Consider the following 144179-nt stretch of genomic DNA (forward strand, 5'->3'; position numbering starts at 1 on the left):
CCAGAGTTGTAAAATCCTGTTCCAGAGTATTAGAAACCACGGTGCAGTGTTTTGTCTGAGAAGCCTTTGATCTTATGGATCGGTTAACTGGACTTTTCCTTGGAAAAAGTGACACAAGAGGCTCTGCCAGGATCACCACAATGTCAAATGTAAACTAGCTCCATACTAACGGAGTGTTAGCGCTTCAGGTATTGACACACTGATGGGTCAAAGCAGCAAGACGCATTCCACACGATGATTAGTGACGGGCCACTGAAGGCTCACACACAACCCTGTCTAACTGTGTAAAAATGTGGGAGGACGTAAGCTATGAGGAATGTCTCACCCACTTTCAACACCCCTCACCCTTTACTTCTAAACACACAACATCCCTTCCCCCCCTAGGGTTGGGCGGCCGTCTATTTTCATATCGTCTGATCATGGCTACTTGAGAACACTGATCGCCAGGGGGCGGTGTTACGTTGCAGCAAGTCATTGAAATGCCAGGATGGAAGAAACAGGCTTAGCTTTAAAACAGGTTTAGCTTTAAGAGAAACCACCAGAAACATCTGCAAATACACAGTGCAGTGTTTCCCACACAATTGTAGTGCCTCACACACATCGCGGGGGAGAAGGAGGGTACAATCGATAGCAGCTCTGCACAGCTTGTCAACCTCAACAACCCACCTGTAGGCTATTCTAACGTTAACATATCCGCCTCCGATACTGACAGCACTGTGTTAAGAAAATAGACTTCTCAGAGTTAACTTCAATGCATTACTTTTTCTATAAAACACACAGCTGTTTCAATGCGATTGTGAGACAGACAGAGGGGAGGTGCTGAGTGAATCTATGCGCTACGCACAGCTCCACAATGAATCATGATTTTATAAATATTAAATAGCATAGTGAATATCGGTGCATTAAAAAAAATAAAATCGCTGAACATCCCTTCAAACACCAATAAGCAATCCAATCGCAACAACCCTATTCTCCCCTCCAGTGATCTTCAGTGTTTAGTTATAGCGTGGGAAGCTTTCCAATGCTCCTGCTAACAACGACAGACGCTTCTCTAGTCACAGGCAGCACTATGATACAAAACACTACAGGACACTATACAAAATATCATAGATTGCTTTTTGACCTAAGTGTTACATCTTTACATTACAACGCTCATCACCTGGCTCAACTTTTTCTAGTATGCACACATGTACATTAGAAAACATGATGGCAGCGGCGTCCTGTTTGTGGTATTTGGCTGGTCAACAAGAAAACATCAAAAATTAAAACAGTGTCTGAGACCGCTTACTGAGAATAAGACAAAGGATGAGAATACCGCACATACAGTGGGATTCTCCTTCAAAACCTGGTGCCTTCATTGCCTACGATGAAATGCTAATTGGAGACAGCCTCTCTGAGATTTGGGTGCATTATGCTACAGAAGTCTGGTAAGTTTACTTCTTTCTCACAAGTGACATTTTAGAAATGTATCTGCCTGAAGACACAAAAAGCTTCATACAACTTCTCACAAAAGCAGTAGTACTCCCCCAGGACTTTGATGCGCAAAATTGTTGGAACTCCCCTTTAAAATAAACCATTTAGGAAAACGCAGGTTTTACTTCCTTAACGCAGAGCAATTTAGTTGACAAATGTACTCAGACTGCCTTATTAATTTTAATGTAGACTTATTTTAAGTCTTAGTGTGCATTATGGAGCTGTATGTTGGGAGAAACAAATGAGATATATCTATTAGAATATATATACATACTGGATTGGAACTGGGTGCGCAAAAAAACTGAAAATGCTGCTGTGTTCGATCAGATCTTTTCCGTCTCTCCTTACAAAACAACCCTTTTGCTTGAGGCTGGATCAGAGAAATACATTTCATGTAGAGAAGCTGACGCCTAGCTCAAATCTTCAAGGTTGAATCCAATGTTGAGACCAGAAGAGGCTGCTCAGGATCCAGGCCAGGGAAGCAGCTGAAGTCAGAGAACCTAGCTGGAGCCCAAAATAGGACAGAGCCATTGAGACTCCCCCAGCCCAATTTATCACAGTGCACACAGCTCAGTGCTGAGCAGAGGACGAAAGAGGGAAATATCACACAGAATTATCCTTTCATCCGCCCCCGAGTCTCCGCTCGCAGAACACCACAGAAAAGTCGGACAGATGGAGGGAAGGAAGGAAAGAGGTGTGGTGGTTTAAACCAGAACATGAGCGTGCACAAGCAACAGATATGGAGGAACTTAAAACACAGAAGTGTATAAAGTAAGTCTTTGATTAATATTCAGTGAGTACAAAATAAATGGATAAATTAGTCATGGAGTGTACTTCTTTCCAAGACTTTTGCCAGGCTGCTACTACAAGCTTATAAAGCGTGTATATTTACGGACTTGTTACTTATTATTTGTTCCTGTAGCTTGCTCCCCTCCTACCCATCCTCCTCCAGTCTCTTGTCCTCACTCTGTCCTGGTCTCATCCCTTCCTTTCCATCTCTCTTTTCCTGTGTTGCAGTGTGATGTCACCGTCAGGCAGCTAATGTTGCGTATCCTTAGGGTGCTGCATTCCTCCTTTCAGACTCACACACGCAGCACAAATGAAAGCCAAAGCAGAACCCCCCCCCGCCCAAAAAACCACCTCAACAGTTTCTCTCATCCGTCCAGTCCATCTGTGGATCATGTGAAGTGTCAGGACACTTAGGATGCTACTGAACTCCATCCCTATTAAATCAAAAACACCACTCTATTGATCCCGGACAAAGTAAAAACACACAGTCATACAGTGGCGTTTCACAAACAATCTTTGGCTGAATATACACGGCAGCTGCAGAGGGCACATTAACCAGAGAACAGCCAAACTTTGTAGCCATTCCAGTATTAACATGAATTTGCTATAGCTGATCTAATTTGCCTGCGGTGATGTTTGTCATTGTAACCAACGGCCTTTGGCTAAAATTGAGAAGTCTGCTACCTTTGTGTTTTGCATTGCTCTAAAAGAGTGAGTAGATAAAAGGTCTGATAAGAGCTTTGTTAGCGTCTGTGCTTAATGAATCCGGGTATTTTGCAGACAGGGAGCTGGAGCCAGAACAGAAATCTGAACCCATCCCTAAAGGCTCTGCTGCCAATGAAGCTCAGAAGTAGTTTTATAAATTGTCCTTTTAGGGACTTCCTGAAACTGCAAGCACCAAGATCCAACCAACAGGAAACTTCATCTGCATGCTGTTTGCGCAGGATACACCCCTACAGCCACAGTTTTCAATGTGGAGATGTTTGTTGGTTGCCATCAGATGATTATGAAACATTTAAGAGCCTAAACTCAGCTCTTCTTGTGTTCTGTGTAAAAGAAAGTGAAGTCAAATTAGTTTTCAGTATGACACTGGCCTTGTTTAAATCACTGTCGACAGAAGGTTGTCCATTTGTTACCTGGCATATTGCACACATTTGTTGTTAATTGTTAAATCCTTGTTTTTTTATATAGTCAATTTATATTTCGTTGCAATACATCTGCACTACACAAACCCAGAATAATGCACATGTTCTGCAAACAGTTGTATATTCTGCAAATAGTTGTATTATTTCTCTATTTACTTTAATATTCTTATATAACTTGCATCGTCTATTCCATATTTATATATTTCTACATTTATTTATGTCAACTATATGTTTGTCTAAGTGTAGCACCTTATCACCAAAACAAATTCCTCGTACGTGTGTAACACTACTTGGCAATAAAGCTCTTTCCTTCCTTCCTTCCAGACTAACCTGTGGACAGACGGGACGCTATGGAGCATTGTTGTTGAACACCTCAGCCTATAAACACCAAACCAGCAGCTCTGCATAGAGTTCAAGTTTGAGCTGGAAGGATGAGGTTTGAGCTGCCATCTGACAAATCCCCTTCTGTCCATGCACCACTTACTAAATCTTTCCTTGGGGGAATTGATACTAGCTCACGATCTATCCCTGAAGTTCGGGCTGGCAGTACCACAGTCGAAAAGTAAAACACTCATAGTAGGTCAGCGGTACAGAGCATGCCATGGGGAACAAAATGAGGCGCAGCACCGAGGTGAAATGGCCTCTAGCGATCCTGGCATTTATCGAGCTTTTCAGTTTTCCCATCAAGGCCGTTGTGCTGACCTACTGAGCCATTCAGCTGCTTTCTGTGATGACCTCAATACTGTAAGAAGAAATGAATAAGAGCTCAGACACTTGAGATGGAAGATACACAATCATAATTGTCAATTCGGTCAATAACAGACAACATGTTTTCTTATTTTAATTCATCTGAATATTTACATTATTTTTAGGGATATCCCAAATTAAGTTTTTTTGGCCCCGATCCCAATCAGAGTCCTGAACTTATATTTACCTACATGTTGATGAATACATTTTTCAAGCAAAGACAATGATCACTCTCTGGTTCTAGCTTCTACAGTGTGAGGATTCACTGCTTTTATCTGTTTCATGTGATCATTTTGTGACATTTAAAAGCCCAAACCATTAGCCAAGACAATACTTATCAGATTAATCTGCAATAAAATACCACTAATCATTAGTTGTAGCCTTATTATGGTTGATTTGACCGGGCTGGTCATCATAATATTTACATTACTAAATTGTGTTCTGTATATTTTGTTCCGTTTAACCAGTTCTACAATATTGTTCCACTGCTGAGAATTATATTTAATTTGGGTATTTGTGATGCATCACGTGCTCGGAAAACCTTGCAAAACAAGTCTGTGTTTTCTCAAAAAATAATTCTGGAGGATTCCTCCCTGTTTGGGACATTTCTTTTCCCAATACTAATATAGTCAAACCACCATCTACATTATTTGTATGTGCAAATAATACTACCAATACTTTTCCATCCCTTATGGAGCCCACTGACATCGCACAGAGCGGCTCTGGATTACGTCATTTAGTGGAGTGACAGTCAAAACCAAATGACAACAGCAGACATCATGACTTCTGCTTTTACATTTCCACAGAACCGGCATTGATTTGTGTTGAGCCACTTCTGACCACTACCTGCAAACATGGGCAGCAGTTCACCTACAATGACATCATACTTTCTCCTGTAGTAGCCACACAAACACTTTACATTCACTAATTCACACACACCTACTGGGAAGAAATATTAAATGCTTTCTCCTCCTGTGTATACTTCCGTCCTCTGTGTGTGTGTGTGTGTCTGTCTCAATGTAGAAACACAAATGGGGGTGGTCCAGCTGATTCATGACCAAGTTCTGCAGGGTTGCTTTGGTTCAGGCCAGATACCGGTAGCGCGTTTTTGTTATGTGGAACAGGCTTGCGTGATGTGCGAGATGAAGGTCTGCGCTACAGGAGCCGAGCAGCACAACAAGGGTGTGGTGACTCGGGAGGGAGGAATTTCCTCGGGACAGACTAATGTTTAAACAGTTATACATAACAGGCGAGGAGGAGAGAGTTTTTGAGGACATTACCAAAAGGTCATTCACACGGTAGCCTTAAAAGTGTTAATTTTTTGCTTCCCCAAAATGCCTGTCCAGAGGAAAAACATCCAATAACGATACAACCAGTTTCTATTAACTGGCCAAACAGGTTTCCAAAGAGAAAGAGGCGATAAAGTTTGGAAGAACAGCTCGGCTACGCCTGCCTCCGCAACTGAAGTCCTTACAATTAAATTACGTAATGGCGTGTGTTATGGGTATAGACAGGGTTGGGTTTGTGTGGTAAGAATGCTGATATGATCCATATCTCCGACAGGATATGGCTGTACAGAACAAACAGGAGTGTCCTCAGTTTATGATACTTTTTCCTGACGTGTATATCAGCAAAACGTCAAAACACTTAAGCCATTCCGCTGGAAAACTTCTAAACAAGTAACAGGTTTCAACTCGCCGAGCAGCTAGCTGGTACCTCGGCTCATTAACATGTCTTCGAGAGCGGTGGTCGTTGAACTACTTTTCCTTCGAACCTCAAACTCGCTTTACTAACTCGAGCTGCTCTTCGGCGCTTGTAAAACGAAATGAAAGTGAGAAAAAGACAATTTCTTCTCTTACCTTTCCCACAGTGTGCTTTTAAATGCCAAAGACCTCCGTCTACCCCTCCTGCTGTCCGCCCTTCCCTTGAAGCAGCTGTAATCAGTGTGAGCGGCCAAGCTCACACTCACAAGACCCTCCCCTAATGTTGCATTCACGGTCCTCAGGGAAATGTACTGTTGCCATTTCCGGAATCATGACACCAGCATATTTTTGCTTGAAAAATTATTGAAACAATGAATTGATTGTCATAGTGGCTGATTCATTTTTTTCCGTCAATTATTTAATTTATTATTTGTTTCAGTTCTAGTAGTAACTTATACTAACTTTCCTAATTTCTCATATTTATATAAAGTGAGTTTATGTAACTTGTGTTTTTGTTCTGAAGCTCACCTTGTGTCAGTATTGGAGTCACACACACAAGCTTTGTTTTGATCTCATATTTCTTAAAATGTATAATTGGATTACTATCTTTTCTAAAAGGGACCCCTGGTGTTAAACAAAACCATTCTACCTTTTCTACCAATTCCATACTAATTTTCTACTTTGTAATACCATGAATTATATGCCATGTATCAGTTGTGACAGTGCAAATGTTTGCAGTTAGCATACAAGGAATTACTGTAACCTACTGCTTTATACTAGATATAGATGTCCATCAAATTCCGCACTGCCAAGTGAAAGTGAAAACATTGAATACAGTATGTTTCAAGCCCAAACTGGCTCATGTCATGTACATGACAGAGCGGTGAAAGGCTCCTGCATTCCTGTGTGTGTAGCACCCAAGGACAAAAATTGTCCATCAACACCCCACTCCAACATTTAAGTATTTTCTATTTGTCATTTTACAAGTGCCATACATGTTGAAAAACACAAAATTGGTAAAAAAGCAGCCTATACATTTGAGACAGAAGGTCAGATACATACCACATTCTTCCTTCAGAGCAACAAAGTTGCGATAAGAAATTTCCCGACTACATTTGAATGGAGCGCGGTGTCTTCGTCGTTTGAGATTCCAGCGCCTGCACACTATTGGCTGAGAGGATTTAACCGTTACAAGACCCCCTCCCCTTTACGGTTAGAGAATAGTGACATCACTTATACAAAGAGGTGCTCTGTCATTTAAATTAGTTGGTCTTATAAACAATGTTTCTGTGTTATTCAGTACCAAATCTGAGATGAAAACCTTCTTCTTAATGTTATCATTGTTATTCGTTTGTCTAAGGAAAAGGACTTTGACCCAAGTGCTTTTCTCCCACAGTGCAACAGGAAATCACACAACAGGGATTTGAGCTTTTTAACATGCTGTTCTCCCAGTGAGGTCATAAGTTCATTCAGCCTAAAGTGTCCCTGTAAAACCACAGGAGCTGCAGGGAAAGACTATCATTTGATGATTAACAGGGTAGGCACACTATTAGTCCACAGTAGCCTAGTATAAGTGCCAGCAAGGCATTTTAAAACACAGTTCTTTTAAAGTAAAATCAGGAAAACTTCAAGTGCATTGGCTTTGCTTCTCATGGGGACAAAAACAGTCAGAACAAAGACATTTGTTGTGAGGCAGGAACCACAATCTTCAAACAAACTGAACGTATTTTACTTCTCTGTATCCTGGCTTTTCAACAGTAATTTGAGCTATTCTCTGCAGTTTCCATGGTAATCCCCACATACTGTAGTTTCCGATGAAGGGGTGCACAGTGGCCCCTCCCAGTCCCATACAATACTGATGCTATTTCTGTAAACTGTCTGGGAGGGGGCTGCTGGCTGATATGTGTTGTGTTTGATGTGCATTTCAGAGAGAACATAACCCTGCATATGGATTCACACACCGTCCCTCTCTATCATTCTCCCCCTGGTTCTTCTATAAACTGCTATTTTGACTACATCAGCTGACTCTGTAAATTTAGATGGTTGGATTGTTTGGAGGCATCTACAGTGGTGGGAACTTCAAATGTTGACATGAATTTGTGCAAACTGTGTCAATTTTGAATCTAAATGAAACAAAGTTTTGAATTTATAACAGAGAAAAGTCAGTCTTGAGACAATTTATTTCAATGAAACTGCAGCAATCAGTGGATTTGCTTGCGGAGGTGAAATTATTGTGCTTTCCCTTAGGTTTAAACGTTCGCATGTACTGTAAATTCATGCTGTTGGCTATTGGCTCAGTGAGGAGAGACCTCATCCAATATAGAGCTGTGTCGCACCATCCAATTTAAAATATCCTGCTCTGCCGGGGTGTAAACTGTCTCACAAAAGAGACGAAAATTTATCACGTAATTTATGTATAATTAACAACATGAGGCTGTACAACAAAATGAAAGTTTGCAGTCCCTTCATGCTAACCACATACAACATAACAGTTCTATTTAAAATCTCTTTTTTAAATCTTCTCTTTTTTATATTATTGATATAGTAGACAGTGGCATCACCATCCTCTTGACCCCTCTGGATGGTGATGCATCTATCATGGGTACCCTATGAGGTTGTATCAAACAGCACAGTCTCAATAGTTATGGATACAGGCTGAATGACAATGCGGTAAGACTGGTGTAACACTTTCTTCCTTTGGTGTATGTTTTGAACCAACTTTTTATTGAATAAGCTGTGCTTAGGGAAAAGAGGACAAGAATTGAGACTGATTGAATTTCCCCCAGGATATTATTTTCTTCAAGAAAGGAGTTTATTTGCACTAAAACTACCTTTTAGTATAAAATCTATCTTAGTATAACTAATGAATGGAAGGTTGGATATCGGCCTATAGCTGCATCACGGTCTAGGTTGGGTTTCTTTAGTAAGGGTTTTACAAAAGCTGTTTTGAAAGCATCTTGAAAAATACCTGTTTGAAGAGATTTATTTATATATATGCATGAGGTAGAGGAGTTACTGTACATTCAGTGACAGTCTTGCAGAGCTCAGTGAATGCAGTTGGATTTTCCCATCATTTCATCTTTCTTACAGTTTTTGCTGAGGTAATCTGTGCGTTTATATCAATACTGGTTCTAATTTAAGTTATTTTGCTATTGAAGAACAAGTTCTTCACGGTTCGATGCAGATAACTGCGGATGGGAGAGGGCAATGTTGAGTAGCTGGTCAGTGGTGGAGAATAATATTCTAGTGCTTCAAGCATGATCTTGGAAAAGTAATCCTTTCTTGCCAGACATATTCTGGCATCAGTGGTGCTGAAGAGGAGCAGGTGAATAGTTTCAAGTTCCTGGGAATCAGCATCACAGAGAACCTGACATGGTCATCTCACATCTCCACGCTGGTGAAGAAAGCTTTCTTGAGGAAGCTTAAGAAGGACAAATTCCTACGCCAAGTTCTTGTCAGCTTTTACAGAGGAGCAATAGAAAGCATCCTGACTGGAAACATCACAAACTGGCATGGGATGTGCACAGCCCAGGACCGCAGGGCTCTGCAGTGGGTGATTAAAACTGCTCAGAAGATCATTGGTACCCATCTCCCGAGTAACAGTAACAGATAGAGACAGAGTCCAAAGAATACTAAAGGACAGTACCCACCCAGCCACAGCCTGTTCACCCTGCTGCCTTCTGGGAAGAGATATAGAAGTTTCTGCTGCTCCACCACCAGACTGCAGAGCAGCTTTTTCCCCCAAGCTATCAGAATCTTAAACTCTAATTCATCCTCAGCACTGCTCCAGTGATGATAGTTTCTAGTTTCTAGTTCTGTTACCATTTTTCATTATTGATTCTTTATTAATGTATATTGTCTGCTATGTAGAAGGGAGTTACAAAACTCAATTTCACTCTACAACTTGTTGTATTGTGACAATAATCCTACCTACCTATGTTGGATAAGTTCGATAAGTTCAGAATCTCCATAGCTTAGGGGTGATTCTTTTTGTTGATATGAATAGTCCGGTTCCCATTCAGGATTAATATTTAATGATACAAAGTGAGATCAGCTCTTTGAATTCCTGCAGAAACAGCAATAAATATCTTAGTGTCCGATACAACGTAATGATAATTGATAATTCTGCTATGAACTCAAGAGCAAGATGGTGTCGGATGTTCAAATTCATCCAGGTCAATATCGTTACACATCTTTCATAAAGCTTTGGAATCAGGTGCCTTTCTCGGTAAATCAGTTTTTAGTTCCTATACCTGTGTTTTGAGATGGGCATTATTATAACAAATTCAAGGACTTAACTTTTGCATTTCTGTTTTGACCCAGTGTAACTTTGAGAGGACTGCCTGAGCATCAATTGGTACACATACAATGATCTAAGCCTTTCATAGATTTATCATACATACAGTACATTCGCCTTCAGGGCACAACACAAAATATCAATAATATTTCTTATTTCTCATCTTTTTACAGGTCATTATGGATCAATGAACATAGAAAACAACAAAACAAGCTGGAGGCTGCGTTGAACTACTGAGTTATCCATCAATTTTCCAGGGAAGTGTACTCATGAGAGTGTAGGAGGACAAGATGTCCACAAATCACCCATACTCCACTAGGGCAGCTAAATTGTGAGGACACAGTGACACTTAGTGGTGTTACACACAACCTGCATTCACATCACTGTACAAGGGAATGTTTTAGGAAAGGTGAGAATAGTGATCTGCAGAATACAAATGAAAATTAATGGGTAATGCAAAATAAGCAATTTATCAATAATAGAGCTGCAATGATTTATTGATTAGTCAATCTACAGAAAATGAATTGTGAAATATGTTGATCACTGTTGTATTGTTTGGGGATTTTTTTAAAGCAAAAATGGGACTCATGAATATTTTCTGGATTTCTTTTATGCTAGTAAATCAAATATATTGAGATATTAGAAAACGTTGGGAAGTTGGATTGCATTTTCCACAATTTGCTGACAATTTACAGACCAAACGATTAATCAGTTAATCGAGAAAATAATCAGTCATGTAAAGGATTGTTAGTTGCAGCTTTAATCAACAACAAAAGTTCAAAAAGGGGAAGGGTGAGGCAGATCAGACAATGACAAGTCTATGTCTCGTATCCAAACTAGGAAAATCTTCATAACCCTAAATAAAACAAATCATACATCTGTTAATGACAACAAGGACTCTTAGGGAAATATATATTTATATATATTGCACACAATATCAATCAACATTTCAAATGAAAACTTTCAAGTAAATAGTCTAAAAAGTTTACACAATATCCACTGCAGATCCATCTCACTGGGACACAACCTGTTCCAGCTTCTCCACTCTGGTAGGCGCTACAGAGCACTGTACACCAAAATCAACAGGCTCAGGAACAGTTTCTTCCCACAAGCCATCACTCTGATGAGCAGCTGACTTCTGACTCACAGTGTCAGGAACATTTCCTGTGCAATAACCCAGTAACTCTGCCTCTAATCAGCCACCTGTTTACTGGTTACCACCTATTATTTATTCATCATTCTCTATTTCAGAGCTGTTCCTACTGTTCATATTGTATATTGTATATACTGTATACCAAATCCACCTACCTCATGTACATAACACCGCACATAATACTTATTTATTCCAGCATTCTTTGCACTCATCACACTGTGTACACGTATGCTTTTATGTGTATGTGCATCACATCCACCTCTGACATGTACAGAATAATAACACTAATGGTAATAATAATTTACTCCTGCATCCTTTGTATTATTGTATAAGTAAGCACATCGTGAGCAATGTACAATCCAAAGTCAAATTCCTCGTATGTGTATACATACCTGGCAATAAAGCTGATTCTGATATGTGGCCATTTGAATACAGTAATGAAGAAGACGATTGTTTCTGGATATATTAAATAAAGGTCCCAACAAAACAATATATAAAGCAAAGATTTTATCAGTAAGTACCAAACAAGAAAAAAAGTCAATTATTGTGTTAATTGTCCCAGGTGTTTGAGATTTAGATTCATAATGTGAAACAACACATTTTAAATTAATGTGGTGCCTGATGAAGGGCCATGGCCATAACATTATATTATGTTACTTTGTCTACCAGGTGTGGTAGACTTATCATAAGAAATACTTTAAAGTGACCATCCTACTCATCTGTGAGAACGTAAATTAACCACCACCCTTTTCATTGCTGTGCCATACATATAATCCTCATAGAAGTCAAAGTGCATGCAGACCAGACCACTAGAGGGCCTTAAAATCACACACACCACTCCTCTGTCTGCTTTTCTTTCTTTATGATTGCATAATAATTAGTTTTCTTTATATAAGGTGTTTTAAAAGACTAAATTTACCAGTATTGACATCCCATGAACCGCCCCTGCCTACTGTTCATGCCCCCCTTCAGAAGATAAGTTTAGGATTTTTAAACTAGGCCAAAACCAAATAAAAAGAATCATATTTCTTCACAAGATGACATTTATAACCACGACCTCGTCTGTCTCCTCCTACTCATGCTTGGAGCAGATTTTTCTTCAAAATAGTGCTATTAGTAGCAGGGAATGTGGGCTCACTGGTTTTCTCCTCTCCAAAGTGTCTTTTATCTTGGCTCCCTCTGGTGTCTCTTTCCTCAGTAAGCTGGAGTCAGTTGAGTAAAAGACACAACTGGGAACAGAGAAAGAGTGAGTGAAAATTCCCCCGCTGCCTCTCACATAAAACGCTCCCAAATCGCAGCCAATGGCCAGCGTGGATTATCGTTAAACATGTGTAGGTGTTGTCAACAGGGGAAAATGAGGAGGTCGGAAGAAAGAAGTGAGGGGAAAAGGGGGAAGCAGGTGGGAAAGTGAGGGCGAGGGAGGGGTGAGATGGATGAATGAACGCAGTGTAGTCCCACTGGCAGCGTATACAATCGGATTGAATTGCTTTCAGTGGCTGTGCTTTGCACAGTGACGCCTCTATCGGGTTTAAACACACACATCTGTGTGGATGGGACGTTGTCTGACTATCACGCAATTTAAACCTGTGTGAATGTGAATACAGGCTGGACAGACTTTTCTGTTGTTCACGAGGAAAACTATTGCCTCTTTTTCGTAGGGCTTTACAGGGATGAGCAACCCACGCAAACATAAAAAACAGGAATTGAAGAGACAGTCAAAGTTTAATCCCGTTTCACTTGGGCCAAAAATCCAGCTGTGCTGCACACATATGTAAAGCTAAAGGCGTGCATCTGTGCATGAGTCTATGTCAGACCCTCTTATCCATTCTATGTACATGGAGCCACAGTGAAGCAGGGTGTTGGATGCACAATATCTGCTAATACTTTTCAATGCATGAGGAAGAACTGTCTTAAACCCTAAGAAACTATATGCTCTCTGCCTCTCTCTCGCTCGCTCCCTCTCTGTGAGTCTGCTGTTTCTCTTCTAGCTGTACTACAACAGTATGAACCTGACGAATGCATTTGCTGACAACTTTTCGCTCCAGCTTCCAAATAGAGCCTTTTCTGTCTGATCCCAACCTGATAAGAACTAAAGCTGTTTACGAGATTTAGAGAAGGAGAGAGAGAGAGAGAGGACGGCTGTAAGAGGGAAAGGGAAAAAAATGTGGGAAAAAAGTGAGGGGATTTAAAAAAAAAAAAGAAAGACAGAAGGAGCGACAGATATTCTGTCCCTGAACCGGTAGCGTGGAACAACATAATCCCGGATTTTTATGGCCGTTGTTTTTCCTGAAAAGCTTTTGGATTATGAGTGGATCTTGCATTATAACGCCTGTATCTCATTGTCCTCAGGCGATTATAAACACGACCCCATCGCCCTGCTGCTCAGATGAGTGAAGCTGAGAGGTCAAGAAGACGCAAGGGAAGGAGAGAGATCGGGAGATCAAATGAGGGGAGAGGGACATGAGGCTTCAGAATTTTAGGATTGGTTTAAAAACCGCCTTATGTTTCTCCTACACACTCAGACATTGTCTCTGCCACCCTGCTGCCACTGTAGCTGTAACAACCATTAAGAAATAAAGATTTTACTTGCACTGCCCAAGTTGGAATGCCTCGTGAACCTGTGCCATCATCTTCACCACTGAATATTTTAAAAAGTCATGGAAACACTTCTCATGCACCCTCTCTCGTTGCACTGAGAGAGCTTTCCAGCTGGTGTGCATATCATCCTCCATGTATGGGATAGCTGACTCTCATCACACACAGACATCTGATAAGTTAAAGGATCATCACTCTGGGTCCTCCTCTTGTTCCAAAGAGGCCCAGGTGAGACAAAATAGGTGTCACATATGACCGTTTCTGTATTCTACTTGCCTCCGTGGTTAATGAATGGTTCATTGTGTTAAATTAGATTTCCATCACGGTAAAAGGAAACCACTGAGTTTATAATTGAATAGAGGATTTGTGGAATTGTTTCCACTTAGCCCTTTGACATTACTACTGTGGATAATAGGGGAAGATAAGGAAAGTAGTTATGTCGTCATATGAATTGCATTGTAAAGTGTGTTTTATTGGACTAACTTGTGGGCCACAGCAGAGCCATTCAGTAGTGATCCAAGGTGTGTTTAAAGCCGCACTTATCTATATTTTTATTCTAACAACAGATCAAACTGACTATGTGTGAAAGGGGTCGCTCATAGTGACAAACTCACAAAGAATTATCACCCGACTGCAGCTCCCCGCAGAGTCTTTCAGCTCATTGTTTTGTTTTAAAAGCCTGCAACTTCCATGGTTTTGGTTTGCTTTCATCAACCTAGTTCCCAGCCACAGCAGGCAGATGTTGTCAGTGAAATTTTTTTCTAAAAAACCCACTGCACACTACCTGCCCAGCACCAAATGACAGAAAGACACAGTTAGAGACTTGCTGGTGAACATAGTGGAGCATTTAGCAGCTAAAGGGCCGGAGACCAAAACAGAGCTAAAAGGACAGTGAATATTGGAGACACAAAACAAGAATCCATGAATGCTAAAGTTGCTCTGTTTCCTGTTGTGTAAACACACGTGTTTGCCCTAATAACTTTATCTGGTTGTTATGTTGACAGCTTATTCAGCCGCTCCACAAGTAGCAAAAACAAACAAACAAGTAATGCTGCTTTAAAAGAAAGGTATTTTACTAAAACTAATTAAATGCAACTTCCCCTGCATTCACTCATCCAACCATTTCCCAGCAGCTCCTCCAGGTTAAGGACGCAGCCGCAACAGCAGAGCACCATAGATGTTCTTTTTCTGAAGCAGTGTCCTCCAGCGCTCTCTGGAGGATCTCCAGGTGCTGCCATATCAACTGGAAAATGTTTTCAGTCACTCTGTCACGTTGCTCTTAAGTCTGAGGCAACTGCCTGTGGTCACATGCTGGCATCTACTGGCTTTCCCAGGGGTTAGGCTCGGTCTGAAAAGGAGGCATGTTGTTGTGGTTTGACCAGTCGCAAGAAAAAGGTGGGGCTTGATGCAAATGCCAAACAAAGTGTGGAAGAGAGATAGAGGTGATAATAACGTGTCATAGTTATTTCACACCAGTGGCCATTCTTGTTTTCAACACTACTTCCTGATCAGAGCAGATTTCTCTGATAAGTGGATCACACTTTCAGTGATATAGACAAAGTATGGCAAAGTAGAACATTCTGGTATCTGTTAACACGTACTGTAAGTGACACTTAAAGTGAAGGAATTAGACTGAAAGAAGATCAGTCTAAGGTGTGTCTAGGATGTATAATGTAATTTTAATGGCGCTAACCGTAGTGTAGTTACCGCTAATGAGAGTCTCAAGCAAGGCTCATCTAGCTTTCATGCTGCAATGCAAGGCCATCAATTAGCCATGAGGGTGGAGACTGGTCTTTCATGCTCATCGTAGCTTTGAAGGAATTAGTCCGTTTGAACATTCACATCTCAGAGAGAGAGAGAAAGAGAGAGACAAGAGGAGAGAGATTTGAGTTGGTAGGTTGCACCCTGGTGCTATCTGAGATAAAATCTTCTTTGCCGAGGGCAGCTCTGTCTTTCAACTCAACTTACAGTCTATGATAAGTGATCTACTGTAACTTTTTTTACACCGTAACTCGTATTATTCTGAGTTCTAAAAAGCACTGCTCGAGCAGAAAAAAATGACTTCTTCAGCTGTTTCAAGTTTATAAATGAACGCAGAGATTTCCAGATTAGGGGAACTTTTAGGAAATAACATTTAGGATTTCCTGCAAGTTAGCATATGTTTGAATTTTGACCAAGGCAACTGACACAACATATGATAAGATGTCTGTGAAGGCTCTCAGTCATCCAGGTCATAGTTATCCAAAGAAGGTTAAAGTCAAGTGCTGGTTTCTAGTATCTTCAACCAAGTCCAGTTGCCCTTGACTTTAACCTTCTTTGGATAACATATGATAAACAACGCATTATTTTTGTCAGACCTGTCTATAATGAGTGTCTTCATACATGCATGTGCTATATGTCCCTTACATTCCCTGAGTGATGTTATTAGTTATACATATACATACAAAAAAGACAGGAGACATACAGAAAGACAGGGGGGAGTGCAAAAGCGAACGTCAGTAAGGCGAGGGTTAGCAAGAACAAAGAAGCTGCCATCCAAATGGATAACACAACAAGCAACAAGCAACAACAACAGTGACAGCTACACTTTCCAGCTGCTGTCTTTCATATGCTAATGCTGGTATTACTGCCTGCCAACGCAACACAGAAGACAATGTGTGTGTTTGCGTGCATGTGTGTTTATTCCAAATGAAGCGATGCACTCAGCGCTCTGTGCCACATCGTATTGAAATAAGAGTCATCTGGCAAGGCTTTGAAACACATACACATGTGCACACGCAATACTGTATACTTTGATGTTCTTACATAAAAATCAAATGTTACACAGCGTTGTGCTGGGCACCGTTTGTGATGCCAGTTAGAATATATTGTAACAGGTGGCTGCAAATGAAATTGGCTATTATTATTATATATTTTTCTCACTGACAACAAAGCCAAGGTCCAAAAACTCCCAAAACGAACAATTGACATATCATCCCCTTTTAAGTTAATATAGCAAACTTGTTAGCAAACAGCTTGTTTATAAGGAGCAAAGTTATCATTCATTTGGAGTCGTGTTTCTGGCCAGGTGGCCAGTGGCATGTCCAGACCTTTTTGACTGGGGTGGCCCAAGTTGGGCACTGACATATGCAGGGGTGGAATGAAGTATGTCAGCGCAAAAACACAAGTCAGTATAGCATTAATATACCATTTTTAATATCTACTAAATAATATCTAGATACTAACATTATGGTATCTTACAGTGTTTAACATTTTTATTTCCAAGGGTGATGAACCTACCAATCACACCACAACACAATGGCACAATGCAAATAATCAAGCTTCCATCATTTATTCTTCGAGTCCTCAAAAAGAAATTGTAAAAGTAGCTTACAGTGGCATAGCAGTAGTAACATACAAAAGAAAACAATGCACGTTCAAACAGTTGGCTCAAACTCACATCTGACTCTGACCAGGCAGATAATCTTAGTTTAGGATAATGGGGTGACATTAAGATTTTGAGTGGCCACCCAAGACAATTCCCTGGAGAGGCCCCCTACCTGACAAATGACAGCCCAATGTTCACCCTATTTTAGCTCTGTTTTTGATGTTGTCTACCAACTCCTGAGCGAAATATCAGCTGCTAAATGCTCCACTATGTTCACCACATCACTTACATCTTTCTGCTGTTTGGTGCTGAGCAGGTAGTGTACAGTGGCTTTTTACAGCCTCTTTGCTAAACAAATGCATTGCTGGATTGGGTATTTTCATGGGAAATTTGGGGATAAAAATATAGAATGCTTAAAAACAAACAAAAAAAGTTTATCTCTGTGAAAGTTTGCGACAGCTGCCCAATGGTTCACTGTCTACAGCTCATTACAGCTCTGATTATTATGAGTGTATGAATATATGGGGCCATGCGGCAAACTCCTCATGTTTACAAGGATTATCTCATAGTCCAGAAGCATTTGTCTCCATTTCAGCTGTTTTGTTGTGCTGATTTACCATTCACTTCAGTGATTGAAGGAAATGTGTGACAAATGGATACGATTAGACTATTTTGAGCTGCTCTATTAATATGTCCACGTGTTTGCCGTGTACACACAACATGCCTCTCCAAGGCTGTCGTATGGTCTGTAAATCTTCTCTCTATGGGAGTTGACTATCTCTTCTGTGACAGAAATGCACCACGCTCTCTGATTGGCACATGTTAAATCCCCCCCTGTGTCACTGGTAGGCCACCAACTGTGTGCGTGTGTGTGTGTGTGTGTGTGCGTGTGTGGGTGAAGATGTATGTGTGCAAATACCATAGATCCCAAAAGAATTAGGTTGATTTTTGAGGGCTTCCAAGCAGCCCTGGGATCTTGTGCTAACTGTGTGTCTCTATTTGTTATCTTGCAGTCCACATGCTGAGTTTAACTGTGCTGCCAGAAAACGGTGCAGAAGACAAATCCCATGGCTAGGTTATCCATGATTCACCCTTGTTACTTGAGCGAGAGAGAGAGAGAGAGAGAGAGGAGAATGTTTGGTGTATTAAGAAGATAATATGGAGGGATCAAAAAATGAGAAATGAAAACACAGAGGATGGCAGAAGGAAAAAAAAAGAGAAGAAAAGTGTAAAAGAGGAGAGTGCTGAAGGCTCGAAAAAGAGGACAGAAAGGAGAGGAGAGATCAGTAATCTGAACTCTCTGTCAGAGTAACAGATTAGCTCAGTAGGTGAAATGATATATGACTGGCACTGTGCCTCCTCACATGTGCACGCGCACAATCACGCCCCCACTATGGATCAATTACCCTGTCATCCATGTGTGCAACCATACATCATCACCTCGATTACATCTCACACACACACACACACACACACAAACTCTGGCACTCGCATGCTGACTCCTAAATATACTATACACACACACACACTGCTAGAACTTCAGATGTACTTGTTTCATTGTGTAGGCTGTGTGTGCAGGGGAGGGGAGGAGTGTGTCTAGTGTTTTATAACCAAGTTTCTCTACTGCCTGACTTCTGTGCCCTTAATACCTATTAATGTCTATCTGTTTCTCTTGCAGCCAGAGGAGAAACTACACACCCCGCCCTATGACACACGTACACATGGATGCACACACACACACACACACACACACACACACACACACGCACAGTCACACACAGTTTCACCCCAGAGCTTGTGGGGCTGCTTCCTCAAATGAACTGCAGTGGTCAGAGTGACTGAGCCTGGACAGAGTCATTAGTTGTGAGTAAACTTCTTTGGGCAGCTCAGGTCATTTCAGGCAGTGGAAGAGACTGGGAACACAGACACACACGCACACTCACACACACACACACACACACACACACACACACACACACACACACACACACACACACACACAGGTCAGTTTGGTCGGGCATGGTGTCGATCACCCCACAGCTCCTGTTGGTGTAGTCTACTGGGAAATGCCCATAGCTCTGCTAAAGTGAGTTCAATTTAATTTGAACTTCACACAGCTGAGAGAGAGAGGTGGGGAGAAAGGGACTGTGAGAGCCAATATTGCTTTGTCCTTCCTTGAAGTGACACAAACATTTAAGACTTTCCCCGTGTCCAGCATCCATCCCCTGAGAGGCGTTGCTGACGCATCTGGAGTTGCATGACTGTGTGGATACATTAGATCATGCCTCTTTCTGTTTGTCTGCCAGTCTATGCTGACAAGATACCACTAATATCATGTATCCAACAGGTCTTGGCGCAGCCCATATGGCCTTCTTCACGGTACTGTATCATTTACCTTTATTGCATGCTCTCCAGTCAGCTGTTCCCTCCTCAGGCCGCCAGGGCGCGCTGCTCCACTTCACAGCTGACAGCGCTCTCCATCTTCCAGGCGGAAAGACAGGAGCGCAACAGCAGTCTGCCTGACTCCCGACCGCATCGTACCTCTCTGTCCTGCTACTTTCTCACCCTTTCTTTTAAAGAGGATAAAGAGCGGGTGCAACCTAAAATCCTTACTGGGGAGGTTTAAGTCGGATGTTTGCTCCATGTTGGTAGTGCTTAATCACTAAGTTTCCTGTCTCACCCGCTGCGCACAAGAGGAAAGGAGCGGAACTTTCAGGGGACCTTTTCTTGCACCGGAGTAGCCGCGGGGGCAGCGCGCTGGTTTTAACCCAGGGGGTCACATCTGCCGCCGGTTCCGTTTCTCTCTAGCCCGGCTGCGGAGGTGGATGGTATGGTATAACTTTTTTTCGCTTCAGTCGAACCGATCGGCCGGTGAGAGAGTAGCCGTTTTAACGGTACTGGAGAGGGGATGCGAGCCTCTCGTCCGTCTCGGATAGCGGAGCGGCTATGAGGAGAGAGGTTCACCTTCTGGGCTAACAGAACAAGACCACACTGCACCAACAGGTATGGATCACTGGATAGCCTTCACACCTGCACAGAACAGCCTGTATCCCAGCCCATAGTTTTAAATGCGCCTTTTGTCAACTGTGTGAAAAGTGTGCCTGATAAAAAGTCAATTAGTTGGCACACCTGCCACGCGTGACTGTTGCTGCAATGAAGGTTATTTCGTCTTTGAAAGCCTTTTACGCACAGCATGGATTACACTTCATCTGTTCCATTTTAGGGAATAGACAAGGATTCGCATTGAGTTGCACGAGTTATTCAAAAAAAAAAAACACTGCTCGTGGTAATATCCCATCAGCCTGCTCTGGTAAATCAGGTTTATTATTAAGGTTGTGATTTTACTGCGAAGACAAATGATTGCGGTTGTTTCAGGTGTTGCACAGCCTATATAGGCTTGCATCTCAGACACACACGCGCGCGCGCGCACGTACACGCCGGGGCACGCAGGTATTAGCTGTGCGTATACGGGTGGCGCCGGGTTCACTGTGCTATTTTAAACAGAGCTGGTGCTTAGTGGTGGCAACCTGCATTCTTACTCCCTGTTGATTGATTTCTGGGAGCTGTGATATCTCCAGAGGTGCTAAATGATAAGTATGTTGTCTCCTTATTTCATGGAGAAAGAGCAGATAAGGAACAATAACCTTTTCCTTTCGCACTCCTATTTGTCTTCCCTTTCAACAGTGGTTTGTATTGTTTTTACATGACAGGAACAGAATGTGTTTCTACACACAGATCCCCACAGATCACCTGATGTACTGTAGATGGTGATTCATAAGATGACCTTTATTGGTGACAGTGGCAACTTGGTGCATCTGTTTGGTAGCAGAGTAGAGGCTGTGAGATGTTGATGGTGGCTACTTATAGCTCTGGATAACATACTGTTAGAAGGTAACAATTGTGTCCCTTTTCATGTTGTTTCTAAATCCTTGTGTGCGCACACAAGCTGGTTTGATTTAAACAAAGATGGTCACCCCAACTGTGAATATATTTTTGACATGCTCCTGCTCCATCTGTCTCCAACTCTCCCTCTGTTTTCACGAGCCTCTGTGAAGAGCATAGAGGAGACGAGGCAGAGAAGTGGAGTGAGGGATTACAAAAAAAACGAGGAAGAGAACTGACAGTGAGACATGATTGACACCAGAGAAAGATGTAGGGAGAGGGCGAGTAGGATGGGGGGGGGGGGGGGGGGGGGTTTATTCAGTAAACACCTTTTTTCACTAATCACAGCTGTGACAAAGAGATGAGATGGAAGGTAGAAATGGAGAGAATGAAAGGGGAAAACGAGGACTGAGGAAGGAAGGATAGGAAAGAAGCTATAGTGTATAGATGTTCCTTTTTATTAAAGTTTAAAAATGTTGTGCGCATCTATGTAAATATCTTTACAAATCTACTTTTGTGATATGTCATTTAGGAAGTGCTTAGTAATTGCAGCTTCCCTGCTGCGACCGGCTGCACACACGTTCCAGTAAATAAAACACAACAGTACAGTACTTCACTTCACGTGATTGCTGAAATATGTGTTGCCATGTTGGCTAAGTCACGTTATATCTCCTCCAATGAGGCAAATAATTTAAGTAAAATAACATGAGCGATAAAGAGGATGGCAAGGCAAAGAAGACAGTATGTGTGTGTGTGTGTGTGTGTGTGTGTGTGTGTGTGTTTGTGTACGCTTGTACTTCTATCTTTGTGAGGTTGTAGACTTAAATTGAGGACGTTTCTGGAGAGTGAGAATTAATTTTTTTAGGATTTAGGGTAGATTAAGTTAAGGTTAAGACTTAGCTTATGGGCTGCAATTTGTCAGAGAGGATCTTCAAAAGATTAAAAGTACATAGGTGTGTGTTTACTTGATTAGTCATGTTATGGGGGATCCAGGTCCCACCAGTGGACAAAAAGCTGGTCCCTACAAGGACAGCCATTTACCACACAGCACTATGCATATAGAGCAGGTCTAGACTGTACCTTTTGTAATATCATTTACAGAGACCCAACAATTCCCTCCACGAGCAAGCACTTGGCGACAGTGGCAAGGAAAAACTCCCCTTTAATTGGCAGAAACCTCAATTCAGGGAGGGCGGCCAACTGTCTCAACCAGTTGGGTTTAGAGAGATAGGGGGAGATTAGAGAAAGAAAGAGAATAATGATAGCAATAATTATGATAATAATGAATAATAATATGACTAATAATAATAACTGTAGCAGGAACATGGGGGCAATAGGTGGCTTACAACCACAGATCGAGACTCTACAGCTCCTGAGGCAGAAATACCTGCTGAAAGCGACAGAAGGAGAGAGATAGGCACGAGAAAGCGCAAAACTACAGAAGTGGCAAGATTTTGTATAATGAGTATTTTCTTGCTTTCTTTTGGTGTTAAATGCCTTTATTACATAGAGATTAGTGGAAAGATGACAGGAAACGAGAGAGAGAGAGAGAGAGAGAGATGCAATAAAGGTCATGGTCGGCATCTTAATCCCTATGCCCCAGTGTATGTTCGCTTTGAAAATGAATAGGTTATATATATGAAGTGCAATGTAGGGGATAATACACTGCTTTGCAAACAAGCAGAGTTCTCAAATGACCCTTTTCCAATTGTTTTCCAATTGTTATAATTTACATTTCAAAAAAAAAAATCATGCACACACTCACACACAGTCCCCTAGCCTTGCTCCTGTCTCGGGCATAATGGCGGAGACTGCAGGCCACAGGACTTTGGTCCAAATTGGACCATTTTACCCTGCCTCCCATCTTGACCAAGAGTACACACACACACACACACACACACACACACACACGCACACACAGCCATGAGTATAATGTCAAAGCTCCTGTCCAGAGAGACAGAGGGACAGAGAGAGAGAGACAAAGACAAAGAGAACATACCAGGAAGAAATAAAAAGTACAGCATGTGTCCTATAAAAGGTGATCTCTTTTTCATTTACCACCTCCTGTAGCTGTGCATGATGACAAGAGAAAATGAGAGATTGAAAAAAGAAAGAATAAGAACGAGAAACAGGAACGAGACAGAGACCTAGACAGAGAGAGAGAAATGGAAGAAAGCAAGTTACAGGGGATAAATAAAAAGCATGCGTCCTATAAAAGGCGTTCTGTATTTCATTGGCCATCTCCAGTAGATGTGTGTGGTGTGCCGAGGCCCAGGGGGGACGAATAGCCACTCTAAATGTGTGTAACCCACATAAAGAAATTGTTTCTGGGAGATCGGGCCCCGTAAATTCATTCCTAGCCACCAGCCCTGTTCTTATCCCACCTCCCAAAGGTGAGCTATAACATCCAAACACACATATATTTTTTAGATTCTTTCTCTCCACACACACACACACACACACACACACACACACACACACACACACACAGACCCAGACCCAGACACCTTCCCTCCCCCACAGACACACATCTTTCAGCAAAACCTGACTTCATCAGTATGCAATTTTTGCTCAGGATTCACACAGGCATATACACACATTTATTTCTTTTGCAGGAAATACGCATTCACACAAACACGTACACAAACACGTACACGCACACATTTCTTTGCCTCCCAAATGGCTTGTGTGGGACAGTAACGGTGACAGCTACCGCAACATCAGTACCTGCTGTGGAACAGAACAGCGTCAGAGAGAAACAGCAGCAGATGCTGCGTTCACAGCTCCAGGATTACCTTAGCCTGAACAAACTCCATTACTGCCTCTATTACCCAGGTATACACAGCCTGGGAAAAAGCACTTTGCAGAACCACTGTTTACCCAGCACCTCTCTGCCCCACACACTGCGTCCCTTGACTACAGAGCAAGGAAGAGGTGAAGACCAGGGGGAGAAGAGAGAAGTTGCATGGTGGCATGGTGGGGGCTTATCTTTCAGTGACTGTCTTTGTCGCAGCCAGGGCAGTGTGTAGTGCTGAAACAATTAGCTGGTTAATTCAGTTGTCAAATGAGAAAAAAATTATCAGTAATCAATTAGTCTGTTGATTGTCAGAAAATTAAAGCCAACGATTTTAATAGATCATTTAGAATCAAGACTCAAGAGAGCTTTATTGTCAACCCATCCAAAAACAAGTAAACAAGGGAGATGAGTATATTTAACATTTAAGCAGTGCAACAAGGCAGTCAACACAAGGCACCAAGACAAACGTGCAAAAACAGTATAAAGAGTCACTGCAAGAATGTAAAATTTATGGGTCATTTTTGAAAGCTGTTATTGTCTCTCAAGGATGTCGTTTTGCTGCTGTTCTATATTTAATATCACTGCTAATTGAATATCTGTCTTTTGGAACATTAGTCATGCGAAAAAATTTTTTAGACATTTTTTAGTCTAAACGATTAATCAATAAAAAAAATACTGTCATTGCAGTCCTAAATTAACTGTTCATGCTATTCATCAAGTAGAAATACCATCTGCCAGTTATAGCCATATTGTATTAATTTGAAAGTGTTTGGGATTAACTAAGCAATTTTAAGACACCATGCTGAACTCTTACAGTTATTCCAAAATTTTGAGTAAAGTTATGTCGTTTATAAAGCAAAAATGCAAAAACAAATCTGGTTAAAACTTAAATAGGATTTGTTGCCTTTTCTGTTTCATATCATTGTAAATATAATAATAATAAATATAATATAGTATCTTTGGGTTTTTGGACAATATATGATACAAAACAAGACATTTTCTACACTAAATGATTAACCAATTCATCTAAAAATAAGGAGGGATGCTGCAATAACTAACCTAATCACAATATTAATCAACATTAAAATAACCAGTAGTTGCAGCCCTACATGAATTATTATTCATCAAGTAAAAATACCAAACCATTGCCCATTACAGTCAAATTGTATTTATTTGATTATTGTCATTTTTTGGGGGGATAAAATAAGCAATTGTAAGACATCATGTCGAACCATGTTATTCTATGATGGCTATTTGTCATCATTTTCATCATTTTGTATGCTAAAAGATTAATCAACTTACTGAAAATAATAAGCGATAGGTAATAGATAATGATAATCAAACAAACAGACAGACAGAGAAGAAGAAGAAGAAGAAGGAGGGGAATACTCTGTGGCAGTGCTCTCCTTCTTTGACTAATGAGGGAATGTGATAGGGCAGCGGTGAGTGATGCTCTGTGTGTGAGTGTGTCTGTGTATACATGAGTGTTGTCCAAGGCTGCGTAGGTGATTGCAGTGCCAGCAATATAATGCTGAATAGCATGTGCAAAACAGCGCAAGTGGATGTGCACAAGGTTAATAAGGGAGAGAATGAGAGAGAGCATGAGCGGATGTGTGAGTCTGAGTGTGAAAATTCACTGTAAGAACGTGTGCTTGTGCGTGTTTATGTCTGAGGTGAGTGATGAACTGCCATGTATTTGTGTTGAAAGCCATCCATCACCCTCATCAGTGACTCTGGGGTCCTGTCATTACATGTTTCCCTTCATTTACACTGTTAATGGCCATCTCTCTTGACCAAACTCTCAGTTTCAGAGTCTCACTGTCAGTCTTTCACTCTCCAATTAAAACTTTCATTTTTAAAATAGAGGTGAACATTACAAATTAATCTTCTGGCTTCTTTTCATAGTACGTTCAGTCTGTTGCTGGTTGAGGCTGTTACATTCAGTGCAGTACAAATCTAGGCCCATAGGCATTGTTTGTAAGATTAGCAGCTCAGCACTCAGCCACTTCTTTATTTATTTTATGGCTTTTGTGTTCTTTTAATGTTTTTTTAAACAGTGTATGTATTGGATTTTCTTATTTTTCCATAAGAACAATCACAATAAAACAAACATATCAACAAAAACAGCTCAGATCAACAAACACATGCAGGAGGAAATCACAGGTTACAAGGCTTCAGAAGACTCCTTGTTAAATAATGGAGAAAAAAATCAGGTCTAAGATAATTCAGATAGGGCTACAAGATCTTATTGAACTGATCTGCCTAGAGTACTTGTAAGATATTCCAAATGAACCAGATGAAATATAACTTTACACAAATCCTTAACAGTCGGGCCCTTATCATTAGTCCACTGTAATAAGCAAAAGTAAGAATGTTATGTAGGCTTTTGCTACCTGTAGTAGTTATATTTCTACTTGGGAGGCCCAAAATCAAAGACATTGGATCCATCTCTAAATCTTTGTCAAGAATTTTTTCCATTGCACATAGTATTTCAAACCAATACTTCTATAATTTACAACATGACCACAGGCAATGGGTTAAAGGGGAGGAGAAAGTGAGGGGTTACAAGGGTGCTTGCGGTTGGGGGACATACTGTATGTATTCTGTGTAATTCTAAACTGGATTGCTGTTGTTTAAGTACAGATGGATATCTTTTTGGCGTAACTCCGAATATCCTCCCATGTCTCCACATCAATAATCACTGACAATTCCTTCACCTATACACCTTCAATTGTCATAGAAAGAATTAAGAGGCATCTTCCCTAGTTGTTGAAAGAGCATTTTCTTTATAGTAGATCTATAAGGGTCATACTCATAGCAATATAAAGTCTTATTGCTAAGAAATTTTTACAAAATCTTGTTTTGGGATCTGGTATTTCTCTAACAGTTGTAGATTGGCTTAAGACTATTTTAAAAAATAAGTTTCTCAGTTTGGTTATATCTTTGCCTTCCCATTACCGGAAGCCAGGATCCAACATTCCTGGCAAAAGTTTGAACCCCTTCAGACGGCGGGCTGAAAGGCACTGATTGGTATTGGAATGGCACAGTTATCTCTTGAAATTTCACAAAAGAGTAAATCTTGCAATCTGTATTTCTATAATGATGATTCAGTGTCCAGCCAAATAGATGAAGTTCTTTACCCATTCGGATATAAAACCTCAAACTAGCACACAACTGGCATACTTTGATTTGGAATCTAAGCCATCCTGGCAGCTGTTTTAACATGCTTCTAACCAGAAGGAAAGGTACTGCTCTCACCAGTGAGGTGAGCTTCACTGCTAAAGGCTACTGATTCGGTCAGTGACAATGGTGTATCAATATAGTCAGTTCACTTTGAAGATTTGGCGTTACAGATTTATTTTATTGGCATGACTATCATCAAGTGTAGTACTGCTAATGTTGCACATGGTTTACCATGTATAACAATTCAGTATTTTTCTGAAGAGACAACAACTCTAAAATCTCTCTCTCTCTCCAGGTCTGTCTTTTACACTTGCAGTGAAGGAGAACTGCATGCATGCATGTTATGGCAATGCTGTGTAGTCTCTCCACACCTGTCTCCTCAGGACAGACGCCATCTGCACACACTACATACCGTTACAACAAACTGATGCTGGCTGGATGTGAATGTGTAAGCTTTTACCTCTACCCAGACTCTCATGCTTTTCTTCCTTGATGGTGCTCAGAATAATTGAAATGCCCTCCTAAATATCAATACATTTCACAGTGTTAAAGCAGTGTTTAATTTGACTGCAAAGTAAAAAAAAACTGGCCTTGTAAGCAGTTGTTTGATTGACGGCAGTTTTGTGCTGCAGAACTGTAAAACCTGAAGACTCTTTGAGGTATAATTGACAATATTTCAAAAATATGCTGCAGTACCATGGTAGTCAAATTCATGTTGTGCAGGTGAACTACAACTATGTTTGCTATTGTAGCAGCCAACCTGAGGTGACACGTTGCGACTTATTAAGAAAGCAGTTTGACTTGTTGATTTTGGCGCGGCTGTAGCTTCTGCTAATGAGTCTGCAGTGACAGGACTATCCAACAGTGTGTGGGCTGGGATGTGGTATCACTTTCAGCAGCAGTTATAAACGGACCAGGGCAGACACTGTAGCTTTGGCGGTGTCAAGGCTGACTCATTATGGCTGGCGGCAAAGAAGAGCTGTTAGCCAGAAGTCAGAGCTACACCACACGTACAACCCTCCGGCTCAGGCAGCTTTCTTCATCAACAACCCCTAGACAGTAATCACTGTGGTCATTAGGCCAGCATAATTAGGCTCAGCCTTGTGTGTGTGTGTGTGTGTGTGTGTGTGTGTGTGTGTGTGTGTGTGTGTGTGTGTGTGTGTCCTGTCTCTGCTCTCTTCGGAGGCATGTTTTTGTGAGTCTGGCCTTGGTCATTCCTTCTGCGATGGTGAAGATTAAGGTAAGGTAGGGAGAAAATGTTGTCCCGAAGGTTGTGACGTGAACCTCAGAGACACTCACAGTCACTGATAAACGGAGCCACTGTTGACAGAGTATAACGAGTTGTAAACTCTCTCACTCGTCTTTTCTTTTCTTTAAATATCCTCCCTCATGATTTTTTTTCACGTCTGTGTGGCTCTGGGCCTGTCTTAGTTGCTGCCTGTGTTTATCTGTGTATGCCCTTTTATCTTGTAGTCTTTGATTATGTTCTTATAAGTGGAACCACTAGCTACTTTATGGTTGCCTCATTAGGTTGTCAGGCAAGCCCACAGCACATGCAATTATATCTAATTATGCAATTATTAATTCAGAATGAATCTTTATATACTGTAGATTGGTATGTTTGAGCAGGAGCACGTGCGCAGCGGTAATTAGTGCAATTTTGTGGGTGGTTGTGGTGTGTATGAGTACACACTCCATCCAGCAGCTCATCTTGGCTACTTGCTTAATCTAGTCTCTTTTCTCACCATGCAGAAGGATCTAGAAAAAAACTAGGATTTAAACATTGAAATTCAACACTAGTGCTGAAAGTACTTTTATAAACATAATAAAATATTGTCTTGACTTGGTTGTCAGTCTTCTTCATGCTTAATGGCCTATTGCTTATGGTACAGCAATTTTAATATACAATAGTGCAGCTAAAAAGAAGCCTACAGTTTTAGTCTGTCTCTCCATGCTATCTTGCCATCAACAGCTTTTTTTTTGTTGCGTTGCCACCATCTGACTGAACCTGGAGGGGGCGAATGTTGTGGTAATGGCTACATGTAGGTGGGTCCTATGGTGTCAACACTGCATTTTCAGAAACATACTGTAACGTTAAGTCATGCACTTTAGTCACCGAGAAGTTTGTCACTTTGGCTTCAACCATAAATGACACAGTCTGCCCAGTAAGAGGGAACACCTTGTTAAGAAGCTCAAGAGCGCAGGACTGGTTCTCCTAATCCGTGCGCTTCAACCTTCAAGCACTGCCAGAGCATTCCTGTTTGTCTACAAGACATGTTTCATACCAGCACTTCAATAGATGAGATAAAAAAAAACACAGTGGAAGAGGGGAATGAGCTACAGTAGGTGGTGCGCTTCGGTGTGTCATATTTCTCTATAGATCTTATTGAGGAAAGCAGGCGAGGCTGCTAGGCTCCCAGTGTGTGTGAGACAGGGCTGACAGTAATACAAGCAGTATCTGGCACCCCCTCCCAGGGATCACATCCTTAAGAAGGTTTCTCTTACTAATCCCCTCCTAATATGACTAATATTATGACACTGCCATTAGCCACAGCACTCGAAGGGCACACACAGGGAGAAAACTATAGCCACACACATCGGCATGCCCACAAACAGAGTTACAGTGGAGTCTGGGTGGGTTTTAAGTATTAATCTGCAACATATTCATACAAATACTGCTAACAGTTGTTTTAATGCTCTGTTTATGACTAAAGACAACATCCATCTAGCGTTTACATTTATCATCTTAAGCATCCTGTGCTTGGTGGTCATATCTGGAGGAAACCATTAGGTGGACAGATAACGATGTCCTTTATATTTCTGCAAGCAGCCACAGCTGTTCATTACAGGAATGTGTTGCTTAGCTGGACTTGATAGTCCCCCAAGGCAGAGGAGACAAAGATATGTGTCAGTGCCTACAGAAAACAAGGCTTAATCAACAAACGGCATTAGGAAAACACAATAGACACAGCAAAAAGATGATATCTTCTGTAGGAAATGCAACACCAGTAACGGTATTTAGCACCAAAGATTACGTTAGAATAAGAAAAGAGGATTTCATTCATAAGCACTTTAAGGTCATTTAGAATTTCATTTGTCATTTTTAAGAGTTCACGCTTTTCTTTGGTTATAGTAAAAAAAAAAAAAGCCTCACATATATGTCTTGTCAGTAGATAAGACAACATTCTCTCAGTTCAAGCCAGGATAAGACTCGGCCTGTGTCGGAGAGATGGAGAGATACTCTGAATGCAGAACAAGAATTCTAATTTTAAAGCCATGAATTACCAAAAGGCTGCTTTCAATTTGATTGAATCCAACTTTATTAGCATTCCGCCTGCCTTTATGTGATGAGGCTGAGCCAGGCTTGTGTCCTCTCCCTGGCTGCAGCTGTGGCAGAGAAGGGCACAAAGAGGAGCTTAATTTGTGATGCCAGTGGCTTTAGGGCTTTCGATCACAAGGAATTACATTGTCAATATGTTATCTACACATTTTTGCTCTTATCTCACATAGAAATTCATTGGCTTTGACCTATTAAGCATGTTTGTACTATAGTCTGTACTATAATTTGAAATAAAACAGTGGTTACATTTGTAGCCATGCTAGCGATATGGTTCTGTAGATGACAATGTTGGTCTGTTGGTCAGTTTGTTGTTCCAACTGGAATATCACACTACTACTGCCATAAAATTTTGTATAGACATCCATGGTCCCCAGAGCATGTGTTCTACTGACTTTGGTGATCCCCTGACTTTTTCCTCTAGCACCACCAAGAGGTTGATACTTTTGGTTTTGAGTGAAACAATAGGACAGATTACCATGAAATTTGGCACATTCATCCATGTCCTTCTCAGGATGAATTGTAATAACTATATCTTTCACGCGCCATCATCAGGTAAAAATGTATTTGACCAATTCTTTATGTTATGATCTACAAAACCAATTGGACATTGGTTTAGCACTTAACATTAGCAAATGGTAACAAGATAAATAGGTTTACAACATTATACCTGCTAAACATCAGCATGTTAGCATTGTCGCTGTTAGCATGAAGGCGTTAACATTTCGCTGAAAGTGCCACTGTGTCGAAGTACATCTTCACAGCATGGTTATAGTCTTGTTTTTTCCCTCATTAACTATGACCCTTTTGAAAGGTATATTTTACTGCATTAAAATGTCTGCAAATGACTCAACCTATGTAATATATTTACTTAAGTTGTTTACTTACATTATCCCAAATATTCCGTTATATATATCTGATCGGCCCACCCAAGTTAAGCAACTCTACATTTTACCGAATGAAGGATTTTAGTCATTGGACGTCTGGAGCTTAAGTTATCATAGAAACAAGCTGAGCAAACATTAGCAGCAGTTATGGCTTGCAGTGTCCAGTGTCTGCTGAACAGTGTCGGAGAAACACAGATTTTTTGCATAAAACTGCATTTTTCAGTGTTTCTAATAGTTTTATTCACATGGTCCGTTTGATTAAGAGAGGAGGAGACCACTGCAGAAAATTCGACTTCCTGTTAACAAAACTCCTGAACGATGAACACTGAAGGAATGGGGAAGCTGACTGCAATGAAGGCAATGACAACTCTCACGATCCCGTGATGAACTTTGTGACGTCATCAAAAGTCTTTTGTTATTGTTTTGATGTGAGAGACAGAAGAAGCAGCAGAAAAGGACATAGTGTGTGTTTAAATATCCCAGATTTTATTCTCAGTCTATTCTGAACATGAACATGCCATTGGCTGACTATAACTATTATCTACTTTAATCCTGTTCGACTGTCATTAATCTGTCTTGAATTTTTTTTGTAAGTGGCAAGGGGCTGATAGAGGAGGTGTTAGGTGATTTAAAAGGTAAGACATAAGGTACGATTTCACATTCTGTTTTTTGTATGCTGTAGGAATTAGTCTCAGACTGAGCTGTTCTTTATATAGTCTTAGACTTAGAGGTAGAAATACTCTGTACAATCAGCATACCCCTGACTACATTAATAAGGCCCTTAAAGGCCCTCTGACCTCTTTTTGAGAATAACTGTCCTGTATCACCACGCAAGACAGCACCTAACGTGGTAGGGAGCTGTCTGTGGTGCTGCAGGAAAGATGTGCAGCTAGGAGCAAACGCGCCATGTTAACAGTGGTCACTGTAACCCACTTGGTATGCATGCCATGAATTTATCAGATCACAATCATTTCTCACTGTGAATGTGTCACTCCCCAAAATGTTTGGCCACCCACATGATAATGATGATGACAGTGGTGCCCTCTGGTTGCCTGTCCGAGGCAGAGGGGTTAGGTTAGAGTTGGGGGCAGCTTTGTTCACAGTTGAGACTTCCCAGCATGGAGAGATGGGGATTTTAAGAATCTGCTTGACATAGCGCAGTCCTTCTCACCCCCGAAGGTGTTTGGAAAAGAGGAGATGCAATGCAATGCAATGAGGCATAGTGTAGAGGAAATCCATCTGACGTTGAGTTGTTTGTTCATGGGGAGAAAGAGGAGAAGGGAGGGCAAGGGGTCACTGAAAAGGAAGAGCTGCTAAAAAAAACCAAAAGGAATTCTTGAAAGTGAGGACATGGAGGAGAAACAAAATAGGACGACTTGTGAAAGAAGCATTTTGAGTTTCATGCAGTAGAATTTCTATAATAATAAACTGCTCAATGCGTGATATTTGAATCAGTTTTTAGGGGAACTCGGTGTCTCCTTGAGCCACTCTAATTCAATTTCAACTTTAAAGCATCCTGTTTAAATATTAAACAACCCCTCTCCAACTCTCTGTCTCTGTGAATGTGTATGTGCTTGCTAGTGAAAGTGAGTGCATATGTGCAAATGTGCATGCATGTGTGAACTTGCACCTCATTAATAGATGATAACCCCGGCTGGACAGAGCTGTGCTAATGCACTTGTTGTCCAATCCTCTTTTTCCATGTCTCTGCATGTCCATCTCTATCAAACGAAGCACAACTGTGATGGACTTTGGAGAACTGTGAAGACTGAAATGGGAGTTTGGGATAGGGTTGATATGAGGATCCTGTGTGTGTGTGTGTGTGCATGTCCGGGGTAAGCCTAAGGGTAAGCTTTTAGAGGTCTGAGCAGAAGGGTGTGAGTGAGAAGGAGAGGACAGATTTGAGCAGTTATCTCTCCCAGCAGACCTCCTGTCCTGCCTGCCCATATATCCACAAACACACACACATACACCATTCCCATCTGTAATCATGTTTAGCGTGGCTCTCTCACGCACATACACAGTCCAGTGTGGACTATCACATCCAGCTCGAACAGAATGCCTATGCGGACTGAGTCTGGCTGCTCTGTATTTGTTGTGCAGCAACAGCAAAATCTCGCCACTGTACCTCCTATTGCTCACCAGAAACAAGCCCTGAGCTGTGAGCAGACAGAACATTGCCCGGGATTGTGGGGTTGATGCTATTTTTACTGCCAGTGTGATGAGGGATGTGCTGAAAGAAAGCTCGGCTCCTTTCCCCTCCCAGATACTTTAATTGGAATGCTTGCAGTTCCTGCTGTATCACCTGTCTCTTTGTTACCGCAAATGAATACATGTTAGGGAGATACAGTTAATGGATAGATAAATTTACTGAGAATACAATTTGCACTTGCTTTGTTTCTGGTGAGGGCAGGTTTGCAAAGAAAAGGCGCCAGAGCTGGCGACTGGGTATGCATCTGTGTACTGTAAGTGTGTGTGTGTGTGTGTGTGTGAGTGTGTGCGTGCACGTGCATGGCACAGAGCATTGCAGTTGGAGTGGAAATCAATGCAGAGAATATAGTGGCAATTACTACAGCAGCCTGCAAGTGAACCTAGTGGAACAAACTAACTAATACATGAATAAATAAGCACAGTGAAATGGAGATGTGTATGTGTGTGTGTGTGTGTGTCTGTGTGTGCAGACTGGTCTGTAGATCTTAGACAGTCCTTTGCTGTGCCAGCCAATTAACGAAGTGTGTAAACCGAGCTCATTAAAGAAACACAGCGTTGGCCACACAGTAACAAACACTGTCATAGGCACACACACATACACACTCAGTATCAAACCAGACTCTTTCCTATATCAAGCATACCATCCATAGGAAGTGAACACCCCCACCTCTCCCCCCAACAGAGGTCTACTACAAAGTGTCTTGTATTGTCTGCTTGTTTGTGGTTGCAACTGTGTGTATGTCCTTTTTTGGGTTCGTGAGTTCGTGTCTGTGCGAGTCTGTTTGGACAAGCTGTTAAAGATTGATTTAGAGTTTGTTGCTTTGAACCAACTGCCAAGTGAGAAGTGCCTCACTAACCCTTCGTGTTCAGAGAACAAAAGCTCTTGAAGGTCCCCACCTACTAACCATTCCTCTCTCTTTCTCTGTCTGTCTTCCTCTCTCCATGACTCTGCGCCTTTTGGCTTCTTTTCTTGTCTTACGCTCCTTTATTTCATTCCGGGCTCTCCATTTCTGTGACTCTGCACTCTTCTGGTTTCAAGTGGTGGATGAGTGCAGCGCAAATATAAGCTCTTCATTTGCTTAAATGTGTTATAATGTTGAGTCACGGAAATGCTGTTTTGTTGGTATCGTGAGCGAGCGCTTGGTGTCTGTGTCTCTTAACTTTCTCTGCTCAATAAGACTGTAAAAAATAAGCAGCCAGGAGACTTAGGTGAAACTGTTTACTCGTACCGCGCTTAGTAACCATGATTCATTGGACGGTGTGGACTATTATTAGTCATTCAAATAAGGAAAACAGAACAAAGTGGGCAAACAGAAGTGTGATGGGATTAGACATTGCAGTTTGTGTTAGTCCTTCAGGGTCTGGGTGCTGAAAGGCATGCCTGTCTCTTCTGTTTCTGCACCACACGTGTCTCAACTTAAATCAACTCAGTTTAGTTTAACATTGCGCTACAGACATTTTTTAATCTTTTCATTCAGTTGAAAAGTAAAAAAAAAAAAAAAAACTGCTTCTGAAAAGTGAATATTTGCTTGCTTTTCTCTGCTTCATATCACTGTAAATTGAATACCTTTGGGGTATTGTTTGTTGTTCAGAACTAAGAAATCAATTTCAGCTTTAGTAACTTGCATCTGTCTTTGTTTTTTAAAATGTTTTACTGTGAAATAATATTTGATTTATAAAATGAAACTAGTCATTACTTGCAACCCTAATTAAACTGCTTTTATCCATTTGTGCATGTGTGTGTGCGTCAGTGTGTAGACAGCTTGATTTCTCTTTGTTCTTGTTGCAACCCAAACAAATGTACTATTTGATGATTTCACAATATCCATTTGCTCGACTGCAAACCGTTACTTCCTGTGTTCTGGATGTCTAGCAGAAATTTAAAGGGTTTACATACATGCATACATGCAGATACATACAGCATATCTTTGTTTTTGGTGTGTGTACAATGGCTGATTATGTGCTGACCAAAGGATCTGGAGGATAGGGAAATGCACCTGCTGTATCAAAATTGTGTCAAAGATTCTGGTCAGTTAAGCAACCTAGTGCAGCCAGTTATACCTTTGATACAAAATATGATCCTAATCTTTATTATTCTACAAAACTAAGAGCATTTATTTTATTTTCACCAGCATCCTTTTGACTTCATTCTACATTCAGAGACACAGAGCAATTCTGCAGAGCAAATTTTCAACAAAGAAGTGGACAGCCAAGCCAAAATGCTAAGTCCTCATCCAACAGATGGGAGATTTAACTACAGGCCACATGCTATATTACTGAAGGGGAATCTAAGAATTGTGTCATTTTGAAAAGTCTGACTGCAAACTGGTAATCAAAGACCCAAGACCAAATCCTCCCCTAAGGCAATCATAGCTGTATTCACATACACTTATACTGCAGTATAGCCTGCAGGCCACCCATGGCTCCAACTGTATACAGCACACAGCAGGAATGAGCAGGGGAATTACAGTAGATGATGTGTTCAAACAGTTTTCTTTAAGAAATGGAGGCTGCATGCCCTACCTGCACGTATGTGCTCCATCCATCCATCCATTCATTTCCAGTTTAGTTCCTGTTGAACCCTCTACATCATGACAGTAGGAGTTGCCAGATTGGAGGGCTGCTGGGCTTGGGGCGATGCCAGATGAGCCAGGTGGTGGGAATCTGTTGGAGATTAAACTGCTTGGTGACCAGCTATCCGGCTCACCCTGGCCCTAACAGACGTGGCACCCCTGGCTGATTGACCCGTGTGACAGGTGTCGTGGGTACGGCTGGCAGGTCAGAGCCTGCCCTTATCTCCCTTCTCCTGGCTGAGGAGAGCTGTGGATGTGGGAGGTCGTTCAGTGGGGCTGCCCGATGATGAACACTTGCCATAATGCCATAATTCCACATCAAAGCAACTTTCCCATACTAAAGTCCTATTGCAATCCTATTTCTAGACAGGAAGCTGTCGGACAATTCGGCATAATCCTGGATTACATTCAGTCACATGTTTTTGACACTCGATGCCAAACCTATTTTACTTTTTCATTTCTACTATATCCATGCAACCTCTGTCGGAAGGTAACAAAATCTGCCTCCAGCACCTTGTCAACTCCCTAATACATGTCACATATTGCTTGTTTAATCTTTATAAAAACTAAAATGTAAAAATGACAAGTTGTGATTTGATGTGGGATTATGTGCCAGACCAAATTAACTATTCCTTTAATGCTAGCATTGGACATAATAACACCACTAAATAATGAGCACAGTGGTTCATTGCTGTATGTTTCTCAACAACTGAAGCTATATATACTTTACTGGACTACTTATTTTCACAATTATGCTGTATCAATGATGCAATAAAAAATGTGTTGTGAAAGTCTTTTAAATGCCTAGATTAAAGCTATTCAGCCCATCCATCCATCCATCCATTGTCAACCGCTTAACCTGCGTACAGGTGGGGGGCTGGAGCCAATCCCAGCTGACATTGGGCAAAAGGTGGGGTACACCTTGGACAGGTCGCCAGTCCATTGCACACATCCAGTCAATCCAACCAGTCACACCCACAGACAATTTAGAGTCACCAATTAACCTAGTCTACATGTCTTTGGACGGTGGGAGGAAGCTGGAGCACCTGGAAAGAACCCATGCAGACACAGGGAGAACATGCAAACTCCACACACAAAGGCCAGGACAACCGGGGTTTGAACGAACAACCTTCTTGCTGTGAGGCGACAGTGCTAACCACAGCACCACCGCACCGCCCCCTATTCAGCCCATTGAGGACCTTTTGTGTTTATGAATATGAAGGGAAACCACAGACACACAGAATAGTCCAGCGAATATACTCATACTCAGAGTGTCATACCATTTCAAGCTTTTGCATGGACACAAAGCTCTTTTGAGGAAAACAAGAATCTGAATGATTGAAGGAACACACTTTTCTTTGTAGCTAATAGGTTTTAATTCAAGGACACTCCATTTGTCCCAGTGCTCTATCCATTTCCTTTCTCTCTCTCTCTCTCTCTCTCTCGCGTCTGTTCTTATGTGCAGTACCAGATCTATGCAAGGCACTGCGGAGCTGCAGACCTTTACCTGCTCTGGTCTGGCTGTGTTAAAGGTCAGATATGAGAGGATCCCATACACACTGGTCTAAGATGTCAACACCGCCTGCCTCTCACAGTTTGGATTAAGAGACAAGGAGACAATGGCTGCCAGGAAATCACTTGTCCTCCAGCCTGTCAGTAACAGTCTGTATCTCTGTCAGGGGCGGAGTGTGTGTGTGCAAGACAGAGACAGAGCAAGCAGGTGTATGCATGTTTCTTTGTAACAACAATACCCCACTGATCCTTTTCTCCCTGCTGTGTGTGATTCTGCACATCTCTGATTGCCAGATGTGTGTGTGTGTACAGATTTATGTTGTGTGTGTCTACCAGGTGTATGTCTCTTGCTCGCAGTGAGAGATCTCTGTGTTGACAGGGCTGATGCTGTTTATTTTGGCAATATGTTGTCAGGGGCGGTGGGACACTGGGGGTGTGTGTGTGCAGAAGGGGTTGTGCTGCCGGTGAGATAGTGTGTGTGCTGAGCTGTACATCTGAACTGCTGTCAACCCCAGAAGACAGCAGTCTGTAATCAGGCATAATGAGGTGGTGTGAATGTGCATATGTGTGATTCTGGAAAGGCCCAACAGGAATCAGGTTTAATTACGAACCCACACACACACACAAACATAAGACCATACACTCTCTCCAAACTGTATCGAAACATTTTTTTGTTAGCTGAAAACAGATTGCTCTTGTAATTCTTATATCTCTGCGATCACTTAATTGTTTGTCCGCTGGTGTTTTTGATGTAGCCTTGTCTGCGAGATAGCACCCTACAGCTAACTACAGCTGCTAAATAGTAAAACCAGTGAGGAGGCAAACGCAACACTATCATTTACTGGCACCACAGGGAATTCCTTTAGGTGTCTGGTGTCTTACTTGGGTCCTTCAGTACAAACACAACACATATAGTGTTACATAAAAAAAAGAAGATTTCTCTCTTTAAGCCTTTAATAGCCACCCCCCATTTGGGGAAGAATCGGCTTAAATTAAAATACATTTTTTATAGTCTGACTTGCAATAATACTGACAAGAATTGACATAACTTTTCCACTTATTAGAGCTCCTTATGTACCGGATCTGCACCAGTTCCTACTGTACTTGCTTCTTAGTGAATATGCGCTGATGTGACTTTGGCTTTCCCAGTGAATGTGCATACCTAACGTCCAATCACTGGTCCCCATTGTTTGTCCAGGGAACTCCTTGACTATTCAAGTTTTATATCATTTTCTCAAAACACACAATCTACAAAAGTGGGTTTATTCCAGTGTCTGGATCCTATCTATTCATGCCACTTCAGTCTACAGCACATGACAGCCTTAATGAAATGTTTTTTTTTAAATTAAAGGTAGATTTAGATGCACATTGATGAGAGCGCCTTGAGTCTGACATTGACAAAAGCACTCATCTTCTTTTGCCTACTCTGATTTTATTTTAAAATTGAAGTATTACAGCCTGTTATAAACTACCTTGAGTACTGAGTGTTTGTAGATTTTTATTTATTTACTGGAAAAATAAGATGCAAGCACAATCGAGACAGTTGTCACAGTAAGAAAAGTAAAACACTCCATGATTTCACACACAAATGATCACATTCCGGTAGCCAACAACTTGGAAGGACAATGAAGCGTACAGTGCTGTACTTCAATCAATACCTGCACATCCTGAGGCACGGACTCCTTAAATGCTGAGGCGACATCACAATGAACTTCCTGGCAGTACTTTGCATGATTCAGGACATAAAGTTTTCAAGGATTTATAACATTGTTGGACTGCCAGTCTGCTCTGAAGGTTCGGAGACACAATATTTTTAAGGTTTCAGTTGTATACTCTGCTTTGCGTTGTATCTGGATTATGTTTTCATTAACTTTTCATTGTGCTAGTGTAAGTACTCAAAGTTCTGCATAGTGCTAGTGTGCAGGCCACATTCATACTCTCTTGTGTCCCAGGATTTCCCCATGTTAGTGATTCACTGAACTGAAGATGATGTTTTTAAACAGGCCATGTTGGCACCAGATTTTAATGGATCACCATCACAGACGTCGGTTAACACAAAACGTTAACCGACATCTGTGATGGTGATCCATTCTCCCGCTCCATTTCCCTTTCCCTCCACTCTCTATTTCTGTAACTCACATCTGCACGCACCAGATAATTTGCAACGGCTTTAAACCTGGCTTGAACGACGCCTCCGAGTAGAACAGCTTATATGATTGACTAAAAATGAACTGTTTGAAGTGTGCCTCAAAATGTAGGGCTGTTTGACACCGAGGCTTCACAGCTGTGAAGCCTTTGATGAAACATAACTGTGACCTGCAACAAAAGCTGGGAAATAACTAGTTGCTTCAATTACCACACATATCACACAATACAACGTTAAAGTAGTCTAATGTCAGCTTTGTTGCTCAGTCTTCAGACGGATTGCTGATCTATCTATAGGCAATGCTTTCAACATTCTGAAAATCAATCCATGCAAAGTTGATTAAAACCAAATATTTGAATTTGAGGGGTTGTGGATCTCAAGCATGAAGATGAATAACATAAATACATAACGGGTCAGGGGATTAACGCATTTCAGATAGCTGGTGATGTTGAGAATTATAGGTTTATTTTTTCATCCAATTTGCAGATGTGGAGGTCAAAGCGCAGTCACTTACAAGATGGTGTCATACTGTCTTGTGCTAATGTATTCACTGACTAAGGACTACCTCAAATCAGTGTGTGTGAGAGAGAGCGCAAAGTTTATTTCATTACATTTGAGCTGGCTTGTTTTCGGGAAAGGTGCTTTGTCATTTTGCGTATTATTTGCATACAAGCGTACGTGTGTGTGTTTGGGTTCTTGCCAGTCTGAGTAAGTATGAGCGACACACGTCAAACGTCTAAACTCTGGAGAGGAGAAGCTGTCACGGGAATGCAGAAGGAACAGGAGGAGGGATAGAGAGAGAAAGAAACATATAGGGATATATATATAGGGAGAGATATCCCAAGTGAGAAAGCAGCCTGTTCATTAACGCATAGGAATGTGTGCGTACACGTGAGAGTGTGTGCGCGTGTATGCTGAGCAGCAGGATGCTAACTAGGGCACATTTCCCTGAATGAAGCAAAGCCAGAATTTGAACAGGTTTTTTCTTATCTCAGTATTTTTCTTGTCACTTTTTTTAACTCTGCATGAACCGCTGTGATGCAGCATCCTCAGCATATCAGCATGCAGATCTACCTCGCTGCTACTGAAGTGCTGCGTTGCCTTAATGTGAGTACACAGCTTAGGTCCTTTGAGTTCATACACAACATCACTGGCTTGTCAATTAGACCATGTGTTGTTTCAGTCTCAGGAAATAAACTGCAGGGTGGAAGAGGCTAACTCAAGTACAACCTGGCAGCCATTTGCTTTTTTTCTCCCCAACCCCCACCTCTTCACTTTTCTCACTGAATATTAGGCGTCTTCTTTGTCTTTGGTACTTTGTATTTGCTAAATAATTTTTTCCTTTGTTTGCAGTGTTTCTAAGCCTGCAATTGTTTTATCCGTACCCAGGCTGAATAACTGTTCTGGTTCTGAGCAAGACTTCCAACAGAAAAAAAAGCAGAAAAAATTCTTATATATTCAGAAGACAAACACACTCACCTCAGATTGTTCCAAATTGCATTCATGTTCTTGGCTGCGCATGTCTCGGCGGTAGGTTATAAGTTGAAGATTGAATTAGACTCAAGAAAGTGAATCACGAACAGAGAAACATAAAGATGACTGTGTGTGCATCCCTGGTAGTGCAAGGGAGGATGTGTTCCATTTGAGGAGACCAGTTTTCTGTGATCACAACTCTGATAAGAATTGTGGGAAACCACACTCACAACAAGCCACCCTGGAATACCAACTAGACACACACACACACACTCTCTCTCTGTCTGTCTTTCTAACTGATACGCACACACACACACACACACGCACACACGCACAGATGCATACACACCCAGACACACACGTGGCAGGAATGTGTATCCACGTTTGCTCTTCCTCTAGATGTAGCTCTGAATTTGATTATGTGCCTTGCCTTGGCAATGTAAATGTTTTCTTCTTTTGCATACAAGACATCCATGGAAACAGAGGCATGCATGTGGATGTGTGTGTGTGTGTGTGTGTGTGTGTGTGTGTGTGCGCGAGCGTGTCTGTTTCATGTTTTACCCTGACTGCACACTAGCTGATGGGGACTTGTGTCATAGTGGGTGCAAAAATTGATGTTCCCACTGGTAGAGACTGCTTTTTGAGGGTTAAGACTTAGTTTCGGGGTTATGATAACAATTAGGTTAAAGGTAGGGTTAGGCATCTAGTTGTGATGGTTAAGGTTAGGTAAGGGGCTAGGGAATGCAGTATGTCAATGAGATGTCCCCACGGGGATAGAAGAACAAATGTGTGTGTGTGTGTGTGTGTGTGTGTGTGTCTTCCAGGCACATGGGTGCATGAGGCCAAGTTATATAAATGATTTACTCAATTTACAGTGTCAGTGCAGCAAAATGTCTCCCCAGATTAGCAGGATGTAGCAAACCAAATTACTCTAAAACTCACTCAAAACACTCTCTAACTCTCCCTATACCGGCTTATTTCTGCTTCTAACAAACACTATATTGGCATAGGGCAGAGTTTAAACCAGCTATAACTGATAGTGTTATAATAACAGTGTATCAATGACCATGTGAAAACAATGTTCAATGTGACAATGTGAATAGTGTTGCTTGTAGTGATGAACCTGAGCTTTAGATTGAGTTTCAGCTCATTGTTCAGCTTTCCAGGCCACTTCACTGTTTTGGGTCACTCTCATAGTGTCGTTTTCAGATACAGCAGACAGCTGTTTTCACTGAAAAGCTCTAAAAATCAACTGTTCACAGCTTGCTCAGCACTGAACAGCAAACAGACACAGTTAGCAACTTGCTGGTGAGCTTAGTGGAGCAATCAGCAGTTAAAGAGCCAAATATTTCCCTCAGGAGTTGGTAGAGACCAAAGACAGAGCTAAAAGATGGGTGAATATTGGACTTCCATTCACCAGGTGGACATAAACACACAACTAATTGATAATTTTGCTCCATAACAGCTGGTTGTGTAAATAGGCAACTGTTTGCTAACAAATACGCCATATTAACTTAAAAGGTGATGGTATGTCAACATTGTCAAAAAACAGTTATTGAAGGTTTAAGCAAGAAGCTCTATTCTGTGGTTTCCAAGGGGAACGGTCCTTTGGAGGGCAAAAAAGACATTATTTTCTGCTGCCCGGCAATTAGGAAGCAAGTGATACACTGTTATTTTGAGTTTGTTATTTTGTGTTGCCAAAATGCCGGATGGTTGTGCTATTGGGTGCACTAATCGACAAGCAGACAAGCCTGAGCTGTGTTTCTACAGAAGTCCGTCCAGTAAAGAAAACCCTGACAGCAGTGTAAGGTGAGGGATTCCCCTCAAGGTAAATGTAAACATCACCGTAGTTGAGCGTTGGTTGACGGCAGAAATACAGCAGTGGGTGCTGTTTATGGACCACAAGGGCCAAAAACTTGTTTGTGTCCATTTCTTTGTTTTTCTTGAGTTGAGAGGTGATCCAAATCATTGTGGATAGGGAAATTTTGGCTTTTGTTGGGTCTCTACGGGGAGTCCAGTGTGAGCCGCTATCCTGCTCAGTTGTTCTGCCCTCCAGGTCACTGCACATGTCACGTGACTGAAAACTATGAATAGGTGGATAAAAGCCCTACATTACTCTCAGACCTGTGCTTTTTGTAAGAAAATTAGAATTTTCCAATGCTTGAGAGTAGATTGAACCAGTTTGAAGAGCTTCTAGTTTGACTGTTTTCTTTCTTTTTCTTCCCTCTCTATGACTGAGACAGAAAAGAAAAAGAGACATAATTTCACCCACCAGGAAAACTAAACTCTCTGTTTGTCCGTCTGTCTGCCTCTGATTCTTGCCAGCCCAGCTGCTGATCTGCCTGCCCCAGTGGCTTCAGTTCTCCATTATCATGTCTGGTGGAGGGATGTGTATAGAAGTCAATAGCTCACCCTGATCTGTTGGCAATAACTTGTGATGGGGGTTTTGGTGTGTGTGTGATTGTGTGTGCCGAACCTCCACATCTGCCAGACTAGCTGGCAAAAGGTAAAGGGGGAGCTGTAAAGGGGGTCCTGCTCAGTCGAATCTGCTATGACAGGATGTATTGTAATTAAATGTTTAGATACTAACCTGCCTGTTCCCATATTAACCTGCACAGAAATGGTATTAAGTGGGATGAAGACAAAAGCACCATACTCGCCATTCATGCACACAAACATACATACAATAATATTTTTTTTATTTATTTATGTATTTATACTTCAGACTATGAGAAATTATGTGTGAAACAGTCGTTTTGCATGTGCTGTGTGTGGATTTGCGTGTGTGTGTGTGTGTGTGTGTGTAACTGGAGCCCATCTGTTGTTGTGTATGCTGATATGGCAACTGCATCTGTGGGGAGCTGACTAGCACATTAGGAAAGAACACGCACACACATGCGCGCGCACACACTGAACCTGCACATACTGGACAGCTAACAGTTCATCTGACACTGTAATTACAGCCAGTGATCATGGATCTATTCATCAGCCCCTCTTCCTCAGGGTGTCGACTGACCTCCAACAATATCACCATGAGACACAGGGAGCGAGGGAGGAGGAGAGGGGGGGCCGAGGGTGGAGGGAAGAAAAAGGACAGGCGGGAAAAATATGGGCTGCAAGCAAATACAGGAGAAAGTAGATGAGGAGTGATATAGAGATTGTCAGGCTACATGTTCATGTACGTGGAGATGTGTTTGTTGGGGACTGATTGATTCATGAGTGTGTGTGTGTGTGTGTGATGCGTCCAAGCAGTTCACCTTCCACCACAGTCTCCTGTGTTGACCTTACCTGCTGCTTCACTGTTGCATCATTAGAATGAGTTATACACCATAACTGTGGAGCTGTTATCTACGACTGCTGTTTGCAAACACAACACACATGCACACAGAGGCACACAATGAACACACAAGCAGGCTCACACCAAATCAACCTGTATGAAAACAGTATGCATAAGTTATGTGCACCAGGCTGTGAGGTGAAATAGGAAAGCAACGAGGAGCGATCTGTGGAGGAGAGACGACGAAAGGGAAAGGGGTGAAGTTTGTGTAACGCATGAGACTCTTTATTCTCTTTGTTGCGCTTTGTTATCGAAAAATGTAGTAAACATCCCTGTAAGACTTAATAATCATCCACCAGTAGGCCTAAACAGATGCATTTTGCCACAATAACAAGCATCTAACACCCTGAATTACTGATAACGCTGCTTAGTTATGAAGTTACATAACAAAAACTAGTCGATTGTTATTTTGAAATTTTAACTCACAGTATGAAATTGAACAGTTTAAGATTTACAAATAAAACAGACCTGCTTTAACTTTGCTTTTTTACTGCCCCTGAAGCAGTTTTGTATTGATATTTCCAATGTAATTTGCTGTTGTGATTAAATAACATTTCTGTTACACCAAGAGTTATATTACTATAGAAACAGTGACTTCATGCTAACGGTGATTTTCTACAGATAAGTATTGACAACTACTTATCTGCAGTATTTCCAGCTTATTACTCATCTGAAAGCTTCCAGTGGGCTATTTATCTGGACGGCGCCAGAACCAGACTCGCACGGAACAAATGTACTCTTGAGAAAGGCCTGTCCTAATTTTGGAAAAGCTAAATATGCAGCAGCCCACACTTTTTTTAGTGTTCATTGTCCACACAGCAATGAAACAGTAACACATGAAGTTGTACACATTTAAAAAAGATACTGCCTGGGCACTGCATATTTTTGGGGGACTGGCAGCAAAACTATTTTTGAGTGATTGTGTGCGTGGCTTTGTGTGTGTGTGTTTGTGTGTGTGTGTGTGTCAGCCTCAGTCGAATACACATGGGCCTACTGGGACCACCCAAGCAGATGCTTCATTTACAAAATTATGCATTTAGGGCAGAGAAATAGGTCTGAACCAAGGGAGTTTAGGCGAGTTACAGAAAGAGACCAGAGAGGACTGGAGCCATCAGCGAGTCGCCCTGCTGTGATCTCTACAAACTCCTGGCCTGTGTGTCAGCCTGTCAGAGAAGGAGATTCAAGCAAAGGGAAAAAGAAATGCAAGGGAGAGAGGATGCACCAATGTCCGTTTACCATCTCTCTGACTCTTTTTCCCCTCTTTAAGTATTCATTAAACTGAGGCAGACGTTTCTAAGGGCAGGTTGGGCACTAATCATTACCTCCTGCCTCTTATCTACTCAGTTCACTGATCATCATCTCTTTCTCTCTCCCCCTGCCCACACTTTCTCTCTAAAATGGAAAAAACAACAACAACAAGCAAAGTGGATTGTTGACTCCCCTAACATACTTTTACCCTGCTCCATCACTTCCTCTCTCTCTCTCCTCTCTCTCTCACACACCTCATTTTTTCTACCCAAACTACAACCAGCAGCTTTGGCAGTGCTCCACTGACACACATGGATGAATCCAGTTCTGGATTAAGTTTTTCACGCTGAGAATGAAAATTTTTTTAAGGTACCCAACTGGCAGCAGCTTGTTTTTTTTAACTCAACATGACTGATTTTAAACAGAATATTGTTTGTGAGTGCTAACTTTCAGTCGGTGTGTGTGTTCCTCAGTGACAGGTGTTGGTTTCAAAGAGTCAGAGGCTGTTGTCCGGTAGGGACGACCTCTTAGTGTGTGTGTGTGTGGGTTCCTTATAGGCCACTTCATTTCGTAATCTCCAGTGAGTAACATGAGAGGTTTTCTCTAAGCATGTGTTTTTGTGCTTTAACCCGATTGTAGCAATTTCATCTAAAATCACATCGCTTCTTGTCAGAGTCGTGAAATGGAAATGGGAATAACTTGCTGACTCCATGGCAAAATCAACCTTTGTGTGCACATTAGCTTAAAATAACAATATATGGCATGTCTAGCTAAAACATGTAGTGACAAAGCCATAAGGGAATTATAACCCTCGAGTAAACTGAGCAAAAACAACCTAGGGTTTAAAGGGTTATATTTGTGTTTGCTTGTTTCTAAAGTAGGGCAACAACAAACAATTAATTCAAATTATTTATTAATCTGCGGATTATTCTCTCGATTAATCGCTTGTTCTATGAAACATCAGAAAGTTGTGAAAAATAGCCATCACAGATTTGGAAATCACGAATCATTCTTTTTCAGCTCTCTTCAAATATTTTTTTCATCACTAACTGTGTAGCTGCCTTCCTTTTTTTTGCTAAGATAAGCTGTCGCAACACTTTTCAGATGCACTTCAAGTGATTCTGACGCTGATTCTAAGGGTTGTTCACGTCAGTGGCACGTTTAGTACGTCACGTCAGAGTTATCACATTATGGTTGTTTCTATGGTCTTTTAATAAGCTTATAAGCTAGTCAGTTCAGTTTAAAGATTTGTTCGTACATGTACTAAAAACCTATATATCACAGTTTTCTAGGGCCCAATGTAAAGTCCAACCATGAGTTCAAGATCTATGATATAAAACAGAGAAAAACAGCAAATCCTCACATTTGGGGAACTGGAACCAGAGAATGGTTGGTGTTTTTTTGCTTGAAAAAACGACAGATAAATACGAATTCTAGAAACTGCTGCAGATAAATTTTCAAATGTTTTTCAAAAATGAATTCATCGAATCATTGTTCCAATTTTAATATTAATATACATGCTGGGGGAAGTGACCGGCAAAGCATTCATGTCAATTATGAAGAAATGAATCGGTGGCAGTGAAGCAGCAGAAAGAGAGAGAGAGTGGGAGAAATGGAAGGGGAGGAGAGACACAATCTAAATATACCAGCTGGGGGCGGTGGAGAGGAGAAAAAGTGCCATACCTCTGAAAACCACAGCGTGATGAAAAATTAAATTGGGAGGCACAGGAGAGAGGAAAGCAAGAGAGGAGTGGGGAGAAGGGAGAGAGAGTGCTTTTACTGCCGGTAACTTTCACCTGTCTGTCTGGGAGATGGACGGATGAAATCAGACTCCTATTAAAGTGAGCTGGAAAAACAGAACCTACATTCTCCCTCTGTCTGTGAGTCCAGAAACAAGGGGACAGCTGCACCCTTTTTTAGCCTCCAGTACCTTCACAGTCCAGGCAGTTATCCTAAAGCATCTGAGGCTCGGTGGTTCCTTATTGTTTTACACCCTTTGAAAAGACTCTTACTGAACTAATGTTGCATGTTCAGCAACATTGTCATTTCTTAACCATTGTTATTACTCTGCAGAACAACCTCTACATTCGTCAATACAAGCTTGTGATATTGGATGGATTTCCACTTTGCTCATCTAGCACCTAAATAATATATAATAATATAATAATAAGAGTCTACAAAAGCAAAAAAGGAAAAAAATGGATTGAAATTAAATTAAAGAAACAATTTCTTCCCCCTGGATTATTTTCCCGTGCGTGCTCTCCCATGTGTGACGCTATCCTCTCTCCCCTGCGTCAGGGACCACATAGAAGAGGCCATTTGCATTTTACTTTAATATATTTCACAAATTCCAAAGCTTGAAGAGATCCCTACTTTGCATTTGTTTATTTAGTTCAAAGTGTTTTTTTCTGTTATTGCCCAAGAACCTTGCAGAAAATTGAAGTGTAGTCAAAATGTGATAGATAAATATGAAAGTGGTGTGCTGTGTATTCTATGGAGAGAAGGACTTTGATGTTATTTTTGCAGTGTTAAGCCAGCTTATAGCTATGGTGTAGCTCGCCTGTAGGTGAGGACTGGCAATTCCCTTTTTCTTTTATTGTCTGATGCTGTTGGACTTGTGGGTGATAGAAAGGCTCAGACAACATAACTGCGTTTACCACCTGGATCTGCACTGTCAGCAGACACACTCTGCGGCGGTGTGTTGTTGCTATATTTGTGTGTGTGTGTATGTGTGTGTGTCTTTGTTTGCATTTGACCTGGGGATGTTTTAAGGTTGGCTGTGTTATATGTAGACTTTGGATTTGTAGTGACATCAGGATCGTACCTCGTGGTGCAACGAGTTTTCCAGGTTAGCGCGGCGAGCAGCAGACAGAGACAGAGCAAAAGAGAGAGAGGGGCGGGAGATGGATGGAGTGTGACACCCTTGGGTCGAATCAAGCTTCGGGGATGTGTTGGGGACACACATGTAGCAGCAGCAGGCAAAAGCTGATTTGAAAGATGGGAATGTCAAGTCTGTGATGTGCACTCTGCTGAAGTCATGGAATATAGTTTACCAGCGAAAGAGTGGTAACAGGCTGAGGAATGGAGGAGGAAAGGGCCAAAAGCTGCCCACTCTTAATTTCCTCTCCCTTTCCTTTCCATCGTCCTCCCTATATCTCTCTGACAATGCTTGTTAAATTGGAGGTTTAATTTAGAGCCGCTGACTTTCTCTACAGGTCACAAGGAGTGACTTTATCCACAAAGGCCAAATTTTGGATTTTATCAATGAAACTTACATAAAACACACACACATCTACACACACACACACACACGCGCGCGCTCGTGGCAGGATCACGGAGGCCTAATCAAGCGGCTATCTCCCGAGGTTGCAATTACGTTTGGAGAGCCACAGTCCTAAGAGCAACCAATAAGTCACAGAGATGTCCTCTGACTTCTTTCCTCTCATACTATTGTCTTTCATCCCTTTACATTCATCTTCTGCTGTGTGCTAACTTAGCCATTACACATTTATTGTACCACGGCAGAAATGACATACAGGTGACACAACTGCAACTTTTCATGGCTTATTTTCTTCTAACATAGCTCTAGTGTCTTCTTATTCAACTTAGCTGAGGTTTAGACCTTAAAAACCTTTTTACACACATAGTTGTATGTGTACCACGTGTGTCTGCAAGTGTTTGTCTCGCCCAGTGGGAGCTCCAGTCACCTGCAACCTTGCAAAGGATAAGTGGGTATGGGATGACAAATTTAGAAAGAGATACATCCACATTTTAACAAGACAAAGAGTCTACAGCAATGCTAGCAGCTGTGCTTATTTGCCAGTATGCTTCTTCAGGAGTGCTTGTCGGATGGTGAAATAGCTTTGTCAGTATACGTCAGATTGTGGAGGGGGCGTGTCCGACCAGTTGCGTAACTTTCCGAAACCAACGATCCAACATTCACACGCACTTCAACCACTGATTGGTCTGCTGTATAAAGCAAGGAGCCAAGGTTTGAACATTTCTCTCTAGCTCTCTTTCGGTATTCCTGATGCTATTTCTGAGTGCAACACAATGAGCGAGAGGAGGGACTGTCCGAAAATGTGCACCGTTATCCCCATATTTGACGGGTTTGGTGTCTCCCCCTTCTCTATGAAGGGCAGTTTTTCCCTTCCCTTTCCAGTGTGGTCGAAACTAGTTCTGTTCAAAGTTAACTCGACCCTTAAATACAGCAGTGCTTTGAGCTAAATGCTAACATCAGCAGGTTAACATGCTCCCAGTGACAATGCTGATAGATGTTTAGCAGGTATAATGTTTACCACATTTACAATCTTAGTATAGCATGTTAGCATGCTAACATGTGATGATTAGAACTAAACATTAAGTACAGCAGAGGCTGACAGGAAATATTGTCAGTGTTCACTGGCGGACTGGCCATCGGGAGAGTTGGAATATTTCCCGGTGGCCTGTCAAGTTGACCAGTTGGAGCGATAATATAGCAAGCATTTTTTTTTAAATCAAATTTTTTAATCTTAAAAAAATTTAATTAATGGCGCTAGAGGAAAAGTTAGGGGGTGTCATTTTGTTATTTCATCTGGAGGAAAAAGTAACAAACTGTAAGTTTAGGAGTGTAAGCAATTTTAAATATATTAAAAAAGTAATGCTTTGTGTTGCTTCCAAAACTAATTTTACTATCAAAATATTTAAAACAATCAACCAGTGTTACATCCAAATAATTCCTGCACTCATGCTACCAAATGGCCTTATTGGAAACCTTTGTTTCCTCCCCTCTCCATCTTTGTAGCGTCCTCTTTTGTTCTTCACTTCCCGTCTATGCACTCGCCTTTCATCTTTCCTTTTTTATCATCTTTGTGTCCTTTCCATTCCGCTTTGTTGCCTCTTGACAATATCAAACACTATCTTCCATTTTCTTTTGATACTGTGACTTTGTATAGCATTGCAAGTTACTATGAGGAACCTGATGACCTTAGCCAGGGCACCACTCCGCAGACGACCGAGACGGTCATCTCTCTGCTAAATTCTCAGGATGAATAAGTGTTCCAAATTCATCGTCATACAAATGCTAGTTAGCTTTGTGTGAGGGTGGGGACATGCACGCCTCATGCACAAAGACAGAGGAACATAAACAAGGTAACAGCTTGTTCGATTTCACCACTAATTGGTGTGGAAGTCTTTTCTCACATTTAATAGTTTGGTACATTTGCTGTGGACCAAGGTAAAAATAATACATTGTTGTCAAGTCAAGTCGAGTTAATTGTATTTATAAAGTCCAATATCACAGATCTACCTCAAGGGGCTTTAAAATCTGTACAGCGCACTACACCCTCTATCCTTACACCCTTGATTCTAACTCCCACAAGAGCAACAGAGGAAGGATCCCTCTCCCAGGACGGACAGACATGAGGTGTCTTGCACAGAAATATGGGTCACCATGCTGTTTGATATGCTGGTGATGGTGGATATTACTGTGCAATCACAATGTCACACACACTTTTAAATTCATGGTGTAGGAGATACAAGCTGCACACACTGCTGTTTTACCTGCTTTTGACTGTCTTTCTGATCAGGAAAAAATCCCTGCACTTGCTGAGGCCCAAATATGTTACCATGGTTTCAAACTGTATGTGCATACAATATACACATTGCTTAAGATAGCTTACAGATCACGATCAGAAGATGGATTTCACAGTAGTTTAGCTTTTGAAGTCATGCAAAAATTTACTTTCAAACAACACTGTGGTCGGTGAGTTTGCTTTCAGAGCACAAACGTTTGATTGACATCTTTTCCACCAGCCCGAACGAACCGCACTAAATGAGAAATGCACCAGTTTGTTTTAACCATTAAAAAACAAGGTGGTGTGAAAGCAGTTTATGCTGTAGCAGCGCAATCTGCTGCTTCAAAACAATTTACTCTTAGTCACAAATTATTTCACTGACACAAAATATAACCATTTCTCAACATGTAAAACTACCAATCCAGTTTTTTTTGGACAAGAAATAATGTAGTGACGCTATATACTGTATATTATGATACATGATCAATCACTTCTTGTTAATTGCCGCAGTAACTGATGTAGAGAGTCTAGGCATCCCATTTTCCAAATGGCGGATACCTCAGGGAAGGGAAACTCCTTGAATATTAATATATTTCCACTACATTTTTCTTCTCGACCGTTGGGAGCTCAACCAGAGCTCATATGCCCGTGAGATGTCTGTCCGGCTTTAGCTAAGATGCCTGTAAAAAAACACAGCCCTGTGCACACGCACAGAAATACAGACTGGAGATATAGAGGGGAAGCTGATCAGCCGCGTGGAGCAGGGAAGGGCATTCCAATGGGACTAATTAAAGGGATGGAACAGACTGCAGAACTCATCGGAGACCACCACTCTTTTTCCTCTCGCTCTTCCTTTCTCTTTTGCTTCTCTGTGTTCGATTAACGAAAGCTACATCATCCAGGGTCAGAGGGTCCAATGCTGCTCTCTTACCACTATTCATACTGACGGATAGGTTCAGAGGAGTTCAGGAATTCCTATCTTACGTCTACAGTACCTGAAGGGGCTGCTAAAAACATTGTCACGTGTGCATGGGAGCAATACGCAACACGATTGTTTACAAGCAGTTAGCATACAATCAGCTTTCAAGATTCACAAACTCACCACCAGTCATTTGGCTTATCTGTTGTTTGGGAGTTTTGTGTGTGTGTGCGTGCACATGAGTCACCGTCGGCTGCTGAGTTTGATACTGATGGAGAGTCAAGCTGTTTAGATGCTATTGATCAGAACCCTGTGTTCTTGAGCGTCCAGACAGACAGACAGACAGACAGACAGACACACACACACACACACACACACACACAAAGCCCCCCCTCTCATTCTCTATCTCTTTTCCTGCTCCTTTCTGAATCCATTTCTATAACGCACACCCACTCATTCTGCGGCAGACAGACCAAACAGCCAGCCAAAATGAAGTGGCACTGCATCATCACAAACACTGCTGTGTGTCTAAATGAGCTGGAGAGGAAGCAGGCAGCGTCTCTGCTTTGTTTCCTAATTATTTACCACTAGCAGAGCATAGGTGTGGACAGTGGGAAGGGGGGGGGGGAGAGGAGGAGGGAGGGAGGAAGGACAGGATATAGGAAGACTAAAGAAGACCAGAAGAGATGAATGAGAGTAAAGACAAAAAGTGACAATAAAGCGTATTTGTGTATGATTCTGTTTGTGCGTGTGCGTGATGCCCTCTAACCAGAGAAAGCCTTGGCTCAGCCCGTGTGGCTTTGCAGCGTCTCCCAGCTCTAGAAATGCCTGGCTGCATAGTCAGATGACTCACACACCCAGCTCAGAACTTAAGCCAGGGCTCAACACACACACACACACACACACACGCACACACTTCCTCATAGCAATGTGCTAACATACATGCACGCAGATATATGCCCAAATACATGTGCACAAATAAACACATCAGCACATACTCAGACTCAGCCAGGTGTGTGCATAATCTCATCTGCACTGAGCTACTCTGCACTGAGCTAATCTGCACAGACTCTCACACAAACCTGGAAAGTTTGGTTTGTTTTACTGACATCATCACATATCTGGTCAAAAGTATTTCACTTTTTATTTTTTCTTGGCTACACATTTGCTGGCTTACTAGAAAAGGAAATCAACCACCACAAACAGTATTTAAAGAGAGTGATTTAACAGTAAATCCACTGTTTGAGTTAGCAAATTACACACGGAGCGACTTTATTTTAACAGTTGATTATGGTCTCAGTCTATTGTATTCATTCCAATGATAGGTCTTTGCCTATTTCCAGAAAAAAATGACTAAAGCTGCACTAGACAAAACAACAAACACACACACACTCTCCATTGTACGAGGCAACTTCATGTCAAGAAATAGAGAAAAATCAACTCTTGAAGGCGTGGAGAGTTTGCAAAGAGATTAAGATTGTGCAAACGAGAGTAGTAGTAGTTTAAGGAGTTTAAGTGTTTCGGGGCAAAACCGTGCCAACCACTGAGATTCATCCACTGGTGATTTTGTTTTTACGTCAACATGGCATGTTCAAGCTAAAAATGGGTTGTTAAGTTTCTCTTCATGTTGTACCTTAGTCTTATGCATTTGCTTTTTGCTTTGCTAGCCTCCTGCAGTTATTTATTCAGACAGCGACACACATGTATACAAGCTTTCTTACAAAAACACAGTTTCCCAGGTGGAGAAAGAGAGTTTGTTTGTCTACTGCTGAAGTTTCCGTCCTACTCAGTGCTCAGAATTTAAAGTGCTTCAATCATGCATCCCTGTTCACCACTTCAATGTAAACACCTGCCAGCGTTTGGACAGAGAGAGAGAGAGAGAGAGAGAGAGAGAGAGAGAGAGAGAGAGACACACACACACACACACACACACACACACACACACACACACACAGCAAGAAACAAGAAATGTTGTGCGTTATTGAGTGTATCCTCAACATTGTTTGTACCCTGCTCAGATATAATAAAGATATGAAATCCTTTACTATCTTGCTGACTAATTAAAAAAAACATAATTCTTGGTTGCTTTTTTTCTCTATTAGACTTTTACATTATTTGTTTAGTTTTTTTATTAGAAAGATTGTCTGCTTGTTTGGAAGTTTGTATACCGTCAACAGACACTTGTCACACCTGAGTAGGCTGAAAAACGCTTTGGACTGGTTTGGATTACAGTACTCCTCACTCAACAGATGCCATTTATTTGCAACCATTCAAATTTACACACACATACACCGCAGCTAATCACTGGACAACGACGATATAGACTGTATGAACAGAACTTGGCTGATGTCTGTTTTTTGACGTTGTCGGCTGCCAAGATACAGAATTGAACAGAGAATTTCCAAATCTACAAATGGTGATAATCTCTGAACTTCATCCTTTTGTCCCTTTGTTTGTCCCTCCCTCTCTTTCTCTCTCTGTGTCACCCGCCGTCTCCCCCTCTGTTAGAATGTATTTGCAGTAAACAAGGATTTTCCCTGTGTAAATATTGTTCTCTTTGGCAAGGGAAAGAGGTACTGTAGGTTGTGTGTGTGAATGTCGGTTGTGTCTATATGTTTTAGTTATCGTAGAAAGTTGTCTAAGGCTTATGTATGTGTGTTTTAACAAAGCTAAGAGTCTACAGCTATGCTAGTGGCTCTGAGGCTAAATGCTAACAATGACAGTGCTAACATGCTGATGTTACGCAGGTATAATGTTTACTATGTTTATTCCATAAATACCCCAAAATCTCCTCTTCTTTGCTCTCGTATTCTGCACCACTCCCTGCCACCCCTGTCTCTGTCTTGTCTCCTCACCTGCGTTTTCCTCTCCGTAGGTTTATGAGGGGGTCCGTTGTCACCGGGTGCTACGGCAGATTTCCCAATCGTAGCTTCCCCAAAACGCTTTTGGAATATGTCTATTCAGTAGGGGTGGGAATCACCAGAGGCCCCACGATACGATATTATCACGATATTTATGTTGCGATTCGATTTTCTTGCGATTTTAAATATATTGAGATATATTGCAATTTATTACCTTTTTCCAACTTACAATCAGGTCCCTAAAGTCAAACTTTGTCAACATCTGTTTATCTAAAAAGATACATTTCTCTGTTTCTTCATATCACTTTTTCAGTCCTCTGTATGGTCCTGTTAAGTTTTCTAGTGGACTAAAAAAGCAATAGATTTTATTATTCTAGTATCAAAAAGTTACTAGAACTCCCATCTGCAATTTATATAATAAAATATCGATACTTGGCGTCCGTGTATCGTTACAGTATTGCCATGGCAAATATCGCGATACTATGCTGTATCAATTTTTTCCCCCTTGCTAATGAACTTTAATCTGATGGTGGTGGTAGATGAACATTCAGGGGGATCACCAAAATTATTACAATCTGAAGGGAACATGAACGTCTGTAAAAAATTCCATGGCAATCCATCCAATAATTGTTGACATACTTCACTCAAAGCCACAAGGGTCAAACTCGTAGTGGCATTAAAGGAAAATTCAGTGGAGCACTAAAGTTATTAGAAATCATCATCTGGGAATAATGAATGTCTGTACAAAATTTTGTCCCAATCCATGAAGCAGATGTCGAGATATTTCACTGGATAGGTGAAAACTGATAAACCTGCTGGTGGTGCTAAAAAAATCACTTGAGGGCAATCCATCCAATAGTTGTTGAGATATTTCAGTCTGGACCAAAGTGGTGGACCAACAGACATGCTGCTAGCATGGCTAAAAAGGCAATAACGGGGAATATCTCTGCAATCACGTACCAGCAACAGTTGTAGTTACAGAATAATCTTATTCTTTTGTTTATGTGCATTCTCTAATGGAGTGTGTGACTTTTTGTTTCTTTCTGGCAGAATGCGGGAACGGGGTCCTTGCATTTGCGGAGTAGGTGTGTGGAGTCTACTGCTGTCCCTCTGTCTGGCCTCCCTCACACATGCACACAGGAGCCACACAGGTAGGTAGAGGGATGTGTTTATGTCCATTCATGTGTGTGTGTGTGTGTGTGTGGGGACAGTACATATTCCTGTCACTTGGTCAGTGTGTGTGTGTGTGTACAGCATTTATGATATTGGATCTTTTGTGGATTACCACTACAGGCAGCCTCTGCAGCCAATTTCGTTACACATGTTGTAAAGTTGAAGTGAATAGGCCATGTGCTACCCGAGGGAATGGTAGAGGTCGGATTCACAATGAAATGCAAGACCACAGAGGCTGGTTGCCAGGAAGAACACACAAAAAGTTCTTTAATAAAAGGAAGGGGAATACAGGTAATCCAACAAAAAGGGTCTTATCAGTTCAGGGGATTTCGCGTCTTTGCAGTTCCATCAGAATGGGGCGAGTCTCCAAAATGCCTGTAGGTTACAGCACAGTCAGTGAGCAGTGAGCCTTATGGATTAGAAATCCCTGGTTGCCTGATACCCCTCCCATGTGGCCCAAGCGGCAGAGTCACTTGCATGATTGAGCCCAGAGGCCTCTCACTACTTTCCGGTTAATTTCTCATGTGAAGGTTGAGTTATCTTTGCCTCTCATGTTCACAGTGATCACCTGTGTGTGACACTGAAAATTACCAACTTTTTTACTTAGAGAACACCTACCTGTATATGAATACCAGCTTTTTATGTTATAGAAATCATGGAGCATTCTAAATTATATGTTTAAACCTTGAGGGCATAGTGAGTGTTGGTGTTGTACTGGACTGCTTTATGTTGTACTGGACTAATATATTATATATATTTAAAACCAGACTGATATGGATCTAGGAGGTCATTTCATGAGAAGAATTCTGAAACCTGTTTGAAGACCGCGCGTTCGATAGCTTTGGATAGAAATGGTAGAAGTGAAACTGGACGATCGTTCTCAACTTGGGTAGGGTCGAGGGTGAGCTTTTTGAGCAAGGGTGCGTCCTAAGCCCTTTTAAAAGTGATTGGGAAGGCAGAGAAGTATTTATCACATGAGTGATTGCTGGGACCACGGTAGGAGATATGGCTTGGAGGAGATTCGTAGGAATCGGGTCCAGTGGGCATGTAGTGGGAAGGCTACGGGTCAGGAGTTCTGATATTTCGCTCTCCGTGAGAGGAGTAAACGAGGAGAGTGAACTGCCATTGACCTGGGAAGACAGATGAAAAGGTGTAGTAGGACTGCTACATGTTAGCCTTGGTGTCAAGCCTTTTGCGCCATTTCACAAGGGAAATGGAGAGAGACATGTATAAGGACTGCTACATGGTGGGTTTTCTTGTGCCGTGCTCACAGAGTGGGAGCTGACTGGAGCAGGAGTAGACCGGTTGATTTTAAGTGATTTAGAGAATTGGCTAGTTATAGCTGCCACTTTGCCTGTGAAGAACGCAGCAAAGGTATCGGCAGACAAGTTTGTGGGTGGTGGAGAAGGATTAAGTAGCGCTTTAAAAGTGGAAAATAATTCAGTGGCACTGCTAATTCTGTCATTAACGAACGCAGTTTTGGCAGCACTGATGCTGGTTGAGAAGGAGAATAGGAGCATTTGCCCTTAAGGTCGGCAGGGTCTTTGTTTTTTTGCCATTTTCTTTCAGCGGCTCTGAGATCAGTGCGCAGTCTGCGGATGGTAATAGTTAGCCATGGGTGGGACTGGTAATGAAGGTCTAAATGCCAAATGTAGCAAAAGTCAGAAGTAGATAATTTGCCCAAAAGAGTTTTAAAAAGGATTGTGAAATATTACTGTTCCTACTACTACTTTTTTACTCATATGTGTTACTTGTAACAAGTTATTACCCACCCCTGGCATTAAGACAGTAAATTTTCTTCCAGGACTGCTCCTCCAGACTTATTGCGCAAAAAGAAGGTTGTGAGTGACGTACTAAAAAACATATCTGACCAAAATAGTGATGACTAAATGACTAAATCACCTAAGGATAATACTAAGAAGTGGTGATAGTGGATTTTGTCTTTGGTTTGACTACATGTGATAGGCAGTGATGGCTTGAAACTGTTGAGCCTTGCCGTTGGCTTTCATGTCGTGATAAAGTGGCTCCAGCTGTCCTTCATCTGAACTGGTTGCCGTTGTTTCTCATTGTTGTTACTGTGTGTCAAACGTCACTGATGCTAAAGATATTTATACTGCAGGGTTGTTTCATTAACAGATGACTGAAATGGAAAATGATTGATGAGTCTGTCTTCTTTAATTCTTTAAAAAGAATGCATCCTCTTAGACAGATAATGCACCAGTCCTTTGGCCTTGTGTGTAGAAATTGAAAATTTCTCATAATGTTGGAGACTACACGGTTCTTTGTGTGAGTTTATGTGTGTTTCCTTGCTGTAATGCATGCACTTATAACCATGGCTTTGTGCGTGTGTGTTTCTGTTTGTGTGTAAAATGGACTCTACTCCTCTCTGGCTGCCCGCCATTCTTGACAAGGCAAGGGCAAACATTTTCATAAATGGAAGGATAGTGAAAAGACATGGAAAGAGGACGGAGATGCTCTCTTATGGTGGTGCATCACCGGGCTTTCAGTAAAGCGCTGATGTCTGCACAAAGCAACGAAAACACTCAAAACACCGGGAGAGAGAGATGAATGGCAAAGTCACAAGACAAGAAAAGGTTTAGGAGTTGTGGCTTTGTGTCATTGAAGATTCTGTCATGGTTATTTCATCTTACTATCCTCTGAAGTAGTGGCAGTAATGGTGGTGTTGGTATTTTAGCTTGACACAGGCGAATATGTGTGTGTGTTTGTGTGTATGTGGGCATGTGTACCGTCTATGTACTTCAGTTAATGGGTGATTGATTGTAGAGTAGGTTGTAATCAGGGAATTACAGCCTTATCCAGTTGCAGGTTGTCTGAGTGGGAAAAAACAGACGAGTAATCAGATAATTACTGAATACAATCCCTTAGGTCACTTCAAGGTTGATGCTCTCACACATACATTACACACATGCTCTCTATTTCTCTTACATGCACGCATTCACAAATGCACACACGTATGCTGGCAGTAAAAGAAAATTTGATCATAATATTATTGAGCTGAGGGAGCTCTCATGAAAATGGTACCCCACTGTATGATGGATGGTGTGATTGCGTCTTCTTCTCCTCCTTTTCCTTTTTTTTAATATAATTTACTTCATGTACTTGTAGTCATTGTTATACCAAAGATATATAATATATATAAATAATAATAAAATTGAGTTATTACAACATGCACAAAAACTTTACATTTAGCAAAAAGTACTGTAGATCAGTGGCACTATATTTCCATCCATGAGTAACACAATGACAGAATGTATGACTATTTTGGTCATGGGTTTCATACACGTTCTGTAAGAAGACATCTAATGAGGGTCAGATCAGATGAGGGTCCGTGGTCTAATTTTTGTCAGTCTTGGGGTCCTTAACATGAAAATATTTGAGGGCCACTAGTGTAGATAATAGGTGGATACATCAGCTGTCTTGAGTTACGACAGTCCCGTAAACTGTGGCGTGAATAGTTATGCGACATGTGCACCTGCTGCAGTTTATGGGACTGTTGTGTCTTGTAAAACTGCACGTAGCATACAAAAAGTGCCTGCGCACAAAAATATTTTTATGTATAACAAAGTGCGCACACCCGTCCCACACCGATTTCCGTTTATAAATCACAATCAACTCGAGCGTGGCGCACGTGAGCAAACTTCTTGTCCCACCCTTTTAACACCCTTAGTTGTGTCTCCATAGTCATTGAAACGCACCTAATTAAAATTAATACATACTGACTGCATGAAGACAATGATGGAAAATTCTGACAGAAAAGCAAAAAAATATATTTCTTGTTGGGGAGATTTAAGCAAGAGAGAAGATATTGTTTGGTAGACCTGGAGGACAGGGGACACCATGCTTGACCCACTTGATGAGCAACTTGAAGGGATGAGAATCCCTCCTGAGTAGTGACGCAGTTGGAGGGGGGCCAGATATTCAAGACGCCCCCGATGACCCAGGTATGTAATTTGCATCCCCTATTTTGAAAAGAGAGTAAACCACATGCAGTCAAGTTGTGTTTAAACATTTATTTACGCGAACAAATAAGACAGTTTCTATTGTTTTTAGTGGCTGTGTGTTCCAGCGGGGTCCGTGGTGCTGCAGCCGAGCAGGAGATGAATGCGCCCATCCCTGGTGTCTCCACTGCACTTTCTGCGTCTCAACCCTCCAGCGGCCATGTAGATGCAGTCCTACAATTGCAAAGAGACTCCATCAACTCTACTAACTAGGTTGCCAAGGACATAAAATAAATAAGAGTTGTTTTGTGTGATTTATACTGAAAGATCTACTTAATAAATAGTGTTATATGTTTCCATACCTTTTTACAAGCGATGCATAACATCCACGCACTGTTGCATGCCATTCAGTACAAATGCCTGGGGACAAGGCAACAAACGTGATAACAATGTATGAAACTTGTATCTGCTCGACTGAGGCATTGAAAACGGCATCAGTCTAAATGTAATTTGTCCTACTGTTCACTTTATTTATTAGGATAAATTTCATAGCGTACAAGTATTAATCACAGATCAAATTAAACATGATTCTCAATTAAACCTTTTTGAGGGAAAACAGATAGGGCCTATCTCTGTTTGTGTTTATAATCCTAAATCATCATTCTTTTTGTGTGCACTGCAGGGAGTATCGTTCACACAGGTGTTAGGCTGCTCTGATAGGAAAAAAATTATCTGAAATCCTGTTTTGTTGTTGCGCACTTAGGGAATATCAATCAAACAAATGTTTTTTTATTCGTCTAAGAATGGCTTTTATCTGTTTTTGCAAATAATATATACATTTTATATAATACTCATAGGTAATATTTCAATTTATTTTACACATTGGTATCCTTTTCAAACCATTTCATCATTCTGCCATCTGAGTATCAGTTTCTCATGCTTCCAGTTTATGTGTGTATGCATAGGCCAGAGTTATAGAGGAGGACCACACATTCTCTTGAAAATGGCGTACGCCTTCTTTTGTGAGTACGCAACATTTATAAATGACGCCGAGTGTCTAGCTGGTTCTGGCGATCTTGACTAAAAGGCAAAAAAAATACAGGTGTTATCTTTTGTTACAAGAGGTGAAGCCATGGGAGTCGACAGAAAAGTGTGCAAATTTGTGTGCAGCCTGATGTCTTGTCAAGCAACACAAACAGCGGGAGATCATTAAAGTGAATGCTCATCTTAGTTGAAGCATCTGGTACTCACATAGTTGTATGGCCTGTATTTTATATATAATATATAAAACGGTCTTGCAGGTGGGACAGTTTTTTTCTTTCTTTCTCAGCCGTCCTATGCATGACGTCCTACAAAAAATGAATAATATAATATATTTCAATCATGTTTTAGTTTTCCCACATTTTGCAGGAAATAAAAAACAAATTAAAATTACGAATGGCCCTCCAGCTTGAACAACTTTTTTTGTTTTTGGTGGTATTTCCCAGCCTTAATGTGGGTATGCATGTTCTTGCCACCAGCTCAAGAGGTATGTGCTGACAAGACAGCTGTAGCGACCTCAGGAGGAAATTCGAGGGGGCTGAGAAGTGGCAAAAGAAGTCTCAGGATGAGCGTATGCAGGTGTGTGTGTGTGTGTGTGTGTGTGTGTGTGTGTGGATTTGTGTGCGTGCCTGCCTAGCTTCTGCTCACCTTTTATTCTCCAGATTTTTATCTCTCAGGCAAGAACAGAAAAAGATGCCTCTCCTTTGCCATAGGTGCCTCTCCATCTGTTAAACCATCCATCCTCCTGTCTTTTTCTCTATTCACATGCTTTATCATACACATCGCTACAGAACTGTGTAGAAAATAAAATGTTTACAGCTTCACACCCAGACCACAGAGCTCTTAGTGGACTACAGATCTCCTACAATGAAGATATCTTATTTATAGAAAAAGTCTAGGCCTTGGTTACATGTCTCAGTGGCTTTGCCAATAGCCTTGGAGAAACAGCTTGACTTGGATTTTAAAGTAAAGCGGAACAGCGATTATGCTGATCACTTCACCACACACTGTCGAGTCATTGATTCTCAGTCTACAGGCTGCAATTGCCATACTTCGCCACTGATTAGAGCCTAGTAAGAATTTAACTTATTCTGAAAGGTATTCTGTCTGCCAAGAAGGGGAAATAGAGATGTAAGGACAAAGATGTATAGGAATGCTAAGATGCATGTGCTAAACTACTCTCGCACAAGCTCAGAGGCACATGTGCTTTCAGTCAGGCACGCACACAGGCCTGCAGTAAATGCACATGGAAAGGCACACACAAACACACAGCTACATGCATGCCCACTCAGAGAGGCTCTCTAATGTGATGTGCGGAGACAGGCTGTCTGCCCTCCTTAGAGGCCACTCCACAGCAAAACTGCACTCCATGCTTGGTCTACACCATGGCTCCATATGGCTTGTGCAAAATTCAGTTTAAAATTACAAATGTGAAATTGTTCATGCTGACAAACGTCCCAGCATTCCTGTCCACGTTTGATTCACTGGTCAAGAGACAGAGAGAGAGTGTGTTTATGTTCATATATTTATTTATGGCCAAATTAACTAATTATTAGGAGTGGGATGGATAATCAAGAGCAATTTATTCCCTTCCAGTTGACTATCCCTTGGAATTATGTTCATACTGCACCTCACAATTTACATGGAATGCCATGTTAAGTGTTAATTCAGTAGCAGTGCGTCCTCTATGTAGCACGGCGGAAAGTAAGGGTGTAGACATCTGGGTGGTTGAAGAAAGAGACAATTGTAAAATTGGGTGTAAACTGGGGGCTTGCAGAATATCGATGTTCTTGTCGGGTGACAGGGATGTGATAAAGTGGCACCATAATAGTGATACATCTTGTGGTACAGAAGAAGAGGTGTTTCCCTCTTTTACTACAGATATTTTGTTCTGCTTTTTGGCAGATCAGCTTTTTGCCAGTTCATGTTTTGTGTGTGTGTGTGAGAAAGGTTCAGACTTTGTGCACGTTGGTCCAACACAATTACATTTCAAATATCTTTAATAAAATTCTTCATATGGTATTTCAGTGATTCCTGTTTTTAATTTATTTTAAATGAGCTTTACTAAAATTTTATATTTGTTGTCTTGTATATAAAATAAAAATGAAATCGCTTTCACTGAATGTCATAAAAAAAAACTCCATACAATATATACTCCAGTAAAATGGCAGTTATTAGTAATGCAACATATTTCTGAATAAAGTGAAATGGGGTCCAATTTAGGATTTCAGGATGTGATCACACCACACGGGGGCTGTATTTGTTCAATCAAAAGTGGGTGTGACTTTGACATTCCTTTGGCCCATCCTCAAGGCACCCTCAGGACAAGATTTGTTCATTTCATTGATCAATTATTATAGGCTCTTAATAGCGTTTCACCACATAAAAAAATGAGGCAACATTTAGCCCACACTGACAAAATTTTATGTTACATTTTCAAACCTATCAAAACGTGAGAACTAAGAAATAAATGACAAAACAGCCATATTATCATCACAGTTAAATAAGCAAACCACGGCATCCCCTTCGCCGTGAAGCAAGCACATGAGAGTACTTTGACATTAATTGAGTATTTCCATTTAGTGCTACTTTATATTTCTACTCCACTACATTTTAAAGTAAACTATTGTACTTTACACTCCACTATGTTCATTTTACAGTTATCATTCAAAGCACATATGATGAGCTTATGAAATACAATGTATTGTTAATAGTTAAACGAGTTGTTACCAAACTTTTTGGCTTATGGCCCCCTCACAAAAAAGTAGTGTGCAGTTGGGGACACTTGTTATGTTTCAGATGTCAATGAGTCGTTAGCAGTTCCAGCAAAAAGAGATTTCTCCTGAAAATATCTCAGATGGTTTTATCTAAAAAAACAAAAACAGTTTGAGGCCAAAATATGTCAATTTATCCAATATAGATAGAGAAAAACAGATTTGTGTAACAGAACAACTTTTCTACATCATTAGTCATCTCACGACACCTCAGATTTATTTTGTGACCCTTTGGGGGGGCCTTTTAGACTTTTACTTAAGTAGTATTTACAATGCAGTAATAACTTGTAACGGAGTATTTTTACATAGTTGCATTGATCTGAATACTTTCACCACTGCCGTCATGCTTTAAAGACATTTTGTTAGCGCTGACATATTGTACACATTTTCACAGTAATACACAACAATACAAAAAGCTACACCAAGGCATGGGATGGGAAAAAATGTAGCAGACACAATTTAGACTGAAGGTAGTTTCAATAAGTCCAAGCAGGTCATTGGATGTTTTAAAATGACCATTTCGCTTATAGCAAAATTTTGCTCAACATGAAATTACAATTACATTAGATTTTGTCATGTTTCCACTGAAGACATCATGATCTTTGTCCCATTGCCTTATAGCAACCAAGATACCTGTTAATTATGATCTGCCCATTTGTTCATCATTATGGGTGTTATATAGCCTCGGGCTCTCTCTCTCTCCCTCTCTCTCACTCTCTCTCTCTCTCTCTCTCTCTCTCCTTTTCTCCCACACGCCACTTCAGTTGGTGTTGACAAATTCCAAGGAACTAAATTTGCATATACTCACCTTCGCCAATCAGTGTGTCCTTGGTAACGCATGTGTTGTTTTAACCATAATGGATTCCGTTATTAAGGTGCCAGGAGTGTATCTGATAACTGGCTACAGGCACTCTGGCCTTTTGTAGTCTATCACAGGATAATCGTGTATGTTTATGCCTACTCAGACATGATTCCATCGCATATTCAAGAGATGTGTAGATGAGAAATAGATTTTCTAATGTCTGTCAAGCAGACCGCCTGTTTGCTGAAATGTTGAACAAGAGGATCACAAAGCAGCCAAAATGGCTTTTCTACCAGGGGGAAGTGTGTTTATAGCTGTTACTTCCCACCAAGTGCAGAAAAAGAATATCTATGAAAGGAGAAAGGTAACGCCAGACAGTGATGTGCACTCTGTTAGGAGGCAGTATGATTCATGGCCTATGCATGAAGAACCAGGTCGACAGATAAACAAAAAGCGTGCTGTGAGGGTGTGTTTGGGTTACTAAGGACTAGCCATGTGCTGTGAATATATTTAACTATGCATGTGTGTCCTCTGCATTTGCGTGTGTGTTTCATTGTTTCAGGGCAGCAATTCTAGATGATACACACGTCCATGAGATCGAAAGGTAGAATATAGTATTATATATATATGTATGTATATATATATATAAAGTTGATTTCTATACCTCAAAGTAAAAGAATCTAAGAATGTAATATAATATGAATGATGATGATATGATGGGTGAAATTTCTTATTATTTAGGAATCTACTATCACATAACAGATGTTTTCATTGATTCTATAAAAGATTAGCATCAGAAGTTCAGCAGGTATAATGTATACAATATTCACCTTCTAAGTTTAGTGTCTGTATGCTACCATCGCTAATTAGCCGGAAACACAAAGTACAACTGAGGCTGATGGGTCGGTCATTCGTCATGAACGCCAATTTTTAGGCAAATAAATATTTTGAGCTGATGTTGGCACTAGAAGGAATGTCAGGGTATCAACAAAGTGATTACAATTTATCCTTAGTGGAAAATGAATGTCTGAAACAGACCTCATGCAATCCATTCAATAGTTGTTGAGACATTTTACTCTAAACTAGGGCTGCAGCTAACGATGATTGTAGTATTCGAAGTCTATAGATTATTTCAATGATTCATCGATGAGTCATTTAAGAAGTACTTTTGCTTGGCCCCCCGGTAACGGGATCAACTGTGCACGTTTATAGGTGATAGATATTTATTGGTCCTTTCGGAAATTCATAGTGTGTCATACAGCAAACATCAGACCAACAACCAGACAGCTGCTTTACAAACACAAACATCACCCGAGTGCTATACAAGTTAAACTAAAGGCTCGTGCAGACTACACGACTTTCAGTGTTGGCCGATGGCCATGCTGCACAACTTGCCGTCTTGTGACGGGAGTCTTGAAGTCGTTGTGGCGTTCACACTACGTGACTGATCGGTGACAGGGGGTCACTACACGAGCTGACAGCGGCTGTGTCACCCGACGCTGGTCTCCAAACGTCATTTTGTCAAGAAAACACACGTGAAATGTGAAACGGGAAATGAGCGATCCTGCACACAAAACAGCTGTTTGTTATTATAAAGATAACAATTATAAAGACAAAGAATATGGGTGAAAGGATGGATTAGGACACGCAGGTAGCAGGGGATTGTCTGAGCTACAGAGAGAGCTTGAGGTCAGTTAAAAGGTGCACAACAAACGCACGTGTGCACATTTACCGCTGAGGACTGCGGCTTACTTTGGCTAACCTTCAACTCAACATGATTTCAGTTAAATGCTGAAGTTGCTGTTACCATTACCTTGTTTGTTGTCCGCTGGCAGAACACCGTGTGCCTTCTGATCAGGCGCCACCGTGCTGTTGCCAAGGTGACATAAGTTTCGTTTTACAGAGTTGTTGTTTTTTTTAGCTTGAAATAATCCCATACTTCGGACACTTTCTTCTTTGTCCCTCGCTATTTTCTCTCTCTTCCTCCACTTTGCCATCAGCGGCATCATAATCACATCGTGTTCACAGCGCGATGTGCCACAGTAATAAATGTCAGTGCAAAACAGTGTGCTGGATAGCTGTATCGATTAAACAAAGCATCGATGCAAAGAATTTGCGTCGCTGCATTTTATTAATCGACTTAATTTAATCAATGAATCGTTTCAGCCCTACTCGAAACCACAAACATCAACATCACTATGTTAAAGGGAAAGTCAGGGCTTCACCAAAAGTTAGAAGGATTCATCATCTGTGATCCATGAATCATGGCAAACCATCTGTTGAGATATGTTGAGCTACTGCACAGGATAAGTGAAAACTTTCTGGAGGCGCTAGATGAAAAGTCAAGGGTTCAAGTTACTACAATTCATCCTGAGGGGAACATGAATTGCTGTACCAAACAGCAGGGGAAAAGTTAGGGGATCGCCAAGGTTGAGGTTTTACAGTCTGGAGCGACCAACTGTGGTGGTCCGACTGTCAGATCAACCAAAAAAACACATAGCCATCCCTAGAGTCACGTCACTAGCATGGCTAAAAATGTAAATCATAGTGTGATCCACGGTAACCTAAAGACATCCTTCTGCACTGTTGTATGAAAGTCCTGAGGGACAGGTATTTCTGTAAAGCCTGCCACTACAACACTTTATTGACAAACTCAACAACAGACAATCGGAGACACAACCTGAGGTAGATACAGAGGAAGGGATTCACACTTATGCGCCCACACAAAAAGGTTAAACCTTCAGAGTGAACAATAAAAGCATTTCCAGTACAGTATGTGTCAGGGTGCTATGTTCACTGTCTGATCATGAGCTTGCACTAATTGGTGTAAGTGGAGAGTTTCCTCTGCCTGCACAGTGCGATTACCTCACTGGGGCTCTCTCATTGCATTCATTAGTGCTAATCGTTACCTGTTAGCTCACCAGCCAACCCCGAATAGATCCAGCTTGGTACATCTGTATGGTTTCTTAAGCAAAACTAAAGCTTCTATTGACTCTCTGCCTTTGGTTAAGCCACTGTGTGGAACTGGAATGGTAACAACAGTAGTGTGGATTAAGATTTTGGCAAGAGAACTAGAGGGAGACGCATTTAAAACGTTAATGACTAATTAGCCCTGATTGCAGCTTTTACAAGTCATAAAATTATTCACTTTCCATTAAATCCGTGTATCTTTTGGTCTGCAGTTTCCGAGGCTCCTTCTCTCTCCTTGCTCGTTCCGCTGCTGCTCCATTCCTCTCTTTTGCCCTCTGTTTCATATTCTCCCTTTCCTCCTCTTCCCAACTTTTACTTTATTTCACAGCTATTAAACCAGGAAATTTCAATCAGGTAGCGCAGCGTGAATTTCTGCAGGGGCCGGGGAGAAAGAGTGAACTTTTATTTAATGCAGCCGTTCTTTCTTTTCTCCTCTCCACCTCCATCTCGTCTCTCTTTTCTTCCACAGCTGAACTCAACCTTGGCTCTTTATAGTTTATGATTCAATTTCCAATTTGTCCTCCAGAGGTATTTGCCTGGTGGGTGGCGCAGCAGTTTTGTTCTTATGTGTTTGTACAATCCTCGCCTTTGGTATTCATAGGAACACAGTCTTAGGAAAAACATGCACTTGAATTTCCAATTCTGTGTCTGCGATTATTTTGGCTTTATGTTACATGAAAGTCACATTGAGATGGGAATCACCCTTTCAAGTAAGCTCTTGGCAAGCAAGGGGAGATGCTCTGAAATATGTATAACCAATACATACGATTTCCTTTAATTAGAGTGAAGGATGACCAGAGGAGCCTACTTTGGAAATTACAAGCCCCAGGAAAGAAAACACAAATAAAAGGGATCCCACTAAAATATTTGGAAAGTCATTCTAAAAGTCAATATAATTCATATTTCACCAAAACTGTGTGCTCTATCATCTCTTAACTATTGAGATCATTCATCACAGTCTTTAATGCTTCTGCCAGTTATGTGAATTAAACACAGACTTGTTATTAAATTGCTGTATCATAGTTATAGTATGCCAGCTCACTGGAGCAGGATTTTTGAAGCCACTATTGAGATCAATATTTGGGAGTGTAAAAAATCTGATCGGAACACATTAAATAAGCAAACTATCTGGATCCCTAACGGACAAACTATGCAATGGAGACACCGACATATACACCAGCCCTGAAATATCTGCATTAAGTTAATATCAGCCTGGCTGCTCTAATATTCCGATGTTTTTTTTTTGTGCCAGTGTTGATATAAATAAACTTTGGTGAAAAACGCTTTTCATCACATCTGCCTTCATCCCTGAATTATTTCAAAAATGTGCGCTCTCTTTTATCGAATGTGCAGACATGAGCTGGGCACTAATACTCTATAGTCACAAACAGATCCATCATCTGTTGTTACCTGCTGTTGCCATTAGGATGTCTAATCTTAAACTGATTCATTATCTTACTTGCTTATCCTGCCAAGGACTGTCGGGTTCTGGAGCCAAGTCAAGTGAACTTGTGGCAATTTTATATTCAAATTCACCTAATCTCCATGAATTTGGACTGTGAGAAGAAACCAGAGCACCAGAGAGCAAACATAATTTGTACAGCTATATATTTCAACAAGTGAGGTGTTCATATTCGTATAGTGAAGAATCACCATTAAAAAACATGACTCCCTAAATGTTATTGTATAATTTGCAAACAGTCTGGCTCTAAGCACATCAAAGCACTTCGCTCTACCTCCGTGGGGTCCATTTGCCCCCGTTTCCCTCCCCCTTCATTCCCCAGCTACACAGTTTCTGATTTACAGTCTCAGGAGATTCTGAAAATGACCAGATGTTTGGCAAGGAAACAAATGGCTGGATGTTACCATTTGAACCATTTAGATATTTGAGACAGACTTTCAGGAGAGGCAGGAGCTTTTGTTTTCTCAGCCATGTTTATATTTTCACCCAAGAATGATTGGACGGATTAGTGCTATCACATTGTGTATCATAACCCAGCAACAGCGTCCTTTACCAATAGCTTCTTTTGTTACATGTTTATGGTCCTGAGTGTTCCTTGTCTCCTGTTGGCTGGATCTGAAGTAGAATAGTTTCTTTCTGGAGTTTCCCCAGTAGAGCTGGCATGCTTGAAGCGATGTGAATAATTAATGGAACATGCTTATCCTCTATAGGCGCTTCATATGGGTAGGAAAAATGTAGCCATATAAGTTCATACTTTCATTTTCCAAAACAATCATTTATGAGAAGCAGACCGTCACAAATGTTTCATGGTTCATGCAGAGATAATGGATCACCGCTGTTGGCAGATAGCCACCAATGCAATAAAGATTCATAAAACAGATAAGGTTAATCCTGGACAAACCAGCAGTTGTTTGAACGTGTGCTGTTAACATAATAAAGTAACTACATGAGAACATTAGTCGAACCAATACTTGCACCAAAAGAGGGCCGAACACGCAGCTCAATGTTAAATTGGTTCCAAGACGTGATCACATTAATAGAAATATGACTGGGTACATTTTGTATATTTAGTGTAGCTTTGTGAGCAACATCAGCGTGTAGTCTCAAATGTAGTAGATTTGTTTTTTGATTAGCAGTGTCTCTATTTTAGTCAGCTAATGTTGATAAAGTAAACAGTACACACGATTGTGCTTTTCCGTGCGTGCACTGTGGAGAGCAGCTTTAGTATGCTTTACGGCAGCTCCAGAGCCATGCACTGATGGATGGGGTGCTCTTTACTTTACTGATGTACGTACTGTGATCAATGCTGATGCAAGGAAAGTAGAGTGTGGGAGAGAGAGAAAGGGGGAGAGAGAGAGAGAGAGAGAGAGAGAGGCAATGTGCTACCTCTGCAAATCTCTCTCTCTCACATTCGCTCTCTTTCACCGTCTCCCTCTCTCTCCCAGTCTTTTTGCATTAATCCTCTCCTCTCTCTGTGAGTTTCCCACTCTGTTGATCCTGCCAGTATCTGCATATGCTGCACTCTCACCAACATCATCGCCTTAACAGATATGACTCAGTGTTTCCTTGCGTATCATATGCTGCACAGGACAACTTTCAGCAGATTACTAGATTATAGATTAAGCACGGGAAGTTAAGTGTGTGAGAACATGTGTGTGTTTGTGTGTGTGTGTGTGAGTTCATGCACAGCCCTTTCCAGCACAGGTCTTTAAAGAGGACACAAACATATTTGTCTAACTGTTCGGCCTGGCCTCTCATGTTGCCTAAATGTGGTTAAGAGGCTTTTATTTTTAGTCTTTTGCTGTTGTGAGTTAAATAAAACAGCAGTAATGCAGCTTCACTAATCCTCTCACACAACTAATCCTAGCAGAACACCACTGTAAATACTCCGTGGGCTGCATTAAAGCACAAATCGCTCAATCCCTCACTGAGTGTTTTATTTTTATTTTTGGTTCAGATTAATAGAAATTCTTCTATTTTTCATCTACGACAGCGATGTCCCGGAAATAACTGGACTTCCTTTTGGACTTTTGATTTTTCTGTGTGGCTTTTATGTGCATGTGCATTTGTGTTTGTGTGTCTATGAAGAATTTTTCTACTTAAGTGTGCTTTAGCCAGCACATACACAGTACAGTACTGACTGTGAGAATCAATACAAGACTCTGTGCTTGGGACAGAAACAGTCATAGAAATGGATCTCAGATGACCTGCATGGTTACCTATTTACACAGAGGTTACAATACTGTAGGTGCTTGGAAAAACCTTCCAGGGTTTGGTGTTTTTGCTGTTGCTCACAAATAACCAAAATCTCAGGATCCCACAACACTGACCTTGTTGTATGTGTAAATAATATGTGGCTAGGGGAAGAGTAAGGATAATCATACAGTTTCTTGCATACACAGATGTAGTTTCCCACTGCTTTCCTTGGATCTCTTTAAGCAATGTTTCTAGATTTTACCTTAGTGCTGTTGTTTAGTAAACTGAAGAAACTGTGAAATGTGTATCAAATAGTGGTTTTGTATATTTTTTCCCAAAATAAAACTCTGCCACTGAGTTCTTTAATATCTCCCCTGGTGGGTCTGAAGTAAATTATACAAGCTGCCTGGAGCAAATACAGAATATTTGCTGTGCTGCAACAACTTCGGTGTTATTTCCTTTAACGAAAAACTAAATGTTTCTATCCTCCAATGTTGTGAGTGCTGCAAGAGCCAAAAGGATGCAAGAAGGAAGACACAGGGAAACCATTTGGGCAACGTCATGCCTCTTTAAAAGCCTGTGCACACTCACAGATGTTTTCAGTTGGCCTGCCGATAAGACCTCTGCTCAGGCTGATGTTGGGTGAGGCTATGCTGGAATTGCACAGTTGTCCCACATTAAGGTGCAATAGAAGAGTCACGGAGATGTCAGTCAAGCACTAAGTATATATGCCCACACAGGCCCGAGGAGAGATCTAATCAGGCAAAGGTAAGTGAAAAATCTGTGGGTGTATAATGGGCATATGGGGCCTTTAACGGTCAGCAAGTGTTTTCAATTAACCTGGCTAATTGGACCTCTAGAACTGTAGGTGGATGGAGCTATGCCGGGAATTATGTGATGTCACCAGCATCTAGATCAAGAAAGATAAAGATATAAGTTGTTCTTCCCAATAATGCATTTTTCATGGCAGACATTTTGACTTCACACAGCAGAAATATGCCCCAGTGAGACAAATTCCGCTAACGAAGGCTTTGTTCCAGCATGTATGGTAAGCCTAGCCAGTGAGGAGCCTGCAAGTGGCTCACCTAAAATGGAAGGCGGACGTTTTTAATATTATCATCTGTGCTTTTCCATGCCAACATTTCAACACATTCTCATCCCAGGGTGTCAAATACCAACGCTTATGTTACACACAAAGTACCCTTCAGCGTCCATATGGAACGCCTTATTAAGATGTGATTAATATAGTAAAATGGTCGCAGTTTGCTTAGGTTTGGGAAACCAAACTACTTGGTAAGGTTTAAGAAGAGATCATGGTTTTGGTGGTTAGGTTTAGGAAAAGATCATGGTTTGTACATAAATGTAGTTCATAAATCAAATTGAGGATAGCATTAGTTCAGGCAACAAAGTCAAGCTCAGCTCTGTCATAGTGCATCAGCTGATAGGAGCCTATGTCATGTCAAGCCCACATCTCCCATTTCCCTCTTAGCATTCATTGGCAAAGCCATACAAGGTGCCTTATTTAAGCCGCTCTAGCCCTTCAACCCTTGCTGCTTTCTCTGCGAGCCACTTATAACCCACCGCCACCCCAGCTCCTTCTTTAAGGCTTTTCCTGACCAATCAATGTATATCTGTATTTATTGATGCTGTTCTGAACCCTTGGGGGGTTTTTGCTGCTGCTTTCTCTGCCTCGGGCTTTCCATGTATGCACATAGATGGGCAGGGAGGTGCTCTCCTGGGATAAGAACGAGCTGAAAATTTCTGCTGTGTAAAAGGTCTACAGGTGCAATAAAACAAACTGCAGAATGAGGGAGATGTCATGTAATTTAAAGAGGTATAATTAGGCAACACAAGTGAAAACACCTGTGTGGGAGAATTGCGTCTGTGAGGAAGAGGCGGGTGGACAGCGCAAGCCAATCACTGAAATGCAAAGTGCATGCTTTTGGACAGTGTTTAAACATAACCAGTGAAAAACAGTAATAGTATTAATGTGAATTCAGACCAGTTTGCTTGGCAAAATTTACTTGAGTTGTGGCGAAAAGCAGACTGGACAGGTAAGCAAAGTAAGAGTTGACCATGCAACACTGTAACTGCAGGAACTAGCATACTAGCAATTTCATGTGTAAAAGTGCAGTCTGACAACTTTTTGTGACAAATTTGCGTAATTGAAATGGATATGAAGCTAAGTCCACTATGGTGACACCTTTTAGACAGTAATTACAATATAACCACTTATGTCAATGACAACAATTTAAATGTGAATGTGAAAACTGAGGAAATTAGGGGGAAGTGTTTGAATTCTTTACTTTTCCAATTAACAATGCTGTGCAATTTAAAAATTGGTTTCAGAGAAATAAAGACTGAACAAGCAATATCCAGAACACAAATGCCCAACGGAAATGGCACTGAGCATACAGTGGGTGCTTCTCTAGACTCATTGTTTTCAGTGTGATTTTGAAAGCTACAGCAGACGGTACGCAGCAGGATAAAAATTCAAGCTCTAAGTCTAATAGCCCAACTACGGTGGTTCTTCAGTTTCCTTCCCACAGAGTCCTAACAGAGACTAATCATCCCTCCAACACAAACTCTCCTCCTCTCTCACACCATTTACAGTCAGAGCAGACTGTGCCTTTTCTCTTCGCTCCCTCTTTTCTCATTCCTTCTCTTTGCCTTCATCTCCCCTCCTTCTTTCTTCTCATCTTTCCACCTCTGGCTCTGCTGCCAGCCAGCCTCAGACACACCAGGGTTTCCCTTTCATTTGGTAGCGAGGGATAGGATGAGAGACAGAGAGAGAGGCAAGAGAGGAGTGGAAGGATGTAATGATCTGGCCTGATGAATGCAGTTAGAGAGAAAGTGCTGACGCATAGAAGAGAGGCGTTAAGAAGAGATGGGCTTAATGCACCAATCACAGAGCTCATCAGATAACTTGTCAATGTTCAGTGGCCAATGAAGGTATTTTAAATATGAACTAAGCATCGTCAAAGAAATTCATCAAGTAATTATGTTCCAACATAATTAAGGATGAACATTCAGTTGTTTGTTCTTTTGTTGCGACTGTCAGGTATAAATGTAGACAGTTTAACAACGTATCTTTTGAGGATGATACAACGATGCCTGTGTATCTGCAAAGAGAGGGCTTAAATTAGTTTTATTAATACCGGTGTCATCAAATGTGCTCAATCTATACAAGACTGTGTAAACATTAGGGGACTCATGATATAATACTACTGTTTATTGATTCTTAAGGTGCTGATTCAATTTGTAGTACAATTTATTCAATTCTGCAATTTTAACTCTAAACAGGAACATTATATTTTTTAATTCAGAGGGAGTGGAAAATAGGGACACTAATTTTTCTTCTAAAAGGAGGCAATAAGGACGAATGTGCTTACAAATATATTAAAGTAGAATAAGTAAAACGTGAAAAGGATGAAATAACAAGATACACTGTATTACCTAAGTTGTTGAGTAATGAGTACAGAGAGAGAGAGAGAGAGAGAGAGAGAGAAGCAGCCCAATGGTGGTAAAGGTGATCAATAAAAATGAATAATTGTACTAATAATGATAATTGTAGCAATGAGTATCGAGGAGGAACATGGGTGCGGCAGGAAGCCCGTCACCACAGACCCAGACCCCACGGCTGCAGAACCAGAAACACCTGCAGAAAGAGATAGAAGGAGAGAGGAGAGGGATGAGAAAGCTAGCGTAAAGGGAGGAAGTTAGTAACATGCATTCACGGGATAAGAATGCATGCAGAGGGAGAGGAGGAGTTCAGTGCATCATTGGAGGTCCCCTGGCAGTCTACACATATAGCAGCATACCTAAAGTTGGGCATACACTATACGATTTTAGAAAACTTGTTTAATTCCAACTCACACTGTACGAGTAAATCTCCTGTGATCTAAAGCCAAAGCTCATGATTTATGTGCTCACACTGTACAGTCCAATGGTCAGCCATGACCTGAGTGCTCACACTGTATGCGCAACGGCCTGTCGGCTCCTGTTTTGGCTATTGACAATTGTCAGGTAGAAGTTTGTTTGCTATTTTGGAGAGAGAATTGGACGTACTAGCTATTGTTAACTTGTTAGCTAGCATTGTGTAGCCATGGCACTTTCAGATGCCGTTCACCACTTTGCACAGGCGCTGTGAGGAAAAAAGGCTCAAAGCTCTGCTTCAACTGTGCAACAGCCTGATGACAGCCGACCAAAATTTCTGACATGTCAGAAATTCATCCAACGGACATTCGGGAACAGTTAATCGGTCCTCCTTCCCCGCTGTACACTGCACAGCAAAAGACGGCTGACGAAGCTGAAATTTGGACTGACCTGAAAATGAGTCGTGAGGCTCATAAATAAGTCATAAATGGGCTCAAGTTATACAGTGTATTTTCAGCTCTAGGGATGTTCAGGACTCACCTGAGCCAACTATAAGCTTTATCAAAGAGGAAAGTCTTAAGCCTACCCTTTAAGGTGTCTGCCTCCTGAACCCAAACTGGGACCTGATTCCACAGGAGATGAGCTTGGCTCCCTATTCTACTTTTGGAGGCTCTATGAACCAAGTAACTCTAGTGGCATAATAAAGTACTATAAGCTCTTTAAGATATGATGGTGACCACAAGGATTTAGTAGGTGAGCAGAAGGATTTAAATTATATTCTAGATTTTACAGGAAACCATGGCAGAGAAGCTAAAACTGGAGACATATGATCTCTTTACCTGGTTCTCATCAGTACACGTGCGGCAGCGTTGTGGATCAGCTGGAGAGTCTAAAGGGACTTATTCGGGCAGCCTGATAATAAGGAAGTGGAGAGTAGCAGCAACAGCTTTCTCTGAATACGATTTTTCCAGTTCACTCTATTACCTCAAAGGTCAGAACTAGGAAGAAAAGTTGCAACTTGACAACGGTGCAAATTTGCAAGTCAAAGTTGAACACGGATTGAACTCTACACCAATGCTGCATTGATTTGACCTCAACAAGCAAATTCATTGATCGCACTGGTACAACTGAAATGAGTTTATGTTGCTCCAAAATGTCACTCAGTCACACACAGCTGGTGACATGAAGGCCAGCTTTATCCATTATTTCACTCATTACAGTATAAACATGCCTTAAATTTGTCGGAAAAATCATTTCGAATCATTTACTGATTTTTTTTTCTTGTCTCTAGTAAACCTTCAGTTGAAAATCTCTAATATTAGACCTACAACATTTGCAGATGACAGCAGCATTGTGTGGTCTGAGATGACTGGTGGTGTGTGGTGTAACATAAGGGACTGTCTTTCACAGAGAGTAAACAGGGTGATAGCAAGCTATTTATCTAGATCAGTGAAACGACACCTTTATAACAGAGTGACATAAACATCTCTCACACACACAGCAACCTGTTAAAGTGAAATACGCAGAGCTTGACGTTTACAAGTGTCCGTCCTCATTCCTTTGACAGAGAGAGAATTCAGACAGAATGAAATCATCATCATCATCAACATGGCCGCTGTGCTATAGATCTCTCCTCTCTTCTCCATTCCCTGACGGACAAAGAGAAAACTGGAGGAGGGTAGTGTTTGGACTGAACACAATCATTGTGTTTCTGTCTCTACACTGGTTTGCCAGAATGACACGGAGAAGGAGAAAGAGAGAGACACACCAGCTTGAGTCAGAGAAATGAAAAGAGGCTGGCATGGCTGCGAGCTCCCCCACAACAATGCACTTTAGAAACCGCTGTAGGAGGAGGGGGGGAACAATGCAGATACTTCAGGGAGAGTAGGAAGGGAAGGAGGGAGCAAAAGAGGGAGAGACAGAAATACAGATGAGTAAGGAGACCTGGACATTCCCCAAGGGCTTGTGAAAAGTCACCTCCAGTCAGCAGTTAACAATTAACACAGGGTTTAAAACTTGAGGGCCTCATGCACGCGTGCGCACACACACACACACACACACACACACACACACAGCCACAGGTTAATGGCTGAGTGGTAATGCTGTGTTAATACATCTGAGCATATTAACAATTTATACCCAATTCACCACCCTAATAGCTCGCCTAAAGCAAAAATTAGTACAAATCGTCTGCTGTGGGCTGGTAGCGATGGTGGTGCCGGGGTTATTAGTATATCAGGACATGCATGTGTCACCAGGCCCGGCCTGTCGCATGAGCGAACATCTTCTATGATGTAGCAAGAGGACAATGGTGGTGGTGTTGGGAGATAATTCCCTTGTCTGTTCTCCATTAAAAGTTAATGGAGATCAGTGATGGAGAACCAGAGGCGTGTTTTGTCAATTTTATTTAAATAGCCTGATATCAAAATTTGCCTCAAGGGGCTTTACAATCTATATAGCATACGACACCCTCTGTCCTTAAACACTCAATTCAAATGAGAAAAAATTCCCCCAACAACCCTTGTAACAGGGAAAAAATTTAAGAAATGTCAGGAAGAGCAACAGAGGAGGGATCCCTCTTTCAGGACGGACAGATATAGGCAATAGTTGTGTGTACAGAATTGATCCCCAACAGAAAATCGTAGTATGTACAATTATGATGACAAAATGTAGCTTCTAAAACGTAATTGGGGGGTGGTAGCGCAATTGATAATACACATGCCTTTGGTGCGTCAGCTAAATAAATAAATGTAAATGAAGACAATGGATAGTGTCGCCCACTAAGTAGGATCTGAGCCACACCACCAGACCTGGAAACAGGACAGGCCTCACAAACACAAAAGAGGACAACAGCATTCACACAGTGAGGAGAAACTCACATAGAGAGAGAAAGAGCCATGATAACATACAAACTAGGGACTATAAATACTACTAACATGGACTTTAAGTACTAATGTTAATAGATGCATTGAGACTGAGAACAAAAGGAAGTATGGAAGGACAAGTACTAATTAAAAGTTAAAGCAAAAAGATGAGTTTTCAGCTTACATTTAAAAGAGCCAAACAGAGTCTGGCTGTCTGGTGTCAGCAGGAAGATTATACCAGTGAAAAGGGGCACGATAGGAAAAGGCCCTGCAGCCAGCTGACTTCTTTTTAACTCTGGGGACACACAGGAGCCCGAAACTCTGTGAGAGGAGCACACAGGATGGGACATAAGGTTTAATGAGATCAGAGAGATAAGAAGAGGCGGGCCCATTTGCAGTAGGAGTAGGAGACAATCTGGCACAAGCTGTTCTCGTACCGGTGAGGATGAACAGTACAGGGGTGGGTAGGTGCTGGTGGAGCGTGTTACAGATGGAGTGGCTCAGCAGGAGGCTCGACACATCCTAAATGACATAACTGTCACTCTGTTACGGTGAAAGTGAGCAAGATGCACGACAGAAGTGAAGGGAGGAGTGAATGCAATCAGAAAGAGATGTCATGAGTATTTAATAATGCTGAGGCTGTTTTTGTTTTCTGTGCTGGCTGGCGAATGTTTCTAAAAGGGTTGGGTGATTTTTGGCAAGGCATATTTTCTCACAGGGTTGATCCCCACTGTGTGAACATCGCTATTTTGTTTCTCCTTTCAAGTCTAAATTCCAATGAGACAGATCCCAGTGTTTCCTTCTCTCTCTTCCAGTTTTTATTTTTGTCACATCGTGAGGGGGAACTGCGGCTGTGAGCAAATACTTTTAAATTGTGGTCACTCATTCACTCGCTCACCCAGGGATGCTGAGCTGTGCCGGTGTGATAGGACAGAGCGTGAGAATGTTGTGTGGAGCAACCTTGCCCGGCAGTCTGCGCTTCACCTGCTATTTTTCCAAGCAGAGGCAAGTTTTGTGGCTGATTTTTTAAATTTGCCAAACTTCCATAATTCTTCACATGAAGGCTAGATATCAAATTATTCCGTTACTAAAGAAATGATTTTGGTCAATAATCCAACTTTATGTGGTCATTTATATACTTTATGTCAAGACTGCTCTCCCAAAAAAGCACCACCACCACAAAGTCATTTAGCAGCAAGATATTTTCCTCAGGAGTTGGTAGAGACCAAAAATAGAGCCAAAAGAGAGTGAATAGAACCAGAACCACGACTACCAAACAACTACCAAAGAATGTTGTTCTGTTGGTCATTTGTAACAGTTGTTTGCAGTCCTGTGCAGAAATAAAGTGAGAAATTGATTCTCCAGGCTACCCAAGTAGAAAATAGACCTAAGTTAGTTTGTCTCTACGTGCATTTTAATTCTGTTTTGCCTTAAAACATATTCATAAATATTGCTCAGTCCAATCTTAGCTGTACTGAGCTTGGAACAAACCATGGTCTTAAATACGTGTGCCATTGCCCTGGAGGAGTTTTATTCTTACTCTTCCTTGTCCTCATCTCCTTCCATCTTTCATCAATATTTTCCCCCTGCTGGTCTCAAGGGTTAAGCTCCTCAGGGAGTAGCCACTGATCAGTCCAGTCATGCACACACACTAACAATATGAGCACAGAGACTGCAGATTAATGCTGATGTTAGTTCATGTGTAAAAGTAATTCATTGTGGAAAGTAAAAAAATCTTCTGCTTCCAGGTTGGGCACCTTCACCTATTTCTCAAAAAAAAAAAAAAAAAAAGAGAAATATTTGTCTCTTGTTATGTACCATATTTTAACCTTCTAGTTATAACCCTTATGTAGAAACGTCGTGGCAGTAGATGAGAAGAGAGGTTGGATGGCGTCGTACACATGCAGAAAGGATTCAGACATGGGGGAGAATAGAAAACAGGGTTGAGGAAAGAGAAGACAGTAGTGGTCGAGTGTGCATGCCTCCCTTTTCTCTCGATGCTAATTTTCTTGGCAGGCTTTAAGACATATTTTTAATTTGCTCTGTGTTTACGATTCATAACGAATGGTGCCATCTCAGAGGCCAGTGTAATCTAATTATTAACACAAATGCATGGACGTACATGCACTGATGGGCACACATGCACTGAAAAAACGTACATCGTAATCTAATTAACTTGGCAAGCATTCTGAACTCGTTTTCCATTTCAAAATATGCTCTTTGTGAATAGAACACTATGAGCCTTGGGGAAATACTTAAATATGTATACACACTAAATACATGATTTATGTAGTGCATCTATATGCACCATGGACACATTTAGTCATTTGAAGCATCATTTTCACTGTTTCAGTTATTTAAGGCTGGGTTGGAGGCCAAAAGTTCAGGTAATTTAAAAAAAATTTTACATTGTATATTTGTACTCGCCCCAACAAGGCAAACTTTTTTTAAATATACAACCTAAAAATGCCTGAACAGCAATCAATAACTTAAACCAGTGATTTACTTAATTAGGGCTGTACATAACGATTATTATTATTAAGTTGATTAACCTAACGATTATTTTTTCGATTAGTCAATTAATCTAACAACTAATATTGTGTATTCTAAAGAAAGAAATGTTGCCTATTACTCAATTAACATACCAATTTATCCAAAATAAATATGGAAAAAATGTATAATTAATAAATTAGGGCTGACCCCAAATAGTTGAAGATTTGATGCTTCCATGGGCAGAGTCTGATTCGACTGTCAATCTCACAGTCGAAGCTTCGCAGCGAAACAAGGATCATGCCATTTTGGCTATATGGGGGTCCTCAACATCTGATTTTACATAGAACTACCAGTTTTCTACCAATAAGTTAATATACAGCCTATTACAATATACATTTCAACGTTTAATGCTGTAAATAAACATGTAAAATGAATAAATCTTTCAATAAATGTTTTTGAAGTGCGTAAATAAATCCAAAATTGTAACCCTGGATCGTCAGTGCGCATGTGTAAGCGTAGCGTGTATGTGTGCAGTGGCAGTGGAGGAATGCTTGTTGAAGAGTCCGAGCCCCAGCTTCACGGGTGTTGTGCTGAGTTGTCTGCGCCTCGCGGGACTTTCGGATAATTTATCACCGTTGATGAACCACATAAAGAATATTTTATCGTTTTTAAATAGCCAGCCTTGAAATAGTAGCGGGGAACCGCAACGTGCATGCAGTTGTCGGCAGCAGTAATGCACATAAAACTCTGCACAAGACCAGTGAATGACAGGCGAGAGAGAGAGAGAGAGAGAGACTGCAGCTCTTCAGCTTCTCAAGATTAAAGCGGAGCTACTGTGTGTAACGCCCCCCGCTCGCAATCGCTGCGCACAAAAACACACATGTTTCGACTATCAGTCGATTATAGGCAGGACTTGACGATTCTGATTCAACTATGTAAATCCTTAGTCAGGGACAGCCCTACAATAAATCAATATTTTATTCAATCATCCTGGAGTTAAAACTTTAAATGTTTCTGACATTATTTCAATATTGAGTAATGCAGTATGATAATCAAGTGTATTTCTGCATCCATGTGGGGCAAAAAAAACAACTGAAATGATTACATACAACAGACAGTCACAGATTGTCTGTACTGTTAGTTTCAGCTGTTTTCTCGCTCATACGTGGCCAAAATAAACAGTAAAAATATGAAACAGCCGAATGTTAGATGACCCACATTACGTTACCATGACAGCAGTGGGGGAGAATTTACTTTTAACATGAAGGCTATGAATACTTAGAAAAAACATTTTAATGGACTATGTGTCCTCGTGCTGATAATGTGCCATGTTTGTGTGGAGAGAGAAAGTAAACAGGATTTGTGGTGCTGCCGTCAGTGCTCCGGGATACTTTTGCTTCACTTGTTCATGCTGCTTCAAGTATTCGTGGACAGCAGTTGTGCTGCAGTGAAGCTATTTCCAATTAACAGAGCTCACGGAGCAGCACGTTGTTGAGTGTCTGTCTAAAATACTCCCAAACTTTAGACGGTCAAAGGCGAGGTCTTGTAGCTGGAGCTTGTCCGTGAATCACACTAACACTGGATGCAGCGACGCTTCGACGCACGTAATGTGAGTCAGCTTATTTATGTAATCGATTTTGTCAACGAACCGCCCCAGCCCTATACTTAATGAATTTGAAATATAGTCAAAAATGTATTTAAAATGTGGCTTTTCTTGCAATCAGAACATGGTGTAACCAGAACCTACTGAGACAAACAAAAACCAGGGGTTATCTCACTGGTAAGCCTCTCCATTCATATATCATGCCAGTATTTTAATCAGACCTGATGGGGGATTGTCAGCTCCTGGGGCTGCTTTGCCAACATGCTCTCTTGGCATTGAATGAGCGCCTACAGAGATTGCTTTTTTTTTTTTTAAATGAGCTGCTTGTTTCCATAGCAGTAATTTCAGTTACTGGCTGCTTTATGCACTCAACATAACACATGAATGTATAAAATGATGAAGAATCCATACATGGCCGCTTATTCATTCTAATGAAAGTTGGTCACATAGCACATATGATGGAAAATGTTTCTCCACTTTCCCGCAGTGAGTGAAACACATTCACGTTATCATTGGTCTGTGTGTCCACATGGCTAACTGCCCTCTGACATGAGTCACACATATCTTAATATGACTCTATGGTCTTTGGATATGTATTGGATCAAACCAATGGATTGAGATAATTAAGAGTAATTTGTTTGTGATGCTTAGGACATTTTCTTCTGAGTATCAAAATCTCCTAGTACAGTTCCTGGGGGCTTGACATACAGAAACAGTTGGGCGATTTTTTACTATCTCTGAGTTAATGTCCCATCCAACTGGTAGAAGAAAACACAACAGGGAGGGGATGGGAGTGGACTACTGGACTGATGGACTTAGAAACTTTTATATCAATATTCATATGCACGTCCTCACAAAATAGGTGGCAGTGGAAGCTTGATGACATAGTGACTACTTGTAAGTTGTCCAATGACTTCCCTTGTTCGAGGCTACTTTCCTTCTTGGGATATGAAGAGTAAAGCTCTGTTGGTGATGCTTCTCATTTGGCAGAGGAGGGTTTTATACTGTAAAGGTGGATGCCACAACAAAATGAACTCTCCGTTGAATGAACGTTGGTGCAGTTGGTCCCTGCAAGTGGGGACATTTGACAGATGTGAAACAAATGAGCTTGAACCATTTACATATGTATATATAACAGTTGTCACAGAAAGTAGATTTAATTTTGTTGCAATTTTGCTTCTGTATTTCTGTAGGTTCCTAATAATACTGCACTGTATTTGTATGGTGCCGTGTGTGTGTGTGTGTGTGTGTGTGTGAGTGTGAGAGAGAGGCCCCCAGTGGTAGGAATGACATTTGAAAGAAGTACCCCGCTGGGACCAAGAGCGTTATCTCAGTGCTTGGTGTGTGTCGGCAAAACCATACACACCCACACACACACACACACAGCTCCTCGTTGTTCAGTCAGGGCAATCTGTCCATCTGTTAGTCTGTCAGTAGCACATCATCCTTAGTAAATGGGGTTAACAGCCACTGCTGTGTTAAGAGAGGCAGGGATAACAAGTCCTCATGCCATGGAGAGAGAGATGGTAGGGGGCTTAGACAGGGAGAGAAAAGAAGACCGGGTGAGAGAGGGAGAACACATTATAGAAAGTGTAAAAGTTCTCAGATTTAGGGCCTGTGATTGAGGATAATGGTTTGCTACCCTGCTGAGTTTGCTGTGCAGGGCTGAGAGAAGGGGAAAAATAGGGGCTGGAGTGGCTACCAGAGATTGAGAAAAGGAGGGGTCATTGATGAAATGGGAGTAGGACGAGGTAAGACAGATGGTGAAGAGGAGGAGGAGGAGAAAGAGAAGGGAGGAGAGCAGAAATGGATGAAATAGGAGGGATGCATCCTCATCTACTGTAGTAAGACTGAACTGGGTGCTTTTTTTGTAGTTCAGCATTATACGTCCCCTCACACACACCATGAGGCAGTCCATGGTGAGTTTTTATATCTTTAGAGAATGTAACATCCCTGTTTACATATACTTTTTATTTTAGCAGTGTGTACACAAGTGTGTATGTAAAGATAAACTATTCTTTGTGAGCGTGTGTATGCTATGTGTATATTCGTGTGTGTGTCCTTCTGTGTATGTCATGTGGTGAGTAATGCTAATTATCAGAGTTTTTTGGAGTCTGTGGCCCACTGCCTGACTCACTGTCTGGCAGAATGGTAATTATTAACATCTCAGCACAAACACAGCCTCAAACCTTTGACGCATTCAGCTGTAGTACAGAGCTAAAGAGGATGCTAAACAGTGTACGCACACATATGTCTTTACATTGCGGTTTCCCTGTGAGTACTTTACGTATTTTACCCCAAATCCTTTTTTGATCCATGTAGTACTTTTTTATATGATGAATCTTATATAATTTAATCATATATAAAACCCTGCAGGTCCATCAAGCTAACCAGCAGTAGCAGCAGAAACATGTGTAACAGGTGTATTTTTGGGTGTCAGCTTACAACACTGCCAACATCAGCAGCAGCCCTCTGCACTACAAGACACTCAGACACGCAGGGTATCACAACCTGACTATGGCATGATGCTGGTAAAAGCATGTCTTTCCTCTTTATCCGCTTTCTCTGGAAGTGAAAGTGATGGAGGAGGAGAGTGATCGCCAACAAAAAGGTCAATAGCAAACACCAGGGTCTGTGTTTTCTGTCTATGCCCTACTTAACTTTTAAATCCTTCCTGATGTCAAGGCCCACTCCTACATCCTGTTGTGGGAAACATGTCAAACCAAGGAAGAAAATAACAGTTTGAACTCATGTGCTGCCTCCATGATGCGTTCCATTATGTTACTGCAAATCAGAGAGGTTTGAAACATCCCAAAATACTAACTACTACTAATAACTCTCCTAAAAAATATTCAGTTCATTCAGAATAAATACACCAGTATTGTTTTAATTGTTGAAAATGGAATGGATTGAGATTTCACAATATAACTGAGATTTCACAATATGAGCCTAACAAGGTGGAATGCTGCCAGTTTCCTGTTTTATTAAATGTGAAATCAGTACAGTTAATAGAGCTTCCTTTAAAACAGCCCAGTGAACAAGTTGTCCCCTGAACGTGTTTTCAACAATTTCCATATTTTAAAGGTTGATTTAGAAGATTAAAACCGCAACCCGAACTCAGTCAGGATGACTACCACCACCTGCATTTTGTGAATAGCAATCAAAACAATTATAATAATCAAACAATTTTGGTCAGTGGGGCTTCAGCGCTTCGTTTCCCTTGTCTTAATGTTGTCTGAGCAACTACACTATACAGTCAGTGATTTTAAAACTATTACTGCCCCTTTGCAGCAGTAATGGTTTAAAAGTTGTCAAACGAGCTTCATAGAATAATACCTTTAACAGGCAGGATTTAGCTGCAAATCAGAGTATGCGTAAAATAAAGCAGGACAGCCTGTTGCAGACATTTACATTTCAAGTGGTGCCGAAATAATCCCTCAATCATTCTGTCAGACAGCTCCAGCACAGATTTATTTTACCATGTGGTACATATTGAACAAATTTACTGCCATCTATTAACATTAATATGTGTAATCAAGCCTCAATGAATTTTTACATTGCTCTAGTAAAATCCCTCGACCCACCCCCACCTCCTCATTATTCCTCTTACTAATGCTGAGTCAATTACTACTGCAGGTGCTGAGCCTAAAGATAGGCCAGGGGGTGTGTGTGCCTGTGGGGGTTGGGTTAAGGTGTTTACTCTGGGTGTGTTGATTTTCCTGAGCAGTGTATCTGCCAACAGGGTTGTCAAGCCTATAAGGGAGAAAAAAAAGCAAGCCAATTACAGAGGTGTGTAAAGGCAAAATGAGCAATATTAGAATCAAACAAAACACTAAAACACTAGAGCCTACAAGCAATCTCTAGAGGCTGCAATGTTCAGCCCAGGGTATAAAAATGGTGGATTGAATAGATTACATATTGTGGATTCGGATATTCTTCAAGCCTTGCCACTAAAGGAGATAAAAATGTCAAAGTGACCGATGCCAGACAATTTGGTTTAAAAAGAAACAACAATATCAACAAAGTCAACAGTCAATAATATAACGTTATTGACTATTGGGAGTTGGTGGGGTCGAGAAAGATCAGGACAAATTGCTCATAAATTGTCTTGGATACAAATTTGGTAATTTGGCCATAAGTCAATGTTTGAGTAAAGGCTATGTAATTACTAAAACAGAGACCGTGTAGGGATCATGCACATGTGGCCTGAGTGTGGGGGTAGAGAAAGGAGGTCAGGGTCACCAAGGTCAGAAAGGATCGTCCTCCGGGGAGCATTAACGACCACAACTAATTTCACAGCATTACAGACAGAAAACACATATCATATGTTATATGAATAGCTCACCATTTGACCTGAGGCTGGTGTCAGAGAAAAGCTCTGATTACATGTATACAATCGGAACTCTTTGCCTGATGGTGATGATAAACCAAAGGTCAAGGGATGACCAAAATAACTGGAAATCATTCTCTGAAGGCCATAGGATCTGTCTTGTAGATATCTTTCTGGGGCCCAAAGTGTTGGATTGATGGACAGGCAGATGGACAGATCAGTCAACCAACACCACTTTCTTTTGGCCCCACTGCTAGTGGAGCAAAAAGGGAAATCAGAGGACATGAAAGGTAGAGATAAGAGACACACAAACACAGTGCGTGTGATAATAGAATGTGCTCTTCACTGAGACTTTAATTGGACTGGGCTTTGCAGGATTGCCGCTTTGTCTTTTTCTCATTAACGGAGCAAATTAAGAACTTTTCAAATCTCTGTTAGTCTGTTTAACATAATCATACAGAGTCTTTCAGTTCAGCTCGCCTCGCTTTTAAATACTCTTTAGACAGAGCAGAGTCATTGTTTGCTGCTTTAGTTTTCATTGCCACGCAGCGTGCACCCTTTGTTGTATTGTGGGTGGACTCTTTTGTAATGGAAATAGCAGTAACTTTCAAGCCTAAACGCACATACTTTGACTTTCACAAGCGTAAGACGACACGCACATATGCACATGTACGCTCACAAACACACACGGCATGCCCAATCAAGCATACCTGAAGAGGTGAACAGTATACATTGTAGGTACAACATGTACGTAGTCACAAACACGCATGCACGCACACACACACACACACACACACACACACACACACACACACACACACACACTGACAAGGCTTATTGTTTGTCCTTGACATTTTCATGTATTTGATGAAAGGCTGGTATGAAAGGACCATGTGTTGACATCACAAATCTTCAAATGTAGATTGATTTCTTTGTTCCCTCTCACTTAGCTGACTCAGGGGACTTCTGTGCTCGGGGTGGACTTGTTGTTAATTAACCACATGGCTGTCTGATTGAAGTGTGTGTCTATAAATGTGCACACAAAGCAGTAGCTATAGAATTATTGAAAGTGCTACGCACGTGTACCCTTCATTAGTATTACGGCTAATATCCACACGCTATACCATATGATCCAATGAGTATATTCTAATACAAACATTAGTTGTTTTTGTCTCATTCAATTACACAATTTATTTTATTATTATTCTATCCCTGTTTTTATGTTCAACTCATTTTTTCACCTGAAGCGTGTCATTTCTTGGTTGTAAAGCACCTTGAGCTGCATTTCATGTATGAAAGGTGCTATACAAATGTTACATACAAAAGTTTTCATGTGTCCATGGTTTTGTTTGTGAATATCAGTGCATAAATAAAGAATTAATAAAATGCTTAATTTGATGGTTCTGATTATAAACTTCTCTTTGTTGGCTCATGGCTAACTGATAATAGTCTCATAATCATACTGAATTGCCTTGAAGCACTAATTATTTTGTCCTAGCGTTTTGACAGTGACTGACTGAAATCTGTCATTTCAGTGTTATTATTATTATTTCTGTAAGTTCAAATACAAGAACTTGTATAGCCGTATTGATCCAATCTAGGATTGGCAGTATTTTTCTGGCAATTGTTCTGTTGCTGTTTTTCAGGAGCAGGCGGCTATTTTTCAACAGTATCAATAGCCGCCAGTGAGTCCAACACCATACCTATTTGAAACACTGGAAAAAGTCGGAGACATGGGCAGCGAATCATTGGTCTGGAACGAGGCTAATGTGATAACAAAATGTATTTCTCTCTGTCAGGTATACTGAACAGTATGTCTCTCTCTCTTTCACAGTGCATGTGAAGGCAGGGACGTGTGAGGTGATCGCTGCCCATCGCTGCTGCAACAAGAACAAGATCGAGGAGAGATCTCAGACTGTCAAATGTTCCTGCTTCCCTGGACAGGTTGCTGGCACCACCCGGGCCATGCCCTCCTGTGTTGATGGTATGTACTACTGTTTGTGTGTTTGTGCACATTTTGTATTTATCTGTAATCTCCCACTGTCAGAACCACATGTTTTAGAATGGTCTTAAAATGCCTTTTTATTGTTTTCATGCTGATCATAGTTTTTTTACTGTGTATGATAATGGAGTATAGTGTTAGTTCAAGCAAGGATTTGGTAACCAATTCTCGATACCAAACCCTAGTTCAGGCAGAGCAGTAAATCCAATTCAGGTGTCAGGGATTTGGTTACATTGATACAGACCCACAACTCTGACCTAAATTCTGGAAATTCTTTCCAAGGAACTCTCTCTTTCTCTGGACTCTGTGCTGTAGCCTCTGTGTGCGTGACCCGCCCCTCTCCTGCTGGCTTGCTACATTCTGTCACATAGATACCCGCTTCAAGCTCTGTCTGACAATGGCACTGCATTTACAGTCTTTCAAATGTGCAGTGGTATCGTAAAATATGACAACGTTATCATACACTTCAATGTTAATTTATGTAGGCCATGTGTTTGCTGATAGTAAAGTTACCGAGAGGAGCAGTCAAAACTAGGATGAGACGAGTGGGGGAAGACTTTCACAATGTCGGTTGTTCACATAATAAGTGAAAGAAATAGTTATATCAAGAATGAAAAACAGAGATAGAAGTTCAAACCCTGGTTCATGTGTCACTCCACACAGCTGGCACAAACTGTGGCTGTGACTGTATCAGAAAGTTACAGAAATGGTCAGACAAAGCCCCCCCACCCCCCAAGCCGAAATGGGAAAAGTATGAAGGTAGGAGGATTCTAAAGCTTTTCAACCATCCAACAAGCAGTTCTAACAGAGTCTATTTGCCCCTTAAGTCCTACCACTTACTGAAGCCATGACTGTTGTTGAAAATACCAAATTCAGGAGGATGACACTGACCCAGGGACTGAGGTAAACCACACCCAGTCAGTAGCATTTTAGGTAATAAACTCCTTAGATACTGGCTTTAGTCATCCTTACCCATACTGTATCACTACCCATTGTTGTGGTAGCAGACATACCTTAATAACCCTCTCGGTTATTTCGGAGCAGTATTTGGAATCATGAAAAAATGAGGAAATAACTGATTTATGTTAGTCAGACTTTCATTATTAAAAAGTAAAAATATCACATTCTTACCCACGAAATCAAAATAATTTGAATCATAGTGTATCGTATCCAGATTTATCTGTATCTTTGTTGAATTTGATTCTGGACTGTGTTTATTGATATGTATCAAATTGTTTGAGAGGGACAGATACACACACACCCCTGTCCACTGCTTCATTAATGCTTCGAACACCAGCTCAGTCTTGAACTGTCTGGCTACCAGCTGACTTGTATGATCCAATCATATTCATGCAGGTGCTCAACAGAGCTATTATATACTCTCCGGATATGCGAGCCACCCCAACCTCCTCTAATGTACATGTATGTGTTTGTTAGGGGCTAGCCTCCTTGCTGCTCAAATTCTTTGAGAGCTCCCTCAAACCTAATCTAACAGCAAGACCGTTTGCAATAAATGGCCAATTCCCTCACACAAGTGTCTCTGACTGTAATACAATTGATACTCCCTGGCCGGTCCTGATGCTGTAACCCTCAAAAATTTGGCACTCAGAAATTTAGCCAAGTGTTATTTGACTCAGAGTTCAGTATATCCATTTTAAAAGTGTGCTCTGGTGTGTGCCACTATTTTCTGAAAATTTATGTAAAAATTGATATATTAATTAAGTTAACTTTGATTAGACAGTAAAGACATATATGTCAGTACTCCCTTGGCAGTACTTTTGTGTATTGGTAGCAAAATTTGTTAGGGGTCCTTCACTAGAAGTGTGTAGAGGCCTTACTCCCAACTCTCCCTGCTTTTCTGTCCAACGTTGTTTCCTGCTGGTAATTTCAGGAGTCTGATCAATTGTAACACACAGCCTGTGCTAATTGTATATGTTTATTTTGTGATGAATTCAGAGGAATTACAAAGATGATGGATGACATTAAGTTACATTGCACACACAAGCAATTCTAAAATAATGAAATGCCTATTATTACCCAAATATGCCATAAAGGTAAAAGAAACAAAAAAGAACAGAAATCTGAACAGTGACAGTAATCTGTGCTTCACAGCCAAGCAAATAATTCCACTGAGACACGTAAAAATTGAATATAACAAATTCTAATATAACATAATGGCTTCTTAACTGAGAGGCATGAAGAAGAATTCAGGTGTTCCTGCTATTACATTGAGCACTTTCGTCAATGTTATTTGAACATAAAAGGACTCCCAATATGAATCCTTATAGCAAATATTATCATCTGCAGAAAGTGTTATCTTTCTGGAGCTGCTTTGTTGACAATAAATGAAAGGTTGATTCTGTAAACCCAAATGTTTATCTGGGCTTTTACACATAAATGAGCTTTGTTTCACAGTACTTCTGACAATTATAGGCTAGACATTGTACCCATATACTCAGAAAATCCCCCTGGCTACAGTTCCTCCGACGACAAAATCAGTATCCAGCACCCTCTGCAGCTATGAAGAGTGGCACTTGATGAAATCACAGACTGCAGTCTCCGCAGCGCTGTTGTTTCTTCCTTTTGGAGTTCATGTTTAAACCCTAAATCCAAGGTATATACAGTGAACAAATAAGGAAGTACAAACTTAAGTGCAAAGATTTTTAGAATACGAACACAGTAACAGTATGTGAGATCAAATTTTACTCTTGTTTGGGGTTTATTTAGTTTGTATTATTATTATTATTATTATTATTATTATTATTATTATTAGTTAGAGCTGGGTATCGTTCAAAGATTTTCGATATCAATATCAATACGATACCTCAACTTCAATACCGGTTCCTGAACGATACTTTTTTCGATACCAATTTTATTCTCAACAAACTGAGAACCACTGTTGTTTGTATAAAGTAACTTAATTATCACATTATTATCATTAATATTGTTTATTATTTTAATAATTGTTCCTTTCAAAAATGCTACTGCTTGTCAAAAAGCAAGAAATATTTTCAACGTGTTGTTTTTATTCCTCTTTCTTTTATTTTTTAGAGTAATATCGTTACTTTGCCTTTGTTACATTTGGATAAATTCATCGTGCTACTTCAATTTATTTGCTATTTTATGCATTTGCCTGCCTCTCATGGTCAGCTGGTCCTAGGTCTGCTTGCGCTCTGTTACCCTACTGCAGCTGCACCTCCACATGACTCTGTTCAGAGCAGAATAATGGCAATGACAAATTAACAGCGCACATGGCAGTGGGCTCTGGCTGTGTACGCTGGTGTGAGGTTAGTCCATCAGAGAACCATGCTGACACTGAGCTAACAGAGGGCACTGAGTGTGTCCGTTGTGTTAATGCTAATACGTCTAATAATATATACACACAGTATAGCATTACGACATTTACTTTTTGAAATAACCGACATGGTCTATTATGTACATGAGTTGCTGATTTATTTGCCAAATCATAATAAGCAAAAAATACAATTAAAAAAAAAAACTTTACTTATTGGTGTAGCCTACTTAATTGAGTATAATCATTATAATCATATCATTCGATTTCGATAATTATCACGATAAATTTCAAGTCATAATTTCTTTCAAGTTTAAAGGCTAATTTAAAAGTTGAATAAACCAGATGGTTAACTGTGGTTTTAAACTATTGTTTCTCAACAAATACTCTTTTCACATTTTTTCAACAAATATGCATCAGTAAAATGAAATAAAATCTGCCCCTTGTGGCAGCCTGAAGTTGACGGAACAAAATGGGGTCACACAGAGCTGTGAAGGAGGTAGTAGAAGCACAAAAAGGACAAATTAATAACAAGTAAATAATGTGGGGCAGGCTGCACGCTCCGCTGCTGATCTGCTTCTGAGATGCTTCCAGTGGACTTTGATGATGGACTAAGGACATATCAAAACCGTGGCGCAGCCGTAACGTGCCGTAGCCATGCCAGGAATCCACTATCTGAATGGCCGCAGTAGTTATTTTGATCACTATTTTTACTTGAATACTTGTTTTTGCAAAGTAACTGTATTTTAATTAACATTATTACATTAATATTGAGCAGACACAAATTCTGACAGACCACATGGTGATGACTTGACTGAAGTCTGTCTAAGCTTTGTATTCTGGGATTTCTCAGTTCAAAATGGCTACCATCTGCAACATCTGATTACAAAAAAATCCTTTGAACAATGTTCAGACTCTATTGCAAAGCCGAACTGTTGAAGTGATGGTGAAGTTGGAGTGACAATTATTTAAATACTAAGATGTCCTGCTAATTGACTGTGGCAAATACCCAGTCTTAAAAGTGACAGCTAAAGAAAGGGCATTCATAAGAACATTTTTCATATATTCGCACATTCATTCAGTCAGTCAGCCTTTACTGTGGTGAGTGGTCTTTTGTTACTTCTTTCTTTGTGATATTTCTTGTTCTTGATGTGTCTGGTCTCAGCCTTTTTCTCTTTTGTGTTTCCTGAAGGCACTTCATCAATTCATTTTTATCTGATTTGATGTGTTGTGAACAGATCTACTCTAAACAACCCTAAGAGATCACATAATATCCCAGCTGTCTCATGCATATCTTGCCTCTGGTTTTGTTCTGTTTTTTTCTTACTTGAATTGAAAATGTAAATGATCCCATATGTGCTGATTAAATTCACATGACTCTAGCGCCCACAAACCAAACGCGGACAGTAATAATTTGCATTTCTTAAAAAAAAAAAAAACATAACCCATTTTTCTTTATTGCTGAAAGGTTGTCAAAATATTTTCTCCAGAGGAAAAAAACTATTTCATATTCCCCTGAAGGTTAATAGTGGTGGGACAATTATCTTGATGTTGATGTGTAACAATATTTATGTATTCAAACTTGGATGGTAAGGTCTTATATATTAAAACTCATGTTTTTTAGTCATAGGGAGGCATTCTAAATTGAAGTGACTAGTAAGAAGCCCTTTTTGTAGAGACCACTGGGTTATATTTGTCCACAAAGAGGCAGATTTTTTCTAGAACGATGGGAAATGTAGTTAATAATGGATGTGTCCAAGCTAATCACAGATTGGCTTTGAAATTAGTTTAGGGTTATTCATAAATATGAAGTGTTGGAAGAGATTTGAGTATACTGGGATTTTGAAAAAATAGCTGGGAATGCAGACACTTTTTTTACCCACTGAAGGGAGAAGATGAAAGATTGTGTTTGAATAAGAATAACTAAGAACATTTTGAAAAGATGGTTCTAATATTGTCTGTTTATAATTTACGATCATTTATACAACTGCTGTAAATTTCTGTGTTTTGTATGTTTAGCATTAATGGTGATCTGTAAGTCGTGACTGATCAATGGACTGTATGGACTGACACTACCCTGATTAAAGCAATATAGCTGAAAATGGTACATAAAGCATAGTGTACTAGAGCACAGAGTTGTGTAATGGAAACAGGATTAGCAATTCAATAATGACAAACATGGAGGATGTGTTTCCTTTTTCTTAATTACATCATCCCTTTGCTCCAACTTCTATTCCTTCTATGGTTGACACCTAAATTTTAATCTCCATGCACCCAACTTCTAATCTTCACATAACAGTAGTGGATTTAAATGCACATATTTGACATTTTGCCGATTTTTACGAACTAAATATCTGCCGAACTTTTCTCTCTTCCCTCAGCTTCCATTGTAGCCCAGAAATGGTGGTGTCAGATGCAGCCATGTATGGATGGTGAGGAGTGTAAGGTTCTCCCAGACCTCACAGGATGGAGCTGCAGCACAGGCAACAAAGTCAAGACCACAAAGGTTGGTGTGCATACAGTCTTTCTCTCTTTAATATCTCTATTCCCTACTCTCTCACATATACATGCACGCACACACACACACGGCCAAACTCACCACCAAATGACCCACATCCCCCCTCCACGGTGTTGTACCTCTGTCCCCTCTCTTTGTCCTCTCTCTCATTTGTCTCTATCCCCTACTTCTTCCTATTTTTCCCTCCATGTCATTCTTTTTCTCACCCAATTTCTCTCTCTTTACTTTCTCCTCCCGCCCATCTTGGATCTAACATCAAACAGTCTCTGAAGAAAAACAAGGCCAACAGGAACATGGCAAATAACATACACACACACACACACGCGCACACACACACACACACACACAAACACACACACACACACACAGGGGGAGAGAGAACATCACAATTCCCTTCACTCCCACTTGCCCTGCTTCCCTGCGTCTGACTGGCATGCCATCTGACTCGATGCAAAAACAACTCACCACCTCGGATACACTAGTGGTAATTGTCCTCGCATAGTTTTTATGCTCCAATTTGTCCATAATACTGTGTGTGTGTGTGTGTGTGCTTTGCGCATGGCTGTGTTCTTTTCCTTGTATAGCCTCAATTTTCATGTACTGTCCATTTGTCTGTGTCTTTACGTGTGTGTATATGTGGGTGTGTGTAGGTGTGGATGTACATTATATAGCTATCAGCTCAGCCTCCATCAGCACCTGTTAGCTTCTCTTCAGTGGCTTGACCTGAGCAGGGTCTTAGCTGTCTGTCATAGGAGGGAATTTGTGCAAGACTCACCTCTTGTCACTGTACGCTTCTGTTTCTAACCTCCATCCTTCTCTCTGCCTTCTCACCTTCCATTATTCATGGCTGGGTGCAGACCTTTGTTTTCTGCTAAATAATTGATTGAAGGTGTGGTCAGAAGAAGGAGAATGGATCTCCTTGGGTAAAAGAGAGGGATAAGAAAAGCTTAAGACCCCCGTCTCTCTCTCTCTTTCACTGAAAGCCTCCTATATGCTGGGGTGATTAAGAATTTCTTCCCCACGTTTTTTGCCTCTGCTCACCATTCACCTGGCAAAGTGGATCTCGCCCCCTCAAGTTACACTCATTCCTTCTTTCCTTATCAACAGCCCCTCCACTTATTCTCACCCCTGAAATAGTTTTCTGTAAGTGTAACTGAACTTTCCAAATTGACTGCGCACATCACAGAGAGATAAAGAGACAAAGAGAGAGATGGAAAATGTTAGAGTTGTCTTGGAGTATGTAACGGGCATACTTAAGGTAAGAGACACATTAGGATTGATCGGATACAGTATGAAGATGATGCAATCTGAGTGCCATTCAGAAGTTGCTTCATATATCTGATATCATGCTTTTAATTGTATCAACCCCATCGCATTTAACATTAACAGCGCATTTGTACTTTCCTGAACAAGATCAAAGCAAACCAGTTTCAGCATTGCTTTATCATTGTCTGTCGTAGTTAAAAAGAGCACAAATATTTGCTGTCTCTTGCATTCAGGTCTTTGATCAATGATCTGTGTGAGATTGCGTATGTGTGTGTGTACACTGTGTGAGCGTGTTAGTTGATGTGTTTGCCTGATGATGAAAAGAGATTTTTTTCCCTCCTCTGGTGTGGTACACTGAGGTCAAGATGCGTCGGCATCCAGATCAATAGCATCGAACGTTCTCTTATAGTCCCATTAAGACCCGCTCATAAATTGAAATTGACGATGGAGTGAGAGAGGAAGAGGACGAGAGAGCAAGAGAGAGAGACATGGAGAGCTGCAAAAAGGAAGAGACAGGGGGAGATGGATGAGAAAGAACAAATAACAAGTGGAAAGTGGAGAAGAAAGGCTGAAGGCAGAGTTGATACGTAGATAAAAGAATAAAGAAACAAGAATATTGGGAACTGGTCGGCTGACAAGGAGCTTATTCTTGTGCCTGGGTACACAGAGCAGACAAGAGCACAAAAGAGGGTTTGGCACTCTCCATCCTTTCCTCCGTCTATCCCTGGCTGGGAGCATAGGAAAGGAGGAGAGGAGGAGGGAAGAGGGAGGAGAGAGGGAGGGGATAGAAGACAGCTTGATCAATGCCAAATAATATCATATGGATGAACAGACAGACTCAGCCGGGCTGCCAAGCCACTGAGCTGTCATAGACTGCAAGGCGCGTGTGTGTGTGTATTTGCGCAGATTCACATGCAGTCATATACACACACATTAACAAACAAATGACAAGGTGTCAGCAGCTTATATATGTTTCACTTCCTTTATGGCCAGCTTACATCAACACTAAACAGATGGTGCAGTGTCCAAGCACTATCAACCTCTTTAGGCTATTTATTCTGAAAGCACCTTCCTTTAACAGAAATAACACAACCAGTGAATCAAAGCTTATGTTATGTAATCTGATTCATCTTGCAGATTATTAAAGAATGAGAAAAAATGAATCAAGATCAAACAATTTAAATAATACCTTTCAATAAGTTACTCTTGTGTGATTAAGTGATTCATAGAGAGAGATAATTCAGGAGTGAAGGGGACATCTGCCTTGTAGCTATCTGAGCAGCCACTAGTGTAGACAGTTAAAGCTTGTGGAATAAGCAATAGAAAATGTGGCACTCATGGGCCTAAAAAGGCCCATAGAGATGACACTTGAGCACTGCTTGTGTTCTTTGTGAATTGAGATATATAACTACCTAAATCTGCTTTCTAATTGGGCACAGAAATTGACACCGAAAGGCATATTTAAACAGAGAACTGTGGCACCTTAAAGCATAGCAGACACAGAGATGCCGCGGCAAGTATAGTGAACTGGCGTGACAACAAACGCCTGCAGACTCTTTGATCAGGCGCAGGAGTAGATGCCTGAAGGCAATGGGAACGGGCCCAGGAAGGGTGGCCTGGAGCCATCGAGAGCAGATACAGTAGAACCATTTCAGCTGGCAGCCTGAAGGAAACGCTCCTCTGAGCGCTCTCAGTGATGGCTGGCCTTCACACTTTGTTAGCTGGCACCTGGGTCTGACAAAAGACAGACTCCCTCAAGAGGAAATACAGCAGGGACAGCATGTGTTGGGGCTAAGAGGGGACGCCACTGGGAAACACAATGAGAGAGAAAGGCATGCAGGAAAACAGAAGAATAGTCTTGGAGAGTCTGGTCTATTACATGCCCAAGCACTGGCAGTTATACAGCAATTTGTGTCTGTTTGGACGCTGGCTGGTTGAAAATGTCTCCTAATAGCTTGAAATAAACCACAAAAAAAAAAGTGTGCACGACCAGAGAAAATGGAAAGATGGATGGACAAGATAAAGAGACCATGTGATTAGAGCAGCCGTCTCGACAAACAGACGAAATGACATGGCAGTGGGCCAGGCACCGAGAGTGAGGCATTATGGGCTGGCTGCCATGATTCAAGCTGTGTCTTGTTTAGTCTCTTGCCAGAAAAGACAGAGACCGTGCTAGCCACGTTGTCGGTGCTCCACCAACAAAAGTCAGTTCCCATTATTTCCAAGCAGCGGACTGTGCTGCACGGCACTACATCATTTAAAACCTTCAGTTGACATGTTATGCCACAACTGGCTTCCCATTCTGTTCTGTGACCTTTCTCATTTCAGGCGACATCCTAACTTTTTTGAGGGACTATTTTCAGTGACCCACTTCTTTTCTCCCTTTTTCAGGTGACCCGATAGTCCTGCCCGTCAAGAAGAGCAGAAGAAAATGGTGTTGGAGTTACTTATACAGCACAATGGACCTGTTAGTGGTGAGGAAACACACTCAGACGGACTTCTACGAGGAACTAGTAATTGTTTAATTTTTTCTGAGGATTGGTGGCTGAAGAGACAGGACTCTGATACGGTCTTCCATCACCTTAAACACAACTGAGTGTCCTTGATCCTTTACTGCAGAGGACTGCATCACCCACAATCCTTTACTGCTACAACAAACAACAAAAAAGTGAACTATGACCTAAACCGCACTGGATTAGATGACAAAGAACAATTTTCTGTATTCTTCATCTCTCTTCTGTTGCTTAGTTGTGTTCCGTACGTATACTGGGAATAAAAGGGATCTGGATTTTAGACAGCTATCCTGCATTACGAACATCACTACAAAAAAAAAATCCAGAATGGCTGTCTCATGTAGTCTGGATGACACATTTCAATTTAACTGTGCCACATATGACACACATATGATGCTGTCAAAATGTTTCTCAGATCTAAAACCGAACCTTACCTTTTTTCTTTTTTTTCAGATTTCACCTCCATAAGAATATTTTACCTTGAATAGTTTGTGGCTTACCACATGCCATTTTTTAAAATGGGGAGAACGTTTGCCAGTCTACTTTTTTGTTTGTTTTTTTTTTTGACAGAGGACAATATCCTTTGAAGGGTGAGGTTAGACTAATACCAAGTAGATGTTATGGTATATTGAAACATGTAAACGTGTAAAAAAAAAAAAAAAAGGTCCATGGAATCAACAGGGCTAAAAATAAATTGACGCTCTAATGGTTTTAATATCTGTGTTTTTAAACGCCTGTTAACCGCTATTGAGTACATGTGTCAGTATTATATGAAATGAATAAAGACTTTCAAAAGAAAAGATAAATCTCTGCATTTTGTTTCAGTAGTACAAACAAATCTTTGTGAAGATTCAACTCAAATGAAGCCTCTTTAACACATTTCAGCCAGGACTCAGAAAAAAAACTGGGGTGGTAAACAAGATCTAGTGCAGGATGTTGTGGCTCTAGTTTTGGCATGTTGCGGACCTTGATCAACAGGTGAGTTTCGAAACACTGATTGTGAATTGGCAGTACTTCTGTGTTTATAACCACCACACATTCTACTGTCATAGCTGAAGCTTTGGGCAGATGTGTTAATGTAAAACAGCTGTTGGCATGTGCCTCCTCCTGCCTCTGCCTCAAATATGCAGAGTGAAATGCAGATCTTGGTTTACCGTTTATGGTATTGTTATGTTAAAAATATTTTGTACATGATACACGTAAGCTGGTCTAATATCTGAAATCTTATGTTTTGTGTAAGTTTAGAAGCTTCCCACAGTACATCCTTTCTATTCTCAAGCCTGACCGATACATCAGCATGGCTGATATTATCAGCTGACTTAAGCTTATCAAAGATATATCATATTGAGGTATACCAGCATATATATTAGCAAGATACGATATTTTGAGGTAATATATGTGTGTTGGCATCACGTATCAGCTTCCCCCATGAAACTGATTCAGCAGAGGTGGTAAGCCTAATATTATATTTCATAAAAATGTATAATAAAAATGAATAGTTTCTTCTGACGGCACTTTTTATTTCAGGCCAAGCAGTGCGCTTCCACTATAAAATACTCTGCATATTTATCCACCAGAGAACACTGACAAGTTTATTTGTCTACCTTAAAATGTCCCTCTCAGTGCATATTTTGGTCACAATCCCTTGATAACAACATTTTAGGGATCATTTTCAAAATTGTTTGTTTGTGTTATTTGTTAATGTGCACAAAAATGAATAGTACCTGCATATTTTAAGTAATCTTTTTTTTTTTTTACTTTTAAATATTGATATTTTATTGGCCTAAAAAATTGGATTGGGTTAGTTGATTTTTCCATACATACCTACTACTTTAGGGGGACAAACACCACATTTCTTTTAGCTTTAAGACAGGGTATAAGACACCCACATGAGTTCTTCAACTTCACATTACATCAAATAAATATGGGACCTTGTCAGAACAAATTTTCTCAAGTCCACTTCAGCTTCACAGAGTAGCAGTACCCAGAAACCTGATGCAAATGCTATGACGTACTACTGCTCTCAGGCACTGACAGCATGCCTTGTGTGTATGGTTATATCCTGCCCATATTTTAAAATTTCCCATTCCTACCATCACTGTAAGCCATCAAGTATAACAATTAGATGAGAAATTTGACTCATTCACAACCCAGAAAAGCCAAGTACTGCCATAATAAGTATTACAGTTAGACAGTACAGTCTGCTGTAGAAAAATGTAATCAAAACAGCTGGACGTACTGTACTGGAAGCATGCAAGTGCCAGGGATAGATGTTGATGCTGATTGGCAGGATGCATCTATTGTAAACCTGATGATGAAGGAGATGAAACAAGAGGGCTCAGACTAAGAAAGTGGCAAAATGTTGGGTTTGAAGCAGAGGACATCAATCTCTTCTCTCCATGACAATAACACATGCTGCATTTCCCAGCCCTTTACCCCAACCTTAACCAGATTCTACCCCTAACCCTAAAACAAAGTCTTAACCCTGAAACAACACTTGCTGGACCACACAAGTATAGTGGGTTCCCGCTTTTTGGACCCCACAAATATAGTAAAACAAGCCTACACATACTATCTGTGTTGTGTTGCATTAAAGCTGCCTTTCTCTAAAACGCTTTTCTGATTTGGCTAATCTCCCAGTGGATCCTCTCCGGGGCTGCGGCCTTCCACTGAGTCTCAGTCGGTCTGTGTGTATGTGTGTGTGTGTGTGTATCATGGCCTGGGATTCTTTCTGGGCCTCAACGCGTCGTTAGTGCATGTCATTAAAAGATTACAGAGTGTGAACCCACATACAGATTCTCACGCATACAGACACGAGAGGCGAGAAAGAGGAACTCAACATGAAACAGACAGCCATAATTAGGGACAGAAAAAATGTGTAAAAGGCTTTTTGATATCAGATTTGGAACATTTCTAAGTATTCTTGTTAACCGCTCACAAGGTGTTTCTGAAGCTGCATGTGAATCCAATCATGAGTCAACCATGTGAGGCTTGTTGAAAATCTTCCACAGCAACCCAAACACCAACCTACTCTCACTCTCGCATGCTCGCACAAAACATTTGTGCTGACGCAAGGTATCAGGTGCAGCTCCAACAGCTTCCTCCTATCTGTCTTACAGTTCTGTTCAACACCGCTGCAAAGCATTAGTCTCTCTGACTATACTCTGTCCAGACGATGCTGAGATTAGTCACTATGCTCTCTGGTTAGTGGTGGCGATAAAGTGGTCGCTGCTAACAACAGATGCCAGAGCAGATGCTACAGCCGGCCAAACGATGCAATAAGCTAAATTAGATGCTGATACGTCACTAGTAGGACAGTGATTAGAGGAAGGTGACACATCGAGGGTTGAATGGCGTGCACAAACATGCTTAACCATGCCTGTGTGTTTCATAAAAAGCCGAAGTGAAACCGGAACTTTCTGTTCCAGAAGTAAGAACATCTCACTTAAAATGCCTTTGACATTTGTGGTAATGCTAACAACCTCCAGCCTTGGAACTTCTCAACAATTTGTCAATTGGCTCACTTTCATTGTTTATTTAATATTTCTGTTTTTAGTAGTCTTTAAAAGGTACAATGTCTAAGATATGGCCAGAATTTGAGTAAAACATTTAAAAAAGTAACAGTGCTGATGTTATGTCAAAGAAGTCTATGTATTGTGCTGCAGACATATCTACTGAATATAGCATGCTAACCAGCTAGCCCCAACCCATACTGTCTTATAATACCACTCTCTGCCTCAAGGGGTGATAGACCTCCTCCTAAAGTTTCAGCTGGGAGATGAGTTCACTACGTTATGCAAGGTGTCGTTGCTTTTTTTAGTCTAATAAATCAAAATAAACTCACATGTAAATGTAAAAAAAGTAAATATTTTTACACCTATTTCCCCTATTAAACAGAACACCTTCTGAATTTAAGTTTGACTGAAATAAATTGCCTTGTTAACTCCTGGTAAAACAAATAGTTTAGAAACAAAACAAAACTCACTAAAACTGTCTTAATGCTGTCATAAAATCACTCTACTCTTCCAATAAAGTTAGCTGCATGGCTAAGTGAGCCAATAACTAGCAGACGGTAGTTAACAGCAGTTATAGAGAGTCCCTCCCTTTCTGGTGGACCACCAAGGGACCTTATTTATTATATTGTACGGTAGTCAATGGCAAGGGACACCAAATATTTTGATCCCGTTTGAATTGTGGCCTGAATTACACATATGATGTTTGTCAATTTGAAAGATACATTTTGAAGTCGTAATTTGTTGTAATACTGTTGAGGTATAAAACTCTGAAAATACATAATTACAAAGACCACAAATCCAAAAGTATGTGACTTTGTAACTGTTTCTGTCAATGACTGAAGCTAAAATTACTGAAGCTAACATCAAAAAACTTGAGAGAGGATGATGTGATAAAAGGACCAAGAGTCATTGGATTAAACACATCAGGTGAGAAATATTTCTGCGTGGAACATAGTTAAGTTATCTAGCTAGTAGATATATAGCTAGCACATATATTGTGCGAGACGAGAGATGTAGATTTAGTTCATTCATTCAGGTTTCACATAAAACGACATGAACTTTACTGTTTTACAACAAACTGTGACTTTCTTGACTTGTAAATCATCATATGTGTAAATCAGGGCTCAATAAAAAGATAAGTTCTCTCTTGCCATTGACTACCATACATATTGTTTCCAAAATAAGGTCCCATGGGCCGGAAGCGGAAGCGTGTGACTTAGGCTCTCTATGACCTAAGATGTGATACGCTGCCACCTAATTATTATTTTATTATTATTATTTCTTTAAACCTGTCCTGCCCAGCAGCCTGGTATAGAGTATAATGACCTGGATACCATATTGTGCCAGACAGATTTTACTTTAACAAGAGAGTATTAAAATACTCCATTGTCTGTTTTATTATTTATTTAATTATGTATTGATTTGTCACCGGGCCGGACAGGGGGGCAGACACGGGGATGGGGGGGCACAAACAGACAGCACAGAGAAAGGACAACACCTGTAAGAGAAGGGGGGAAGGGGGATGGGGGGTGGGGACAACAGGGAAAAGCTGTGGGAAACACCAATTGCAGAAAGCAACGAAACCTGCAATAGAACAGAGGGGGGGGCTTGGGGAGGAGAAAAACAACAACAACAAACAAACACAAACAAAAAAACAATAAAAATAATAATAATATTAAAAGACAACCAGCCGAACAGCAGCAATAAACAGCTGACATATTAAGACAACTAAGAGAACAATGAAAACAGTCACACACACTAAATAAGCAACACAGCACAGCCACGAGAGCTGGAATAATAATAGTAACAATAGTAATAATAGTAGTAATAGTAATAAAGTAACTGAAAGAAAGGCATCAGGAATAATTCTACCAGGGACAACCTAAGTTTATTTGTGTCTGTGTGTGTCTGTGTGCGTGTGGGTGAATGTGTCTGTATGTGTGTGTGTGTACATGTGTGTGCGCATAAGCCTGTTAAAGAAAGTTGTTAGTGAGAGTGGGACGCCACGACTATAACAGGCAGGCAAGAACCCCAGTAGCCAATAGGGGTGGGAGAAAGAAAAAGAATAAATCAAATTAAAAAAAAAAAAAAAAAAGACTCCCAGATGCACTGCGATGCAAACGCAGAAGACCCCGACCCAAATGCCAGTTGACAACGTAATGCCGACGGAACGCAAAAAGCGTAACCTGCGGAAGAGCAGCGCCCGGACCGACCGCGGCGCGCACACAACATAGACCAGTGCTCCCCCCCCCCATCCAGCACCCCACTGCCGTGCAGCAAACAACCAAAATGCCCAAATGCCACGCAATCATCAACACCAATGCACAAGTGACGAGCCCAACGCACACACTGCGCGAGCACGGCGAACTCCAGGCACAAACCCAGAACAAACCGGAGCACAGCCCTGCCCCGCACCCACACTGCACATCCCGAAAACTAACTATATACCTCAGTATCCAGAGGGGTCCAACAACTGGCCGACAGAGAAATAGGCAAGCACAGATCCGAAGCCAACGAAGCAAAACAGGGACGCAAACAGGTCCCTCCAAGCCAACGAGGAGATGCCCCCTCCGGACTCCAATGCACAAACTAAACGCCCAGCAGCCATCCAGAGACCCTGCCCAGGGAAAAAGTATAATGCATCAAGATGCATCGACAATCGCCCCACAATCCCACCGCAGCCCACCAAACCGCAATTGGATCAACCCGCGCAGAGACCCCCACCCCCAGAAGCCAGGACACCCTGCGACCCCCCAAAGCGCAAAGGACCCCAGACCGCATGTCCAGGGGGAAGCTGTACCCCGCCCCAAGGAAGAACAGCAGAAAGCCGTGCCGGGAAGCTCCCTGCCGCCAGGGAGCGATAACGCCGGAGAACCAGGCCAACGGTCCCCCAGCCCAGCCAGAGGCATCCTGCCACCTATTTTTTGGACGTATGAATTTGACAGGTGGATAGTAGTCTCAATACTTACACACTGTACCTTTAAAGAACACTATTTCCCATAAGCCCTACATGTTTGGAGGCTAAACGCCATGGCTAGACAAAATAGGCGAGTGCACGACTGAGTTGAGGGGTACACAGCAAGCGCTGTAAATGTTTTTACACAGCAGATCACAGCAAAAAAAGGGGAAATTTAGAAGAGAGCGTTGGTAAATCTTATGGATATGGAGGACCAACCATGTGACAGTGACCTCAGTATCCGCACTGCCAGGCTTTCATTTTCACGGGGGCTGTAGGTTTTTTTGTGACATAAAGTAATTGTTTAATTTTGTTAAAATCACGAAGGTTTCAGTCTCTAGTTGTTATTACTGAAATGTAGTCAATTTGTGTTGGAATATGGAAGAAATGGCCTCAGGAGGTAGAGCTTCGAAGTGTCCTTGAGCAAGATACAGAATCCCAAATTGGTCCCAATGGCTCTGCCATCGGAGTGTGTGTTTGAATGTTAGATCCATTCTGATGTGCAGTTAGCACCTTGCATGGCAGCCACTGCTGCCATCAGTGTATGAATGTTTGTGAATGGGGTGAATGTGACATGTATTGTAAAGTGCTTTAAGTGGCCAGTAGAAAGGTGCTATATAAGTACAGTCCATTGACATTTACATTACAAAATTCCAGGAACCAGGAATTCAGCAGTTAAAGTCCTGATATAAAGTGGACCCATAGCCTGTATAATAGAATCGTACATAGCTACCGTGACGTCACCCATTGATTTGTGGACTACCGTTTAGAAGCCTTGAGTTTGGCATATTGGCCGTCACCATTTTGCTTTTGGACAATGTAGCTCGGGAGGGTTATGAATTGTCAGTTACAAGGTAGTCACACCCTCAAGTATACCCTGCTTCATTGTCTATTTTACTCTAAATGGGACCATAATATACAAATGAACATAATGCTGTATTAAAGAAGACTTGAAAGTAGTGATTGACAGTATAAACTCATTAGGGAAAGTGTTTACTGAGGTAATAAATCAAGTGAGAAGTAGGGTAATTTTCTCATAGACTATTACATATAGTCAGACTTCTTATTGTGACCAGTGGAGTCCCCCCTGCTGGCCATTAGAACAAATGCAGGTTAAACTCATTTGATTCGCTACTTATTTTTCACTTTCAGATGCAGAGGTTCCCGCTTGGGTGGACCCCACCCCCCCACCCCTTATATATATGTAATTGTGATGAAGCTGAGGCCCTACTGAGTCCTTCTCTTCAAACAGTATGAGTTCTCTGTGCTTTCAGATATCCAAGTTGCTCTCCTCTTCTGGGTTTTTGGAAGAACTGGCCCCCCGTAACCCTGCAAACAATAAGCGGCTATAGACAATGAATGGATGGATGGCCCCCCCACCCCAACAAGTTACTATTGGTATTGGCTTCTGCCTTCTAATGATATTAATAACAGATTTCTTTTCTGACTTATATTCACAGGATTTATCTTATGTACGTATGTATATTATGTACGTATATTGGTCTCACTAAATCAATATTGAACTTACTCCTATTATCCTGTTGTTGAACTTTGTATATTTAGTCAAAGAACTTTCTCATGGCGGACATTTTGACTAGTCAAACACAGGTGAACCTACTGTGATAACCTTATCAGTGCCTGCATTTCATTTAGGTGTGCCAACCAAGATTAAAATAATCTGACCAATCATTAATATTACTAGTTACACATGTGCATTACCTGGTATGACATGTCCTTTCAGAGAAAGGTTTATTATTACAACTTTTTTCTGATTGGCATTTTCCCATAGATAGCTTCTTTTACACCTCAGTACCATAAGAAGAGTTTTGGGGAACTTTTCTTTGTCTTCTTAGAGAAACTGTTGCTGGTGTGGATATATGTTATAATTAACCATAATTGCGTTATTATTTAAGTATAATTACTATAATTACTAAGCATCATTTGGAGACAATTAAAAGGACAGGCATATCATTTAGTAAATAAAAATGTTGATAACTTGACATGGTTGACAAGCATGAATATTAAGCCCAATGATTTATTTCAAGCGTGATGCATCATGTGCCAACAGTGGTGCCATTCACAGTATATAGCACAGTGCCAGTTGACTCAGATGAGAAAATGAACAGCTGTATGTCTTAATTGTTCCCTTGTGCAACATGAATCAAGCAGTCTTTCTCATACTGTAAGGATGCTCCCCTCTGCTTTTTATCTCTAAGAAAACATTGATAGAAATTAAGCACAGAAGTACAGAGTTGATATTTTGCCATTGTTTGCCTAGTACCGTGCGAGCTATCATAGCAGATCTTGGCAACACAGTCTTGGCTAGGAAACTAGAAATGGTATAAAAAGAAGTATGAATAGTTTTTCTACAAAGAAGACAGTTGTTAGGTTTACATGCAGTCACTCAAGTAATCCAGATCTTTTGGAAACCAAACAGCACTTGGGTAAGTTGATACCTCATTTAAAACAGACATAGTTATGATACGTACTGCAACTGCGATTGAACACTTTTGTTAAATGCTAGTTAAATTCTAAATTAGCGTCATTTAATTAGCGTCAAAATGTTATTTTAGTTGTCAAGATGTCTTTTGCCAATCTTTTCAACTTCCAATAAAAATAACAGGTGAAATCCTGCGCCTATAAAAAAAAAACTTTTTCATGGTTACTACTGACAAATATGTGGCCAATAAAGTTTGAAAAAAACAATGCTACCCAATAATAAATCAAATGTTTTCAGAGAACATAAGCGTTTTTAATAGAGGTTGATACCAGTTTGTGTTACGGTATTATGGTTACGGTTTGGCCACAGAGTACCAACAGCTGTTAATGCAAGTGGCACTAAATGGCATTGTATTTATATGGAGCTTTTTTTCAAAGTGCATAACAATTTGCGTCCAATTCTGCCTATGTACTTGCTAAGGGTTTAAAGTAAAGTCTACTGTCTGTATCTGTACATTTTACCTTTAAATTAAAAAGTTGCTGATAAAATTATAAAAAGTTACTGAGAATTTACTGGGAAACCAAAGTGAAGCATGGCAAGTCAAACACAGAAATGGTGACTAGTAACTGCACATTTTCCTTATTGAGTATACTCATCTCTGTTTGTGAGTGGGATAACATACATGAACTGGAAAATTCATTAAATAATTTAGACAGTATATAGTCTATGTACATAACTAATTGGCAAGGCCCAGTCATGTCACATCACACATGTAATCAGGTGTCCCAGAAGCCTATATGCCTTGTATCCTTAAAACACATATGTCATTCCTGAGTCATCTTTCTTATACACAATAATTCAAAGCACCATCCAGTTTGTGTCATGCAGGCATACAGTCATAATCCTTCTCTTATCTGATTCCTTCAATTGTGACACATACATAAAGACACGAGAGGATGGCAAGGAAAGAGAGAGGGAGGTGGAAACAGAAATAGTGATGCTAGTGCAAAGTGATGGCCTAAAAGTAATATGGCTTCTGTGGTGAGCCTTGGAGAACAGAGCAGATCTGAGAAGGTTATAAATGAACTCAACAGATCACCGTGACATATAATTCAGCTGTGTGTCTTTGTGTGCGCAAGGTGGATAGCATGCGAGAAAGAAACAGTGTGTGTCGGACTGATAAGCGGCATAGGCCCAAAGCGTTCTTTACATGGCGGTCTCAACCTGCCACTTTCCTCAAACACACTTCCTCATATCCACACACACACACACAAACACACGCACGCACACACACACACACACACACACAAAGGACAGATAACCCCAATCTTCACTCATTCATGTCAAAGGAATCATGAAAGGAGGTGTCTTTCTATTCTCTAGGAGTCACTTGCTGAATGGGCATTAAATATGAGTCACAGTGATTAAGGTTGTACTGATGACTCACACAGATAAGACTACTTGCTGCATAATGTATGTGTGTGTGTCTGCTGGTCTGTTTGTGTGGTCTTGTGGTATTAATTTCCATGACATCTAGACTCAATAGCAGGCTGTTGACACATTCTGTCCACAGACAGACAAAGATAGCTTTGCAAAGCCAACCTCCGCATTTTCTTTAGTGTGGTCAGGCAAGGCTCAAGAAGCATGTCTAATGGACAGGCTGCAAACTGTCACCTGTGCTATACAACAGATACATCAATATGAACCCTAGTTACACGTGCAGAATGGACCTCTGACTGGGATGTCATTAGTCAGCATGGTGACTGTTTCTGAAATGTCTCCCAAATTATTGACCAAAATTGTTTTTGAATAATTTTGAGCAATGCAGCTGGGGAACTGGCTGCTCACCCAGTTAAAATACACTAGTTGCTTACAAGTTTCACTGTAAGGCATTCAGAATGGCTTGCTTCCACCTGGAGAGTACAAGTCATTCTCATTGAACGCATCTAAAACCTAAACTTGTGAGATTCAAATGATGAACGAATTGATCTATACTGCCTGCATTTACCCATCACCAGTGTGCAGTCGGTAATAATCATCTATTCTTTAAGGCAGGTGTTGCATAAACTTTCATACATTGGAACCAGATCTGAAATGTAGTTGAGTCCTCCTTCATAAGTGAGCAATTAATGCTTGAAAACTATGAGGTACTATGAATTTCATCTAACAGTTAATAGTAATTAATAGTAATAGTTAATAGTAAAAGTCTTGAAGTATAAACCTAAAACACAGTTGTTGAGTGGACCGGCTAACTGCAAACTGTCTTACATTCTCCTCTATCCTCTCCAACGAAGGACTTAAAGGATTCGTGTTTTGTATTAAAAGGTCTTCTGACATTATATTCTTCCTTCTTCACGGCGAATGGCTTGCTGGCTCGTGGCTCATTGGTTTGCTGTATCCGTTTATGTGATTCATTATGATGTTGATAGAGAAGGGTTACTGGTCATGATGTGAATCATAGGTTGGAGAAGAGCGTTCTGTGCATATCTATCAATATGTGCAATTTATGTGCTAGTAATTCAGTGGGGCTTTATTGGCATAGGAAATGTGCAACACTGTGTGGACACACTGCCCGTATGCGCCGTCAAACCTTTGATTTTATTTGTGAAAGACTGCGACTGGTATGTATTTCTGCCCACGTGGTTGTTGATTGTGGATTGACATGCACGCATTACTCAATGTGGTCACAATGCGTCCTTGACCATCTTGGGAGGTGGTTTGGCTGATCAGATCATAATCTGACCTCAATATGTCTTGGGTGCATATACACCTGTACTTTCACGGGGTCAATCTGCAATCCGATCACCCAAAATGCATTTTAATGCCAGCTGTAAAGGGGGCCTGAGTGATTGTGTGCGTATGCTGTGTGTCTGCGCCACTCACTGTCTCTTAGGTTGTGGCATGTTGATACATATTGTTCATTTAGCTCTTTGAATTCTGAGATTACAGATTATTGAAGTAAATGTTCCTTTTTCAATGAATGTTTTGCATTGTAGGATGAAGTGCCTCTATGTCGGTTATTATCTATTATTTATCTCACCATTTTCCTACCACTCCCTTTCTCTCATCCCCTTAGAAAATTTGCAATTTAGAGTCTGCTACTTTGTGGCTTTTGTGTTTAAATGCAGACATAAGAATGTAGCACACTAGTTTTACACTTTGAAACAATTCAGACCAAGGAATTATAAATGCTGTTACAGAAAATATGCTGTACGCCTTGAAATGAGGTAAACAAGGAGAAAAAGCTCTGAGCTCTTTGAGTTTCTAGAAGGGTGGATAAGCAGAATATTGCAGGAAATTACTATTCTAATATTGGTAATTGGTAATATTCAAATCTGCTGCTAATCAGTCTGTGGAGGGAGAAAGACAAAAAATAATATCCCCTGTCTAGGATGAGATTTAGAGAGAGGGAGGGGAGGGGTGTCAGTGTTGTGATGAATATTCAGTTGTTGACATTTAGCATGAAGCACTGAGCAAGTGAGGGTGGGATGATGCCAAGTTAAATAAGAGCATTACAGAACATGGAAGAGATAGGGGGATGAGGAGAAGTAGAGGAGATTAGGGGAGAGACAGGGACAACGATTGAGAGAGATATCTCACACACAACAGACTCGGGGGAGTTCGTTTGGGTCGATTTTGAGAATGGAGACCATGAGTGTCGCCACTGTAATTAATGGGAACTGTTGTTGATGACTGTTATTGTCAGTTTGGTTTTTGTAGGCGGCTTAGTGACAGTCTAGAAACTAGATCTGGGTCACACAGCCATAGTCTACTCATTAAACCCATTCAGCTCCCTTGCTGCGCCATCAGCTGTTTATTCAGTTTTTGAGATAGTGCGGATGTTTTCTTCTTTCGACTTCAGACACTTCTCCCAAATTCAGACGCTCATCACTAAGACTGAAAGACCCCTGTGTTAAATTTGGAGAGGAATAAAGGGAGAGAAGTAATAGACAGAGAGACAGAGAGTGAAGTGACAGAAAGAGAGAGAGAGAGAGAAAGGGAGGAAGCAAAGAAACTTTGTCTTTGTGCTGTTGTTTGCAGACACTGTTTATTAAGTTAATGACCTCTTTTGCATAATTACTGTCACATACAATTTGTGCTGAATCCAAACTCAGGAGAGTTTTGGTTCTAAACATAGGCTCGACCAATGGATGTGTTTGTGTTTGTCACTGAAAGAACGCTCAAGTTTTAAACGTTACATAAGTGAAGACACAGACAGATACACACAGCTAAATTGATACGGGCGAGTTAGGAAGTGACGGTATTGCATTGCTGCTTACGCACATAGACAGTTTAAGTCACAGGTTACACCAAGCTAAAAATGCAACTCCTCAAAACTGTAACAGCAGCAACAGAGATACCCTGTGGAGACCGCAACATCTGCAAACACTCGGCTTCGCCTACATGTTTCCGATGCTGGTGGAGAATGTTGTCGTAGTCGTAGTAGCTAACAGAGCAATATCATGAGTCAGAGGTGTGTGTATGATTCTGTTAAAACTTTGTTAGCATTTCTGAAGAATATAGTTGAGGTCTAACTTATTAATTAAAATAAAAATGTATTCTGGAGGAAAACAAACATCTTCCCCATGCTTCCCAGCTACGTCTCGAAGCTGAGCAGGACAGGCTAACATACGGCTTTGACCACTCAGCACGATAAAAGGCGGGACATTATCGTCCTCCTCTATTTGGGATCTGCGCCCATGTTCACTGTGTCATGTGTCTTTTAAATTATTTAAGATTTGGCACCCCTACCATTTCAGAGTTTAATTCAACGCTATGGTACATAAGGACAGTATTTGTTATGATTACATTAGGATCAAAAACTAGCAGGTCGACAACTTTGCCAATCAAGTGCAACAACAGAAGACATAATACATACTAGTCCAACAGCAAGGCCAGCTCGGCGTCTGTCTTGAAGCTTTTAATTTCACAAAGCTCTCGCCAACGTCTGAGAGAGCCTTGGATCAGTCACTTTGTCTCTTTTTAACTTCCTCCGTCAATGTCCTCTCCAGTCTCTTTGCCTCTGCCATTTGCTAATTTTATGTCTAAAGAGGCTGCTGAGCCCGGTTATGTTGCCCACTCACCCGGCTGCAGCTTGACACCAGCGCCACTCTCCACCAGCGGCGACACAATGTTGCTTGAAACTTGTGTGGCAAGCTAGCCAACAAAGCTAGACAGCAACTCACGCAAGAGCACTTACAGTGACGTTACCAATGTCTAGCTTCTTCCAAAGAAAGTGCATTATACATTTGATAGATTTTTGCTTCTTCTTATAGCTAGCTTGCTGAAGAGTCGTGTTGCTGTGTGATAAGGTACCATTGTTGTCATGATAGATTTCCTGCCTGGGATTCCAATGTTACTTAGTGCAGTACAGGTGGATAGTTGTCGCTGTGTACCAAGGGCCAATAACAGCCATTTACCCTTTTCAGTCATTGTACCATTAAAATTATTTCGAAGGTGTTATTTTAAGATAAAATTACAACGTAATTTTGCTTTAAGAGTTAACTCTGAACAAGAAAGACTGTATTGTACAGACAAGGGCACACACACACACACAAAAACAAACACACCCACACACACCTTGTGGAATCCATTGTACTCTTGCAACTATAAAAACAGGAGCATGCAAAATTGTACACACTTGAGTACCCCTCAATGAACACTCTACAGCTCTACATGCAGACTAATGAATATATTCCACAACACTTTAGAGTCACTGCAGATAATGAAGTCTATTTGCATAATTAAAGGGGATGAATCAAAAGGTAATTTACAGTACCCTCTTGTCCCCGGCTAAAAGGTAAAGTTAGGAAGGGTAGAAGGGCGGGAGGTGTTGCATACACTTACATCCTCACCCTGGGGAGGCTTTTTGAAGTTGTGTGCAAGGTGGGGTTTTTAAAACAGGCATTAGAAGAAAATGAACCTTTGTACCTTGGCGTGTCACACATAATATCGATGGCATCACCCTAGAAGTTTTCACACATACACACACACACACACACACACACACATGCACGTAGGCAGGCATGCAAAACCCAGTGGAAGGAGGAGGTGCAATTCTTCAAACACATGGACACAAAAACAGTCCACCATTTTTCCTTCAATCAATTTTTCCCACCTTTCCACCTACCTCTCCTTTCATTTCTCTCTCCATCCATCCATTTCTCCATCCATCCCCCTCCAAAGCCTCCAGTCAGCAGTCAGCTATAGAATTCCATTACAGTCTAGTGATGCAGCACTTCAAAGGAGGGAGAACCGCATGTGTGTGTAGCTGTGGGAGTGTGTACACGTGCAATACAGTGTTAATTAGAGATTTTATTTTGCTATGTGCAGGGAATCTCATCATCAGACGCACAGCAGTGATGTCCCCAGCCAATATTTATCCTGCAGTGTGTGCAAGCAGTTTTTCTTTTTTCTTAATCTGGAATGTGCTGTAAGCAACTTGGGCTTTGCTCAAAAGTGTGATGTCTGGAACTAAAATAAAAAGAGCAAGTTGACAAGCTCCCACCTATGTCATTGTTTATATAAAAACTCTGTTTCAATTTACCTTTTGTGCATCTTATTTTTACTGAGAAACAACTTCTCCGCCAAACGTGTAAACCTTTTCAGTATTATGTAGGCCCTTTTTCTTACATTTCTGTCATTTCATTTCCATTCAGGTTATCTCATGGCTGACAACATACTTGGCAGTTGTAGAGATATGAAATGCATAGGTCTATGAATAATTAGCAAAAGTGTGGTATTATTTTTTCCAGAGTATAAATCACAAACTTCCTTCAAGAAAAGTCTATTTCTGCTGTATATCCATCTTTCATAATAACAAAGAGAGAGTTTGCTCTATGGTAGCTCTCTCTAACTTCTTCTTCAAACAACAAGATTTAGAAATCTACCGAGGTGTGGAAATTGAAATCAATACATCTTATACTTTATCCTTTAATGTACACTAGTGTTAATTGGCCAGATGTTAACTGCGAGTTAGACAACATTTGTCTCTTACTCCTCAGACTGTGTTAGTGATACAAACAGCCTATGAGGCAGACACATACTTACTGAATTTACAAATTTAAGGATAGTATTCCGATATGTTACTCACAGAGGAGAAGTCATTAACGTTGTGGTAATTGCAGACAGCTGCAGACACCGAGCTATGAGACTACAGAACGACTCCGACGACGGCAACAGAATCTGACAGCATCAACATGAAAAGCATTTATCTTATAAGGGGGGAAAAAAACTGAGTTTCATCTTCATTGGAGTTCCCTTCTCTTCAATTAGATTGTTCCTGCATTTCCATTTGTAAATAATTCACATGCAGAACCATCAGCACACAGGCAAGGCAGTATAAATGTTTTAGAGTGTGCGTGGGGAGGGCACTGAGTGACGTTGGAGATGGTGGTGTGGGGTCTAACGATGGAAATAGTTTTCAGTAGTGTTTCCATTGCTTTCAAACATTTCCTGCTGTCTCTGTCATCCTGTCTCTCTCCCCCCCGCCCCCACCTCCCGAGATGGACTAGATGAGAGTAGATGAGGTTCTCTTTCCATGTTTTCCTGAATGTAAATGGAAGAAGTCAGCTCCAATGCATGTCAACTAAAAAGAGCAGAGAGCAGGCTGTCGAAAATAGTTGCAACGTGGGTTGGACATCTCTAACACAAGAAAGAACCTGCAAGACAACCAACATTTCCTGTGCAAAGTATAGAAAAATAAACAAAAGTCTTTAAACCTGTCTGTCCCAATCCTTTTACAGCCTAGGAGCTGTTACCATGGTCAGTTACACTGATCAGTTAAAACCCCTGTACTGGATTGTTGCGAAGGTGTTTCTCTGAGAGCTGCTACTCTTTCCCGGGGATGTGTCTAATTACTGGTGGGAGTGTAAGCAATTGCACTATGCATGCATTATCTGATGGTGATGCTTCAAGGTGACTGACTTAGTGCTTATTATTTTGCGTTTTTGTTGGCACAGGTTTTCAGCCTCGTTAACAGAACAAATCGCCTATCTGTTTTGTGTCAGACAGCCTAGCCCACCCACTTTGTGGCTAAATGGGGCGTTAAGCAGCAATAGTACCAATGCCTGTTACCTTGTTTATCCAGATGTCTCTCCTTTTCTTTGTTTTTAGTACTGAATTTAGTTTTGATTAATTTTGAGCTGTCAGAGTAGTTGTGTGAAACATTTGAAACTTGGTGAAAACTTGGTGAAAAATGACTGAACAATAATGTAACTGTTTAAGTTAATAATCAAGCAAAATTAAAAAACAATCCAGACTGTATGACTTTCAGTACTGTCAAAAATACAAACTATTTTATTAAACTGAAACAGAGATGCTGTACACCAGGGGTCGGCAAATAAGTCTGGCATCGGGCCAATGTTTTTTCAAGCTGTTATATGGCGGGCCAGAACAAAATCAAGCCATTATCAATTTATTTATTTTTTATTTTTCTGCTATCAAAGCAATCTGGCCATGGGCCAGATGTTATTGCTGGCGGGCCGGTTCTGGCCTACGGCCGCCTATTGCCAACCACTGCTGTACACCCATAATGTAGGCGGCCGACGATGTGTGAAACTAGGGCTGCGCGACATGGCCAAAATGTTATCACAATAAAAATGTTCCATACCGTTCGATATTGATAATTATCATGACAAATGTCAAATCATTATTTCTTTCAAGTTTAAAGGCTGAGTTTTGAAATTAATCAATTAAATCAAACATATATTAAACATTTTTTATATTGTTATTGAGGAAAATTATTTTGCAACATTTTTTAAAAATTATTATTGCCGAGCCCTATGAAACTGCCCGACATCATCTTCAACGCAACAATGTGATAAACTTTTTCACTTATCCAGATTCCACTTAAGCCTATATGGGATATGTTTTTCCTCTTTTATAAAATTGTTGATGCTCAGTGTGTTACAACTGTTTTGTTTTGTTGTTTTTTTAATCTGGGATGAATGTTTCTTCATCTGCAACATTTTATAAACAAACCAATTCACTGATCAATTATTATAATCAAGTAGACAAAGTCTTTCATCATCAATGCTGTATGTATCATTCAAGCAGCATAAAACACAGAGGACCACGGGAGAGTGAGAAGTGAAACTGTGAGCAAAGATGCTCTAATTGTGAGGCCAGAAGGCAGAGCAAGCCAGACCGGGGTTTGGCAGAAAGCGGGGTCTGATTCACGGATTGACAGGAACAACACTATTCTTGTTGGCTGCAGACGCAGGAACCTCACGAAGGGAAGATTTCTTAAGTTTGCACAACACAGACCTAGGTTTGGCTGTTTCTCACCAAACAACAAATGTTTTCTGCACAAACACCACACTACAGGAGAATTAAAAAGTTTCTTTTAGTGCTGGGCAACGATTAAAATTTAATCACGATTAATCGCATAGTTATGCACTAAATTGAATAATAAATTCTAAAGTAGTGTATTGCACACTTTTAATTTAAATGGACTGCTATATATAAAAAAGTGCAATAACATGTGGTTTGAAAACACTTTTAAACAAATAAGGTGCTTTTTTTTTTACCAGCAGCATTCCCTTCACACAGTAGCAGTAAAATATTTCTTGTAAATCTCAACTTAAACATAAATGTAATCAAATCAAATATAAAACCAAAGCTGTTTGCTACTGCGAGGGCATTACCTTTTATCTATCTTGTTAAAACAAGAGCCACAATCATAACATCATAACAGGCAACTTCTGAGAAACAGTTTTTTTTTTCTGAACAGATGTCAGCAGAAACATTTTTCTTTTATCAGGGAGCAGCATAAACTGTCTATGTAGTCAGTAGCAAGTGTCCCTGTTAGAGTGAGGTGAAGTGTTTGCCTTACACGCATGCCTGCCCGCCTCCGAAGTTGAATTATCTTGAACTTTTTGTATGGGACACACAGTACAAATCATTGGAAGACAGACTGATCCTCGCTGTTTGTGAGTTTCCAGAATCTATTACTGTTTACTAAATAGGACACCAACAGGAGGGAATTTGCATGGCAGAGCATCCCCACAAAACTAGATGAAGGCCTATCAGGTAAAGTTATGCAACATTACCCAATAATTTTAACTTATGTAAAATAGGCTACAGCTGTGTAACGCACAGATGCTGTTGCCATGGTTACTATCCATAGAACTCCTTCCTTATTACTCGTGGAGGGCTTTGTCTCCTATTCACCTGAGAAGCAAAGAACAACCCTGCGGGGCCAAGCGACTACGTTGTGATTTTAAGAACGTTCCTAAGACCAACTTGCTTTTGTTTATCTACTTCTCCCACACGCTACATCCAGCGTAGTCTGCTGAAGCCTCCCTCCGCTGCTTGTTTGGGTGGGTGATTTGCAGGCTCATGATCAGCCACTGATCAAAATCCCACCCCTCTGTGACCCATGGTTTGACTGTACGTGTATTCAGAGCCAGTGAGCAACAGACTTTCAAAATAATAATAATAAATAGGGATGGGGATCTAAAATTTTTTTCAATAAGGGATATTGATTCCCTTATTGAGACTGCTTAACGATCTGATTCTTTATTGATACCCCTATCGATACTTTACTATTATTTGGTGACGGTTATTTGGTAAAGACAAGACCCAGTGGGCATGAGGTAGGCCTGCATGGTATGAGGAAAATATTCAATGTGAGATAACGTTGTTATTCTGATAAACAAACATAATTATTTAATCATAATAATAATAATCTTTAAGTGTAAAGACAATAATACCCAAAAGACAATAATACAAAAACAATACAAGATAAAAGCAAGAAAACATTGAAAAGACTAAAATACACGTTTAAGATAAATATAAAATTAGTAAAATAGAATAAAATAAAAGGGATTAAAAAGTCAAATAAGATCGGGAAAGGCTCTCCTATAAAAGTATGTTTTAAGAAGGGACTTAAAAGAGTTCACTGACTCAGCTGACCTGATTTCCTCGGGCAGGCTGTTCCAGAGCCTCGGGGCCCTGACTGCAAACGTTATGTCCCCTATTTAATTATAGGATTAGAATTTAATATTTTAAATACAGCTAAATATTGTTTCTAGAGCAGCGACATTAATGTTTACAACAGCAAAGTCACCCTATAGTCAATATCTGACATCACAATACTGAGTGATGTCTAGAAATCAGTCTGTATCTGTCCCTCCTCTTCCTCCTCCTCTCTGCTGTTATTCATTGCCTGCAGGTGATGTTACCTGATGGAAGGAGGAGCGGCTGGTTTGTCTCATCCAGCAGCTGAGTTTTTAACAATGTGCTAAATTTTAAGACTATAGACCAGTATATATGCTCCAGACAGATGGCTTTCTATTAGCTTGTTTGTAACATTTGGCTAATTGCCAAGCTAACGTTAGCTGTGCTTGTATAGGACACACAGGATGACAGACTGAGGACAGAGCAGTTTAAAATGAACCCGTTCTACATGTTTACCTTACAGACAGGTGTACTGATAAACTATTGTCTTTTTACTCAAAAGTTTTAATGCACATAACAAGCACCACTGTCGGCAACTCGAGTAGTTTGGAGCTAGCTTAACTTCACCATCTCCGCAGCGATGGAGCGGTGTCTGCGTCTGTCTTTGCAGGGTGCTGTGTGTGTGTGTGTGCGCGATAGAGCAGCAGAGGCTGCAGCCCGATGATAAACAGTCCTGGGCCCATACCATGTTTTGGTGCCATTACTAAATAAACATTAGTTTTCCAATCCATTGCGATTTAAGATAAATCAGATTTGACGCTCAAGACATAACGTTACATTATAGGACCTGCTAGTCTCGATAAGCTCGAACCTTATTGATTTTAGGGTTTTGAGAAATTTTGGAAGAACCGGGTCTCAATCCACATCCCGAATAATAAACTAGAACTGCAAGCAGTTGTAAGCGGGATCCAAGCCCCCTGACGTACAGTTGACCCCCTCGGCCTGCGGCACTCCGCCGCAGCTCCAGGGGCCCGCGGTGTATAAATGACCAGAGTTTGAAATAAAAGGGACTTGCGGTTACAGAGATATAAAACTGATGTATGTCTATGGGAGTGTTATTTGATATACGATTAATAGTGCCACCTAGAGGCCGGTTAACAGAAAATTTCACACAGCCCCTCGGGAAGGAGTGCCAGATAAGTTCTCAGAGTTTGGTGTAGATCAAACCTAAGATATGACATCACATCCTGTTTTTAGCGTTTTTTGCAAACATTTGTTAGCTTATAAGAGACTTTTCTTGTCGGATCAGCTTGGTCCAGAGATTGTCTGTGCCAAATTTGGTGCCAATCGGACTTGCGGCTTCGGAAGAGTTAATTAAAATAGGTTTTGCATTTTTCGTGATTTAGCAAAACGTCATCATGCGATGTAGTGGTGCGTAGTTATGAGGCAAATTGTCCTTTGGTTCAAAATCCCATTGAAATGAATGGGATTTTCCCAAGGTATTTGAGCTTCGATTCGATTGCACCAAATTTTTCAGGGCCCCATGGGGAACAAATGACCCAAATTTGGTATTATGGAGATAAAAAATGCATGTAAGTCAATGGGATTTTTTTTACGTCTTTAATATTGCTATAACAGCGCCACCTATGGTCATATTTGGGTCAACTTTGGTGCCTGTAGTGAGGAGACCATGCTGAACAATTCGGCTCAAGTTTCATGTCAATGTGAGTTATAGAGGAACAAATTTTTCGGATTAAATAGTGTCTCCTAGGGGCTAGTTGCATCAAATTTTGCAAAGGCGCTCAGGGAGCATGTCGCAATACCGCTCCAAGTTTGGTGTCGATCGTCCATTCCAAACCTAAGATATGACATCTGTTTTTATCATTATTTGCAAATATTTGGCAGCGTATAATTGGATAAATTTTTTCGTGAATCAAAATATCCTCTACAAACTTTCATCGGCGTGTTCCAGAGATGGTCCGTGCCAAGTTTGGTGCTGATCGGACTTGCGGCTTCGGAGGAGTTAATTAAAATAGGTTTTCCAGTTTTTGCGATGTAGCAAAAAAAAAAAGAAATGGCAGAAATGGGCGTGGCCTATATCAGGAAATTCAGCTCGATCCCCAGAACGTGTGGATATAAGGTTTTTGATATGTGCCTTTGTATGCGGGAGTTACAATGATTTGAACGTGGCAAATTTTGGACTTTGCTTGTAGCGCCCCCCTAAAGGTGGAAGTGAACAAATTTTCCATGTTCACCTGCCGTCGTCTCATGGGTCTACCCTGTGAGTTTCGCATCTGTAGCACTTACCGTCTAGGCTGCAGTATCAGTTTTAGGCCAAAATGTACGGAAGAAAAAAAATACAATAGGGCCCCACAAAAATGCGTTAACGTGCGATAATCAATGAGAGAATCATATCCTGATCTATCAGTCAAAAACCTACACCATAGATATCTAACGTGGGATTCTATTTAATCAACTGTAAATCTGATTTTACATTAATTCAAAAAATTTGTCCCACCTCTGTCCAAATGACAATCTGTCCAAAATGCAGGTAAACTTGGTAGAGTCAGTGGTGAGATCACTACCTAAACCAATCTAAAATAGCTTAGTATGTGGCAACATTAAACAGTCCCTCCAGGATTTTGCGATGTCGCGATCGCAACTACAAACGCAAATTCTCACTGGGTCAGGGTCAGGGTTAGACCTGCAAAATCCTGGAGTGACTGTTTAATGATTTCTAAAGTTTATAAAAACACATCTACCATGCAGTTTTCACTTAATCCCACAATTTTGTTACAGATAATGCCCCAAACATCACAACTAACATCACAATTAGAAAAGCTGCCGCAAAATCAGGCTTTTTAGACCACAACAATCACAAAAAAAGGCCTGTGAAATCCTTGAGGGTTTTATTAAATATCAAGACAGCAACAAATTATGGCTTTAATGAATTGAATTATGAGATGAAATATGACATTAGCAGAGTGGCAGATACCGCCACTCAAAAGTACTGCCACATGTCATTGCAGAACCCAAAGTAGCTGTCACACAGGACAGATAAACGAATGGATAGAAAAGTGTACAACCAATGTACATGAACATTACATGCGCGCATATTGATAGTAAAAGGAGCATATTATTTTAGTTTGTATTGACTTTGTACCCAACTCTGATCAATTTCAACAATTTCTCTGCAGCCTGACTGACACCTGCCCAGTGCTCCGGTTGTTTCAGACACAGCTATTTGTTTCAGCTGACAGGAGCCCAGGGCAGCAGACACAGAGAGAGAGAGAGAGAATAGAGGAAGGAAATAGAACAGAAAGCGAAAAGGGAGAGGACAGAGTGGGGAGTGAGAAAAGGACAGGGAGATTTCACTCACATCAGACACAAAATTCACACATTTATCCATAATTCATGCAAAGGGAGGTTGGGCGAATAATTTGAAAGAAAATTGCGTCGGCCTGCTACAAGAGTGTGTAGCAGTAGTACATTTGTCTATTCCACTCCCCATCTTAGCTCTTTCCTCAGAATAGAGCACAACCAGACCCTCAGACAGGACAGACAGGAAAGTCAGTCTGTGTATAGATGCAGCGTTATTAGAACAGATAGTAAACGAGCTTTATCAAACGAGTTTGATTAGTCAGATGAATGAGATGGAGGCCCGTGAATTCAACATCTTAACGCCTGCTATTAAAAGAAAAACTCTGAAAAAGATTAGAATTGCTTTATCACAAGTTAGCTTTTCACGAATTAAAGGGGACCTATTATGCTTTTTCATATTTTCTGGCATTTTTACAAAGAGACAGGAGCATCTACAGCTTGTTTCAGACAGAGATGATATGAGGGCCTGCATGAAGTGCCAGTATAAGATGGAAAATTCTTTTTTTGAACATTGAATCATGCAAAGCTACCATAGAGGAGTCACAGAACTACAATATAGGGCTGGAAATGCAGAATTATAGGTCTCCCTTAAAGGAGGAGTTTAGATTGAGTCCTCCAAACATTAATTGTGACGCATGGTTGCTTCAGTTTAGGATAGGGAGGAGGACAGACAGTTTGAGTTTAATTGCATTTTTTTTTCTTCATGTAAAAAAAGACAACAGTTAATCGTGAAGGAGAGCGTGAAGATCGAAGTCATTGATCGGAGCAGCTATCTCACCTCACCGCACGTCAGCTGCCTGTCAGATGAAGATGTAGGGTATTTGATACAGTGCTGAATGAATGAGAGACCAGTGTAATGCACACAGAGGCACACACACAGACGCACCCATAAACAGTACTCAATCACCCACTCTTGTACTATATGTACCTACTCGTCTCATTTCACCCTCAAGTCATCATCTCCGACATGCAATTATTTTCTACAGAGGACACACAGAACAGTGCTGTTTACCCACTGTGTATTTACATCACACACTGTATGCGTGTGTGGTGGCTGCCTTTATCTTTGTTCCATATTGGCCTCATCCTCATCTTGACATCTCATTTCCACCCATCACTTTTACCCCTCGCCGATTGAACACAGCTGTCAGACAACACTTCACGAACATTTGTCCTTCATATGTTGCCTATGTGAGTGCGGCAACCTTGAGATGGGCTGTCCCTGTCTACTGACAGTTGAAAAAGTTTCTGTCCTTCTTTCTCCCTCTCACACAAACATGCACAGATACAGTCACACGCGCAAAACATACACACAAACATAAAGTCACAAGCATCTGCCTGGCTTCTCCCTCTCAACTTGTGATCTGTGCTAAAGCCCTGGGGGGAGGTAAGTGAGGTGTCAGCAGTGATCTGATACCAGGTGGTCTAAATGCATGATTCCTCTTAACTCTGATCCTCTCACTGCATCCATCTTGAAAATCCTTCCTTCTCTTGTGCCTACAGCTGTGGAGGATGATCTTATAGTCCACAGGCCAGGGACTTAAATGCATGGTGACTTTTTTCCTTTTATTTTTAAGTAATTTAGCAATTTGTGTCTATCTGGTATAGCTTTAAACAGCAGCTGAACTAGAGGACCTTGTGAAAATAAGTTTTAAAAACTTCAATTAATTCTAATTATCATTCTTGCAGGGAAATTATTGGATAGGTCGGCCAGAGCCCGCAGGCACGGTCTGTTAGGCCTGAACAATGCTTAGGATGTAAGAGTTGGGGACAGAGAGGTAGCCTGTCAGGTGAACTCTGAGATGTGCCACTGCAAGTTTTAATGAAGAAGTAATCATGCGGAAATTACAGATGAGCAATCACTGATTAATAACTACATGTTTTACAAGGAGGTCAGGGATTGGTGAGGCTACAGTGGATCCCTGAGATTAACCGCTCTGATTGGTTTGGTAAAAACCCAGCCGGTCGAGTGCGCAATGACTGGAGTTAGATAAATGGGCTCCTAACTTCCCTAAAGTTCCGTTTTCCTCCACCCCCAAACCTCTTTTCTTCATTTGTATGCAAAGTCCAATCCCTTAGGCTCCCTTTCCTTCTCTTTAATTTTCAGCCATCTTTTTTTAATCAATTTTCTTTTATCTCTGGGAAGTTATTTTAATACTCCTACATCTTATTTCATTCTCAGCAAGACTGTGTGGGGATATCAATTATTCAATGGAGAGGGAGCTGAGGAATATGTTAATATTGATTAAGCTTTCGCCACACCTAAGAAGATTACACTCTCTTATCACTATGCTAGAGTGCTGCATTAGCCAGGCAAATGAAAGGACACATAGATACACTGTGTTAGATATACAGTGATGTAAGAACATTTGTGTGTACTCCATGTTTGGATCAGAGATTAAAATCCTATTTACGGTACATGACAAGCAGTGACAAGAAGACATGCCCTGCATTCATAATGACTAATTCCATACTTTGAAGCTTAACCCCTTAATTGCACCAAAGATCTAAACTTACAGATTAGCCTCGAGGCCAGAGGAAATTAAATACATTGTGCCAGGCTAAATGAGAATCAAAGTGGTCCTGTATGAAATCCACTTCAACTGTGTGTCTAGAATCATCTTGGTTTATCATGTATTGTGTTGTTTTATCCGAACCATTGTGGTGTCGGCTTCTGTTTTATTGCCACAGGCTACAGCATTGGTTTTGGCCAGTGATACCGCAGATACTGTGGCATTTGTATCTCATTTCCCCAGAGCCCTGTAGGGCAGCCAGGAGCTGTATATCTGTCAGGGTACAAAGCAGCCAGTCAGAGGGCCAAGGGAAAAGGGAATGAAAACAGGAGTGGGCGTTAAGGGACAGGATGTCATTGTGTGTTCCAACAGGGATGTGAGATATGCAAGTGTTTTAAGATCCAGCTGAAGGAGGCTTCAGAAGTCAAAGGGCTGTTTGTAATTCATGTATGCATACATGTCCAAGTGTTTCCATCCACACCATCTTACAATATGTGTACATATTTGTGCCCACAACACACATGCCAAAATTAAAATGTAAAATAAGTTAACCCTTCAGCATTTTGCATCAGTTCATTCCACCGAACCTTTTCCTGCTCACTCCCCCGTCATTCTGAACAGATTTTATTCATTTATCCAAACATGTGCTCTCTGTACAGACTCCTCTTTCATGTGTTCTCTTTCTCTTGACCATGCACACGCTTGCACTCATAAACACACACCTCATGCATAGTGGATATTCGACCGCACTGCTGCAGTGTAGCCTCTCTTCCAGCGTGTTCCCCAGGCCATTAGTCTGCTTAGTCATTATGTGTGTGTGTGTGTGTGTGTGTGTGTGTGTGTGTGTGTGTGAGAGAGAGAGTGTATTAATGGGTCTGTGTGTGTGCGCTGAATGATGAAGCACCAGTTTTTATCTGATAGTTATTACAGTAGACGTCAGAGATGTGTGCGACTCGATAAAAAATGTAGGAAAAATCCAAAGAATTGTCTCCGAGAGCATCAGTCTGCTGGCCATGTTTCACCAGCCTGCCTGCAGACTATGTGCAGATGTTGTTTTGTTGTTTTCCACAAAAAGAAACAAGAGAGAAAAGGAGAGAGAGAAGACGAGAGGGGAGGAGAAGGACATGAGAAAGACAGATAAGTTAAGATTGAGACAGGAGGAGGGAGAAGGGAGGAGAGCCCCCTGCTCTGCATTAATTCTCTGTTTGCCAGTCAGAGCATGCTCTTTCCTATGAGATTACACAGATAAAATGCATGTGTGTATGTGCATGTGTATTTCCACACACACTCCTCGGTGTGGATGCATGCATGTGTGTATGGGTTTGTGTGTGTGTGTGTGTGTGCGCGTCTGTGTTTATACACTCACACCCTCCCCTGTGAGATTAGGCTGATTTGTCAGTGATGCAGGAGTTCATCCATGATTAATAGCCCGGCGTGCTGGAAACAATGTTATTCTGCATTAGCTACCTGTGGGACGCCACGTACAACTACAAGTGTGTTTCAGTGTATGTGTATGAAAAAGCATGAATATCAATCCCGACATCTTGTTAAAGACGCAATGTTGTAAGTATGTTGGTACACAAGTCGACTGTGTGTCAGAACAGCAGTTTGTTATTTACAATCTTGCTGGTGTGTATTATTCATGCGTACCTCCATCCAGTTATGTGACGCTGACAGAACTGACAAACCCGTAGGAAAATCAAAGAACACCAAAGCTTTGCACAGGTGTGCCAGTCACGTCTGACATCAGTGGCCTTTTAGGGTAAAGTTATCTTCTCTTCCTTAAATTGTATGTTTCTAAGTCTACCCTCACAAAGTATGAAATGTACAAGAAGGATGAAGGGATGAAAGTGCATCTTCACAGCATTCAGTTAGAGCCCTTAAAAGAAGGGAGATACAGAAGAAGTGAAGCAATTCTGAATGTTTCGAATAAAAACTAGGCTAAATATTGATGTCACACACCACCTTTAAATATACATTTTTTCACCCATATTGTATGTCTCCACAAACCAAAAAGTTACTTTTTTTATCAAGCAATGAATTCTGTAGTGTAAAAGCTAATTCATTATTACTAGCTGGGTGCTGACTCTGCACAGACTGGAAGCTTGGTGCTCCAGGGGTGTGATGTTGTTTACACTTCTAACGTTAGTACAGGAGCTTTGGACCACTGGGAGCGCCCAGTTCTGGCAGAGTCAGCAGATAACAGCAGCTATAGTTAGCAGTAGCTAGTAGTTACTGTAGCGTTAGCAACAAGTAAGCTATCTGTCCATCAAGAAACTCTGTAAATCAGGAGAGTTTGGGCAGAGCAGCAGGGGGACATCAGAGGGAAAATATTTAACTTCCCTTCATAACCGTAAAAGCACTTTCTGTGAGACATACTGAACTACCTCCAGCTCTAGCTCAGCAATGGAATGACCACTTGGTGTTATGTTGCAAAAACAGGTTGGACAGAGGCATTGCTGAGAGCGGTGTATTTGTTCAGTGGGTGGGGCTGTTTACTGCGCTGAAGGCCTGGAGGAGGTCCTATGTTATAACGATCCCTCCATGATATCATGAAGGAAGCCAAATGTAAACGGTGTGTTTGCAAACACTCTGAAAGACTGAGCAGGAGTAAAAGAAAGAGGATGTTTTTTCTCATAGTTTGGGGGCCTTTAGACACACTGGGGACACATATTTATGTTGAAAATATGTGAAAAAATGCATTTTACATAATATGAGACCTTTAATACTGTAGCTTCATCAGACCGTGTGACCTTCAGCACGGGCCATTGTTTTCTGCTGGAAAACAGTCGATTGCTCCCTCTGGGTTGGAAGTGAGTTGTTGTTGCTTCGTTTGGAGGTTTTCGAAGCAGGTCCAACTGGGAGACCCCGGGGTAGACCTAGAAAGTGCTGCTACTGTGACCCGAACCCGGAAAAGTGGAAGAAAATGGATAGATGGATGGAGTGGATGTGTCAGAATATTTTTCAGTTTATTGTCATTACATGCACCCCTCCATTTTAGAGTTCTGTTTGTTTTCACACCAGAGTTACATGCAAAGCAGACAAAAAGAAAATACCTACAGGATTGTCTCTGACAAATTCTGCCCAATTTAATTTCCCAATGTTTTACGTAAGACTTCATAAAGAGGTACTATTTAGGTGTTTATATTCTCCAGGGTGTGTGTGTATATGCATGCGTGTGTGAGAGGCCAAGTGATAGAGACACCAGCAGTAGATGGGATAAGTATGGGAAGCAGAGTCTATGAAGCCAAGGAAAGAGGATCAATACAAAATGTACTTTGTGGAGACTGAGAGCCAAGAAGCTGCAGCCAATTAAATAGAAAGATCAGAAAGAGAGAGAGAGGGAAAGTAGTGGTAGTAGTAGTAGTAGTCATAGTAGTAGTAGAGGGAACCTCTGATAAAGGTCCATTATTTTCACTATGTACAATGCATTGATCCGAACACCCTGTTTCCTGTTGTTCACCCTGTGTGTGTGGTGTGTGTACTGAACTTGAGGTCAGATATGTCACAGCTCACTTCTGAGTTATTTATGTGATGGTAGTACAAACTCTTCAGATCCTGCTCTCACTCATTCATTCACTCTCTTAGGAGAAGAAGGTGACTCTCCCTATCAGCTTTAATTTTCTTCGAGCCTGCTTCATTCAAAATGGCAAAATGCTACACTTGATTTTCTCGCATGAAAACGTGACCCATGTACACTAACACAAGCACACATTATCACACACTACTGCCACCGCGACACGTCATAACAAATAATCATAACCAGATCTGATTTGAGGTATATAGGATAGCTAAATATTCACTATTGTTATGTCATCCACATTTCCTAAAAACAACGGCGTGTCCTGTGTCACTTTTATCATGAGAGAGTATCTTGTGAAACGACTAACTTCTCTCTCTTCAACTTCTGCTCCTTTCGGCAGATGCATTCATTTTTCAGGGCCAGGCATGAATATTTCATAGCTGAGTGACAGATCCAGTGAAGAATGAAAAGAGAGGAGTTGGGGTGGGGTGGGGAGTGAAGTCCAGGGAGGTATGGGTAATCACATTTGGTTTTGCAGATCTCATAAATGACTTACAGCCCTACAGATTTCAATCAGACTACCTTACTCTTTGTCATCTTCATTGATTTCCATCTGTGATTGCTCTCTCTCTCTGCACGTTCCTCTCCCCTCTTGTCGGTATAGTATCTAGATTACTTAAAAAAAAAAAAAACTTTGATGGTGGCTGGGACCAGCTGTACTGTGCCCCAGTGAGTGTGCGTGGGGAGCTATCGGAATAACCAAATTTTAAGCAGTCCAGGTCTTTTTTCCCACAGCTCCCATATTATCAGCAAACTGGGATCAGCATTTCCAAACGTTCCGCGTAAAGTGAAGTAAAGCCATGCAAAATTTTACTTAATTCAATAAGCCTTGTCAATAGAATGATCTGAATATCCTCCAGTAACTTATCAGTCTAAATGCAAATTATATGCTGTATTCCTTAACATGGTGTTGGGAGGGTTCAACGAGTGTGATAACATATCATGAAAGATCTGGGAACAAGGTTCAAAAATGTATATTTATTTTCAAAAGCCGCAAGAAACATGGCATGTTCATGTTTCTTTATTCTGCTTTTTCACTTTAATTGATTTATTCCATTGGAGATGTACCAGCTGTAACAGTAAAAGCATGTTCCCAAGGCAGGAAGGTAGGAAATCTGAGAAGATGTAACCTATATTGTTGAGCTTTTACAAATACAGTCAAGGAGATAAGAGTAATGCCCCCTGCTTTCTTGGAAATAGAGGTCTGATTTACAAACACACAACTGATATAAAATCCATTTCCCTGGAAATAGAGGAAATAATCTCTCCGTTTTAATGCTGCAACGAAGGAAGCTGTGTCTGGGGGAAGGCAAATAGAATTGTTTGTTGGCTCGTGTGTAATGGTTGTGTGCGTGTTTGTGAGTGTGCCTGTGGGTGCGATGGTTGGGCCCCAGAGAGTTTTACAGATATTTGGCCCTGGAGATTCTCACGGTAGAAAACCACAGCAAGGCTGATATACACATCCACTCATACACACAAATACTGTGTCTATGAGTGCTGCGCATATGACCACTCCTTTGTACCCATTAGTCAAGTCTTTTGGGTCTGTGTTAACCACAGGCATTGCCAGTGCTTCACTTTACTGGAAATAAAACTGCCTGAACTTCAGGGACTGCATAAATCTAAAGTTAACTCTAGCTAAACTACCTTGCATTAATAAATTTTTTGTAGTCATTATAGAGCACGGCTCTAATGGCAATGGCAGTCTGTCGGGTGGTTGGTCCATCACTTTTGTCCAGATTGAAATATCTCAACAATTATATGAATTGCCTTTAAAACATTTATGGTCAACAGTGGATGAAGCCTGCTGACTTTGGTGATCCCCTGACCTTTCTTTAGCACCACCAGCAGGTTGATATTTTGGGATTTTAATTAAATTTGAATTATTGGAAAAAAATACTGGATGGATTGCCATGACTTTAACGATATCCAAGGTGCCCAGGTGATGAAACCTGATAAATGATGAAACTCCCCTGACTTTTATTTAGCGCAATCATCCGGCCCCATTTTTTTATTTGTCTAGTACTTTGGTTTATGAACAAATACCTGCAAAACGAATGAGAGTACCACCAGTATCAGACTATTGGAAGTTTACTCATTCAAGCCATTCACTCTGGTCCAGTTCCTTCTCTTACCACCCACTCCATCATCTCATATAGCCAGTCACTGCATGTGCTTGGGTCTTCTTTTGCACAGCTCCCCGTTCATTAAATCACTGAATAAATTCCTCATTCTCTGTCTCGCAAGCACCCGCTGCCACCTCAGCTACACCTTCCCTGCCCTCCTCCTGCAGAGCGCTCTGCCAGGATCTGCTCTGACCTCACTCACATGTCTATGGAGTTTGTACCAAATTGAACACAATAAATCTTTCACATTTTCTATTCCAACCATGTCTCCAGAAAATGATTATATGCTACTTATACAATACTTATGCTACTATTAATAGCGCTTTCACAGAATGAAAGAAACAGGAAAATGCCATAAAGTTGTTGTGTAGCAGGTAGCAAAACAAATAAACATATGAATCCAGATCTGATATGAGGCATACAAGATGCCAGAATATTCACTGATGTTAGGTAGTGTGGTAAATAGCCAAATTATGCCGGTGACAGTTACAACTGATGGAAAGCTAGCTTGAGTGGGAGGCTGCTGGAGTAGCCCTAGGTCATACAGTAAACCACCATCAGAATGTCTTTTCCAACTAAATCTCAGCCTAGCATAGCTCAAACAGTTGGCTATTTACAGGTGTGGTGTATAATATATGTGCATTTGACGCATAACAGTTTATTAGTGACCTTTTAAGGGGAGAGCAGTGATCAGTGGTTATGCAGACTCAAACCCTTCTATGGTACCTAACAGATACCTACACATATCCTATATAAGCTATGTTTGATGTACAGAGAGACAGAGTGGTCATCGGGCTGGGTCACTCTCCAAGCTGCTGCAGAGCTTGTAATTGATGCTGAACTCCTTGATGTAATAAACTTTTATGATCAAGAACAGTGTCAAGCGGATTTCTTCTCAACACATCATCGCAGCATTATTGTTCGGACACCACACAGGTTAGTTATTTACAAACAACCCTTAGTCATTGAATCAGATGTCTACATTTAGCAATATCTGGCTACCGCGTGGGTCATTGTTCCACTTGTACAGGGGAAGACTGATGGGTCTTCGATAAACCTTAAACTATAAAGGTATCACAAACACTCAGGTTAAGGAAAGGTCGCAAAATAATTATCAGACACATCTATAAAATAAATATTTGGTTAACACAAAATGAATGCATACACACTTGTCAAAAATGTAAAACAAACATACCTCAAATTGCGGCTAGGGATGGGGATCGTTCATTTTTATATACTGATACCCTTATTGAGACTGCTTAACGATCCGATTCTTTATCGATACCACTACTGATACTTTACTATTATTTAGTGATGGTTATTTGGTAAGACCAGACCCAACATGCAGGCATGAGGTATGGCCTGCACGGTAAGACTTCTTTTTACTTGCGAAAGGTTTTATCGCACATACTTACAGTAACGAGCGTAGCTGTCATCAACTAACATTACAGTAGCTTGGAGCTAACTTAACCCTCACCGTATTCCACCGCGATGGTGCAGCCTCTCGCTCTGCTGCCGCTGTGTGTGTGTAGGAGCCGACAGAGAGCAGGCAGAGACTGCACCCTGATGATTTTCTTATCCATTGCGTTTCAAATTAAATTAGATTTGACGCTCAAGACTTAATGTTACACCATATACAAATATCACACATAGGCAGATATTAACAGAATATATAGGAAATACTTCAGTGTTTAGTTATACCTTGTTAGGTAGGGTACATTTTGATTTTTTATTATTATTATGATTATTATTGTTTTTGTATTCGTTGTTGTCCTGATAATACAACAGTCAAGGCAGTTACAATGCAATTATAATGTGCTTATGATGTCCATCACAATCAGATCCATGACTCATACTGTATTTTAATCAGCCATTTAGATACGTGTTACAAAGTTCCCCTAATCAGTTTATAAACTTATTGGTATTTAGCAACACGCCACCGTAATAAAGTACAGTCCTTCCTACTGTAGGATTATCCTTTCAGTGTGATCTGACAAGCCAATTGTACAAACAGCACAAAGCCTGCAAAATTTTCTCTGCAGAAGAGATCTCGTGTCCTCAAAGCATAAGAATGATCACTTTCATTCAGTTCTTTTCCTTTTATATAAATGAGAGATCTGAGTAAAAAAAACAGCTTACAAATCAAATTACATATCAGATGAAAGGTGCTGAATTTGTCATTTCACAGCTCTAATATCTAAAAGCATGTCTCACTGAGCTTTGAGTGCTTCAATTTAGATAAGAAAATATTTTGGTGGTTTTGATAGCTTCTCCAGTCTGCTCAATTTAAAAGATTGCTACTTCCAATGTCCACTTTTAATGAGTTTCTTGTCTAGTAATTGTAAGAATCTCAGTACATTTGGTAAGAAAGAAAAATAATCTAAAATGTGAGCTATGCCCTTACTATCTTGCCTATCTTTGAAACTTTCTTCAGGGATGTGTGTGTCCGCGCGTACGAACATCAACTTGCATACTAGTATAGTTCAGGTCATATCTTCTGCCCTTATTATGCGTGAAGGTGCACAACTATACTGCTTAGGTTAAAGACAACAGATTGCCTTAGTAGTTTTTACTGGAAGCAACAGTGAAAACAGTATTGGACAAGTAATTCAAGGACAGTGATGACAAATTAGAAAAAAATGATACCATAAACAAGAATTACAACAAAGGTGTAGTATAAAGAATGGAGGGAAAAATCTCTCCATTTTTCATGTGCTCTGAAAAAAAAAAAAAGGTTTTCCTACACAGTTCTGGGTCTGTACATGGAACACAAACAGAGCTGCTATGAGCCAAAATCACTATACAGTTATTAAAATTGTTTGTTTTTGTACAGTAATCCACGAGTCCTGGCCCCAGAAACACTTTTTAACCTAATTCTTGTTAAGTTCAGTGCCCAGAAAGTTACTGTAGCTGTCATATGTCATCTAGCACACCAGCAAGAGCTGTTGTGACTTTCAAAAAAAGTTGAGTTGAACAGCCCCTTCTTTCACAAAGTGATGGGAAAAAGTCCATCACATTGTGGGGCCAGTGTGCATCATGCATGATTACACAGTTTGTCCTGCTATGTCAAATGTCGCACTTCCTGGGATCTTGGTCTGTCCCTCAGAAGTTGGCTAATCAGAAGAAAGAGGGCTTTTAGGGTGGGGGGGCCTTGAAGAGACAGGTGCTAAAACTGCATAATTCAGACAGAGGATGAACTGAAAGGCTGCGTGAAGGGCCAGTTTAAGATTTATAAGGGTTTTTTAAAACTGTGAATCATGCAAGGCTACTCTAGTGGAGTCACAGAATAGAAATAACTGGAAATGAGCATAATAGTTCCCCTTTAAATGTCAAAATAGTTCCAATGTCCCCCAAACCAGGAAGAAACCAAGGATCACCTGTGAAACATATTTTCGCCTTGCGTCATTCAGGCAGATCTTACCGCTGGACCAATTACCCCAAACAGCCCAAACTGTACAGACGAGAGATGTAAGCTAGTTAGAAATGAACATATCGACTGTGTGCCTTTGTGTGTTTGTGTTCAGCTCAGCCTCTGAATGAACTCAGAGCTCACCAGAAATTCCAGTTATTTCTATTATTTCACTCCAGTTTCTATCCTTTTCCCTCTAATCTCTGGAAATATATGAAGCAGATTCATAAAGCCCCAGGATAAGTGCAATATCTTTTGCTCAAGTTGAAAGATTTTCAGGTTCCTGCGGACACGTTGTTGCGTCACGTCATGCCACCACGGGTGACTTGGTGTCTAAAGGCGTCTTTGTATTGACTTTGTATGCAATCGAACTGCCAGGCGTTCTGTCAGAACACGCAATCAGACATCTAGTATAAAGGCCAGCATGATTGGCAGTAAAATGATCTCAGGAAAACTAAATGACAAATCAGCAATCACCTAACAGCTAAAATAAAAAATACCAGGGAATGACATAAGGGCATCTGAGGAGAAGGTAAAATATTTGCTGACAAAGACTGAATGTAATAAGTTAACTAAAACTAAACCAGTTGTAGTTGCTACAAATAACGTTCAACTAAAGAAGGACTGCTGGTGGCAGACATGAAGCAATTCTGATTTTAAATATAAGTTAGAATGTATATGAAACTCTGAATTGCAACTGATTCTCACATTTCAGCTATGAAGCTGACGTGTCAAAATGAAACAATTGGGATGAGCGAGAGTGTCTTTAAATTTAAAATGCCTTTTACTTGAATAGCAATTTGCAAAAGGGACCGAATGAATGTAGATAACATTGATAACAGTGGCAGCTGAAGAACAGTTGAGAATTAGCAGTGCTGTCTCCATGGTAACTGCTGAGTGGAGCTGGCAGTGTTTTCACGTACCAAAGACCTGCCTTTGACATCATGCCCCATGTAGTTAACCCCTGATCTTAGAAACACACACACACAGAGGCAGGCACATTCAGATCTATAATCAAACACACCCCCACACACGTGAGCCCACGTGCTCATAGTCCATGCACATTCACAGTGTGGAGGCTGGAGTTGAGCTGGAGGTGACTGTGAGCCATCATTAAGCCTCTGACATGTAGCATGCAGCACTCTAGTATCCCCCAAGGCCCTGACTGAGGTTAACCAGGCTTTTCACACTCAGCCTTTCACTCACAGAGAGGGGTAAACGAAAACTCCAGTGGTGCAGGAACAAATGCCTTAGTGAATATGACCAAATTCAATGTGGAGGTTAAGAAGTCCTTCTCTGGGAGATTCATAGACAAAAAGAAAATCTTGTCTTGTTAGCTTAAGCGCCATTGAAATGCACACAGGTGTGGAACCGGGTAATACTCACTCTTTGCCTGCTCTGAAATCTCACTGAGGATCTTTTCACTTTTATACATTTAGAGGTGTGGTGGAAAAAATCAAGCGTGCACAGCGGGAGCTGTTTTGAAGGCTGAATGTGTCTCTGTGCACATGTTCTTCTCTGAAAAGACTTTTATCCTGAGCTGCAGCGGCTGAGTGACGAGAGAAAGGTTACCTGCAGCCTTTTGTTCTAGCTGAGCTCATTGGCTAAATGTGGCGTGTAAATTCAGAGTGGATTAGCATATATTAGCATGTGGTTAGGGACTTGACCAGGGATTGGTGAAAACTTGGGAGTGTAGAGGGAGAGGGATACCAATTTTGTGAAGTGAGAGGCATGACAGGTGATATAGCAGTATGTATTTCTACACCGCTGTTTTCTCTCTGGTGTCAGGATTTCAGAGTGACATTTCAAATATTAAGCCTCCTAAATATGATTAGAAGTTAAGTTAAATTAAGTTAAGTCAAGAATTTGTAAGATGTCAACACAACCTCCAATGCTGGTGACTTTTTGCTTCTGTCGTCTACAAATTTTACAGTTTATAATGTGCAAAAGCACAAGGCACTAAACAGATGGTGTCGTCATGGTAATCTGATTTCCCTGTTGTATTCCAGCTGTTGCCGTGTTCACGTGTTATTGTAAAAAAACTGTGGTTACTGCCACGTTTGATTTCCATGTGTTGTACTTCATGATCTGCAGAGTAAACTTTGTCCAAATAAGCTGTAGATTAAAAGTTTCAGTGTTCTTTATACTTATCCGTTTCTGCCACACAAGAACGGTGTTAAGACTGGTTCTTAGTATATGTTAAACAAAAAAATTGGTGTAAGCATGGCTATTTGTATGTTTCGAAACTGCTTTAAAGGTTGATAAAAAAGCTCATACTGTCGTACAGAAAATGACAATTGATCCTTTGCATGATACATCAATTTGCACACCCCTGCAATAAGCAAAGCCTCTAAGCTCGCTTTAGAATTCAGCCTGATCCTCCACCTTTTCTCTCAGTAAAAAGGTCTTCAAACATTTTAATAGCATCACCTCCCCCCACCCTCCACCCCTCTCTCCCTTACCGTCTCTCACATATTTAGACACGCTGTCAGGGAAAATTTTAGTCAAAGTCCATCTTCACGTCAACACTATTAGGTGTTAGAAGGCTGATGACCCATTAATAATGTCTCGCTACTGCAGTGAAAGCTATGGTGGACTTTGCTGCATTATACTGTGGGCACTGAAGTGACAGCGACAATTGTGAGCTGCCACTCAGGCCGGCTGCTGTTTTGGGCCAATCCACAGGGGAATTCAGCTGGAGCTCAATTTAGCTATAGAACTACAGTCAAGCAACTCAAGTGCCTCCAACTCCCAGCAGCCCCCAAGGCATTCCAGGCAGAATATTGTATGAGCCGAGTTTCTCAGGGGAAGACGAGGAAGGCTTCTCTTCTTTACTTTCTTTCTGTCTGTCTTCCATTAGTAATCTGCATTCAGAGGAGGGTCAGCCAGACAGAACATACCCTGAACGCAAGACAGCTGTGGACGGTGGAAGTGTGCAAAAATGAATCACATGCAACACATATCTGTGCTCAATTGCATTGATTATTCCTATTTTTTCTATTGACTAGTAAAGTGCAAGTCACAGTACACAGTGTGCTGCAACTGCGAGAGGAGAGGAGAGGAGAGGAGAGACGAGACATTATACACCCAAGTTGGCCTTACAAACTGGTGGAATAATTACTAAATAAATAAAAGATAGCTCTAAATGTATCCACAGTCTTTCAGACTGTTTATTGCATATTAATCTACCACATGCTATTACTGTTATATTATTATAATCATCATAAACTCTGATGCACATGCAGTGGAGAGCCTGTGGCTAACAAACTCCATATACCACCCCACTATGCTCCCCATAAAAGACTTCCTCTGTGGGACCACACACACCCACATAAACAGCTTTTATGTGGTGAGCATCCATCATTGACTGTTTTACCACTACTGAGTGGTCCAGACATCCAGAGAGAAGAAGGGGGTTAAACTTGGAATTTTCCCCACTGAGAGAGCAAGTCTCTGGGGCAGAATGGTAGAAATGTGGGGTAAGAATATGGGTCACGGAGGGTGCATTGGTGCATCTGTGCCTGTTCAAATGTGTTTGTGTGGGAAGAGAAACTCCTGAGTGTTAGCAGAGCACAGGCATCTCTGAAATGCTGTGAACCAGAAAAAAAGGTAAAAAAAAAGTGCAATTAACACCTGTCAGTCAGCAGGCCTTCGTGTCGCAATAATACCCAACGTAAATGTCATGACCAAGCCACAAGGCTGAGCAAACACACACACACACACACACACACTTATGAAAGCAAGTAAATTCTCTCCGGAAGGGTAATATTCAGTTGACAACTTTATCACTGCGCAACCTCTGAAGATGGGCTTACAATTCTGGGGGAAGAGCCAAGATACCGAAAATTCCCACTATGCCTTCTTATTAAAGGGGGTAACTCAAAAGCCTCATAAAAGTAATGGACATCAGCACGGTGGCAGGGATAGAGAAACACACATATGCACATGTAAACACACACAAAGATACTCCAGTATATATGTATTGCACAACTTATGAGATCATCAAAGGTAGGGATTCAGAGGACAAGGTAAAAAAGTAACATATTTATTCTGCATAATGGTGCTAAATCAAGCTGCATGACCCAAGTTCAACAAACACACAGTTTCTAGTGTCTGTGTTTGTCTCAATTGACTCATGACAGGAGCTCTAGCTAAATGCCCAAAATGCAAAATGTTAATGTGTTTTGAGAACTTTCCCCCCCAGAGTGCAAACACAGTACTTTCTTTAGAGCATGCTGTGTGAGAGAGAGAGAGAGAGTGTGTGTGTGTGTGTGTGTGCGCGTGTGTTTAACTGTTTCCCCCAGTAATCAGCATTGTTTCTGCAAGTCATCTGTCGGCCTCAGATAACCAACTCTTTATTGGGTCAGCCTGTTAGCACCATGTTATCAGGCACAATTCTGAAAGGATTTTAAAAGGTCTGTTTCACCATTAAAAAGATTTATTCAAACAAATAGACCAGGTTTCCTTCTGCCAGAGGTAAAACAAGGAAACTGTTTAAAATTAAAGGAACTGAACCCTGGCCACCTCTGAAAATATGTTTAGTCATCGAGACAAACAGCAGCATGCAGTAAAATCAGTACTTCAAAAAAAGTTACTAATTTCTTTAGGTATTTCCCCTACAAATTAAAAAAATATTAATATATACAGATGATATCAAGATGTGATTTAGGAGCCAATGAGGAGGACATTGTTTCTGCATATGTCAACTGTTTGTAAGATGCTGTTCCTGGTGATTCTATCTCCTTCGGGCTTAGAGAAGTTCAAACAGCATGCCAACTCGGGCATGCCTCCATTCAATCGAACTGTCAAAACAAGTTCTGTTTTTGGTCTGCTGCTGTTTTCTTTAAGGAAACTGGCGCTTTATTGTCCTTTATTTGATCTATTTGATGCATGCTTGATATCACTTGAAGAGACAGAGCAGATACTGCACGGTGACTTCAGGCTCAACGATGGCAACACCACAGATTGCACAAGCAATGTGTGCTTTGTGCGGTTTCAGGCTTGATGCGGATTCCATGGGGACTGGCAAAGAGGTAAATGATGAAGTGAAGCTTCTGGCGCTTGTTGAGGCCCTGCTGATTCACAGCCTCAGGGACACATACGTACACGAGTACAGTAGAAGGTATAATACATATGTGCCTAGTCTGTGGCGTACAGACCACATTTGACAGGAAGTATTTGAACAGCATCTGGCCCTGAGGCTGACAGCAAAGAAAGGTGACAAAACTGGACTCTTCCCGGTTTTGTCAGTTTCTTCCATCTGTTCATCATAAGACAAAGGCAGCACATACTGTACCCTTCCACACAAACACAATGCGTTAGAGTCTGAGATATCGATATAAAATCTGATGTATTTTTAGAACTATGGTTGCAGCAATTGGTTACAAAACTGTCTTAATTATTAAAGTACATGGATACACAAATAGTAAAGGCATTTCTCATTTCTCAGAATAGTGATCTGTAGTTTCCTACATACAGATAGCACGAGGCAGTGAGTTACAATCTGTTCTTGACTTTGACCCAAACAAATATCTCCTTGTGACCCCTCATCACAGGTTGTAAGTTATGAGTCTAAGAGTGATTGTCTCACCTCTTCTCAGATTGTTTCTTTTGAATAATGAAAATGTAAAGAATAGAGAAAAGTAAAAAAAAATAAACATGGTTTTCTGTAGCAGAATGCTGTCTTTTATACCTGGGTGATATACACCTGCTGTAGCAGCCTCTTGTGAGGGTCCCTACCCCTAGACTGGAAACCACTGGCGTAAGAAATATGAAAGCTGGACCTCTGACTAATAAACAGCAATATGATATATATCAGTTGCCATTCATATGGTGTTGGAGGCGGTAATATAATGGGCTCTACTGAGAGTCATTCCATCCATTGATTGCTCTGTCTAGTCAGAAGCACAGACAAGGAGTATGAGGCCAGTGAGAGAGGCTCTCTGTAGAGCAAACAGTCCACCCTTACAATATTTCCATATTCAAAGGTACATTGCACACCTCTGTACACTGTTAAGAATAATTGAAGAATGCCTCATGGATACTGTCATAGAATGAAATGTCTTCAGTGGGCTCCCAAAGCACCATTATGTAAATACTCTTCACCTTCACTTTCTTCTCTCCTTAAAAAGAGAGTCAACGTTTTTGATCATGAGAAATGGTCCGATACGTAAACTGTGTTTACGAACTGCATTAGAGCAACGCCAAAGATGTTTTGAAGTTAGAGGGTGACCCTACCACTTTGTAGAGGCTTGAAATGTCTATATTCTTAAATGTTCGTGGACCATTAATTTACCGTGTGAAGGTAGGGAAGAGCCGCACAGACGAGAAAAGAAAAGAGTGATGAGTAGACTGTGCATTGGTTTTAAAAGATGTCTCTGAGATAATTGAGTTCTGCTTCTCTGTGAATGACTAACCGCTGCACGCTTCATTAGCCACATCACCACTGACAGATGTGCATCTAAGTGAGAATCCAACCATATACATTTCACGTGTGAGAATATTTAAGAGGGGATTTTGCATCCAAGCATGTGAAGAAGAAACACATTTAAAAGCTGGTAGTCATTGGCTCATGCTTAGTAACTTCAGAAATGTGTGTTCATGTCAGTGGGATGGGAAATTGCATATGCGACGATGCTGAGTTACTGCTAACTAAAACTTTATCATCCAGTGGGGTTTTTGGGGGGGGGAGGGATGGGCTGCTCTGCTCTGGTCCTGTTAGATCTTGATGCTTGCAATGACTCACACTGTACCACACATGCTCAGAAATTAGAACAATGCAAACAAGTGGGAAGCAGGAAATCCTATTATGGTATTCACTTACAATGCGATAATTACAGCCTGATTGTTTGGTGTAGCTCTGAGCATGTTTGAGCCCTCCAAACTATTTCTGTAAATGATGTTCCTTATGAAGTCAGCTGCTCTCCATGTCATGCCGCGTATACTCTCCTTATCAATCACATGCTGCTGTGGCCACTCACAGAGTAGAAGAGGGTGATGAAAGGCAAAGAAAGATGAGGTGGTGATGAAAAGAAGAGTGTGACTAGGAGAAAATTATCACCCTTCCACCCTTAATGCAGCAGATGTTTTTTTTTTACCCCAGGATACACATACATGAATATATGCAGCCTTTGTCTGATAATGATAATCTGGACAAAGGAAGCTAAAGTGGGATGTAAAGTACTGATGGATAATGTCAATCCGATTCCAGGAGGAAGAGACTGTTTTCACATACACATAGAAAAAATGTGTAATAATAATGATGTACCAACACTCACATGCAGTAATCTAATCACTCTCAGATACATAGTGCGGCTGGACTGCAGAGGTTTGACCACCCACTGAAGCGAGAGAGGGAAGAGACAAGAATGACCTTTTAATAACAAGAGGAATTGGCAGACAGTGTGTGTGAGTGTCTGCATGTGTGCGTGACTGTGTTTGTTTTGTAAGTGAGGCCTCTTACCATCAGTTAGTCGCCTGGCGCTGACAGTCCTCTACAGCTGAGTCACGGCAGAGCGATCTGGGACCTGCTTTGACATTTTCAGCTTGATTCATTAAGATATGGTTGGCAGCCCTGGTGACATACACACTTAAACAAGCCTATACAGCCTGGCACCGTGGTTTAGATTTTATGAACTAATTCGCAAAGGCCGGAAGTGTACACACACTCATCTGGTCCATGATGCCGAGCTTAACCGTAACCTACAGGCCATAACTAAATCTCTTCCTTTTTCAATCACTCCTCAAAGGAGGTTACTTATGTTGAGACCCTGTTTTTGAGATGCTCAGACAATATTTCATAATCTGAAATGAAAAAATAAATCCTTCAGCATATGAATGTGATTTAGACAAGTGTGTGGCTTCCTGTGTTGGTAATATTCATGGAGAAGACGCCTTGGTGCTAAATCCAAATTTGTCCCAAGGGCTCCTCTTTCTAAGCCCTGCGAGGTTGGTGGGTTCTTGAGGACAACTCCTAATGCTGGTCTGTTTACAATAGTATTATGAGTCTGTATTCAGGCCAGTATCGGTGTGTGATTAACAGGGCAGGCTGTCAAGCTGATGACTTGATAAAGGAACACTGTACTACTCTTTTTAATCAATTTACATTTACCTTTATTAATTTAACTTACAATTGCTATATATGTCAGAGGTTGCACGCCTCCGGAGCAACTAGGGGTTAAGTGTCTTTCTCAGGGACACATTGGTGGATGTGTCACAGAGGGAACTGAACCTGGGTCTCTCACACCAAAGGCATGTGTCTTTCCATGTCTTTCTTTTCTTATCCAATGCGCCATCACCACCCTGTCCACCATCCAACCGTGTGTCTTAGAAATTACTTTCATAACTAATTTGTAACCACCAATATGTTTTGAAGAAAACATATCCGGATTATGTTTTCTTTTAACATAATGAGGAAATGTTGTTAATCAACGTATCTGGCAAGTCGCGAAGCTAGTGATAGTGAACTTATCAGCGAAATGTTCAACAATGTATTTCATTTGTGTATTTCATCCGCCAAAACATCGGAGCTTGCAATACAATTTCCGCTCAGAGTGACTACCGCACTATTTAACTTTTTTATTGTTTTTGTTTAGGCACTTTGGTTAAGGTGAGGGAAAGGTCCTGGTTTGGGTAAAATACAGACATAATCTGCAGTGACTTGAAGCACAATGTGTTTATTAATATTTAACCAAAACCACAATCTTTCCCTAATGTTGACCAAAGTGCTTTAGCTGCGAAAATCCAACCATTGACAGGTTGCGAACACCAGTCTGTGGTGTCCAAGTCCGCCATTTTGTACACCCCCACCATCCCCAACCATCTCTCTGTGACTCCGGTGCAGTAGATAAATGTAGAGCTTCATTCACTCAAAACAGCATTGCCTGTGAACATAATCCATTCAGCGACTACTTTTGGAATCACAACTCAGTTTCAACAAAAACAGAACATTAGAACCTTCATGAAGGTAGGATTTATTGCAGGACTGTTATATTAGACTGCTTTAGTTTTAGCCAGGTGTACTTAAAAAACTGGTAACAAACTTTCAAGGAGCCTGGGTTGTTTCAATCATAACATGGTCACAAAGAAATAAATCACATTACATAAACACACTTACACCTAGTGTCCAGGCACTCCAAGAACAGTGGGCTGCAGTTATTGATTGTGAAATAGTGCATTCACACTAGCCACAAGAAAGCATTCAAATATCTCTGGGTAGACACTAGTATATTCATCACATATAGTCTTCATTCAGTATTTCCTGAAGCTTTCTCAATTTGGGTGCATTATGTGCAACTCAATATGTTATTTGCATGTATCATTCTAATGTGACGACATAAGGACTCGTAGAGCCTCACTGCCCACTGTGCCACACACATGCAGTCTTTTTGTGTGGTGCTCAACAGAACTTTGAATGCAAACGTGATTGTGGAGACAAGAGTCATAAATCTATGTCCCCTGGGTCCACATCAAAGAGATATATAACCACAGGCCATTACATTATGTGTGTTACTGTGTGTATATCTGTGTGCGTCGGCGTGTTTGTGTTTTTGCACTTGTATAGTATAAGCAAGAAAATATGTTTGTGCGTTTGCGTGTGTGTGTGTGTGTGTAACTGACTGGAAAATATACAGCTCAGTTTTATCTCTGTATGCTCTCACTTATCCAGACAGCTGCATAATAACAATGAAGGAAAGTTCTCACTGACTGAGTGGGTCTCATCTCTATTCTAGCCGCAGGAGGGTGCCCAGATTCTCCAATGATTGTTAGAAAGACAAGCCATGATGATTATATAAATTATAGTGTGTGTGTAGGAGAAGAATGGACACCTTCAGGTGGAAAAAAAGGAGTGAGAAACGTGGAGACAACATGTGTTCATGGATGCATAAATATGCAGAATTAAACTCATCTTCTAGTCAGGTAAAAAGATGTTTACCATTGCCCTGCAGACTAATGCATCCCCTCCATTCCCATTCATTCCATTTCACTTGCTTGGCTAATTGACTAACAGGATGGACATGATGTAAGCAAATGTCACCTCGGTGCAGCTTCCAATCCCATCAAATGAAGGAAGTAATTAAGCAATGCTCTCTTCACCATTAGCCAATTACCTCTCTGGTCGTTTTTCATCGGGGCGTTACCGTCCAGCAGTATAGAGTCCATAAGGGTGAGTGCCATCAGCAACATGCACATGGCTCTGAGATACAAAGTGGTTTCAACACTAATAAAAGCTTTCAGCTTTATATAAGGCAGCATGCATGATGCATGTGTGGGGCTCATCTGACAAGGACTGTGTCAAACAGATGTACAGAGCTTATTTAGTCACTTACAGTTAATAACTAAGGAGAGACACTATTGCAAAGCAGAGCCAGTTCAACACCACAGGCAACAAATGACTATAGAGTTTCAGGACCATGGATAGAGCTCGAGTCGAATTTTGTTTGCATGCCGAGAATACACTTTTCAATCCATTAAGATTTATTCATTTAACTTACAATTACTATACATGTCAGAGGTCGCACGCCTCTGGACCAACTAGGGGTTAAGTGTCTTGCTCACAGTGTGTCACACATTGTTGACTCTGTGGGAATTGGGTGCAGTCGACTTTCATGAGTCGAATTTTGCATGCCTGCATGCACCTACAATTTCTGCTTTTAAACGCTCTAATATTATTTGTGGGGTTCATCAATAGTGATAAATGATCAGTATATCTTTTATGAACGTTAAGAATCGTTAATGTTTTATTATACTTAGTAAAAGTTCCTTTCCTTGAGATTTAGCGAAAACATGTGTCACAAGTGTCTGAAAAGGACCTTAAGATGTTGATGCATAATTCGGTAGAACAGATGTTGTAGGCTACCTGCTGAGATTTGCATCCACCTCCTTTCTCAGCATAAATGAGCGTTACTTCCCGTGAGGTGCCTGCAATTCTCGGCAGGCATTCAGAATTCGGCACAACACCTGCGCTGTAAAACGTCATCACATTAAGACCTCGTGAAAGCAAGGCGGCTCTGGCTGCACAAAGTTGGAAC

The 144179-nt window shown here is 40.9% G+C and overlaps 1 protein-coding gene across 1 annotated transcript; it reads left to right on the plus strand.

Moving 5' to 3' along the window:
- The first annotated feature begins 19754 nt into the window (after positions 1 to 19754).
- LOC119904929 (chemokine-like protein TAFA-2) lies at positions 19755 to 99105 on the plus strand. Its single transcript, XM_038721549.1, has 5 exons — positions 19755 to 20272; positions 56241 to 56341; positions 88568 to 88717; positions 94409 to 94533; positions 98203 to 99105. The coding sequence occupies exons 2-5, from the start codon at positions 56242 to 56244 to the stop codon at positions 98212 to 98214; spliced, it is 387 nt and encodes a 128-aa protein (XP_038577477.1). The 5' UTR covers positions 19755 to 20272; position 56241; the 3' UTR covers positions 98215 to 99105.
- Positions 99106 to 144179: the final 45074 nt, after the last annotated feature.

The sequence above is a fragment of the Micropterus salmoides genome, unplaced genomic scaffold, assembly GCF_014851395.1.
Source record: "Micropterus salmoides isolate LMB-PRFRI ecotype aquatic unplaced genomic scaffold, ASM1485139v1 Ms_hic_scaffold_16, whole genome shotgun sequence".
In the NCBI taxonomy this organism is placed as follows: Eukaryota; Metazoa; Chordata; class Actinopteri; order Centrarchiformes; family Centrarchidae; genus Micropterus; species Micropterus salmoides.

Coding starts and splice junctions, on each gene's coding strand:
- LOC119904929 (XM_038721549.1), top strand. CDS start 56,242: ATGCGGGAACGGGGTCCTTGCATTTGCGGAGTAGGTGTGTGGAGTCTA. Junction 56,342..88,567: donor TGCACACAGGAGCCACACAG/GTAGGTAGAGGG, acceptor TCTCTTTCACAG/TGCATGTGAAGGCAGGGACG. Junction 88,718..94,408: donor CATGCCCTCCTGTGTTGATG/GTATGTACTACT, acceptor CTCTTCCCTCAG/CTTCCATTGTAGCCCAGAAA.